At 38.2% G+C, this 133,330-nt stretch overlaps 3 protein-coding genes across 6 annotated transcripts; 2 read left to right on the top strand and 1 right to left on the bottom strand.

Annotated features, from left to right (window-relative positions):
* Positions 1-27,307: 27,307 nt before the first annotated feature.
* LOC145778575 (uncharacterized) lies at positions 27,308-46,721 on the top strand. 3 transcript variants are annotated; one of them, XM_082590090.1, is made up of 7 exons: positions 27,308-27,461; positions 33,918-34,067; positions 34,891-34,993; positions 39,612-39,890; positions 42,650-42,851; positions 43,561-43,702; positions 44,307-44,435. In XM_082590090.1, the coding sequence occupies exons 1-6, from the start codon at positions 27,333-27,335 to the stop codon at positions 43,667-43,669; spliced, it is 972 nt and encodes a 323-aa protein (XP_082446216.1). In that variant the 5' UTR covers positions 27,308-27,332; the 3' UTR covers positions 43,670-43,702; positions 44,307-44,435. The 3 variants fall into 3 exon arrangements, with proteins under 3 accessions (XP_082446216.1, XP_082446217.1, XP_082446218.1); XM_082590091.1 differs by lacking the exon at positions 27,308-27,461 and adding an exon at positions 32,992-33,254; XM_082590092.1 differs by lacking the exons at positions 27,308-27,461; positions 33,918-34,067; positions 34,891-34,993; positions 39,612-39,890; positions 42,650-42,851 and adding exons at positions 44,941-45,192; positions 45,757-46,721 and having other exon boundaries at positions 43,329-43,702; positions 44,307-44,443.
* Positions 46,722-70,389: 23,668 nt separating this feature from the next.
* Positions 70,390-99,825, bottom strand: LOC145778822 (uncharacterized). The gene is made up of 18 exons (XM_082590406.1): positions 99,668-99,825; positions 98,875-99,054; positions 97,954-98,022; positions 96,898-97,063; positions 96,112-96,210; positions 91,865-92,029; positions 90,853-90,982; positions 89,910-90,194; positions 88,292-88,432; positions 87,009-87,215; positions 86,195-86,344; positions 85,161-85,263; positions 76,922-77,200; positions 75,131-75,332; positions 74,300-74,441; positions 73,553-73,689; positions 72,812-73,063; positions 70,390-70,639 (listed from the first exon to the last, which is right to left on the bottom strand). Exons 1-18 carry the CDS (start codon positions 99,774-99,776, stop codon positions 70,390-70,392), a joined length of 3,066 nt encoding a protein of 1,021 aa, XP_082446532.1. The 5' UTR covers positions 99,777-99,825.
* Positions 99,826-105,689: 5,864 nt separating this feature from the next.
* LOC145777922 (5-aminolevulinate synthase, non-specific, mitochondrial-like) lies at positions 105,690-125,695 on the top strand. 2 transcript variants are annotated; one of them, XM_082589285.1, is made up of 13 exons: positions 105,690-105,870; positions 109,428-109,617; positions 109,836-109,891; positions 113,871-114,080; positions 115,619-115,729; positions 115,935-116,017; positions 119,967-120,109; positions 120,802-120,986; positions 123,068-123,247; positions 123,592-123,756; positions 123,846-124,114; positions 124,309-124,460; positions 124,903-125,695. In XM_082589285.1, exons 2-13 carry the CDS (start codon positions 109,460-109,462, stop codon positions 125,072-125,074), a joined length of 1,884 nt encoding a protein of 627 aa, XP_082445411.1. In that variant the 5' UTR covers positions 105,690-105,870; positions 109,428-109,459; the 3' UTR covers positions 125,075-125,695. The 2 variants fall into 2 exon arrangements, with proteins under 2 accessions (XP_082445411.1, XP_082445412.1); XM_082589286.1 differs by lacking the exon at positions 115,619-115,729.
* The last annotated feature ends 7,635 nt before the right edge of the window (positions 125,696-133,330 follow it).

Raw genomic sequence — 133,330 nt, forward strand, 5'->3', positions numbered from 1 at the left:
ATCTTGCTACCCGCATGGCTCCCAATTTGGAGCAGCTTCCAGACAAGGCCAGGTTACAGTCAAGTAGATACCACCATAGTAGCCTAATGTATAAACTTGTAGTTAAACTAGGGTATCTTGCCATTTAATTGCCAGGCTTTACAGGCCTCGAAATATCCGGCGGTCATGGCGGACATGACCTCTGGAATGACTTCGAATGTCTGCCGAAGCATTGGTCGGTCATAAACAACCGCCGCAAAATTCTTGACTAAAATAGAGCTAATGCAGCAAAAGTATATTTTAAATTTGAATTGTTACAATTGTTTGTTGAACACGAACAAATACGGAGCTGAAACAATAATAGTACAGGCAACTGCTTTAAAGATCACTTTAGTGTAGCGTGGTTAACGAGCTGATGGCAAAAGTAGCCATTTTTACATCATTTCAACACCTTGCAATGTTGCCTTGGAATAAAGTTGACTGAACTTTTCGGCAGGATATGTATTCTAATTTTAATAATGAGGATTATTGCGTTGCATTTATCATGTGTTAATAAAAAACGTCACAGAGAAGCAAGTCTCAGCTGGGTTCCGCACATGCTTCGGCGAATGTGGTGACCTTATTCATGCTGATGCTGATAGAAATCGAATTTTTGCACAGTTATTCTGTTGTAGAAAATCTTCTACAAACACAACTACACAATACTGTAGTGTGATTTTGTGCAAAATCTACATGTAAAAAATATGTCCGGTTGAGTTATTAATTGTTCGCTGAAAGGGCTAGTCCGGTAGGACATGCTTGACCGCCGGAAAAAAGTACAAATTTCGAGGCCTGCTTTATAAAATTTACAATTTTTACATGATTTGAAAAAATAATTTTGATTTGCAGAGGCAAACAACACATATTGATGTTTAACCTTTTACACCTGTTATTTTCAAAGAATGAAAATTTGCCGACATATCATAATATTAAATAAGCGTTTTGTAGTGGCGTTATGTTTTGTAATCTTCTGTGCAGCAATCTATCTTTTTGAATTACAAATTGATGAATTGAAAACTTCTTACAAAGAAATTGGTAAGTTTTGAAAGCTAATTACTCTATTGTCTACTTTTATGAGTGATGAAACTTTAGTAGAGAGTTTGCATTTTTTAACCATAGACAAGCAAAACAAAGTATGGTAACCTTAGCGTGTTTAACATAATGTATATATTACACACAAAACAAAATATATAACGTAATGACTCAAACGTTTTCGACAAGTACGTGTGTCCTCATCAGAAACTAAATCTGCAATACAATACTTCGATACTATGCCACCCCTTTGGGACCAAGAGAAAATGGCATAGTAGCGTGGGTGGCATAACAGTGAGAGTTTGTAAAAACAGCCTTGTGACGTGACAATGTAATGCCACGTTGTGTTGTACGATTATAATTGTATGAGGAAATCCAATCTGAGCCAGACGATGTTAATCTGCTCGAGATCTGGGAAGTGCTGTCTGCTGAGGAAAAGATGCACGGGAACGAGGAGATCGAGTTGTCTAACTTTCTTGAAGCTGATGACCGCCTTGAGACTGGTGAATCTTTTACACGGGATGAGATTGCGAAGGAGATGTTGCGCAGCGAGGAACCGATTGAAAGCGAAGATGATGAGATAACTGTTGAGGAGGAAATCGTTTCGTTCGAGAAAGCCCAGCGGGCATGGAGCACTGTCCGGAAGTTCATGCAGCAGAGAAGCAGGAAGCCCAGTGTGATACAAGCATACGATCGGCTAGACGACGAGGTGCACGAAATCTGCCGAAAGAACATGCGCCAGCTGACGATTCCTCAGAGTTTTGGGCTGATCTACAGTAGATAACTTGAGAGAACACATAACATGCACATGCATGTGCTTTTGCCGTTTCACAATTCACAGCCGCTTAATTGTTTCATTCGTAGCGGTTATTGTTTCGTTAATATAGTAATACTGTACTCTCATGTGGCATACTAGCGAGGGTAAGGGGTGGCATAGTAAATATATATTCTATTGAATTAAGTTATTGATGATCAAAAGTGGTATAGTATCGGGAGTGGTATAATAGCAAGGTGGCATAGTATCGAAGTTTGACTGTATACTTAAAATGAAAAATTGTGAGATAAATTTGACTTCGCACTATTTGTTTGTTTGTTTGTTTGGTTTATCTTTATCCTGCATTGCGGGAAAGCGGACTTGAGCGCTATGCATCGGTGTACGCCTTCCGACGTACACCTGACCCACGCTGCAGCCGACGGCAATGTCTGTTTCCGGTTGTCTACTCTACTTATGACTTAAATTTGGTAGGCTACTACCCATTACTCGAAATCGATCACTGGGTAGAGGCAATTATCGTAAAGTTTCTTGCCCAGAGAAACAACAGCAAGTGCGGGTGGCTGGAGTCGAACATGCAGGCTCTCGACTGCGAGCTCAACGCGCTAACCACTCGGCCACTGCTGCCGACTATAACTATAACGACGCTCCAGACTTAAATGCACAAACTGAACAAATGATACAAGAATGATTGATTATGAATAAATTATAGGGTGAGAAACAGATCACATGGGGTGTAAATTACAGGCATTGGGCAAACAATTAAAACACACACAAAAGGAACGATGAGCCACAGGCGAATAACTGCCGATTGAAAGATGGATTATTATATTTGATTCTTAAGGCCTCCATGATCTTAGTCTGAAAATGAGATCTGATCTGAACTAGTTTGTTGTCCCAGAGTGTAATGTTCCTGAGAATATTAGTGTCTCACCAGTTGCCTAGACTACAAAAATTGTTTTAAATGCAAAATTAAAATTTGTTATCCTTTATAACATTTATATATTATTTTGTTGAAAGAATACTTTTTTATTTCGTATTTTGCTCATGTAGAAAGTTTTTTAACACAAAGTGCATACAGATAGTATAAAAGGTGGGCGTATATTTTAACGGAAGTTAAGGTTTGTTCTGGTGATAACGGAATGGTAATGTAACATAATTTTATGTTGTTATACCGCTTGAAAACGTTTTATGTAACAAACTCATGTGTGAATCAAGTGCTCGAAACACCAGTAATTAAAGCAGCGAATATTATAAGTGTAGACATAGTAATTAAGCATAATATGCTCCAAACTTCTTGAAAAATAACAAGTGTCAGCAGACCACAGTTTAACATGTTGTGACATGGCCAGAGTTGCCAGACCCATTTCATTTCTAATGTTTGTACCATGGCGACTTATAGAAGATCACTATGGTTTGTATTTAATTTAAAACCCTGGGTTATAACAAATACGTTTGGTTTATTTGTAGTAGCCCAAACGATAATTAATCGTCATCATTCACTCGTTCTCTTGCAACACAAGGTGTAAAGTTCTTGGTTATTATAGTTTTGTTACAATGTAACATGTTTTCAAAAGATAATGGTGAAAACGTTTTATCGAAAAGCTTCTTTTTAGAACTTTTTTTTTGTGTTGGCTTTCACTTTTAAAATGGCAACTCTAGCTATCGCTTTTCAGAAAAAATATCGCAAGCCAGGCAAAAGTAATGTGCCGCTGTTTAGCACACATCCTTGAATTAAGTAAACAGAAGCTAATTTATGAAGAAAAGTTAGTTCTGCAGTAGTACTACAACTAATTCGATATCACTTGGTAACAAATGAGAAGTAAATCATAGCACAGTTGGCATTTTTGTAGCCTACTGCAGTTGACATCTAGAGCACGAGCAGTAAAAAGCAATGAAATTCTCATATAAAGATGCTTTGCAAATTATACAAGTAACAAAAGATGCCTTTTTTTTAAACTGTAGACGTTATAATGATGCAAGAGTAACTGCTTTTGCTTTTAATGTTTTTATACCTACAATAAGTATATTGTCTTTAATTATTATCATATACAATAGTTTCAAACTTAAGTTACCGCCAGTTTCAAATGAGATAAATATAAAACGCAATAAAAAAATCCTTGCAGAGAATTCGGACTTGATCATTACAACTGATGAATTGAAAGAACGTTATATCCTCGGACTTAGAAAACTTCTTTTGAAAAATAATCGTGGCAATTCCGCATGCTTGTAGTCGATAAAGGCCTTGAAATAACAATTGTAGGCCCTGTCACCTATGTTAACAACTTGAAATTTTCACATGCAATCAACTAGCTCCCGCAGAATGGAGAGCTAACGCTAAAATGCCTTGTTAAACTGCACGCTCCGAACCGGGGGTCCAACTATCGCCGTTTGATCTTGTCGATCAGTGAACTGGTTGGTATTGGGTGAGCAATGAGCATCCTAATGGATTTTGAGGAGATCGTATAAAAGCAACCTATTGTCATCAGGCCCAAAAAATAACTTGATTCTGATTATAGGCTATGATTGATTGATTGAATTTTGTCCTCGGATTGGGAAAGTCGTAAAATTATTAGCTTTTAACAATAAAATTTTTCAAAGTAATTGAGGGCCGACTAATACGCTATCACGTCTTCATTAGGGATTTTCTAGAAATTATCTTTCTGCTTACGCTCACTTTTGTTTTCATATTGGAAGTGAAAACAATCTTGGAAAATAGTCTCAGCACCCCAAAACTTTTAAAGTGGTTTTGCTCTTGGCATAGCTTTGACACAAAATATGAAGATAAAAATTCATTTTGAGCATACACATCCTCAAAATATATTAGTTTGTGTATCTTGTGCACCTTGTAGGTTTAGCCAAAGGTTTCGGTCGCTGAATCTAGCAATGTGAAGTACTGAGGCTTTTTCTGAAGCGTTGTTGTTGTTGAAAACATGTTCCTTTCACTGTGTTTCGTTTAACACAGGAGTCACCAAACTTTTTCTCTGGGGGGCGGATTGCTGCGAGATTAACAGCTGCGGGCCGGATGCAAAATGCGAAAGATATACAACTATTTAGAATCTGCATTGACTTGAATTGAGCACAATAAATAACAAAGTCAGCGGTGGAATAGCAAAGTTGTGATGAAAATCGAAAGGTTGCTGGAAAAGTTATCCCCTGCTGTGATACACTAGCCTACAGGGCATCGTGCTCTTGAAAAAACATTACATCATTCAATATTTGGCCTAGGCTGTCCCCATTTGTGGTGGCCTAATGATAAACAGCAACGCCAGTCCTTTACAAGAAGTTTGGTAACTTTTTTCCTGAACAGTTGTAGTGCAGCTGTTATTTCCGCAGCACTTGGCGGGCCGGAGCTGGTTAGTATTAGGTGAGCACTCTAATGGACTTTGAAGGGATCGTATAAAGGCAACCTATTGTTACTAGGCCCAAAAAATAACTTGATTCTGATCATATGATTGATTGGTTGAATTTTTTTGTTCTCGGATTGGAAAAGCCGTAAAATTAGCTTTTAACAATAAAAATTTTCAAGGTGATTGAAGGCCGACTAATACGCTATCACGTCTTCATTAGGGATTTTCTAGAAATTATCTTTCTGCTTACGTTCACTTTTGTTTGCATTTTGGAAGAGAAAACAATCTTGGAAAATAGTCTCAGCACCCCAAAACGGTTATAGGCGAATTCTTCGTAAACAATTCTTCGTAAAGCAATTCTTCGTAAGCAATTCTTCGTAAAACAATTGTTCGTAAACAGGATATAATCGTTCTTATTACGTAACATTCCATGATCGTTTCTACCACTAGTTGCTACGTTCATCTGATCGTTGAAGTCGACGTCAAACCTTAGCGGCCCCCATATGAGAAAGTCATGCGATCAGCTGCTGTTTTGCGGGCAAGAGCAACGTAGGCTATTTTTCGCTTTCGGCATTCTTTAAGTCCGTTTAAATCAAGGGTCACCAAACTTTTTTCTCTGAGGGCCGGATTGCTGCGAGATTAACAGCTGCGGGCCGGTTGTAAATTGCGAAAAGATATACAACTATTTAAATCTCCATTGACTTGAATTGAGCACAATAAATAACAAAGTCAGCGTGGAATAGCAAAGTTGTGATGAAAATCGAAAGGTTGCTGGAAAAATTATCCCCTGCTGTGATACACTACAGGGCATCGTGTTCTTGAAAAAACATTACATCTTTCCAAATTTGGCCTAGGCTGTCCCCATTTGTGGTGGCCTAATGATAAAAACAGAATCATTAGCAGGTTGCGTGTTGCTCAACAGCAACGTCAGTCCTTTACAAAAAGTATGGTAACTTTTTTTCCTTAACAGTTGTAGTGTAACTGTTATTTCTGCAGCACGTGGCGGCCGGATGAAATTAGTTCGCGGACAGTTCCGGCCAGCGGGCCGTAGTTTGGTGACCCCTGGTTTAAATGATCAAAATCTCTTTCGCGAAGTGTTTTATTTTTGAAACACCATTTGTAATAACCATTTTTGTTGCCCCTCAACCATGAGTTTACGGGGGGGCGCCGCCCCCCCCGGAAGTCAGCGCGTATGTTGTGCATAATAAAATAGTTGTCTCCACAACAGGTAATTGGTACAGCATAGTGATGCCTAGCTTATTTAACAAATTGTTTACTGCTTTGGCGTAGGCTAGATTAATTTCACTGGTCAACAAATTTTAAGTAAGTTTTGTAATCAGAGGTACAAGTAAACTTTTCTAAATAAAGTTTCTGCGCTGATTCCGAATCTGCGCTCGTTTTTTCTTCACCACATTTGGTTTTGAAAAATTTTACACTTTGATATTTTAGGTAGTTTTACGTATTTTAGTCATAAAAATACGTTTCTAAAATGCAGCTGGTAATCGCAATTCATTGAGAAATCCGCGTTGTGCAAGCTTGAGATCAAAATTGTCACTATTAGGTAAAATTGCGTCGCATTTCCATCCATATAGGTCATATTTAAACAACAAAAACTCAAATATCTCTGAAACCTGGTGTGCTGTAGAAAAAATAAGCACATTTGCGGAATCAGCGTCAAAAACCCTTCAAGAATCACTTAATTGGACCTCCATTTCAAACTTGCTGTTGGCCAATATTGTTTGAATGATTATTGGTTATGTAATATGCTCGTACCATATTTTGATGTTACAGTTATCTTTTCTTGACAACATTTTAATCCTTGTTTTAGGAGCGGTTCTACAAAACCCGGTGCTGACTACAGCTACCGAAAAAGAGATAAAGGCAGCCAGCACCTGGATGCGAAATTGGCGTGATCGCCAAGGCGGAAGAAGACACCGAGTTAGAGCTGAGGTTGTCAACAGTTAATTGTTTTGATAACAATAAAAGATGCAAGTGGTAAATAAGTTGTGTTGCAAAACCTGTCAAAAGAATTCCTAAAGACATTATGCTATTCCAGAACGTCAGAAGAACAGTTTCAGTTATCGAGCAATACTTATCAGTATTGGTGTTGTACCATAGAATCACATCAAAGCGGCGCGATAGTTTCTATACAGTTAAGGTAGTGGCAGCTTATCCGTGTACAGGCACCATAGGTCACCCGTACAAAAACTGTATTGGCCCAACGCGCTAACCAGGTGCACGAATGTACGGAGCCCGTATTGACGCTAGTAGCCTACAGTGCAAATACAGGTTGAGGACATTGAGCCAGTACAGGCAACATGCGGTCACCCGTACAAACACTGTATTGGGCCAGTGTTTGGCTGTCTGCAGGCACCGATACAAAGATTGTATTGGCCAAACGCGTTAACCAGGTGCACGAATGTACGGGGCCCGTATCGACACCGGTATAGTGCCAATACAAAGTTAAGTGCATTGGGCCAATACTGACTATGTACAGGCACCATACGGCTACCCGTAGAAAAACTACATTGGGCCAATGCTGGCTGTGTACAGGCAGCATACGGTTACCCGTACAAAGACAGTATAGGCCCAAGACGTTGCCAGGGTGCAAGAATATACGGGGCCGGTATTGGCGCCAGTACCGTGCCAATACAAGTTAAATGTATTGGGCCAATGCTGGCTGTGTACAGGCAGCATACGGTTACCCGTACAAAGACTGTATCGGCCCAAGACGTTGCCAGGGTGCAAGAATATACGGGGCCGGTATTGGCGCCAGTACAGTGCCAATACAAGTTAAATGTATTGGACCAATGCTGGCTGTGTACAGGCAGCATACGGCTACCCGTACAAAGACTGTATCGGCCCAAGACGTTGCCAGGGTGCAAGAATATACGGGGCCGGTATTGGCACCAGTACAGTGCCAATACAAGTTAAATGTATTGAACCAATGCTGGCTGTGTACAGGCAGCATACGGTTACCCGTACAAAGACTGTATCGGCCCAAGACGTTGCCAGGGTGCAAGAATATACGGGGCCGGTATTGGCACCAGTACAGTGCCAATACAAGTTAAATGTATTGGACCAATGCTGGCTGTGTACAGGCAGCATACGGCTACCCGTACAAAGACTGTATCGGCCCAAGACGTTGCCAGGGTGCAAGAATATACGGGGCCGGTATTGGCACCAGTACAGTGCCAATACAAGTTAAATGTATTGAACCAATGCTGGCTGTGTACAGGCAGCATACGGCTACCCGTACAAAGACTGTATCGGCCCAAGACGTTGCCAGGGTGCAAGAATATACGGGGCCGGTATTGACGCCAGTACAGTGCCAATACAAGTTAAATGTATTGGACCAATGCTGGCTGTGTACAGGCAGCATACGGTTACCCGTACAAAGACTGTATTGGCCCAAGACGTTGCCAGGGTGCAAGAATATACGGGGCCGGTATTGACGCCAGTACAGTGCCAATACAAGTTAAATGTATTGGACCAATGCTGGCTGTGTACAGGCAGCATACGGCTACCCGTACAAAGACTGTATCGGCCCAAGACGTTGCCCGGGTGCAAGAATATACGGGGCCGGTATTGACGCCAGTACAGTGCCAATACAAGTTAAATATATTGGGCCAATGCTGGCTGTGTACAGGCAGCATACGGCTACCCCGTACAAAGACTGTATCGGCCCAAGTTGTTGCCCGGGTGCAAGAATATACGGGGCCGGTATTGACGCCAGTACAGTGCCAATACAAGTTGCCTATACAAGCTGATATTGGGCCAGTATTGGCCTAATGCTATGATGTTTGCTGGGTGGTGCATTCTGAGAGTACTTTCAACAAAAATGTGGGTATGAATATTCTTGAAAAATGGTGCTGTCCGGTGGCATAGCAAAAGGATAAGATCATGCTTTCTTCGGCATTTTTTGGAAATAAAGCTACAAGTCTCTATGTTTTCTTGTTGCTAATTCCTGGCTGAGATATTTGAATGCTTGGTAATGGCAAAACTCACTCTTTGCATGTTTCATTTAAGATTAGGCAAACTTTGTTTTAGAGGCATAGAATGAAAGCATTATTCTCAATATCGTGACGTCACATGCGTGCCAAAGGGTGGGTTGCAATTGCAACACCCAACCCCCCTTTGCTACGCCACTGATCACCAGCTAGCTAGAATTTCTTACCAAAGTAATCAAGATAGAACAACTGAATTTATCTTTGAAGATACCTTGCTTGTGCATTGCTAGATACTTCTGCACTTTGGCATGGTAGGTAGGAGTAACAAATTTAATACTGTATATATAGTTTTACACACCACAAATAAAAAACAAGCCCACTTAAATATTCAGCTGTGATGTCATAAAAGACTCAGAAAAATAAACATTGCAGGAAACCGGCTCAGGGTGACTATGCGGATTCAGAAAAAAGTACATAACAATAGAGAAATTATAATTAAAGGTAATAAAACACAGACATACTACTTCTGTTCAAATAAACTTTGTTCAATCAATTAAAGTAGTTTTGATGATGCGAATTTTAGTACAAAAAATAAAAAGGTCTGGCAGCACTACTTCTAAAAATATAGTTAGGCTAGGTAATTTGATGACAAAAATAACTAATATATTCTAAGTTTGCATCTAGGCCTACAGACGGTGACTTAGGATTCAAAGAACCCAATTAGCCTAACAGTTCGTATTTACATTGATTCAATGTCTGAATATTGAATAATATTCAATCGTTGGATTTTCAAAAATCGCCGAATAGGGAACTCGCCGAATAGTACATAGGCCTACAGACCCTTTTATAAAAGTAACCAAACTAAGCTAAGCAACACCTTAACATTACTTTTAACAGGTATATATATATATAACATTTTTTTGTTAAATGTTGTGGTGTTGCTTAGCTATGTCTGTTTATGGTTGAAAACGTACTGTAACCTCTCCACCTGAATTGTTTTTATAAAAGTATTCACCAACAGATTTATATAAATTCATATTTTGGTGCTCTTCCACAAGACGCCCTGTTGGTCAACCGGAAAAAATAATGACGTCAGACACATTGGAATGGACTATTATGAAGGAGGAAGTGCGGGGTGGAAATGCAATGAAACACACCAGAAGGAAATTGTCTCCCATTTATTGATTTGTTGTTCAATTTAAACAAATTTGCAATCGTTGAAAAGCACAAGCATAGATCTAACCAACTAAGTTAATACCAAGTCCCAAAATACTACTAGCTCCATCTGGTGGCCACTTAAACTTGATCAAATTCAAACCATTACCAAAAGTTTATTTGCAATGATAAAAACATTAAACGACAGCCAATTAAAAGAACATGTTATTGTTTATTGAAGTGCTAACTTTCATTTTTATATCTTATTCAATATGCGCGCAATCGTTGTTCGAAGACAGCCCCCCAACGAAGCTTTTGCCCAATGCATTTCAATGGCGAATCGATCGTCTTCCTGTTCACGCCCTGCGTGATCACGATAATTAATTGTCTCCCATTTATTCATTTCTTGCTCAATTTCAACACATTTGCTATCGTTGAAAAGCACAAGCATAGATCTAACCAACTAAGTTATTACCAAGTCCCAAAATACTACTAGCTCCATCTAGTGGTTACCTAAACTTGACCACATGCAAACCATCACCAAAACTTTATTTTAAATGATAAACAATGTAAATTAAATCCAATTAAAAGGACATGTTACTGTTTATTGAAGGGCTAACTTTCATTTTTATACCTTATTTAATATATGAGCAATCGTTGTTCGAAGACAGCCCCCCAACGAAGCTTTTGCCCAATGCATTTCAATGGCGAATCGATTGTCTTCCAGTTCACGCCCTGCGTGATCAATGGCGAATCGATCGTCTTCCAGTTCACGCCCTGCATGTTCACGATAATTAATTGTCTCCCATTTATTGATTTCTTGCTCAATTTCAACAGATTTGCTATCGTTGAAAAGCACAAGCATAGATCTAACCAACTAAATTAATACCAAGTCCCAAAATACTACTAGCTCCATCTGGTGGCCACCTAAACTTGACTAAATTCAAACCATTATCAAAAGTTTATTTGCAATGATAAAAACATTAAACGACAGCCAATTAAAAGAACATGTTACTGTTAATTGAAGGCCTAACTTTCATTTTTATACCTTATTTAATATATGAGCAATCGTTGTTCGAAGACAGCCCCCCAACGAAGCTTTTGCCCAATGCATTTCAATGGCGAATCGATCGTTTTCCAGTTCACGCCCTACATGTTCACGATAATTAATTGTCTCCCATTTATTCATTTCTTGCTCAATTTCAACAGATTTGCTATCGTTGAAAAGCACAAGCATAGATCTAACCAACTAAGTTAATACCAAGTCCCAAAATACTACTAGCTCTATCTGGTGGCCACCTAAACTTGACCAAATTCAAACCATTATCAAAAGTTTATTTGCAATGATAAAAACATTAAACGACAACCAATTAAAAGAACATGTTACTGTTTATTGAAGGGCTAACTTTCATTTTTATACCTTATTTAATATATGAGCAATCGTTGTTCGAAGACAGCCCCCCAACGAAGCTTTTGCCCAATGCATTTCAATGGCGAATCGATCGTCTTCCAGTTCACGCCCTGCATGATCACGATAATCAAATGTCTCCCATTTATTCATTTCTTTCTCAATTTCAACAAATTTGCTATCGTTGAAAAGCACAAGCATAGATCTAACCAACTAAATTAATACCAAGTCCCATAATACTACTAGCTCCATCTGGTGGCCACCTAAACTCGATCAAATTCGAACCATTATCAAAAGTTTATTTGCAATGATAAAAACATTAAACGACAGCCAATTAAAAGAACATGTTGCTGTTTATTGAAGGGCTAACTTTCATTTTTATACCTTATTTAATATATGAGCAATCGTTGTTCGAAGACAGCCCCCCAACGAAGCTTTTGCCCAATGCATTTCAATGGCGAATCGATCGTCTTCCTGTTCACGCCCTGCGCGATCAATGGCGACTCGATCGTTTTCCAGTTCACGCCCTGCATGTTCACGATAATTAAATGTCTCCCATTTATTCATTTCTTGCTCAATTTCAACAGATTTGCTATCGTTGAAAAGCACAAGCATAGATCTAACCAACTAAATTAATACCAAGTCCCAAAATACTACTAGCTCCATCTGGTGGCCACCTAAATTTAACCAAATTCAGACCATTATCAAAAGAAAAGTTTTCAGTAGGGGTACGAAGAGTCATTCCGGGCCCCCTCTCACTCCGGGCCCCCTTTGTTTTTGGCAAAGCGCGTGATTTTGCTTAGGCGTATTGCACACCATACAACATTTTACTGCAGAATTGGTCATCTGTGCGCAATAATAGCATCAGGCTGCAATAAAACTCTTATTTAGTGTTTTGTGTTGTGCATAGCCTATCATGTGATCTGTCCCTCGCCAATTTGCGTAGGCTATCCTGCATTGAATTCGTGTGGCAGTTGTTGATGCCGGTGCTGTTGAGAGGTGTCGCTTGTAGCTTACAGCTTTAATGCAAAATTTTCAAATTTTTTCATTTATTTCTCTTAGATGTAGCCTATAATCAGTCCTGATGAGGACACTATGATTTGGTGTCGAAAACGTTGGATTTAGTAGTTTTTTTCTTGTATTTTTGTGTGTTAATAAAAAAATGTTAAATCCACTAACGTTGCTGAGTGTTATATGTATCTGGTACTACAAGTCAAGCTCTCTACCAAGGCTCAAACATAACATCTTGTCAAAACATCATCAAATTAATCGTCTGACCGATAAGTTTTCTTCATTAACTTTTGTATTCACCACATGCCTAGCAGAGGTGAACGAAGTTACTTTTTTTTGACTCGGTTCCGTTCCTGCTCCGAAAGTATTGACTCCGGCTCTTGCTCCAACTCCAAAAGTCATTTTGAAGTGAAATAAGCGTGAAACTACCTTTTTCAAATAATTTTTAAAAAACACAAAAAAGCCCAAAAACACCCGAGCTTTTTAAAAAAAGCCCGGGTGTTTCTCAACCCTGCTTTTGCTTCCCTATGTCCTCTTCCCCCGAACAGGAAAAAAACCAACTTTTACGATTTAATTTTGGGTGCTTTAAAACGGAACATTTTTGCACGTAAAGCAATAAATCACCACTTTGGGCCCCTAATTTGCGCGCAATGCACTCAATTACTTTTCCGGGCCCTTTTGCTACATTACGGGCCCCCCAGGACTAAAGGATAACAACTTTTATGCTTGAATTTAGTCGTTTAGGGTGGTTTTAACCATCATTTTTTCGCGTAAAGTATAAAATCACAATTTCGGGCCTCCCAACAATCACAGGCCTGGGCCCTCAAGGGTACACCGTACCCTCTGTACCCCCCTCTCATAGGCCCTGGGTCTCCAAGCAAAATATTCAAACACAAACGGTTTTGGAACAACAAATATTCGTGCTTGTACGAAAAGCATACTATGTGGCTTCAGGCCACACCATCACTATTGATAAACACGAATATTCGCCATTTGTTGATAACGTACAGATCTGTTCGGAGGATTTGTTGAGGAATCAGCATCGAATCGGTGGACCTGGCCACATCGTCGCTATCGATGAGTCCTTGGTGGCCAGACGAAAACGAGGAAATTCACAAGGGCGCCCAGTGCCACAGCAGTGGATTTTTGGCGGGATTGACACCACAACAAAGTAAGTTATATATTATGTGCATGTTTACGCACTACAACTATACCTACGCCTAGTCAACTACGTTCGAGCAGGTGAGCAATATCACTTGCGCTTGGGATTTGAAGGAATATTTGACAACACTTTTATTTAACCCACCCTCCTTAGGGCACGTTCTTTTGCTTCTCAATGCCTGTAGATGTCCCTAGTAAAATTGTGCTATTAAAGAATGCTTCATCGTAATGGTATCGCGGCGGACAGGGCTACACTGGAGGCAGAAATTCTACGCCACATCGCACCAGGAACAGAGATTCATTTCGATGAATGGGGTGGATACTCCTTGTCTAGTGAGTGTTTCTTGTAGTTCTATTTTAAAATGACATACACTAACATGTAAACACTGAACGTAGATTATGTTAAACATTAAATGGATTGGATGAAGTACATAAAGTGCATGTAGATTAAACATTTGTGTAGACTAGGTGTACTGAGAGTAAAAATGTGTAGGGAAGATGTGGCACCTATGAGACGAATACGACATTATTTCTAATAAACGTTATTTTAAAGCAAATCATGAACTAAAGCAATTTTATTGCAAAGTTTAGTCATTGTTTCATAACATGAAATCAAAACAGTGATGACTGTAGGCTAATATTCTTTATTGTTTTTTTTTCATTATTAAAAAGTGTCAGATAACTGTCCCATAGGTTGCTTACATGCATGATCAATGGGACAAGGGGCTATGTCCCAGGGGACACTTTGCTAGATACATCAATTGATTGTCAAGGGTATGATGGAATGAAAGAGACTCAAGAGAAAAAGAAGCAGAACTTGTTTTCTTGGTTTTCATCAATAAATAGACCCGCTTTTCTTTTCAGACATGATAAAATAAGACACTTTAAAGGTTCAATGAATTGAAATCTAAAAAGGTAGCCTATATACTTTTGCCATGATCTATAGCAAAGTGTAGTGTAATAAGGCTTTTCAAGATTGTACAAAATAAAGCAGTAGCTCTTATCTACATCCCTAGTGAAAAATACTTTTTAAGTGAAAAAAATTCCTTTCAGCCTTAAAATAACGTAGGAATGTAGGAATATGTCCCAAAAGTGATTGCTTGCACAGCCCATTGGTCATTCAAACACCAGTTTGTGTTTAGCTTGTCTGAAGACATATCACAGTACAATATGTACTTTTCTGTTGTGATAGCATCAGACCCAACCATATGGCTTAAACTGTCATGCCAGGTCCCACTTGATACAACTTATTCATAGTGTAAAAACTGTTAACAACAGTTAACCATTTAAAGTTACTTTGGGAGCAGAAAAAACAATCAACTGACCTCGCCACTTAACTGCACAGCTCCTTTTCAAAAAGCACGATGGCTCATGTCAAAAGAATTATGCATCCATTAAAAATAAATTTACCAATTTAACATGTTTTTGTTATTTCTATTTGGAAACCGTTGCAGCAAGCATTTTACGCTGAAATTTATTTAAAGTTGCTTTCGTATTTTTTTAGATCTTGGATATCGCCACCAAACGGTCAACCATCACCATCATTATGTTTCGGCCACAGGGGTTCATACGAGCCACATTGAAAACCTGTGGCTGAATTGTAAACGGAAATTTAAAAGAATGGGTGGCACCACAAGGCACATGATACCTGGGTATCTTGATGAATTTATGTGGCGACATCAGTTTCCACGGGGACGACATTTTCCTGAAGTTCTATGCGCCATAAGGGAGTCCTACCCCTTACTGTAGCCGCCACATCGTCCATTTGCCAAAAAAAAACAGCCCTTTTCAGGGCTCCCCAATGATAAAAAAGAGTTGCTGCCCACATACTTTGTGATATTTATTCTATAACAAACAAACTAAGCTAACAAAAGTGCAATGTCAGATGAAACAAAATAATTTTTTTAACTTACGTTTGTAACATGATTTTTGTGTGTCAACGTTTAAAATTTGGACCTATGAATCATTTTGTTTACACACACGGATGCCTTTGGGAAAATGACTTCGTGTGGTAAAGAAAGAACACAAGAATGCAAGCCCAAGTCAATTCATTACGGTTTCGTTACTTTCCTTTGATCCTTATTTAAGCCTAGGTTTATCAGGCTTAGCCTATGTGTTGTGAAAAAATTTCTTGGCTAAGCATCGAACAAAACATAAGGATCCGCACCCACTGTCTCGCTGGTTGTTGTTGCTTTTTATTATTTGCAGAGGTTTCTCCATCCAAATAGGAACAATTTTCTGGCTCCTGCACTTGGAGCTGACATCACTTGCTTCCTCAACCGAGCTTTTCCAGTTGATGTCGATTGAGGGCCGAGTGACAAAAATTCTCCCACGACCTCCCAAAGGATCAAAGTTCTACACCGCTCTAGAGCACACATCGCTTTCCTATTGATCAGTGTTTGTTACATTACTTCATTCGGACAAGCCATTACACCACCAATTAGGCTATTTGTGTGCCTGATCCTAATCCTTTTTATGACTTTAGCATTTTTTCAATATAAATGGGAGACAATTAATCATCGCGATCACGCGATGTGAATCCAGAAAGACGATCGATTTGTCATTGAAATGCATTGTGCAAAAGCTTCGTTGGGGGGCTGTCTTCGAACAACGATTGCTCGTATACTAAATAAGGTATAAAAATGAAAGTTAGCCCTTCAATAAACAGTAACATGTTCTTTTAATTGGCTGTCGTTTAATGTTTTTATCATTGCAAATAAACTTTTGATAATGGTTTAAATTTGGTCAAGTTTAGGTGGCCACCAGATGGAGCTAGTAGTATTTTGGGACTTGGTATTAACTTAGTTGGTCAGATCTATGCTTGTGCTTTTCAACGATAGCAAATCTGTTGAAATTGAGCAAGAAATCAATAAATGGGAGACAATTAATCATCGTGATCGCGCAGGGCGTGAACTGGAAGACGATCGATTCGCCAGCATTGATCACGCAGGGCGTGAACTGGAAGACAATCGATTCGCCATTGAAATGCATTGGGCAAAAGCTTCGTTGGGGGGCTGTCTTCGAACAACGATTGCTCATATATTAAATAAGGTATAAAAATGAAAGTTAGCCCTTCAATAAACAGTAACATGTTCTTTTAATTGGCTGTCGTTTAATTTAGATTGTTTATCATTTAAAATAAAGTTTTGGTGATGGTTTGCATGTGGTCAAGTTTAGGTAACCACTAGATGGAGCTAGTAGTATTTTGAGACTTGGTATTAATTTAGTTGGTTAGATCTATGCTTGTGCTTTTCAACGATAGCAAATCTGTTGAAATTGAGCAAGAAATGAATAAATGGGAGACAATTAATTATCGTGATCACGCAGGGCGTGAACTGGAAGACGATCGATTCGCCATTGAAATGCATTGGGCAAAAGCTTCGTTGGGGGGCTGTCTTCGAACAACGATTGGGCGCATATTAAATAAGATATAAAAATGAAAGTTAGCACTTCAATAAACAGTAACATGTTCTTTTAATTGGATTTAATTTACATTGTTTATCATTTAAAATAAAGTTTTGGTGATGGTTTGCATGTGGTCAAGTTTAGGTAGCCACTAGATGAAGCTAGTAGTATTTTGGGACTTGGTAATAACTTAGTTGGTTAGATCTATGCTTGTGCTTTTCAACGATAGCAAATGTGTTGAAATTGAGCAAGAAATGAATAAATGGGAGACAATTAATTATCGTGATCGCGCAGGGCGTGAACTGGAAGACGATCGATTCGCCATTGAAATGCATTGGGCAAAAGCTTCGTTGGGGGGCTGTTTTCGAACAACGATTGCTCATATATTAAATAAGGTATAAAAATGAAAGTTAGCACTTCAATAAACAATAACATGTTCTTTTAATTGGTTGTCGTTTAATGTTTTTATCATTGCAAATAAACTTTTGATAATGGTTTGAATTTGGTCAAGTTTAGGTGGCCACCAGACAGAGCTAGTAATATTTTGGGACTTGGTATTAATTTAGTTGGTTAGATCTATGCTTGTCCTTTTCAACGATAGCAAATCTGTTGAAATTGAGCAAGAAATGAATAAATGGGAGACAATTGATTATCGTGATCATGCAGGGCGTGAACTGGAAGACGATCGATTCGCCATTGAAATGCATTGGGCAAAAGCTTCGTTGGGGGGCTGTATTCGAACAACGATTGCTCATATATTAAATAAGGTATAAAAATGAAAGTTAGCCCTTCAATAAACAGTAACATGTTCTTTTAATTGGTTGTCGTTTAATGTTTTTATCATTGCAAATAAACTTTTGATAATGGTTTGAATTTAGTCAAGTTTAGGTGGCCACCAGATGGAGCTAGTAGTATTTTGGGACTTGGTATTAATTTAGTTGGTTAGATCTATGCTTGTCCTTTTCAACGATAGCAAATCTGTTGAAATTGAGCAAGAAATCAATAAATGGGAGACAATTAATTATCGTGAACATGCAGGGCGTGAACTGGAAGACGATCGATTCGCCATTGATCACGCAGGGCGTGAACTGGAAAACAATCGATTCGCCATTGAAATGCATTGGGCAAAAGCTTCGTTGGGGGGCTGTCTTCGAACAACGATTGCTCATATATTAAATAAGGTATAAAAATGAAAGTTAGCCCTTCAATAAACAGCAACATGTTCTTTTAATTGGCTGTCGTTTAATGTTTTTATCATTGCAAATAAACTTTTGATAATGGTTCGAATTTGGTCAAGTTTAGGTGGCCACCAGATGGAGCTAGTAGTATTTTGGGACTTGGTATTAATTTAGTTGGTTAGATCTATGCTTGTGCTTTTCAACGATAGCAAATCTGTTGAAATTGAGCAATAAATGAATAAATGGGAGACAATTGATTATCGTGATCATGCAGGGCGTGAACTGGAAGACGATCGATTCGCCATTGAAATGCATTGGGCAAAAGCTTCGTTGGGGGGCTGTCTTCGAACAACGATTGCTCATATATTAAATAGGGTATAAAAATGAAAGTTAGCCCTTCAATAAACAATAACATGTCCTTTTAATTGGTTGTCGTTTAATGTTTTTATCATTGCAAATAAACTTTTGATAATGGTTTGAATTTGGTCAAGTTTAGGTGGCCACCAGATGGAGCTAGTAGTATTTTGGGACTTGGTATTAACTTAGTTGGTTAGATCTATGCTTGTGCTTTTCAACGATAGCAAATCTGTTGAAATTGAGCAAGAAATGAATAAATGGGAGACAATTAATTATCGTGATCACGCAGGGCGTGAACTGGAAAACGATCGATTCGCCATTGAAATGCATTGGGCAAAAGCTTCGTTTGGGGGCTGTCTTCGAACAACGATTGCGCGCATATTGAATAAGATATAAAAATGAAAGTTAGCACTTCAATAAACAATAACATGTTCTTTTAATTGGCTGTCGTTTAATGTTTTTATTATTGCAAATAAACTTTTGATAATGGTTTGAATTTGATCAAGTTTAAGTGGCCACCAGATGGAGCTAGTAGTATTTTGGGACTTGGTATTAACTTAGTTGGTTAGATCTATGCTTGTGCTTTTCAACGATTGCAAATTTGTTTAAATTGAACAACAAATCAATAAATGGGAGACAATTTCCTTCTGGTGTGTTTCATTGCATTTCCACCCCGCACTTCCTCCTTCATAATAGTCCATTCCAATGTGTCTGACGTCATTATTTTTTCCGGTTGACCAACAGGGCGTCTTGTGGAAGAGCACCCATATTTTGTAGTTGCCCAAATCAAGATGATGCATTTATGGATATTATGAAAAAAATTAAAGACTTTGTAAATTTGATGCCGAGGCAACCGCATCATGCCAATTTGGGCAGTTTTATAAATGGAAGTGGCTATTTTTCCACAATCAGGTGTTGCCAGAGTTAGGATTAAAGTTAGGAAGGGTTAAGGTAAGGGTTAAAGTTTGGAATAAGATTAGGGTTTTGATCTTCCCAGGACTAAAAAAAAAATTCCAAAATACAAATTTTTGTTTTCAACAGCTTCAAACTTTTCTCAAATTAGGGCAGAATTCCTTATGTGGCAACACTATTGAGGCTATTATTACACTATATAGTGGAAATATAGCCACAGCCTTTATAAATAGGCTAGACTATGATCAGATAATTTCATATTTTTTGTTGCCCAAATCTAAACGATACAGTTATGTAAATGGGAAAAATTAATGAATTTGTTAATTTTGGGGAAACTGCCTCACATTAATTTGGGAAGTTGCATAAACAGACTAATCAGTTTCATCAAATAATTTCATGTTTTCAGCTGCCCAAATCAACACGATGCATTTGTGAAAATTAATAAAATTAACTATAGGCTATAGCAAAGTTTGCGTTTTGATTTGGGCAGTTTTACAAAAGTATTAGAGACATATTTTGGTGGCTGCCCAAATTGGCATGATGCAGTTGGTTAAATGCATTTCGTACTACAGTTTGATCATCATGCAATACAATACATCGATACGGGTGTGCTAAATGAAAATTTTGAGGCACATTTCTTGTGCAAATAAGAGGCTGTACTTAGTTTGATAGGTAAAAGATATTAATTTCTAGTTTTTCTTAATTCATGCAATTTTGTAGCTTTTCATATAGCAATTTTTGCCCTAATAATTGCAAGATTTTGCCCGAATTCGCGGTGTTTTGAAACAACAGGGGGGCGGCTGCCCCCCCTGCCCCCCTGTCTCGTACGGCTATGCGCCTATGGATTCGGTAAAAATGGATAAAACTGCGACAAAGCTCAGCTTACACTTTCTGCTATTGCACAACCTAGCTATCTTCATTCTTGAGAGAAATTTGTGAAATTTGGCATTAAAAATGCCAACCTGGCATCCCTGGTGCAGGACTGGCCGTTAGGGTGTGACAGCCGCCCCGACCTTTTCAGAATTTGCCTACCTTTTTTTTGGTGGTGAGGTTTTACCTGTATAACATTCCTGTAAAGTTTCAAAAAAATTGGTCAAGGTTTAGAGGTGACCCGTGACCACTAAAGTTTTTGGGGGGTGGGCGATGCATTTTTAGGGGTGTTTTTGCTATATCTCAGCTCCTAGACATGATAGAAGGTCGTGCTATAGCTCAATCGATGCAGAATATGCAAATTTGTATTAGACTTGTGAAGAAACTATTTGCCTAAAATGTGTAGTTTGCGAGTTATTTGAGAAAAACTCGTTTTTTGTAAAAAAAATTGTGAAAAATTGTTACATATGTATTAAATGTTTTACCATTTTCACTTTTTTTCTTCTTAGGAACACCTGGAGAAGTACAGAAGCTGTACCTCTTCAAAGTTTAAACCTAAGTTACCTCATGTTTAGAAGCATAGAAACTGAACACTAACATGGTGTTTACTGTTTAAGCAATTTTTATGGTGGTAAGTGCGAATTTATATTACATGCTATGTCAAAGTTTAAAGATCCAAGGTATTATTTGCTTGACACAATTCCTGGTGAAGAAAATAAAGTCATTACTGGTTCACGACTCCCTACTTGTCGTCAGGTTCTGCTGTGCTTTCTTGCTCATCATTCCACTACAACAAATACCTTGAGAAATGCTGCTAACGAAGCTGTTAAAGCAGTACTACCCTTTTACGAACATGCAAATGATGCAAGAATACCTCACTTGCAATCTCATAAGATGGCAGAGGAAGTGATTAAGCTGTTTAGTGAAATGAAGACTATCCTAAAAAGAGAAACCCGGTACAGGATGGACGATTTACAGCAACATAGAATTAAGGATTACAAAGAGAAACTAAACTCCACAATAAAGTTATGGCCAAGGAATGTGTTAAAGAACATGAGTAATGAAGAAGATAAAGCATTTTTACTGAGTATGATGACAGACAGGGTTGCAAGTATGTGCAGTGTTGATATGGTTCTCACTACCACAGAAAGGAAGGTCAATAGAAGGAAGGAGTCGGAGAAGAAAGGAATGTTTAAGACGAGAAGCAGCTGAAAAGTCATTTCATATTGTTGAGGATGATGTAGACATTGAGGATCAAGATGATTCTGAAGAGATAGCTCACTGCTCCAACAGGCCACACAAAAGGACTGTGAAGACTGGTACATCAGCATTCTGGCCACATGATACCCTCAATTCTTCCACAGTAGTGGAAGCAGCTGTACGTAACCACATCAGCCCTACATCTTTAGCAGCACTTACATTACCGCTACAGGAGGTGATGTTTCCAAAGTTAGTCTCAGCTACAGAACAGCTCACAGTGTAGGAAAGTTAACATTGCATTTAATTGTAGTGTTTGTTAATAAATGACTTCATTCACTACATCTGTTATCTTGCTTCAAATGTATAAGTTGCAGTCATTGGTTACGATAGCTTCAAAGATAAAAGAATCGTGGTCTCCTCATTCAGCTTGTTGTATGTATATTCGTATGTGCCATGGTGGCTAACCGCTTCTGTGTCAACTTCTGCTCCTTGCAACGACCTAGAACTTATCAACAACCTTCTTGAGAATGTGAAGAAAGGGGCGTTCTTCCCGGCTATCAACATGAAGAAATCGAAAGCAGTATGGCCAAAGCAGCTTTTAAAGCTCTAAAGGGGCACATGTGGTATCTTAGTGAAAAACCTATACCCTTTGCTTCCCCTTTTCGATAGCAGCGTGTCTGACAAGACAAAGCAAAAATTGTTCAAAAACTGACAAGCTTCGAAGATCATGGACATTCTTTGAAAAGAGGAAGTGATTTTGGCAAACCCTCCTTTCCTTCCGTTCCTACAAAACAAACAGATGACTTGAGCTCCTTTGTTGGAGAAGATTCTTGGAGCTTCTTCAGAATCTTGAGGATTGATACGACCTTTTTAAGTGTTGGTGTTGTCGATTGGTGCCAGAACGGCAGCAACTGTGAAGCAAGGAAACGGGTTTCAAATCTTTGTGTTGTTAATGATGCAGCAGAAAGGGGTGTCAAACTGTGCCAAGACTTTATTGACACTACTAAGACAGAAGTTTCATTTCAAAATATTCTTCAAGTATTTGAGAACAGCAGAAATTCTATGCCCAATCAGCGTAAACAAAAGTTACATCCATCTCGGTGTTGGTTTCTTACATTGTGATTTTTATTATCGCTGTTCCTCGCTCTCAAATGTATTTTGTAATTTCGTTTAACATTAAGTAAACATGTGAATTCATCATTTCATTGATTTTCCATTAGTTTTAACCCAAGAAGAAAAGGTGCTTAAACATTTTTCTCACAAATATGCAAAAAACGGGTTTTTCTCAAATAACTCAAAAACTACACATTTTAGAGTGAACATTTGTTCACAAGTCTGATATAAACTTGCTTATTCTGCATCGATTGAGCTATAGCATGACCTTCTATCATGTCTACGAGCTGAGATATAGCAAAAACACCCCAAAAAATGTATCGCGCACCCCCAAAAACTTTAGTGGCCACGGGCCACCTCTAAACTTTGACCAATTTTTTTGAAACTTTACAGGAATGTTATACAGGTAAAACCTCACCACCAAGAAAAAGGTAGGCTCTGTGAAACCAAGTTTTAAAAATCATGGGGCGGCTGTCACACCCTACTGGCCGTTGGACCCGCGAGAGCGTGTGATAGTCACGTGATCGACGATGCGCATGCGTCGAAGTCTTTTTTCGCTTGCAAAATGCGACAAGACAGATTTCGCGCCACTCGGGTTACTTTCAACCGCGTTCAGCCGAAAAGGTGGCTATAATTTCGAATATGTCCCATACGAAAAACGAATTTCGAATATCACTATAATCGAAATCGAAAATCGAAATTGAACACCCCTACCCCCCCCCCCCCCCCCCCCCCTTCAAAATTGCTGGCTACGCCACTGACTGTTTCTATGATAAACTATCCTAATGTTAACGTTGTATTAAGCCTACGATTTATGTTTTTGCATAAATATACCCACATTGTGTACAAACGTCGTTTTCGTACATGATATGGAAGGTCAAAGTTGGGCCCTCTCTAGAATACTTTTTGCTCCCCCTGGTGCTCCAAGCTAGTTACGGGCCTGCTAAGAATAATACCCAACTAGCAAAAGTACAAATGTAAATGATCTAAAAGTGGCATCATTTAATAGCTGGCAGCTGCGGAGTCAGCATGTAGCTTTAGTGCGGAGGGGATTTCAACAAAACTCAATGATGTCTAGGTATACTTTAATTCGACCTTGTAAATACACCATGAATACAGTTACTCTTTGTATTTTAGAGGGGAGGGGGGCAATCGCCCCTCGCCTCTGAATCTGCCACTGCTAGCTGGACAGGCTGCTTAAAAGAAATGTGCTTTCTTTTTGAAAGAAACGACTTCATTAAATTAACCTATTGAGTGTGTTAAACACGGTAATCAAATTATATTAAAAGTTTTTAAGCAACGTTCTTGCAAATTAATTTCCAAACGAATCTGCTCTGAGTTCTGCCTTAATTCACAATCATTAAAGTTCAGTTCATTTTGTTTTGGAAGTGTGGAAAGTGTTTTGTAGAGAAATGGTAGAAGAACAAGTAGTACAAAAATCAAGGTTTGACAAACCCGTAGAAATCCGTTATTACGGAGATAGTCGACACGAGATAAGGTCACTGAGGTACGGAAAGGATGACTGTTTTGTTTACGTGAAAAATAACTCATAGATTCTTCTTTCGTATGGGGTAGCCACAGGTCACGTTGTTATATCCAGGCACAACAACCAATGGATTGTGTTTTATCGAGCGCTGTAAGATTCATATATCAATTCGGAATACAGTATTGTACAATCGACATTGATAGATGATGTGGTGCGCAGTCTGAGCCCACAATAAGCAGGATGCTTTATTTGGAATGATAATAATTAACTATTTTGATGTAATTATCAGGCAGTGCATCCTAAGGATCCGAAATTAGGCTTCTCTCAAACACCAGCTTGCTGGACGTGCCGTTGTTCTCTTGTGTTATATTGCCTTTCTCATAATTATTTTTGCAAAATAAACTTTGTTTGCAAACTTTTTTGTTTGGAATTTTAAACTTCTTGCAATATGATAAATAAGACTAAAACTTTATTACTTGCAACACCACAACCTTGATGCACTACGCTTCATAACACTACTGACTGCTCTTTTTGAATATTAATTAATTATAAAACAAAATTGGCAATTCTAAAGCCGAAGTTTGCCAGTTTTGAAACGAGGAATCGGACTCGTATTTTTTTCGCACGACTTCACAGCTTTGCATGTAATAAATCAAGGCAAACTTTTAAATGCACAAACGATTAGAAAATAATGCGAGCTCGCGATGACTCTCATTGTTCCGTTCAGTTAATTTTATTTTTTTGTTTTTTATATACTTACTTTTCCAAATTGCAGTCGATGTGTTACAGTTTTGATAAGAGAACCACTGACTGATGGAAAACTCAACAACTTAAAAACAATAGTCAAATTTTAAAAGATGTTTTCATATAAATAACAAGTCATACTTGTGCTAGCGTCTGTACTGGTGACGTATTCAAGTGTTATTGCTAATTTTTAATTCATTTGGAAGATCAAGCGTACATGACATCAGAGCCACTTTTGCTGACACAAGACTTTCGATAAGCAAGAATAAAAGCCGTGGGGCCCACAAAGTTTCTCATCTGGTTAAGCCTGATGATAATACTCATAGACAACGCTTCTCTGTCCACCTTCCTGACGGATCAACATCTGTTTAGTGAGTTGATTTTTCAAATTATATTTTTATTAGTGAATAAACATGATCAGAGGTTTAGTAAAGAATTAAAATTTCATTTGTGTTAAGGTGCTCCCCAGCAAATGTTTAATTGACAAACCACTGTAGCCTTATGTGTCTTTTGTGTTTGTTTTTTGTTGTTTTAGGCAAATAACTAAACTTGTAAGCTACATAAGAGCAAAGAGAGTAGGGCTGATGTTTTCAGCTCGTTCCTATTCCTTTTGCTTCTTTTTTAATGTCACACACAAGTTTAGTTGTTTCCGTGACACTCAGTTGGGATTTATTCTTATAATAATATTGAACAAAACCACTTTCCCCCGTTCTTTGTTTGCTGATTTGTAACTTATAAAGTCTAAACTTACTAATCTTTTTGGCTCTCACTGAGTTTTGGTCGCTTCCTTATACGCTACCTACTACCTAGAGATTGACGAGTTTTGTGCTAGCCGGGAAGGACAAAAAGCAGTATCGTTGACAAGGAGATTCCGAGGTTATTTTTAGACCTGGGGGAATTTTAGGGGCCCGAAACCTTTCTATGGGCCCCAGGAATTTGAAAAAATCACCTCGTATTTTTTGAGCGTAGAAAGTTTTTCTTAGAATCGCCTGTATTTGGGACTCGGGGATCTCATCGGTACCGAGCCCAACTTCCTTTCAAGGGCCTTGGCAGAAAGTTGATGTCTGTGTCCACCATTACACACGTCCTTCAGTGTCAGCATGACGCAGCTCGGTGTTCTTGATAAGTGGTAAACCGCCGTTCCTTGAACGTCGAGCAGGGGCTTTCAGCAATGGCCAAATTGTTGTCATTGAATGTATACCTATTTTCCTCGCTGCCACAAATAAATGCTTTTCTAATCCCTTCAACTTATACATGATTGGTGACTTGTTGCTGTGATGTAGCTATCCCGGAAATGGAGAGTTGGCACTATTGTCCAGCGCCATTCCAAGCGTACCTGGTCAGTTTTATGTCCATTGCTATGCCAACGATGCAGAAAGAAGTTGTCTTGGTATGTTTACCCCTTATGGAAAGGTAAGTCTTTTGCAAAAATAAAAAGTTCAGTTCTGTGCATTTTGTTCTGTTGGCGAATAAACAAAAATATACAAAACCCAATGAACACTAATAATTTACACAACAAGGATGGCAGCGTCAGCGAGAGACGAAAAGGTCAAAAAAGCCAGCTGCCACACAAACATTTAAACAAAACACCAAAAAGCTGGAAACATTTATGAAAACACAGTTAACACATAATACCAGTAGGCAACCTAACATAATACATAACAAAACAAGACAACATATGTGCAAAGAGATAAGCGAATGATATGATACTGTTTGAACTTGATTCAATTAAATAAAAAACTCTGAGCAGAATATCTCAGAGCTTCTTTGCCAAGACGCAGAAAAACACCACATTAGATTTTCAAAGGCAGGCCTTCTGTTGTTTCATTTACCCAAGTTAGGCTACCCCTTGAGCACAAATGCAACCGATTGCAAATTATCCTATCATTTCGTTCCGTGTATTTACCACTGCGCTATTTTGTAATTACCAATTTCCACACTGTCGTTATTGTTTTCACCGCTTGTTTAGACTCCAAACCACAAGAAAAATAGCTTTCACAGATTTTGAATTGAAGTAATCACATTTTTTTAATGAGTTTTGCATTATATTTCAGTCGACTTGCTATCACAAAAACGGTGCTACTGGTATGAGTTTGTCAGAAAGTGGAGGAGTAGTGAAATCAGAAAGCGGAACAATTATTAAAAAATGGCAATGGCCTAAAAATGAAGGAAAATTGAAAGACCCGGTTTCATTCACTTTAAACAAAGAAATGTTTGTTCAGGCAGTCAGTTTCCGTGATGTCACAATAAACTTCAATTCATCCGGAGAAAGCACAAAGTTGCAAGTTGGTGCAGTCAGGGGTTGTCAGGCACCTTCTAACAGAACACCGTCTCAAATGGTATGTAAGCCAATTCTATCTTTTAACCTTGGTACAAAACAATACTTTATGGTCATCCAGAAGTTGAAATTGCAGTTGGTGGAAACTGGTCAAATGTAGTTCGAATGTTTGTTTTATTGTAACATTGTTACAAATGGATTTTTCTGTACTAACTTACTTCATCAAGTTATATTTTCATATTAAATATTTTGCATTGCCACTACTAACAAAGACTTCACTCTGAAGAAGAGCGTTAAATAGATTACGGAATATATTGACAGCATTCAATGTCTAAAAGTGCAGCTTTCTGGAAACTAATCAAGCATCATCAATTGGGCCAATAGGCCTACTGTAGAGAGAGGTTTTACTTGCTAAATTCACATTGTGCTCCAACATAAAATTAATTTAAGATTGATCATTGACTTTAAAGTTTTGGACTAATCATAACACTTGTGGTTGTAAAGTTGTGACCATAAATCAAAAACTCCGGTTGAGATCCTGTCGAAGGGAATTCATCATCATCAGGGAGCCGAGTATGTTTGCGAATTGAAAACGAATAAAAATCAATCCAAGCTATATTTCTTGGCTGATGCTTGAAGCTGCATCTTCATATATTTGATCTAAAAAGACGCTGAAATTATTGCTGCTTGTAGTGAGGTCGATTGATTGGAATGACTTGGTACTTGGTTTTCTAGTAAGCACGCTACAGCGAAATCGCGTAAGTGAAAACTTGTAAGGATTTTCCAAGTTTGAAACTTTTCACTTATGTTATGAGATTTAAAGTCTAACTCAATGGAGCCAAGGTAAGTTTGTATAATTATAACTTTTTTTCAGATTTTGTTGCAGTCAGATTACAGCATGACATTAAAGACAGCAGCAGATTTCGGGCACTCAAACAAAACAGAGGAAATAAGTAGGCCTACTAAAAAATCTCCCGCAAAGCAGTTTGGCAGAAAACACGCTGGTTTAAGAAAAAATGCGGTAAAATAATAAAGTGTATACATATTGTGCAGTGTAGCAATAGTTATGTACTGCATAATAGTGTAGTGAAAATCATAGGTAGACTACTGTAATTACATAGCTTTCAGTTCAATCACATTACAACTACACCATCAATTTTTTTTTATTACATTACAATTACATTGTTCTGATATTTTCAAGCTACAAATATTACAAAATATAATTAATTACACGTTTCAATAACAAAAATTAAATGTTTCAATATTTGTGTTTATCGATGATTTCTTTCAGTTTGATTTTATCAAAGACAAGTAGAATTAGATTCGATAAAGATTTAGTTGCAATTTAGAGTTTCTTTTTGAACCCCAGCTAGCAGCTCGACAAAAGCACTGATATCGTGCGTGCAACTTAGCCTACCAAATGTAATTGTAATTTGGGAAAAGTTTTTTGCATACAATTACGGTACAAAACAACAAAAAGTATCCTTTACTGTTGCAATTACATGAAAATGTTTAATTTATTACATTCAATTACAATTTTACTTGTATCGTGGGGAAAGCCAAAACAAAGTATTCAGACTCATAAAACAAATGAAAAAGGATGGGAAAGATATTGTAGGGGGAAGATGTATAAGGAGTGGAGATGGGAAGTTGCATTTCAGCCCGGAAAGCAGAGGAGAAGTGTGGAAGGAACATATGGAAAATGTTATGAATAAGGAGAATGTATGGGATCATATGACAGAGGTTGATCTGGTGGAGGGTCCAGTGGGAAAGGTGACTCGTGATGAAGTGGTGGAGGCAATGGGGCACATGAAACTGCATAAAGCAGCCGGTCCATCAGAAGTGAGCGTAGAGATGATAAAAGCAAGTGGAGAGTTGGGAATTGAAGTAATGCTACAACTTAGCCAAAGGGTATTAGATGGAGAGGGAATGCCGGAGGAGTGGAAGCATAGTACTGTTGTTCCACTGTTCAAGAGAAAAGGGGATGTGAGAAGTTGCAGTGCATATAGAGGTGTAAAACTACTAGAGCATGGAATGAAAATTGTGGAGCGAATACTAGAAAAGAGGTTGAGAGCATTGGTGAAATTAAATGATATGCAGTTTGGATTTATGCCAGGAAAAGGTACAGTAGATGCTCTGTTTATATTGAGAAGAATGCAGGAGGAATACCGAGAGAAGCAGAGAAAACTATATATGTGTTTCGTCGACTTAGAAAAGGCATTTGACAGAGTACCAAGGAAAGTGATGGAGTGGGCAATGAGGAAAAGAGGTATACCGGAGGTATTAGTGAGAGCTGTGATGTCTATGTATGAGGATGCAAGAACAAAAGTGAGAGTTGGATCAAATTATTCAAGCGAGTTTTTTGTGAAGGTCAGTGACGATCGGTGAGGGAAAGCAAGGAAAGCAGTGCTTACCTTAGCAAAAACTATGCAAAATATAATGACTGAATTCTAGGTTTAACTTCTTATTATTTTTATCACGTCTATTTTAACTTGAAAATTACTGTTTTCGTGGCTAGAATTACTCGTAACGCTTGTGAGTAGTCTAAGACCTCACCAAACCGCATGTCTTGCCTATAAATGCCAATTAACGTAAACGCTTCTGTCAGAAACAACCACTGAGGCTCCAGGTAAGCAACTATCAAAATTGCTTACCCAAGTTCAAAAAACGCCTTCGTTTTAACCAATCCTTACTCGTATTGCAAAACGTCACCAGCTGCTTAGCCAATCAGATAGGTTAGACTTGCTTAAGGTTAGTCTTGCTTTCCCAGTGACGTCAATGCATACATTTGCTAGAGCGACTAGACTAACTCGTCAGAATGATCTCTCGTCACGGTACACGCACAGCATCATAATTGCTGTTTTTTGATGTCTCCTCGCCATGTACTTTAGCCTACTAGCTTTCCTAGTCATGCCTTTGCCCTTTTTACAGCGTTGATATAACGTTACTTCGCCAATGAACGTTCAGGTGCGGATGCAATATTTAGTTCGTTAACCCTTTGACCGCCAGCACTCATATTTGAGTGCAAGTCTAAAAACCACAATATCTTGCGAACGGTGGCATCGTTGATGCTCGTTGACCTTTCAAATCAAAGATGAAGCAATGGAGAAGTAAAATATATATTAAAAAAATATAGTTTGTATTTAGACTTTTTGAGATTTTTACTGCCAAACTTGGACAAAAATTTTTGCTTGGATTTTCCGCGCTTGCTTCAGACGAGAGAGCGTTACCGTCGCGCTAGAAACTGTTTTTTCAGTGTTGCCGATAATATTTCAAACATTTTATTAAATTTCAACACCAAAAGAGCTCAAAATTTAGCTTTTATTTGGGGTTGAAGTGAGAAAAGTATGAAAAAAAATGCAGATAACTTTGCGAGGTCAAAAATTAATTAATATAACTGTATAAAATAATCTTTTTACATTTTTGAAAAGAGAAAGAATTGCTCTTCGACATTCATGTGAAGGTTATTGAGGGAAGATTCATACATGAGAAATTTAGGGCCAACAAACTCGTGATCACTCATGCGTGACGGTAGGGTAAATTTTTGGTGGCGGTCAAAGGGTTAAGCTTCTATAAGCAGGAGGCAAACTTATCCAGCTTTTTGTACAAATTGCTTGCGGTTGTAATGTTTAGGCCTAAGTGTTAATTTTTGTAGTGTAGGCCTAACTGAATATCTGAGAATGAACATTCATGACGAATTAAACATTTAGACAACTATTATTCCATGTCTAACACAGGATTTTAGTCCTGCAACGTTAAAATTAAGATTGTTCATGACTTCTAAACATTAAATGGATGTATGATCACCACATAGGCGAAGCACAATTTGACAGATTTTTATTTTTGATTTGTTTTAGAAATGCTCTCAGAGCGCACCAAATTGGAAGTGTTTTTCAAAAATTTCTGGGGAGGCCCCCCAGACCCCCCGCTGGAAGTGTTGCCTTCGGCAACACGCCTTCGGGCTTCGCCCGACGGTTACGCCCTTCGTGCCTACTACCTTGCTGCAGCATGTTGCTTTCCCAACGGTTTAAGCCACCGAACGTCACTGGTGAAGGTTGGTGTACACCAAGGATCAGTTTTGTCACCTCTGATATTTGCTATTGTGGTTGACGTTGTAACTGAAGGAGTGAGGGAGGGCTTATTGAGTGAAATTTTGTATGCAGACGACCTGGTCTTGACAAGTAATAGTATGGAGGGACTGGAGAGAAAGTTTGAGAAATGGAAAGAAGCATTTGAAACCAAAGGTATGATGGTGAATCTTGAAAAAACAAAAGTGATGGTGAGTGGAGCAGAAGGAACAGTTGTTGAGAGCAAAGTAGATCACTGTGGAATATGTGGCAAGAGAGTGATGAGAAATTCAATGCAATGTAAGGAATGTGGAAAGTGGGTACATGCAAGATGTGCTAATGTCAAGAGAGCCGCAACAAGATTGGCGAAGTGTTTTGTTTGTGGGAAATGCAGTAAAGGAAGGAATGAAGTGGAAGGCCATGATGATGAGTTCTGCCATGGCATCGAAACAGTGACAGACTTCTGTTATCTGGGTGATCGGATAAATGGAAGTGGTGGATGTGAAGCAGCGGTGACAACAAGGGCAAGATTGGGCTGGGCAAAGTTCAGGGAATGTGGGGAAATGTTGTATGGCAGAAAATTTTCACTAAGGATGAAGGGAAAAGTGTATCGGAGCTGTGTGCGGCCTGCAATGCTATATGGTAGCGAGACATGGGTATTAAGAGAGAGTGAACTGGCAATCCTGAGAAGAACGGAAAGGTCAATGGTGAGAGCAATGTGTGGGGTGAAAACGAGAAGGGAAAAAAGGACTGAAGAATTGTTGGATATGCTAGGGATGAGAGAGACCATAGACCAAATGGCAAGGGCAAATGGAGTAAGATGGTATGGACATGTGATAAGGAGGGAGGAAGGAAGTTTTCTTAGAAAGGCACTAGATCTAAAGGTGGATGGGAAGAGGAAACGCGGTCGTCCCAGAAGAACGTGGAAACAACAAGTGAAGGATGAATTCAAAAAAGTCGGACTGAAGGAGGAAGATGCAAGGGACAGGGTGAAATGGAGAAAAGGGATCAAAACAATTGCTGCACGGAAACAATCGGCCACCCCCACTAGTGGGGAACAAACCGACAATGGATGATGATGATCGTATTACTAGGCTAATTTATCCAACTCTGGTGTGTATGATTTTATCAACAAGCAGCGATTTGCTAAATTCTACATATTTTTAAGACTTATTGGCTACCAATAGTCTACACATGGCAACACAATTAAGAATATTAAATTAAAATTGTGTAGCCTAATTATTGTAGGCATAAACAAACATTTATATCTGACAAAACATTTGAACATAATGTAGATCGTTGAGCATTTATGTAGCCTAATGTAATTACCTTTTTTTGCTTTTAATTAATTCTCAAGGACAAAATACCCCATTTGTTTATGTATCTCTGTGTTTCAAAACTTTTTGAAAAACTATTATGCACTTTGTCACAAAAACATTATCAACGGCACAGAATTAGGTCATCAAAAAAGTCACCTTTATTATCAAACAATTTTACGTGGAGATATGTCAGTTTTACAGCTGTGCATGTTTCACAGTGCGATCACAATTTTACAATATGCTAATGACTCCACATTAAAATAAGCTTTGCAGAAAGTAAGATCTTTTGCGGACCGGCAAAAAAATTACACGGACCGGCACCGGTCCGAGGACCGGCGGTTAAGAACCACTGATTTAGTCCGTTTGAGAAACAAAAGCAAATTGCTGTTGGAAAAATGGATGTGCAAATCTAGATCTCTACTTGGAATGAGCTCGCCATCACAAAAGAAACTATCTGAAAGACCACGGGTAGATCGGAGTTTCTCTAGAATTCCTTTGTTCTATGGCATAGAACTACAGATATAACATAATTCTATGGCATAGAACTATGGCATAGAACTTAGAATTTATGCACATAATACGCATATAATCTATGCACATAACTATGGCATTGCAGGCTACAGATCTTTTCCTACATCCGGCCTAAATGCACAAATGGTTCTCGAAACAGATAAGACCTTCAACATGTTTGGTTTCAAAGTAGCAAGCTACTGATGTAAAAAGTTGGACTATTGTTGTCAGCTTTGAACGGGCACATAACTGCAATACAACATTCAAAATATTGTAAGATCAAGTTACGACTCATTCATGAAACAACTGACATTTGTGAGATGTAATTTTGATGCAAATTTCTTTGTTGTCTAGAAAGATTTAATTTGTATTTTTTTGCCAACATGCAAGAAAACTAGGTCTAAAAAGGCTCAACTTTCTCTTTGCAACTTCAACAATATTTAAACAAATTCTGTCATGATCGGAAGCTTGTATATTTACTGATTAAGTTTTCGCCACAGTAATTGCGGCTTCTTCAGTATCTAGAAGAGCATAAGTAAATAAAAACATAACAATTTAAAATTACTTCACCAATATCAGCATCTTGTATCTTGACGTATCATTGTCGTATACAATATTCAGCCGAAGACTCCCACCCCCAAGGCGAAAAGCGCAAAGGAGCGTGAAGTGCTTTACGTTAACGAAGAGGAAGATGTTGAAGATGAGGACACAAAATATCAGTCTTTTCGATGTCCCTCAGCTCCCCCGCGACATATGCTACCCGGTCCCCATGTAAGAATCAAATGTAACTTTTAAGAGATAAAACAAGACAATAGCCTGTAGGTTACCGCACAAAGTTTTCAATTATTAGCTTACTATTTTTTGAAAAGTATTTATTTGAACTTGCATCTCTCACGAAATAATGATTAATGCAAAAGCACAAAAATAGTTTCAAGAAAGTTTTTACATGGCTTCAGTTCAAAGCTAAAATAAAAAAGGATTTGGTGTTTGATGATAAACAAACGTGCAAAGATTGGTTTCAATGAGATAATTAACTTTGTGTAGCTTTTAAAGTATTAATAAGTTTCAACCCCCAAAGAAGTGAAACAGTGACGTAGCTATGAAGAAAGTTTTAAAGGGGCAAAAGCAGCTGTTGGGGAGCGAGAAGTATTTTAACGTTGAAATAAAAAGTTTGTTTAAAAATGTAGCTAATGAAAGCAGCCAAACACTTATGAAACGCCATTCAAAATGTAATACAATGTCATTAAAACGTTGTAATAGTATTAGAAACACATATGTTTGAGGAGAGGGCAAGTTAAAGTTTCGGAGGGTCTTTTCGTTCTCAATCAAAAATAGGCTGGACTGTGGACACGATCAGTAGCGTACGTAGATGGGGAGCATTGGGCTTTTCCCTCCGTTTTAATCAAAAGTTGCCGCAATTTAACAAAGTAAAGTAAGACATTCAATTTGTTTTGGGTAGCATTGACAAAGCAAATAACAATATTGTCAAAAACAAAGCAAATACTAAATCTACGGATCAATGCCCCTCCCCCCCTGCGTACGCCATTGGACACGATCAAACATACTTGTAATTAGGCTGTCATTTGTACTTTAGTCACTCACTGTGAAAGACATACGAGCAAAACCTGGTGCCGAAAAAAGTACAAATCCACGAAGATCACGCACTGGATCAGTAAAGTTATGGGACTTGCACAGCGGTAGGTTGGTCACGTGGCATTTCAAATATGACGAGTTAATCCTTAGCCTCAGTGTTGACAGTTGGACCCAAATAGGGCTTTAACTTGAAATGAATGTAGTCAGATCTGGATAGGCTATGAAACTTGCATATTTTGTTGGGTCTTTGAACAAGTCAACTTACCGTGTCTAAATTAATTTATTTACAGCGATTTTAGCTTTAGAGACTTTGATAATTCCCGATCGAAAAGTTTGAAAGGATCCAACTTGTGTATTTACTATGCAAAAAGGAGAGTTCTTCCTGGCTGTCAGCACAAGGCTGACTGCTCATGCTGAAAAACGTAGCGTGTTTACTGTTATCCTATTCCAACACATCGATTAATTGTCTGCTTTGACACACCTATGATTTGTTTAGGTTACAATAGTTAGCTTTGCAAACTTGCATAGGCTATTATCAGGGGCGCCGGAAGCAGGGGGCCGATGCCCCCCTGCCCTCAAATTTTCTGTGGATAGGGGGGCAATGGTGCCCTTTTAAGGTCATGTAAGCTACTGCACATTTTGCAATAGCCTACGATATAACAAGTTCAGCTATTTGCTTTTAGTCTAATTATAAATTTTCATTTCTGCCTCAAAATAATATTCACGACACAAAATTCTGTATCACCGTAGGTGATTAGCCTACATCATCATAACATAGCACGATGCCTTCGCCCGTGCCATTGTTCTTTGTACACCGGACACTTGTATCATGGGATGGACGACAAATGGCTCCTCGTGCCCCATCCTGTGAGTACCATCTGCCTTCAACCAGATGAGAAACAAAATTTGTCAACAAAGAGCCTCCACCCGGACGGCACAGCTGCATGGGGCAGTTGATAAGTTCAGACGCCCCACCATTCTGCAGCTCAACATAGAAGGCTACACAACAAGCAAGACCAAAGTTGTGGAGCAGCTTGCCCATACCAACCAGGCACTCGTCATCCTCCTCCAGGAAACCCACTGCACTTCTGCAGATAGGCTAGCTATTCCCAACTACACGCTAGCCGGGTCTACCTTAAGCAGGAAGCACGGCATTGCCACGTTTGTGCATGAGAGCCTGAAGTGGACGTTTGTCGACCAATCTCCAACTGATGCCGAGATTGAGTGGGTGTGCATATGTATCTCAGACTATAACATCGTCAACATCTACAAGCCCCCACCCTCGCGAATGTTGCCATCATCCCTTTCAACGTTCCCCTCCCCCAGTCTCTACGCTGGCGACTTCAACTGCCGGCACATCGACTGGGGCTACAACAACACAAGCAGCGATGGAGAGTTGCTGGCTGGGCCTCTGCGAACCATCTTGCCCTCCTGTTCAGCCCAGGGGAGCCGCCCAGTTTCCGCTCCGGCCGCTGGGGAGCAGGGACGGGCCCTGACTTGGCCTTCGCGAGTGTCGACAGCTCTCTTCCAGACAGACGTGTGCTTGAGAAGTTCCCGCGATCCCAACGCCGGCCGTCCCTCATCATCGCCCCAAAACTTGTGGCTCCTGTCCCGAGTTCACCGGTGAAGCGATGGAACTTCAAAAAAGCCGATTGGAATCAATACAGCCTCCTGACCAATGAGTCTGCTGCAAAGTTACCATCACCTGAAATATGCAACGCAGACGAGGCATACCAGGACTTCTGCAATGCCATAATAACTGCGGCAAAGGCCACAATACCACGTGGCCATCGAACCAGCTATACACCATGCTGGGACTCTGAGTGTGAAGCTCTCTATCGCTCCTACTTAAGCGCCACAAGTGGCGCTGCTTCTAACACCGCCGCCACCAGACTACTTGAGCGGCTGGACACAAAGAAGCTTGAGCGATGGAACGAAGCTGTCCAAACCATCGACTTCTCACACTCAAGCCGCAAAGCATGGAGCATCGTCAACAACCTCACTGGGCGCTCAGCAAACTTCGCTCGTCAGTGCCCCGTTTCTGCTAATGCCATCGCTACCCAGCTAGTGCAGAACGGGGTCTACAAGACAAAGGACCGCAAGGCATCCCGTCTTGTTGCCAAGGAAGTGTCTGCCCTTTGGCGAGTGGAAACACCACAAGAGGAAGCAATCTCTGGAGACTTCACCCCAGAGGAATTCGCCACCGCCCTCCGCCTAGTGAAACCACACAAGTCTCCAGGGCCCGATAAGATCTGCCCTGAGCTTGTGCTCCATGCTGGCCATGCCTTAAAGTCCTGGTTACGTAGATTCCTCTCTTCCTGCCTGCACCACCTCACAATCCCAAAAATCTGGAGAAGAGCTTTAGTAGTTGCGATCCCTAAGCCTCACAAGCCACCAGAGGACCCAAGGAGTTATCGTCCAATATCCCTCCTCTGTGTTCCTTTCAAGATCCTCGAAAGACTGATCTACGCACGCGTCAATCCAATCATCGACCCGCTCCTTCCAAAAGAGCAAGCTGGGTTTCGGCGCGGAAAATCCACCGTAGATCAGGTCACACTCTTAACCCAAGACATCGAGGATTGCTTTGAGGCAAAAAAGAAGGCCGGCGCTGTTTTTCTAGATCTTACAGCTGCCTATGACACCATATGGCATCGCGGCCTTACTTGCAAGCTGCTTCGCCTGCTTCCTGACCGACATATGGTTCATATGATTATGGAACTTGTCAGGAATCGAAGCTTTACCCTCACCACCGGTAGCTCACAGCGAAGCAGACTGAGACGCCTGAAAAACGGCGTCCCACAGGGATCGGTCCTGGCTCCACTTCTTTTCAACATCTACACCCACGACCTGCCAACTACGGTCTCCGCAAAATATGCTTATGCGGACGACCTGGCAATTCTCCACTCCGCAAAGTCGTGGGAAAATTTAGAAGACACTTTGAGCCAGGACATGAAAACTCTCTCAGCCTATCTCCAGAACTGGCGACTGAAACTCAGCGAAACCAAAACTGTGGCAGCAGCTTTCCACCTCCATAATCGGGAAGCTGATCGTGAGCTGCACGTCCAGAACAACGGAAAATCTCTGTCCTTCTGCCCCGCACCGAGATATCTTGGGGTGACACTGGACAGATCGCTCACATACCGCCACCATTTGGTGTCACTGCGCAAGAAACTAACGTCCCGCGCTGCGCTACTCAAGCGCCTGGCAGGCTCTAGCTGGGGGGCGAGGGCTGACACTTTGCGTATAGCAGCCTTAGCCCTTGTCTACTCTTCAGCAGAGTACTGTGCACCTGTTTGGTGCCGCAGTGCTTACTGCCACAACATCGACACTGCCATAAACAGCGCCCTGCGCACAGTGACCGGATGCCTGCGTCCCACACCATTGGACAATCTCCCCATTCTCGCTGGCATCCAACCTGCTGAGCTTCGTCGCGAAGAAGCCACTCTGTCCCTCGGTCGACGGGCACTGGAGCCTAACCACCTTCTCCACCACAAGATCTCTGCTCTCCCAAACGAGCACCCCCGTCGACTGAAATCAAGGCACCCATTCGTGCCAGCCGCTCAACTTCTTATCAACGAAGCTGATGAACAAGACATCTCTGCGGCTACTTGGGCGGACCATAAATGGAGTTCTGAATGGAAGTCAACCGCCACCAGACTCTATTCGTTCATCCCCGACGCCGACACACGCCCCATCGGTCTAACACTACCAAGACAGGCGTGGGTGCGCCTTAACCGTCTCCATACGGGCGTCGGGATTTTCCGCTCAACCATGCACCAATGGGGAATGGCCTCTACCTCCTCCTGTGAATGTGGTGCCGAGGAACAGACCGCAGACCACATCATCAACGACTGCTCCACCTTCAAGCCACCTAACGGAGTGGAAGGTCTGCGTGTCATGGATGATGAAACCAAAGACTGGCTGCTCTCTAGTAGCCTTCCAGTGTAGTCCGGGAACATCGTGAATCTGGGGTGGTAAAAGGATAGACCCTCGGCCCCAGAAGCTCAAGCTCACACGACGACGACGACTTGTATCATTACTGGATGATTGGCTGATGGATGAGCATTATTGCTATATGTTATCTTAAAAGTTTAAAAAAAATTGGTCTTTCAGCAACAAAAGTGCCCTTTTTTGATAATCTTGCCCCCCAGTCAAAAACCGTTCCGGCGCCCCTGGCTATAACAATCTTCACAACCATGTCTTAACATTAAAATATGATTACTATTTATTTGGTCAGACTACCATTGTATGCTATATTTTATTTGCATATTTTACTATATAACACTGAGGAAGCTATATAAATCTGAAACTTCAAACTATGTTGCTGTTTATATTTTTCTTACTAACAGTAGTAGGATAGCCTACCATTAAACCTACGTGCTTTATGTTGTATGATTATCTGCAATAGTCTTCAGACGTCTGTGATATGTGAAGTGGAAATCTTTGTATAACTTTGTTTTCTCGTCTCTGACTACGGTTTCCATTCTATAAGACCCTTCGAACTCACACAAACTATATACCATCATGGCTTTCTATATGCAGTAGCCTAAAGCCCTACTAAACCATCAGGATGTCAATGTTTTGTGAATTCCATATTTGAAGTAAAAAGGTTTACTTTTGTCCATCTACAAACTAAATACATCGATTTTGTCTATGTCCTGTTAACTTTGCGTAGTCAAGCATTTTTTTTTCAGAAGTCATATAAAGTTCCTTACTTTTTAGCTAGCCATGCATGGCACAAATCCATTCTCAGTATCACATCCTCGCATTCTTTCATTCAATCGGCGCCTTCAGTGCTAAGTTATCGACAACAGCTTTCAAACATGTCATCGCCATTTCTAAAGCAAGCCTGGGGTTCTCAACATGGCGTTGTCTCGTCTATAACTTCAAGCAAGACCAGCCCGTTCAATATGACTAACCCAGAAGGTGGAAGGGTTTCGTCGCTGCCTACATGTGACGGTTGTCCAGTAGCAACCCGCCGCATGCTTTTGAATATTTCAGGTGACACGACTATATGTTTGAAAGTTGAATTTGTTGCTTTATTTACTGTTTGTACTTTTAACCATTTTTTATATCTTATTTAATTGCTAAACCCACTTTTTATAAGTTACTTTTGTATGCTGTAGTTAGTCTACCTAGTGGATTAGTGATATGGCTGAAGTTGCAGTCAATTATGGTAGACAGACTCTTGGCTTTACAGTGTGGACCGAGAAAGTTTGAGGGGGCTTGACAAGTCGTTGCGTTAAACTTTATTAATCAAAACTACTTCACTGCATAAACAACCACTTTATCTGGTGCACATATTTACCAGATCGGGTACGGATTTGACCAGATATGGACCAGATAAAGTTACTGTCTGGGTAAAGTAGCCTAGATCTAGGATAAGTCACAAAATACAGGGCTTGACATTAGCCTATCATAATGATCAGGTTCCACAAGATTGTTGATTAAATCAAACTGATGTTGCGTTTTTGGTTTAAAAATTCGTTAAGTTATTGGTATAGTAGGCAATGCAATGTAACTTATGAATGCAATCCACTGTCTACAAGTATCAGTTTGTCCTCCGAAATGCAAAGACTTTTTTCATTGGAGTTCCGTTAAGATTGCTTCTCTTAGCAAAAGACTATTTTGAATTGTCTACGCGTTGTTGTGGTTTACTTTTGTTACTCTTCCGTAGAAAAAAGTGGTATGTTTTATCTAGTACAGGTGTCCGCAAATACTTTTTGGCGCGACCCAAAAAACAATCGTTCGAAATCTTCGTGGCCCAAACGTTTCAGAAGCATATAATTTTGAGCAAAATATTTTGCAATTTAATATCAATTTCAATACGGTGGTCCACGCTTATTAAGCCCACATCGGGACTGGACGATTTCCGGCTTATTAATAGGGGGACAATTTTCTACCACTCCTATACCTTCAGTAATTTCGGAATGAACCAAATTGGGCTTAATAAGCCGGTGGACCTATTAACCGTGGACTTCGTCGTCGTCGTGTGAGCCTCTGGGGCCGAGGGTCCATCCTTTTACCACCCCAGATTCACGATGTTTCCGGACTACACTAGAAGGCTACTAGAGAGCAGTCAGTCTTTGGTTTCATCATCCATGACGAGCAGACCTTGCACTCCGTTAGGTGGCTTGAAGATGGTAGCCTCCAGTCATTGATGATGTGGTCTGCGGACTGTTTTTCGCACCACATTCATAAGAAGAAGAAGAAGCCATTCCCCATTGGTGCATGGTTGAGCAGAAAAGCCTGACGCCGTACGAAGACGGTTGAGGCGCACCCATGCCTGTCTTTGTAGTGTCAGACCTATGGGGCATGTGTCGGCGTCGGAGATGAGCGAATAAAGTCTGGTAGTACTTGACTTCCATTCAGAATTCCATTTATGGTCTGCCCATTGCCGAAGTAGCCGCAGAGATATCTTGTTCATCAGCTTCGATGATCAGTGGTTGAGCGGCTGCCACGAATGGGTGTCTTCATTTCATTCGACGGGGGTGATCGTTTGGGGGAGCAGAGATCTTGTGGTGGAGAAGATGTTAGGCTCCAGTGCTTGTCGGCCGAAAGACAGAGTGGCTTCTTCGCGATGAAGCTCAGCAGGTTGGATGCCAGCGAAAATGGGGAGATTGTCCAATGGTGTGAAACGCAGGCATCTGGTCACTGTGCGCAGGGCGTTGTTTTTAATGGCAGTGTCGATGTTGTGGCAGTAAGCACTGCGGCACTAAACAGGTGCACAGTGCTCGGCTTCTTCTCTTCTTCTTCTCTCGTTTGACTTGTAGTAGTCGTTCTCTCGTTTGACCTGAAGAGTAGACAAGGGCTAAGGCTGCTATACGGAAAGTGTCAGCCCTCGCCGCCAGCTGGAGCCTGCCAGGCGCTTGAGTAGAGCAGCGCCAGATGTCAGTTTCTTGCGCAGTGACACCAAATGGTGGTGGTATGTGAGCGATCTGTCCAGTATCACCCCAAGATATTTTGGTTCAGGGCAGAAGGACAGAGGTTTTCCATTGTGTTTGTGGAAAGCTGCTGCCACAGTTTTGGTGTCGCTGAGTTTCAGTCGGCAGTTCTGAAGATAAGCTGAGAGAGTTTCATGTCCTGGCTCAAGGTGTCTTTTAGACTTTATAACCATAGGCTTAATAAGCGAAGACTACTCTACTACAATCGAAAGTATAAATTTTTTTGTACAATATTGTAATCTCAGCACATCAAAGATTGTATTTACTTTTGTCATACAAGTTATATTGATAGTAAATTTAAACTGTTTTGCGACCCACTGTGGATGGTCTTGCGACCCAAATTTGGGTCGCGACCCACTATTTTTAGACACCTGATCTAGTATATATGTCCATCAAGCGATTTTAAAGGGAGGGGGCGATTTTAACAAAACACAATTATGTGTACTTTTGCGTTAATCCGACCTTGCAAAAACAGGGTAAATACACTTAATTTTCTGTGGTTTAGCGGAAGCAATCGCCCCCCCCCCCCCCCCCCTGGATCTGCCTGTCTACGATCTAACATACGCTAATGAGGCGCATCTGCATTGGTAGCTATAAAGAAGTGGTTTCCAAGCTGCGGGGGAGAGGAAAGTAGATCTTTGGGAAAACGAAATTTATTCTTTAATTATTTACTGTAAGTAAACAATTAAAGAATAAATTTAGATGTGTTAGAAGAGGTATTGAAGTTATTCTAGTCTAGCTATTTCAAAAGGAAGGTTGAGGGTCACCAATTACTAAACAAGATTAACCTTTCACGACAACTTTCATGTTGTTTAGATAAGAAAACTCCGAAAAGGATCTATATTTGTAAATGCCGCAAGAAACATATTCCGATGATCCATGATCTCGAGTTTGACTATTTTCTCCACATGGTAGCGCCACCCACACAACTCATAGTCGTTTTTGTGGTCAACAGCCTGTACCCTCGCAATACACACAGTGACAAAATGCTCAACGACATGTACATTCTCAAAAACAAGTAAGATCAAACACTAGTTTCGAATCTAGGAAACCAGAAACGAAACCAGCATGAAGAATGAACCAGAAAGATGGACCGTAACCTAGACGTCTTGAATCTTGTTTATCTTAAACAGCTCAATTTACATGTAGGCCACAAGTTTTTGAAAAAGGTAGTCCGTAACTGTTTTCTCTAAGTCTGCGAGACATAGCTTGACGAAATGGGTCTGTCAAGTGCTTTAGTCAAGCGCACATCCCGAGAGCTGAACCAGCTTTGCTTGATCCTGAGGATACGCACCCGACTCAAGATCACGCGGCGCTGGTTCGACTCTTAGGGTGTGCGCTTGAGCAACGCATTCAGAACTGCTCTCCATTCAGCGACACCTAGTGAATGGAATAATTCCCCTGCAACAACACTTCAACAATCGAAAACATCACTCTGTCAATCTCGATAACCGGCCCTACGTCAAAAGCCTCTACAAGTAGGCTATGCGAAACTAGCAGGAATAACCTATCAAGGCTTTGTCGGTTCTAGGATAAAGATTCAAAACCAAACCAACCCAAGTTCGGCGCTGAGCTATTCAAGCGGACTGTCGGTCGCTTGTATCAAACGTTATGCATGATTGACTTAAAACGAAGAATGTGCCGTTTAGTCACTGTGACTGCTATCATCCCTTTTTCATGTATTTTGCTTTTTATGTTTGTTTTTACAAAAATGTGTATTTACACAGAAACCGCAATCAAGTTTGCCTACAAAGTCGCTATGACCGCTACAGGGTGCTCCGTTACGACGTCGCTGTAGCGAAATCAAAAACCTATCGTTCTATTCCATTGCTTTGAGGACGTCACAATGCTGTACCAGGAATGGCCATGGTTAGTTATATTTACTCATCCAACCAGAAGTTGCCATTTTTACACCATTTCAACGTTTCTACAAACAATGTAGAAATAAAACATGTTGCTGGTCGGGCGGTATGAATAAGCAGAGGCCTGCAACCAGGGCCGTGGAGAGAATAATTTGGGCCCGGTACCAATAAGACTCGGGCCCCAACTCATGACATTTTAGAGAAAAACGCACTATATCCTAAGAATACGCTGAGGATTTTTCAAGTTTCCGGGCCCCTAAAATCATCCCGGATCCTAAAGTACCTCCTGGACCCCTGTCAACAATACTGTCTACAACTTTTGCTTTGTGTTGGATTAAATGTAAACTCAACGGTCGGCTGCAAAGCTGAATGGTGAGAGTGCGTGCGACAATCAAACGAGTTCAGATTGAATACCGCTCAAGAGTATGCTGTTGTGTTTGCAACATGTCACTTAACAGCGTGTCTCATGGCCTTTAGAGTTAGGGCGAAAAAGTTTCCCGAGTTGCGCGAAAAAGAAATAAAACAAAACGAGACTGTGCCGAGACCACTCGCCCAAATGGCGGAAACACTCACTTATTATTCACTAATATCGCTTGTGTAACAACTTGTAGATGTACTGCGGTGGAAGGCTTGTTTTTGCTGATCACATTTTCAACGGTTATGGAAATGCGAAGAAAGACTTTTTAAAACAAGTGATGAAATCAAAAATGGAATATGCTAGAGGACATTGTCTTCCTGATGACTTCAGGTGATTTGTAAACATTTTTTCCTAATTCTAATTTAAGCAAGGATGTCAAATGACAGAAACGTTTGGAAGACCATGATCGCCAACGTCTGGATCAGATCAGGCACATAATCATCATCAATTTAGGCAAGGGTATAAGTATTAATCTACTATCAATCTATATTTCCAATGTGCTTGGTAAAGGTTGTCGAACCAGGCACGAGTTATTGGTATATGACGCTAACACTTGTGAACAAACTACATCGAGACACACCACATTATGAGGTCATACTGAAGCTAAGCGTGTTCACTAAAATCCGTGGACATATCTACTGTACATGGGCATCAGTAAAGTAGCGGACCTGCCGGAGTAAAACTTTTATAGAACACATTTAACAACAAGCTTAGTCTACTCTAGAAAAACAAACATATTTACCTTAACATAAAAAGTAACATCAGTTGCCGCTGATAAACTACTAGTGACCTATTAATTCTCACTGAGAACTCTACAATCATGACAGGTTTACACCAGATCGGGGCAAGACTGGGTTTCGAGCAGCTTGGGGCGGGGAAATGAGAGGTGCCGGTGTCAACGGAAAAGGAGAACCAGGAATGTTTCTTACATCTCATAGGCAACTCCAGGAAGCAAAAAGACAGCAAAGTTTATCGGAAAATCGAGCTCTCACTGTCAGCCTAGCTCACGCTTCAAAATCCGACTCAGATGTTACGTCATCATCTTTGGTCTTACCACAAACTGGACCCCCAGCCCATAAGTATGTGGCTCTTAATGTGGTTTGTTTTGCTTTTCAAGTTTTATATGATCATGAAAACGAGTGACTTATCTGCCCGTAAAACTGTTTATTTTACATTGAATTTAAATGAGACCTACGTTTTTTTGTTTTACCTGGAATGAGAGTGAAAAGTTTTAAGTTGATGACAACCTGCATAAAAACCATCAGTTATTCTGCTCTTACAGGCCCTTAGACTAAAATTTTATTCCTCAAGGTCCTTCTGTAACTTTTTGTTCATAAAACGATATCACGCTATCACATCGCTATGTCATAGTTAGAGCACGTCATGTGATATAGTCTAATAGGCATGCTTTGATACACATTAAAATGGTTGCAAAAATGTGTGCTGCGATGTTACCTTCGCTATAATGCGTTTTATGTTCCTCCCCAGACAGCAAAATCCGTCATTTTTACATGGATGCAACGGCTATCGTTTGTTTGTTAAATGTTTCAACGGTCCTACTATAGGCTATTATTACTTATGGATACTTTACAAACGCAACTCCTCCGCTTGTCATTACTTATAGCACCTCGTATTCTTTCCAGGAGGTTGGAAACAGCCAAGGATTTTATTCACTTCAGTTTGTCGACCCTTATGTACACTCAACCCCAGTCTCGGCGCTCCTCCACCTCCGCTCAGCAGATTCCTGCCGAGAAGGAATTGACTGTGGTCCGACCCAAAACAACATCCAGCTACCTAGCTCCTGCTTCCCAGTCTATTCTGGAAGAGGATGAGGGTAGCAGTTTCACATTGGACGATTTGTACAGTTATGTGAAAATGCAAAGTGTTAAATGATGCATTTATCAACAAAATAAATATAAATCGAATGAATTATTATTAAGTTATGTTTCACATAACGATTATTTTTCTTTTCTAAAACAATCAGCACTTTTTGAATTCGGTTTTCTTTTATTTGTTTAGTGTATTCATCAATTTGATAATGCTAGAATATTAAATAATAAGGCTAATAAATAAAATAAATCTACGTATTTTGCATGAATATTGAATATCAAATCAATTTAGATGACTTTTTTGGGTGTAGTAAAGTGGTTATTTAAGCAATAGATTAAATTATACTAAAACAGGTCGTCTGTAGGCCTATCTACATTTATGAATAGATTTTATTTTTAACGTATTGTCCAAACAATCACAAATTCGTTTAAAGTGCATATAAACATGCAATTTCATGTGCAAAAGGTAGAATAAGTCGTTTTATTAACAACTCTTTATTAGCCTATACGCATACTTTTCAAAAAAAAGTGTTGAATATGTTATTGGAATTCCTTGAATAAATACGTATACACTGAAGCACATACACAGTAGATATAGGGGTATTTCTCATGTTTTAACACGTATTTTGCATTATGTTTCAATTTATATCTGGTATCGAAGAAAAATAATACAAGTAGCGATTTATAGCCACTGCTGGCGTGGGATTGGGAATGAAATTTACTAAATGAGTTCTTTTGGCTCGTTTTGTGAAATAACTTCGTTGATATCCGTCCATACGTCGTCCAGATGCTCTTCATCGCTATACAGTGGTACTGAATAAACTTTTGCAGGAGAAGATTGTGGTGTTAAGGGTTTTAGGAGACAGGATGGTAGTATTAAATGTACTAATAGAAGATACAGGAAAGCTTCCTTGTTTTGGACATGTTTTCAGGTTCTCAAAAGAACAGTGAGGTGGTTGAGAGTTAATTTCAGGATGCAAGGAATGAAGATTGGTGGAAAATTGGATGTTGAAATCCGGTAAAATATTAGGAGTCCAGTCAGACTGACTTACAGTACTGTAGCATGGTCCAGAGAACCCAGTGTTTGTAAAAGTATTTTGGTTTTCTAAAAGAGCATACGGCGTTTTTGTCACTACTGCTGTCTTTTCAAAAGATGCAGTTGCCATTTTTTCAGAAGCTTGAAGGTTAAGTTCAACTTTTTCCTTTCCTCTTTCACTTGCTAATGCTTTAGCTCCCAGCTCAGCGGCATTAATTGCTTGTATCATGCTGTGATCTTCATCGTTTCCGCACCAGAATCTCCTCCTGTCGCTCCAATCTTTTATTCCATTCAAGCAATCTTCCAAGAACCGGATATATCTGCACGCCATCTAGTAAAATAAAATTTCAGAAAAAATTAGTTTCCTAAATTAGTCAGGCTATTCTATCCATCGTTATATTGGTAAAACTCTTTTTTTCATCGTTTGATGGTTTTGTTTCCTTTGCAACTCCAAGCGTCGAGGGGCTCTGGCTTTTATCACGCTTGAGCAGTGGCTGTGACTCAAGCTAGATGCTTGGGCAGGTGTCGATCAGTTATTGGACTAATTGATAATCCGGTTGTCGGAGACTACGCAGTCCATCTGGCGCAGTTACTGATGGTGTATTCTGCGGTATGTTCCTCAAACGCACTCACAGATCGCAGATGGTGCCATTCCCATTTGTGGATGTTGGAGCGGAATAGTCTGAGGCCATTGCGCAGGCGGGTGAGCCACAACCAGGTCTTTCTTGGCAAAAGCATTGCGGTTGGATGGAGGCCAGTATCGGAGATGAAGCTTTGAAGTAGAGTTTTTTTTTCAAATTCAGCCTCCATTGGTGGTCCTCGTCCTCTCAGGTAGCCGCACTGGTTGCTTGGTCTTCAGCAGTTTTCTTTTGGTTAACGGAAAATAATAAAAAAGACACATAGCCTACTTATCTATAGGTCTAGTATCTGTTTCATATTTTCGACATGCGTGTAAAAATACTTGAGGCTTAATTGAGACAATATTGGACTGAAAGTATAAAAAATACTTGTTGAAACCCAGTCACAGTTCTGCATCAACAGTGATGCTAAAATATTGATGTGAGTTACAAAAGATTTAAGTGAGAGCTAACACAATTAGCTGCTATTTACGGTAGTATTGACTTAGGAGAGGCATTTTAGAGCGAGTTGAGAGTAGCCTATAGGCTATATTTTTCATTTGCTTCTTACGACAGGAAGTTTCCCGGGCTAAAAAATATTTAAGGTTTTCAGTTATTTAGCATTTGAATTACCTGGTTTCGGCGTCTTGCTATACCGTAGCCTATGGACAACACAGGCCAACAAAAAAGATAAAAAATTTTGTGTCTGCAATGTAAGATGTGATTTGGGGTATATTGAGGATGCTGATTTCAAAAATAACATCAGATTTTACCCATCACATCAGGTTTTTGAGATTTTTGCATGGTATTGTTTCTCATAATATTGGCTTTTTGGCCGATTTTTCTCTTACTTTTACCGTTTTATAAAGACCTTATGAGTCAATAGTGTTTGAAAATTTGACATATTCATGGAAATGATTTTATTTTGTAACATTTGGAGATGTATGATGACACCATGACCATTGGAGTGACCGACCTACCTTCAGAAGGTACGCTAGTCAGAATCCCCCCCTAGCTAGATGGTCCACTGGTCAAAGGGTGTCACCTAGACCATCTGGCTAGTGGACCATCTGTCTATGGTAGACCATCCAACTTATGTACCTTCTGAGAACTGTCCATAAATCACCCCTTACAGGCAGGGTTGCATTCACTTTCGCCTGAATGCTTAGTACCACTCCACTTTTTGATATATAACATCGGCTTTATCTTTTTCACTAAACGTGGAGATTTAAGCTTATGTGAAACTTGTCTATGACTCATTCTTATTTGAATTTTCATGTATTCAGATTTTTTCATATTAGCAAGGTGTTAATTCTGTTTGTGGTGTGAATAAGTAGCAGAATGACATCTTCAAAAAAGTGTGAAAATGACCCTGATGTTCTTTATTACATATGTGGCAGTTATAGGCTACTGTTCATAACCAAAGGCTACTGTTCCTAACCGTTCCCTAACAAGTTTTGTGAAACAAGCATATCTTACATACTTTAAAATTCGCCTGGGTGATCAGGACAAATCATGGGCTCCACACATGCTGCATGTAAAGCTTGTGTGGAAAACCTAAGACGATAGATCAATGGAAATCCTAAATCTACTCACAACATTCACAAAAATCATGCAAGGGAAAGTTTGTCCAGAATAACGTTTCCCAAATGTGCATGTGAATTTCCTTTTTTCTGTAGAATTGAACCTATTTTTAAGTGTCTATTCTATTCAATTTCTTCAATTTTATTTTTCTTTGCTGGCGCAAACGTAATAGCGAATGACATTACAAACACACAACTGTAGCACCAACAAAACGAAAAGATGGCAAAACCAAAAGGTTTAAAATATGTATTGGGGATTTGCAAAGCCACCAAACCTACTTCTTAACACGAAAAAAAAAGCAATGTAGCCTACTCTTGTAAAAAAAATGACGTTGAACGTTTAGTGTTAGCAGATAAACTTTGAAGAATTGGGTTCAAGTTACCACACTTCATTAAACTTAAAAATTAAAAAAAATAAAACAGGTCTTGAAATACCTCAATGTTTTCATTAATATTATGTTTGTATTTCTTGTGTACACTTTAGACTTTTTCGTGATGAATTTAGACTTTATCACAGACCTTTTTGACAAAAAAGAGTTCAAATTCCATGAAACGCCGTAGTCTACCAATATAGATCAGGAGTCGATTTTACCCATTTTTACCAAAACAGCATTCAGATATCATAAAATCCTGATGTGATACAAAAAATCTGATGTGATTTTTGAATTCAGCACCCAAAATATACCCTAGATTAAGCCATCGGCAGTAACGAGAGTAGGGTGGCCAGTTCCTTACTCTCGGCCGCCTTTACTTCAGCAACTACGCCAACCCAATTTATTACACCCTGGATAGAGGTGAGCGGCGTTCTTCAACAACCAGCTTAAGCCGGGAGTCGAACCAGGATTGCATGATTGGAAAGCGAGTGCCTTATCCGCTGCGTTATCCCACAGCCAAAATTAATCTTATTTTGGGACTTAAGTATTTTTTTTTAGATTTGGACGAATCTCGCGCCTACAGTCTTGGCCCGACCTCGAAACATGAGGGCCACTTGCAATTTTAGTTTATCACTCACTAAAACTGAAAATGTATCAGTGTGGTATCTTAAAAATGCCACAAGTAGTTTAAACTAAAACACTAAAAAGTTCCAAAAATATCTAACTATCTCACATCTTATTGGAGGCTAATAAAATCTCAGTTTTAAAGTTTTGATGAAAAATTAGCACAGTTTACTGAAAACGGAAAGGCAGGCTACAGAAAGGCAAAATTCAATGCTATGATATAAGTCTTAAAATAATTTTAATCTATTTATTACAACTTTGAACCTTCGTTGTACGTCACTCACCTGCAATGTCTGTTTTTTATGAAGCTTTCGATTTTGAGTCAGCCTCACAGGGATGACGTATTGCAGAGCATCCAAGGCCTGGTTAAATTCACGAAGTCTTTCTCTTTCTTTGCCTGCTGCGTTACTTCTTGGCCGCTTCGAAGACCCTCCATGGAAGCTGTCGTCCAATGAGTGTTTTCTCATAGCTCTACTTTTCTGAAAGCAAATAAAGCAGGTGCTGTTGATCATACTGCCAGTGCCACATGTAACTTTTTACATTGATTGTACCTCTTCAGAATGTACAAATTGACCGATTTTCTGGCAAAAAAATTAAAAATAAAAATCCATCAAGGCTACAATAATTGCGTTGTGTTGAAAGTGCCCTATATTTAGTCGGTATTTTAAACAAGAAATATCACAAGCAACACCAAGACGTTTGCTTAGTTTCTTGATTGAAAGCTTATGCAATTCAGCATTTCTTTAAGTGTAGCCATTCTGCTTTATATGATACTCATACAAATTTTCAAAAATATAACAGAACTTCAGCACACCGCTTGCTGTCCATTGAGCAATAGAGCCCAACTTATTATCTGAAATCCTTTCTTAGCCCCATGCCTGATGAAGACATAAAGGCGAATGTACGATTAAATTGATGGAATAAATTACTTTTAATTAATCAATGAAATAAAGAACAAAACATTGAATCGATCACGCTGACTAATTTTAGACATTTACTATAACTTAGATATTAGAATAGTTTAAAATAACCTTACATCAAATGATTATTGTTGTGCATGGTTTATGCATATTAGATTGTTTAAAAAAAATTATCTTGGTGGAAATGTTTTGTATCAAAATCCAAGCACATTTTTGCGGTTGCCTGGATACAGACGAAAGAGACAATTCGAGAGCGAAGAAAGCGGCGTAAATGCTTGAATAGTTAGACTTCTACGCAGGCATACCTGTGCTTGAAACAAATTTATTATAATTGCTAAATTTTAAGTTAAAACTTTGGTAGAGAATTTGCGTTGTTGAACCATAGAGAGATAAAACTAAGAAACTTCAACGGGCTTAACAGATTTAACAAAAGTTTAATGGAAAAACAATATTGTAGGTTCGTTTCGAAACCAATCCCTTGGTTTAAGATAGTTTGGTTTTGTTTCGAATTAAGTTGGAAATCCATTTGGAATGAAATGCTTAAAATAAAATTTTGCGATTTCATTTCGGCTAAAAATAATGTAGGCTACATTATGTACTCAGTCGCCGCTCTAATCGGCTGCTTTGTAAAGCGCTGAGGAGCAATGGATACAGCGCTATATAGAAACAAACATTAATATTACAAAAAAACTAATTTTTAATGCCTTTAGTAACAGATTACCATTTGGCGAAACAGAACGAAACAAATAAAGTAGGCTCTTTGCATAAATTAGTCAGCTAAATTTCAGGTTTTAAATAAAGCTAAAATTCCCTACGACTTTTCATACCATATCATGTGTGTCTGCTCGTTTTCCTCTTCTTCTTTCTGGAAATGAGCATGACATGGTCAATGCACTGCGCTGGCACAATCCAATTAAAGATTTGAAACTGTCATTCAATACAAACGCTCTTGAAATGAATTGCTTTTTGACTTTTATCAATTTATACCAGGTCGTTGCAAACAATTCCTTCTTCATTTTATCAAATAAGTATGCTGGGCTAAAAGCAATTGACTTTGATACTCTGCCCAGCTACTTCGAATTGAGATATTGTCCTGAATGTAACGTTTCGTAAGGTTGAAATTATGTTACCAAGTCAAAAATGCATGCTCCAGACAGACCTTTTCTGCCATTGGGATAAATCCACATGCAGAAGTGAAAAGGATTAATTATTTCATCGCCTTCGTGTTTCCGTCTTCATTTCTGATCCACAAACAACCCCCAGGCTCACCCCAGATGCGCTTGCGTACACATTGACCTCCAGACAGCATAAAAATTGTCATTTTGCATTGATTCAACGTCTGCAGACGTTGAATCAATGCAAAATGACAATTTTTGTTGTCTGGAGGTAGGTTCTTTGAAGTATTTTTTTCAAAGTGGCTTCATCAATAAGCAAGCTAAATTGTTTGCCCAAGTTATGTTTGCAAACAACATGGAAGATATACTTCATCAAACCCTGAAACTACAAAAACAATTCGTTTCCATCGGTTCTGCTCAACCTCATGTTGGTCCAAATGCCAGCAACTGCCTCAAAGCAACAGCTAAGTACTTTAGCAGTAGTAATATATTATTAAGATACGGAACTTAGATAGCACATTACATTATTATTTTAATGAAAAACAACCAGACTATTGATGAATTGAGCTTGAAAATAACTTGATAACTGAGATATACAGTACAAATGTGTTTGGTTTCTTCTCCTCTGGTCACTGCCAGAAAGCAAAATCTGTCAATTTTACATTGATTTAACGTTTGCAGGCGTCTGCAAATGTAAAAATGACGGATTTTTGCTGTCTAAGTCGCAGTGGGCAGCTGATGGGAGCTCACATTTTGCTTAACACAGCCAGAACAAAGTTGTGATATTGTAAACGCTCCTCTAAGCAAATTTGTGATTTTAACAAAGCAAGACCGCATCCTGTTTGGAATTCACAGTGTGATTCTTGTTAACGATTTCCGACCGTTCCAGAGAAAAGGTGCAAGAGAGGATGCAGTGGAGACTTTGATGGTATCATCTCGAGCTTGACAGCTTTGTTTAGAAATTTTCTGATAGTTGACACAAATGCCGCCTTAATGTTAGTCTTCCATGTTCATCAAAGTGTTACGTAATGAAATGACTTTCTTGTCTTGCAGCAATGCAATTTCTTTTAGACGACAATCTATGTTGGAAGTATGCACGCAGGCACATGCTATCTTGCACTTAAACACATGTGGATCCTTTTGGAGCGTAGGTGACATGCTGTGCTGGCACAAACCGTTTCAAGAACAATAGAATTATTCTCAAACTATTCCAGAATCAAAACCTTTCGTATTCAATATGAAATGTTGATTGCTAAGACATGATAACAACAGTCAATGAAGTTGAATTGATATAAAAACGCTTTTGAAGAGTTTTTATGATGCAATATTAAAGTTAAAAGTAGCCATTCAAGTAATGAAATTAGGATAAATAGTAAAACTGTTACTAGTGAAATTAAATGATTTCTTCATTGGCAGTCGAAACTGAAAGGACGTGAGCGTTTCAAAATCCACAACTCGATAGGAAATACATGGTCACCAGAAGCAGGGGCGCCGGAACAATTTTTGACTGGGGGGGCAAGATTACAAAAAAAGGGCACTTTTGTTTACTAAAAGGCCAATTTTTTTTCAAGTTTTTAGATGAAACATAGCGACAATGATAATACGAAGAAGGGCACCATGCTATGTTATAATAATGCAACCTACAGTCAAGCCTTAAAGCAGCCTGCGAACCATGGCCGCTAAGTAGTGTTTGAATGAACCGCCAGTACTACCTCCTCAATCGGCAAAGTTTGGCCACCGGTCTCTTCTAGCCAATTATTTAATTTCACAATAGAATGATCGTGGATTAACTGTCGAAAATATATAGTATCAAAGAGTGACGCAAAATTAGGTCAGCGCGTCATAATCGCCACTGTTGCATTGTGCGGGGAATATTTGTAATTGATGGAATATATCCATCTGCGATCGCCAGCGCTGTAAGTCTTGTTTGTAATTCCCGACGTTTATTTTGACAGTCTTATTCCGAAGTGCTAATTTACATCGGCTGGCAATATTGTCGTTTTTATGTCGATTCGATGTTGTCGGACATCGAACCGTTGTTAAAAAGGAAAGCTAAGTTAGTTGACATCAATGGGGAAAACATTTTTTAATCATATTTTGCAAAAATTATACTTCTTTTAGTAATGTCTTTTAGTAATGCAGGCTACTGTACAATAGCTAAAACCTCAATTGCTAAGGCAACAGGGATCAGATGTCAGTAGATGTAACAAAAAAAATATTTCGCACTTGCTAGTGCATCGTCAGTTCTGATAAAGGGCAGTTAAAGCCTACAAGTAATGTTTTAATCATTGAAATACTTATTTTATTTCCTTGCCGTCATCGTCAACACATGTCGTACTTTTTTTTCGTTGCTAAAAAGAATACTAGGGGAGTGGCAAATTTCTATAAAATCAGCCACGTTTGAGACACTCGTGCGAGTGTCATTTAAATAGTACTGGATTACAATCCCGTTAAAGCAGTTATTGTGTGGTGCAACGATTCTATTGTAGGACGTCGCCCAGGCCCAGACTTCAACAACGCTAAGTGATCATTTTAGCATTGTTGCAAGTTTAATTCTATTTACTTGTGCTATCGTTATTTTTGTTTTGTATTTTGGCCTCCAAGCACGCAGATTTGGCGGCCGAGAAGGAGCTCTCGGTAGGCCACGATGGCTGCCGAAAAAAAAACGAGTTTTAAGGCCTATACTGTGTTGCAAAATTTTGTGCCGTAAATATTATTTTGAGGCAAAAATGAAAGATTTTAATTAGGATAAAAGCGAATAGCAGAAATTGTTATATTGCAAAATATGCAGTAGCTTACATGACTTTAAAAGGGCACCATTGCCCCCCTGCCCCTCCATCTGCAGAAAATTTGAGGGCAGGGGGGCATTCGCCCCCCCCTGCCCCCCCGCTTCCGGCGCCCCTGACCAGAAGAAAGCGCTAAATTTTTGTTTGCCCATAGAAAGTTAGAATTTGACTAGATGATTGAAAAACGATTGAGTAAACATATCTGGATGTTTGCATAAAACACTTCAAAGTTATCTTTACTTGCTAAGTCATACCTGACGGATTTGATTTCCGTTTTGCTAGTTTAGGCTATGCCTCTTAGGCTATGACATTTGATGAAATTTCACAAACTCAAAATAAAACTTTCTAAATCAAAGAAAAAATAAGTTTTATGTTATTAATGGGAGTGTTCAAAATAAAATTGTACGTCGGAAGGCGTACACCGATACATAGCGCTCAAGTCCGCTTTCTCGCAATGCAGGGTAAAGATATGAAAAAACAAACAAAAACAAACAAAAATTATCCTAAAATATTTTGTTGGACATATAACGTTTGCTTGGATTTTTATCGTTTTGACAAAAGCAATTTGTTTTGAAAAGCCTGAAGTATCAGACCTTCAAATTGACAACCAAAATAAACATAAACTGTTACGTTGCATATGCTAACATTGAATCAACGTTTTTAATCGGTACATCAACCAGACGCAACTGCTCAGGCTGATGCCCTCCGTGGTGCCCAATTAGGTATCAAAACACTTTAACACCTTTCAAATTTGTAATGTAGTGGACACCACAGGTCAGTTCTAGTCGGTGGTATTCTAATCGGTGTTCAAATGCAATCAGTAAACCAAACAAAATCATTTGAAATCTCATAGCTTCAAGTTTTGAAAATTCACCTTTTTGTTGTTTTTGGTTCATGACAAACAAACAAGGCTCCGATTCAAAGCTTTTTTTAACTTTGGTTCTAAACTGTTGCTGGAAATAGATATTTTCTTTTTGATTAATTGACCGGACTATTCTAAGAGAACCACATTAAATAGATTTAAACAATAAAATGTAAAGTTGGCTATTTTTATAGCCTCCGATGAATCTAAAGTTGCCACTATACTTTTGTAACTAGATATACCGGGTACATAGAGCATTTTATGTTGGCGTGCAACTATCGCTTATTTAACCCAAATTTTGTTATATGTTGGACTTCTTCGAATTCAATTGCCTGATTCAGCCAAAAGAGCCAACGCACTCTAGTTGTTTCTGTCCATAAGCTGTAGAAGATGTAGTGTATTCAAATTAGCCCAATTTTCAAGGCGCTCTCTATGCTATGCATGTTTTTCTTGTCGAATTAGGCTGCAAAAAGTTTAAGCAGAAGTTTGGTGAAAACGGCCAATTATAATCAAACTGGCGGAAGTTAAAAGTTAATTTTTTATACTTCCAGTGGCTAATGAATGCACCAATGTGAACAAGAAACCCAGGTGCCAGAGTTTTATTCAGAGCACCATTATTTAAGAGGTAAACGTTTTCAGTAAAGCTACATCTTCTGGTTAGATGATCTACAGAAAGTGAACGTAAAAGTTCTTAAATTCAACGCTGTCTGAAATTTGTGTTTGCTCTTTGTTAGTTTGCCAAGCAAAAACACCATATCGGCCTATACGCTGAAAATGGTTAACAGGAGTGTTGATTTCGAAATTTAAAGTTGTTAATATTATCATCAACCGTTGTAATTCATCCACTACAGTAAAATTAATGCTCAATTAAAATGAGTTGCCAAACCATATGACAACAGTGCGTGAGAAAAGCGTCCATTTTGTTTGTAGCACAGAATACGACGAAAGCTTAACTTAGATTTCACAGAACGCAATCGTGCTACACTTCAGGTTGTTCAACGGGATACTAGTCTGAATCGTTGTTGAATCTAAACCGTTAAGAAAAATTATTGCTTCTGTTTTTAGCAACTGCTCTCTGGAGTCCCCTAAGTGAGTGGCTAAGCCTCGTGTATGAGAAATAGGGTTTAATTTATAGGTGTAGGCTACTTGGTCTATATGGCATCTATGCAGAGTCAATGACTGGGCGGTACCTCTTTGACATTTGGAATCGGGTATCGAACCAGTCTCGCGTGGTTCAAAGTCAAACGTGTCAAATATTTAGCCTCTCCAACCCACAATGGTCATTCTACGTTGGCAGGATATGAAGCTATATACATTACATATACTATACGAACTGTTGGCATAATATGAACTACACAGACTTGATCGCAATTTTGAACAGCAACAGACAGGATTCTCTTGCATTTCGTTTTTTGAATTGATTCAGATTGGGTGTTGAATATTTTTAAAACATAAGGTGAAGATACCCAGGAATGTTGTTAAAAAGTGTGCATAGGCCTACAAAGCATTTAATTCTATGCACAGAAAACAAAGCTAACTAATACCTGAAACACACCATAATCCTTTTCAAAAGCATGTCACACAACTAAACCCTTGCTGAATTGAAATGTCATAGATCGCATAAATCCATTTGATCAAAGATTCTTGTTTTGAGCAAAACGGCAAGCTCAATTTTTATTTTATTTGAAAATCTTGAAAGGGACCTAGAGCTAAAAATAAAGAAAAATTAGTCAACTGCGAATACTTGGAAATTAATCAATGTAAGCAGTTCTTGTGTGACGTTTGGCTTCGATCACCGCAAGCCCGCGCGAGAAACTAAATTAGTCTCGCGCTTGCCTTCAGATGATCTCACATTTTTTGTAAGTTACACGTTTCATTTTTTGACTACGTTGAGAAAAATGCACCAGAGTTTTGAGTTGGTTGAGTTACAGGACGGTTATTCATTTTTTTGCTTATCACTAGAGAGAAGAAACTGAATTAATAAAGCAAAAGTGCACAATTATTGTTTCTCTTCATTTTGCAAGTCGTTGAAAACTGAGACCGAAGAAAGAAAAGTGAACCAGTAGTCCGTTTCCCGCACATTGGTGACTCCGACGTGATTTGAACACGCAACCTTCTGATCTTTCGCGCACACTTGATATTGCGTTTGCACCGCATATAAACTTTTCTACCTATTTTAGTTTTGGCTTCATACTCCACAATCAAAAATTAGGCATGCGCGTAGCCAAAGAAGACAAGGTGGACATCTGCAATAAACACGAAACACCAATGTCAAGGAGTACCAAATTGACTTCACATTGTACGTAACAATAATGGCGCACACATGATGGTCATTAATTGATGTAAAAAGTGCCATTGTCATTCAGGGTTGGAAATCCAAACCGTCATAAAATGCAATTGCTCTTTGCTATGCTGTACCTGAGGATCAAGGGTTTTATGTTCACCCATACAAATGACTAAAGAAAGAGGAATATGTAAAATTACTACAAAAGAAATGTTTTTGCGTCAGTTGCAATATGTAGCAACATTAAGTCAAAACAATGGAAAACACTGGATTAAAATTAAGATCAAAGACTTAGTTGAAAGTCCCAATAACATGTCTATTGTCTACGCATTCCTTTGTTTGTGCCATCCCAGTTCCAGACCTGTAGTTTTTGGGTATTAGTTTTTTTGGTCACAGGCTTCAACTATTTCAAAAATTCCTCGGCTCCAAGATAAGATGATAATACCTTTTAATCTCATCAAAGAATTTTAAGCGTTTGTAAAGTTTTTTGAAACCCTATTTCACAAAATGCAACTGTAGGCCAGCGGTAGGTTTACTGTTTAACATAGATTTCATTGCGTATATATTTTGCATAACTATATACAGTTAAACAATTTTAAATGTGGTTAAAAATAAAGCGATTGTCGGAATCTTCAAACGCCAATTACATTGAAAAAGAGGTCAATTGAACAGGATCATTGCTCAAAACAGGTTCTGATAAACCGTAGGAGAAATTTGTAGCGTTTACAATAGGAAATGTTTCACTTATTTATGTAAGAGATTAGTAATTAATTGCTGCTATTCAACGATAATTGCGGGTACAAATCAAAACAAATCGCTTGTTTGTAATAGACGTTTATGTCAGCAGCAGTCTATAGCCATGTCGAAAAGACGGAAACGCAAAGGATAAGCAAATGCAAGTCGGCGGGTTGGATCTGTTCGTAAGTTTAAGTGTTTTACTTTTATTTAAATTTGTCAAAGGGTTTAAATACTGTTTCAAAGTGGCAATAATTTTTTTTATTTTTTAAGAGTTTCTGGCGTATTGTTCATTATAGAAAACTGTCTTTTTCAAGAATTTGATAGTTAGGCTATCAATACCCAGCATTTTTTTCTGTAATTTAATTTAAATGCTGTAGTAGTAACTTCTTTCAAAATTTGCTTAAATATAATGTTTTCTACGACACCTCAGTCGATAAATACCCTGCTGTAAATTTTTAGAAACAGCAAGATTGACCCACATGGTTGAACTCTTGTGAAGTGCTTGATCCTATCACAATTAAAGAACAGCTTCCCGTTCATTAACGTACTGGAAGGTCTACTGTATATCGATTTTGTAGTTAGTATCTTTTTCGTCCCGGACGCGTTAATGACAAAAAGTAAAATGATTGATGCTTCGGATTGTGTTGAAATGTTGTTGCTGGGGAATTATTTTATCCGCTAGATGCCGCTGAATGGAGAGCAATCTTGAGATGCGTTGCGCGCACACCCCGGGAGCCGAACCAACGCCGCGTGATCTTGAGCCGGGCGCTTAACCACTGAGCTAACGGGGCGGACCGGCGGTATTATTTGCAATATAGAAAGGGAAAGTTATCTTCAAAGGTTTTTTGGTTGTTTATACAATTATTATAAAAACTTTTTTAAAGTTGCAAGTCTTGCCAATGGTTTTCTGTTGTAAAGCTGATTTTGTCTACGTCCATTAAAATCAGGAGGCAAGACTTATGACTGAGGTCCTTTTCATTTTGATCTAAAGCAATTTTAGTTTTTGAGATAACGTTTGTCAAATTATGACTTTGTTTTGTTCTACAAAATTTATTCAAAGGAGTACTTCTTCTTCTTCGTTTGAACCTTGTTCTTCGCCACTTCAAGGGTCGAGGGGCTCTGCCTTTTACCACCCTTGGGCAGTGGCGGCGACGCGGTCTAGATGTTTGGGCAGGTGTCGAGCAGCCATTTAATTGATTCGTCATCCAATTCACGCAGACCACGCACACCATTTGGCGCATGGTAGATGGCGCAGTTACAGATGGTGTGGTTTACGGTTTGTTCCTTCATGCCACATTCACAGATCGCGGATGGAGCCATCCACCATTTGTGCATGTTGAAGCGAAAAAGTCCGACGCCAGTACGCAGGCGGTTGAGCCGCACCCAGGCCTTCCTTGGCAAATGCATTCCGGTTGGGTGGTGGCTGGTGTCGGAGATGAAACTTTGGAGTCTTGAGGAGTTCTTCTTCCACTCCGAGCTCCATTGGTGGTCAGCCCAGGTAGCCGCACTGATGGATTGGTCTTCAGCACTTTTCATCAGGAGTTGTGCGGCAAGTGCAAATGGGTGTCTCGATTTCAGTCGCCGAGGTTGGTTTGGGGGGAAGAACAGTCACCTTCACGCGGTCCTCCTTGTAAGTAGCATTATAAAAATGCGAAACGAAGACTGTCAAAACCGAACCTCGACCCGGAGCGCTCAGCACAAGACCCCACGAGAACCGCTCTTTTCAGAGCGCGGCAGTCCCACTGTCGACAAGTACCATCGTCCCACCATCTTACAGCTGAACGCTGAGGGCATCACATCCAGCACGATTGATGTGATCGAGCAGCTCGCTCATAAGAACCGAGCTCTTGTCATCAAAGGAGTACTGAACAAACGAAACAAACTTTGTGTGGTTTATGTTTAAAAAAAATTAATTTTTTGCCTGAAAGAGCTTCGCAAGAGTCAATTTGAGCACGCACGATGTGGTACGACAACAATGACAATATGCTTGATTTGCAAATTTTTTCACAACAGACAATGTAAATGCAGATGTAGCGCAATAGAGACTTAAAATCGACACTCCCGTACCCCTTTTTGGCATGTCATTAAGTGTTCGACCGGTCAACAAGAAACATCTTGCTCTCGATGGTAATCGAACTAGAGAACCCGTCAGTCACCTGCTGAGAACCCGTCAGACTTCTTCACCAATGGACCAGACGTTCGATGAAGTATGCGATGTCATTAACTCTCTATTGAATAAATTAATCTCAGTTCTTAAAGACATGTTGCAAAAGGAGAAGCTAAAAACATCATGAAATAAAAAATATGTATTTTTGGCAGTATTTCTCGGGGTCCGGTAGACTGTGAGCCGGAATTGTAGACGATCACCTAAAAAGTGGTGGAAAGGGAAATATCTGTTTTGAGACATGGACATTTTTAAACGAATCGATCGAATTTTCCCCGCTTATGATTGTTGATTGGTGATATATAGGCCTATGTACACGACCTTTGAGCAGGGCCGTTGAGAGGATAATTTGGGCCCAGTAGCCTACCAATGAGATCTTTGAGCCCCAAATCAAGCACTTCTAGGAAATACGTTTGATAGTTTGATAAAACATGGATCGCTTTAATTTCAAAATTTGGGGATGATTCAGTTTGCTAATTTTCCCTTGCTCGTAACCTTCTCCTACTGTGATTCTGTGCAAGAACATGTCCATAATTTCCTAGTGAATGCAATAAATTGGTAGCCAATTAGTTTTAGCGTTTTATCAAGGCATTTGACAAGATTAAAAGGTAACAAAAAGTCCATCTCATTTACTGCAGCATATGTTTCACATACGATATGATCTTCTCGGTGCTCTACCAACAAAACTGCCTCCATTTTAAGCAGAAACTCTGCAACCACAAGCTGCAATAAAGATTGAACCAGCAATCGATTTACAACAAGGCTATCGTTCCGAGCTAGGTTAGATTTCACACACTTTGCAGCGGAAACTTAACTTCCTTACAACAAGCCGTCAACCAGATTTACTTTCCGGAGACCAAGAGATGAAGCAAACAACAAAATGGTGGTGGAAAATGTTGGTGGATGATTTGGACAAGTAACAGGCAGGTACTGCGCGCATTACACATGAGTTTTGACAGTTTTTATCAAAATAGGTGTTCTGAAATCAACACTTGCTAAGGATCGGTTGACTTTGGAGCTAACAAGACTTTATCGGTTAGGTGATAACAATTAGAAAAAGAATGAGTAACGTATAATAAGCGTTTATGTTTTTTTTTTAGAATTAAATTGGGCGAACCAAATTGAAAACACGTCAAATTTACTTTCCAATGTAATAAATTAGTTTATTGTCAAATGTTTGAAAATCTATAATTCTTAAGTGTGGTATGGCGGTAGAATCAGATAATTTGTAAGAATAGTTAAAAAAAGCAGAAAAACGGTTGTCGTTGACTGTCGGATGGGCCTGCAACTGGGGGTAGGCACTTTAACATGCAGATATCCAATCCAGCACGAACCAATCAGAAGCTACGCTGTTCATGACGTCATCAAGGTTGCGTTGAGAAAGAACAAAGGAAAAACGCAAATTCTAGCTAAATTAAAGTGCCCCTGACAGGTTGGATCCAAGTATAGTAACTTTTTAAAGCATTTCCTAGCGCAGAATTACACTTAGCGAACTTTTTAATCTTAACCTCGTAGCTCGACTGGTTAGGGCGTAATTTAATCAAACGACTGCTCCGCAGCGCCACCACAGGCGAAACTCCATATTTCACTGCTCTGGGACGACTTTTGTGGTATTACGTCATCCTAAGTGGACGTCGTTAGCAACGGATGAAACAAACGCTTCCTAGATGTAATTGGTGGATCACAGTTTGGTCGGAGTTGGTACAAGCGGTTGCTTTTTTCGAAGATTTATTGTTTTTTGCAGTTTAATAAAACTGTACTGAATACTTTTCTACAAAACCTAAAATATACTTGAAGTGAAAAATGAAAAAATCGTACGAATCATCATTCATATTTAATTCATCATCACTATTCAAAAATAAATAAAAGTTCTCTCTCTCGCTCATAATGTGCCTTCAGTTGGCCATTGAAATCCTGTGTAACGGCCATCTGGATCTGGAAAATTGTTTCGGATTCGCCAAACAATGCATGACGGCATCACAATTCGATTGTTGCTTCCGAGAGCATCACCTTGTAGTATACACTCCAACACATGCCTGTAGGCATTTGTACTGGAGTGGTAGGCCTATATACAAAATCATCTTCAGTGAAGTGAACATATACGACTAGTTTTGTATGGCCCATCCCACTTTCGAACACTTGAAGAAAACTTTGACCATTTTCTTCTCAGTACCTTGTTTTGTGGGAAAGTGGGAAAAGAAAGCACACGGTCTTTGTCACTGACAATGTCACATAAACAGCAATTCGTTGGCGTTGCCTCAACCATAAATTAAAGGTAGGCTACTGTTTGTGAGATACTGTTGTTACACTGCAAATGGCTATAGCCAGATTAGGACAAATAAAAAAAGTATGAAAATTGTAGCCCTATGAAACTGCAATTTCAATTGAATTGAGATGCTGTTTGATAAAAGTAAACTCAACCTATTTGATCGAAACCTGATAGTAATAATAAGTTCACTTTTTCATTTCGGTAATTCTCAATTTGCACATGCTTTAGACCAGGGGTTCTTAACCTTTTTTGTCTCGTTTACCCCTTGCCAAATGAAAAAAGTAAAATTTACCCCCACCGTTTTGATGGCCCCTTGTGATGTCATCGAGTCCAGTCAACCATGCGAAGAAATGCAAAACATCCTTTTTTGTTTGGATTTACCTTGGCAAATATCAGAAACAAGCTGTTTATTTGCCGAAGACACGATTGTTCTTGACGGGATTCTGTGAAAAATAATGTCTACTCAAATGACTTTTGTGCTTGCTTTCCACGAACAATTTTGGAGATTCTTGGAACAGTCGTTGAAAGAGCTACTCGCATGTCGTCTTTGGGAACTAAGCGAGATCGATGTTTTGTTTTAATAGTCAACAGTGAAGAGCACACTGCTTCACACAGATAAATAGTTGAAAAAAGTATAATAACTTCAAATACACGCTTAGTCTGCGTAGGAAACTCTTCGACTAATCCACATCAAAACTTGGAAAAGTCACCATTGCACGATAAGAATTTGGAACAAAGCGTTGTTGAACATTGAAGATCAATCAATTCATCTTTGCAAAGATCATCGTCAGCAATACTTTCTAACTTTGCTTCGAAAGGATGAGTTATCCAAAGAGCAGTACCGGTACTGTTAAAACTTTCACCTTCGAAGTAACCGTCAAAGTTCTTTTTTAAGGCGGCAAGGTGCTGGCATATTTCGACTTTGAGGTCAGAAATCTCGTTGCGACTTCTACTGACTTTCCAATCATCAAATGTTGCAAAATTTGCGTAAATTCCTTTTTGAACTCTTCTACTCAGATCTAATATTGTCTAATGCTAACACTTTTCTTTGCATTTGCACATTGAGCTGGTTCAAACTTGAAAAAATGTCTGTCAAGTAAGCCAATGCACCAATAAATTTGTTGTCGCAAAAAGCTCAACGGGGATTTGCGTTCTCGAAGAAAAATCTCGATTTCACCATGTAGTTCGAAAACTCGAGACAAAGCAAGACCCCTATAGAGAGCCACCGAACTTCGGTGTGATAAAGGAGAACAGAGTGTTTTGATCCCATCTGACCACAAACCACTTTGAAAAGACGATGATTAAGAGCACGTGCCCTGATAAAATTCACACATTCAACCACATGCTTCAATACTGCTTTCAAATATTCTGGAAGGTTTTTACTTGCCAGTGCATGTCGATGAAGGGCACAGTGAGTAGAAATGATGTTCGGTGCGCGTTTTCTCACCGGAGTTGTAAAGCCAGACTTAGCACCGAGCATAGAAGGGACACCGTCTGTGCAAAGTAAACCCGTATAATTCCAGGATATATTATTTTGTTGAAAGAAATCAATTTATCCATTTTTTCCAAAATTGTAGCACACATGCGCTGCTGAAATGAAACTGGTTGTCTACTTGCGTGGAGATAAAAGAAAACGACGAAAACTTACATTAAGCCTAAGCGTAAATTTGAATCAAAATCGAGTGCAATACTACCAGTTTTTTAATAACTGAAAATATGAAATTTACTTTAATTTATGATTCAGTAAATTTACCCCCTCGGTCGGTGAAATTTACCCCCAGGGGGTAAATTTACCCCCGGTTAAGAACCCCTGCTTTAGACCAACAAAGCCCCACACATTCACGTTTTGTAGTAGCCGTACCATACATTACCAAGTCATCACAGAGAAAGAATGCATCCTTCCCGCTTACTGTGACGTCACAGCAGTGTTGCCGTTTTTATTTTCGCAATTGAATGAGTGCCAGATTCGCCGATGTCAACGAAAGTTTGCAAGCGTGTAACTTAGTAGCCTGTTGATATTTTTTACGATTTGCTGGTCAGGGAAGTTTGTTAGTGTCATCTTTTTGGTATCTTAGGTAAATTTAGCGAATTTATTTACCTGTCAGAGGCACTTTAAGTCATCGCTTTGCCATCGGTTGGCTTTCTACTTGACTCTTCAAAATGCCCCGAGCATCGTCGTCCAGGAAGCGGACATGTGAAACAGGAAAAGAAAAAGTCAAAAAGGTGATTCCGGAAGGGCAAAGGCGACCTGCACAGAGGCCAAATGCAGCAATCAAGGAACGGGAAAGGTTAAAAAAGTTCAACGAGCATTTAAAGGCTTTGCAGAATGTGATCCCAATTCACCTGCCGGAAGGAAGAAAATTACACAAAAAACAAACTTTACAGGTTGGAATTGTGGTTCTGAATAATCCCAAACTTAATGTTTTTTAAAACAAAATGTTTAATGATAAAAGCATTGATAAAAATTTTATGCATGCATGCTAAAGCCCAAAATTAATTTTTATCATTGTCTTTGTTTTTCTAACATCGAAATTCATTAGAGCACAAGGGTTGTTATCCAGACAGCAAAATTTGTCATTTTTACTTTGGTACAATGTCTGCAGACGTTGAATCAATGTAAAAATGATGGATTTTGCTGTCTGGGTAGGAACGTAACAAATGGATAACCCAATTTCCATTTTTTTTATAAGAATAATTTTGTGTAGACTATTATCTACAATTATTATCCATAGGCTACGGTATAGTAAGACGCCGAAACCTGTTAATTCAAATGCTAAATAACTGAACACCTTAAATATTTTTTAGCTCCGAGAAACTTCCTGTTGTAAGAAGCAAATGAAAAATATAGCCTACTCTCAACTTGCACTAAAATGCCTCTCCCAAGTCAATACTACCGTAAATCGCAGCTAATTGTGTTAGCTCTAGCTTAAATCCTTTGTAACTCACATCAATATTTTAGCATCACTGTTGATGCAGAAGTGTGACTGTATTTCAACAAGTATTTTTTATACTTTCAGTCCAATATTGTCTCAATTAAGCCTCAAGTATCTTTACACGCATGTCGAAAATATGAAACAGATACTATAGACATAGATAAGTACGTGTCTTTTTATTATTTTCCGTTAACCAAAGGAAAGCTGCTGAAGACCAAGCCATCAGTGCGGCTACCTGAGAGGACGAGGACCACCAATGGAGGCTGAATTTGAAAAAAAAAATGTACTTTACTTCAAAGCTTCATCTCCGATACTGGCCTCCATCCAACCGCAATGCTTCTGCCAAGAAATACCACGTTGTGGCTCACCTGCCTGCGCAATGGCCTCAGACTATTCCGCTCCAACATCCACAAATGGGGATGGCACCATCCGCGATCTGTGAATGCGTTTGAGGAACATACCTCAGAATACACCATCAGTAACTGCGCCAGATGGACTGCGTAGTCTCCGCCAACAGGATTATCAATGTCCAATAACTGATCGACACCTGCCCAAGCATCTAGCTGGGTCACCGCCACTGCTCAAGGGTGATAAAAGCCAGAGCCCTCGAAGCTTGGAGTTGTAAAGAAAACAAAACCATCAAACGATGAAGAAATAAGTTTTATCAATATAACGATGGATAGAATAGCCTGACTAATTTAGGAAACTAAATTTTTCTGAAATTTTATTTTACTAGATGGCGTGCAGATATATCCGGTTCTTGGAAGATTGCTTGAATGGAATAAAAGATTGGAGCGACAGGAGGAGATTCTGGTGCGGAAGCGATGAAGATCACAGCATGATACAAGCAATTGATGCCGCTGAGCTGGGAGCTAAAGCATTAGCAAGTGAAAGAGGAAAGGAAAAAGTTGAACTTAACCTTCAAGCTTCTGAAAAAATGGCAACTGCATCTTTTGAAAAGACAGCAGTAGTGACAAAAACGCCGTATGCTCTTTTAGAAAACCAAACTACTTTTACAAACACTGGGTTTTCTGGACCATGTTACAGTACTGTAAGTCAGTCTGACTGGACTCCTAATATTTTGCCGGATTTCAACATCCAATTTCCCACCAATCTTCATTTCTTGCATCCTGAAATTAACTCTCAACCACCTCACTGTTCTTTTGAGAACCTGAAAACATGTCCAAAACAAGGAAGCTTTCCTGTATCTTCTATTAGTACATTCAACACTACCATCCTGTCTCCTAAACCCTTAACACCACAATCTTCTCCTGCAAACGTTTATTCAGTGCCACTGTATAGCGATGAAGAGCATCTGGATGACGTATGGACGGATATCAACGAAGTTATTTTACAAAACGAGCCAAAAGAACTTATTTAGTAAATTTCATTTCCCAAGCCCATGTCAGCAGTGGCTATAAATCGCTACTTGTATTATTTTTCTTCGATACCAGATATAAATTGAAACATAATGCGAAATACGTGTTAAAACATGAGAAATACCCCTATATCAACTGTGCATGTGCTTCAGTGTATACGTATTTATTCAAGGAATTTCAATAACATGATTATTCAACACTTTTTTTGGAAAGTATGCGTATTAGGGTGTACGGTTTCAAAACTTTTTTTCAAATTTTCCGGCAAAACCAATTTTTTTTGTCGGGAAATAAGCTAAAAACTCATAATCTCAAATATTTTTTTCCTACTCCAACAATTCGAGGTCCCAACTCAAGAAAGAAATTTGGTGTAAAATCATGGTACTGGGGAGGAGAATTTTAACCACTAAAAAGGACTTTGAAGCTTTTTGCAGTTTGTATGTGTAACATTAAGAGTTAGATATATAAAAAAGTGTGCCACAGTAGTCACTAGCCTGGGGTTCAAAGAACTATGGGGCTGGAAGGGCCCCAAACAATGGCTGCAAGGGCCCCAAAAGTGTCCTAGTCAGCTTAATGATGATGCCGGGGGTCGACTTGCACTATAATTTCAAGTTCAATAATTAATCTCATTAGCAAGCCAAAAATACTTTAGCCTTGCTTCAATGATATAAGGAATAGAATAACATAATATTGAACTGTTTAGTTTAAAGGTTGTCAGTGACATGGTCCAGCACTGTTAGTACTGTTTGCTGGTAGGTAGTCAACTCCAATGGGCCACTCAAAATTGACAAACATGAAGAGCTATTGCCTGGATGTGCAGCTTCCCATCTCAGCCATTTTGTGACGTACAATGTTGCTCAGTACTCATTAGTCTCTGAAACTAATAGTTAAATTATTATTTGAAAAAAATAAAAAATACAGCTACATGGTACTTGCAGCATATCATTATACTTTTCCTTATTCAATTCATTCACAGAATATTTTATGGTAGTTTTGCAACACTGTAAAATGGCAACTTCAGCTACTAACAGCCGAATGTCCGTAAAATAACTACCAACCAATTAAATAAAGCAACAACAGAAAAAGTTGCTGAGAAGTAAAAAGAAACTTGCCTCTTTTTATGACATTAGCATGCAATGTTCACCATGTTTAATATCACTCGGTACCCCCAAATATCTGGCATTCATAAAAAACAATCAGATGTCAAATGAAAGAGCAATTGGTTTTGTAAAAAAATGCATTTCTGAAGGAAAAGTAAAAGATAACATGATATGCAGGCATAGGAAAAAAGTAAAGATGTTGATGATAGAATAAATGGTTATGTTATTTAGATGATGCCCTGATTACTTGCAGCATTCAATGTTGCCAAGGCTGTGGAGTCACTGTAAGAGAGCATTAGCTCCGGCTCTAGCGCTATCAAGCATTTATCCAATAGCTTCGGTTCTAGCTTCGGAGCCATTAAGCATTCATGCAATAGCTCCAGAGCTGCAAATTTAAAAAAAATTGGTCCAGCTCCATTAAGTACATTTATAGCATTTACCACAGTAAGAAACAACGGCTTAGTAATTTGCATTGTAGCATATAAAATTCTGTTTAAAGGGCAAGCACACTAAAGTAGTAATTTTGCAGCTTCATGTCATCAGTTTATCAGTATTACTACTTGATTTTAAGCTAATCAAGATTAGGCTACCCAACCCTGAAGCTAGAGCAGGTAACATTTTTTTAGCTCCGGCTCCAGACATTCAAAAAAAAAGGCTCCAGCTCCAGAGAAAATGCTTGGCTCCACAGCCCTGAATGTTGCTTCAATAAAATTTAATCTTGTTGTTCGTTTTTGATGTGATTTTGTGCTTTTTGTGTTATGGTAGCGTTTGCAATGTTTGTTTTCAAACTGGTATTTCCAAATTTTGGTGTAGAAAAGCACCAAAGGAATGCATTGAACATTGTAGTACTTTAGTAGTGTTAATGGTTTCATACAGTGTGTACCAAAAATGTATCTACTTTTTTGTGTGCTCAGCAATACTCAACTTAAATGTTCTCGTAATAATAAAAAATGGACAGAAGTTATTGTTGCACTTGCTAATATATTGGGTTTGTTGCCTTTGAAGCAGAAGCAAGAAAATACATCATTTAATGCAAATCAAGAGATGCGTTTATTTTTTTGGTACACACTGTAGATAAGGTTTGCTTAAATGTAGAAAAGTGACAGTTGGGACCTCGAAACGATGGAGTTGAGAAAAAATATTTCACATGCGGTCATAACTACTTATTTCCCGACAAAAAACAATGGTTTCATTATAGGTTGTAAAAAACCGTACACCCTAATGCGTATAGGCTAATAAAGAGTTGTTAATAAAACGACTTATTCTACCTTTTGCACATGAAATTGCATGTTTATATGCACTTTAAACGAATTTGTGATTGTTTGGACAATACGTTAAAAATAAAATCAATTCTAAAATGTAGATAGGCCTACAGACGACCTGTTTTAGTAAATTTTAATCTATTGCTTAAATAACCACTTAACTAGACCCAAAAAGTCATCAAAATATTTGATTTGATATTCATGCAAAATATGTAGATTTATTTTATTTATTAGCCTTATTATATTAATATTCTAGCTTTATCAAATTGATGAATACACTGAACGAATACAAGAAAACCGAATTCAAAAAGTGCTGATTGTTTTAGAAAAGAAAAATAATAATTATGTGAAACATAACTTAATAATAATTCATTCGATTTATATTTATTTTGTTGATAAATGCATCACTTAACACTTTGCATTTTCACATAACTATACAAATCGTCCAATGTGAAACTGCCATCCTCATCCTCTTCCAGAATAGACTGGGAAGCAGGAGCTAGGTAGCTGGATGTTGTTTTGGGTCGGACCAAGATCAATTCTTTCTCGGCAGGAATCTGCTGAGCGGAGGTGGAGGAGCGCCGAGACTGGGGTTGAGTGTACATAAGGGTCGACAAACTGAAGTGAATAAAATCCTTGGCTGTTTCCAACCTCCTGGAAAGAATACGAAGTGCTATAAGTAATGACAAGCGACGGAGTTGCTTTGCACAAGTAATAGCCTTTAGTCAGGGCCGGATTTACCAATAGGCTAGGCAGGCTGAAGCCTAGGGCCTCAACGTCCAGGGGCCTCGAAATTCGGTTTCGAAGTTTGTAATTCTTTTAAAAACTTGACAAGTTTAAACCCTACCTAAAGTATCTTTAGCTTACATCAAGCTTTTCAGAGTAGAAATTTCTGGTTATAGGCGAATTTTTCGTAAGCAATTCTTCGTAAAGCAATTCTTCGTAAACAGTTTTTCGTAAAACAATTGTTCGTAAACTGTTGTTCATAAAATGAAATCCGTAAAACAATTCTTCGTAAAGCATTTCTTCGTATACATCAAATTTCAACTGCATGCACGAAAAAATGCTTTAGGAAGAGTTGTTTTACGAAGAATTAAGTTTACGAACAATTGTTTTACGAACAATTGCTTACGAAGAATTGCTTTACGAACAATTGCTTAAGAAAAATTTGTCGGACACCGAAATTTCTATACACAACTGGTTTCAACCACGTTGTAAACAGTCATTATTACGTCGTTTGCATCATAATAAAGGCAAGCATTAAGCGCATTCTGCTGGAAGCTTCTATGTTAAAGTACCCTATAGTCTTCTCTGCAAAAAAACAGTATCGGTAGTTGACATCAAGGCTGCCACTCCTAGTGGTTTTCCACTAGATTTAGTGGTTTTTGCAATAATCTAGTGGTTTTCTTGGAGAATCCAGTGTTTTTTTTTTAATTTTGAAAATGGCAGCATCAACTGTCCTTCTGTTGTTACGAAGAAGACTTAGATGATTTGCAAGAAAACAGGGAGCTTTGCCTCAAGCGTGCAATGCTCTCCATGATAGTGATAACCTTAGCCCACCAGAGTTTTGGCTAAAAATGAAATTGGACAACCAAGGTTTGAAACTTTTAAAGGAAGCGTATCCGGAAGATGGTGACCAGAAACTTACTGATGAACTTCCACATTTTCATTATTTTGTACGTGGGACAAACACAAAAACAAGGGCTTACCGGTACAGAAGAACAATCTATTTCCTTGTCTCATGGAGACCTTTATGAAGTTATGTGCAAGGAAATAATTAACACTGCCTTTCCTGATGTGGAAGCAATATTAAGACTGTTTCTAAGCTTAACACTTGTCACTAACTACTCAGGAGAGAGATCTTTCTCAAGGCTCAAAAGCATTAAAAAAAAACTGAGATCGACAATGTCAAGAAAGGTTGTGAGCATTGAGCATTCTATGCATTGAGAGTGACAAACTTAAACAGATAAATTTTGATGAACTTTTGCATGATTTTGCTTTGACGAAAACTAGAAAAAAAATTGGTAGCCTAGTACTCTATTTGATGGCTGTAACTATTTCTTATGTCCTCGTAAATAAACTTTACAATTACTGCAACGGTTGTTTGATCAAAGAAATAAAAGCAAAACTGTCTTAACTAAATTTTTATTCTGTTGATTAAATATTTGCACCCATGAATGTGGAAAATGAAAAGAACGAAGAGTTTAATGCACTCATATTTTTAACATTAAGCAATGACATGTGATGTTGTTTAGAGAGAAATTCTGAGCTCAAAAATAGGGAGGGGCCTCATAAATGGAATAGCCTAGGGCCTCTCATGGTCTAAATCCGGCCCTGCCTTTAGTATAGGACCGTTCAAACATTTAACAGACAAACGATAGCCGTTGCATCCATGTACAAATGACGGATTTTGCTGACTGAAGAGGAACATAAAAGTCATAATTGCGAAGGTAACATCGCAACACACTTTTCTGCAACAATTTTAATGTGTATCAAAGCATGACTAATTATACTATATTACATGACGTGATCCAACTATGACATGGCGATGTGATAGCGTGATATCGTTTTACGAACAAAAAGTTACAGAAGGACCTTGAGGAATAAAATTTTAGTCTAATGGCATGTAAGAGCAGAATAACTAATGGTTTTTATGCGGGTTGTCATCAAATTAAAACTTTTCACTCTCATTCCAGGTAAAACAAAAAATGTAGGTCTCATTTAAATTCAATGTAAAATAAACAGTTTTACGGGCAGATAAGTCACTCGTTTTTATGATCATATAAAACTTGAAAAGCAAAACAAACCACATTAAGAGCCACATACTTATGGGCTGGGGGTCCAGTTTGTGGTAAGACCAAAGATGATGACGTAACATCTGAGTCTGATTTTGAAGCGTGAGCTAGGCTGACAGTGAGAGCTCGATTTTCCGATAAACTTTGCTGTCTTTTTGCTTCCTGGAGTTGCCTATGAGATGTAAGAAACATTCCCGGTTCTCCTTTTCCGTTGACACCGGCACCTCTCATTTCCCCGCCCCAAGCTGCTCGAAACCCAGTCTTGCCCCGATCTGGTGTAAACCTGTCATGATTGTAGAGTTCTCAATGAGAATTAATAGGTCACTAGCAGTTTATCAGCGGCAACTGAATTTACTTTTTATGTCAACAAATATGTTTGTTTTTTCTCGACTAAGCTTGTTGTTAAATGTGTTCTATAAAAAATGTACTCAGGCAGGTACGCTGCTTTACTGATGCCCATGCACAGTAGATATGTCTACGGATTTTAGTGAACACGTTTATCTGCAGTATAGGATGTGGTGCGTCTCGATGTAGTTTATTCACAAGTGTTAGCGTCAGATACCAATAACTCGTGACTGGTTCGATAACCTTTACAGCATAAGCACATTGGAAATATAGATTGATAGTAGATTAATACTTATACCCTTGCCTAAATTGATGATGATTATGTGCCCGATCTGATTCAGACGTTGGCGATCATGGTCTTCCAAACGTTTCTGTCATTTGACATCCTTGCCTAAATTAGAATTAGGAAAAAATGTTTACAAATCACCTGAAGTCATCAGGAAGAAAATGTCCTCTAGCATATTCCATTCTTGATTTCATCACTTGTTTTAAAAAGTCTTTCTTCGCATTTCCATAACCGTTGAAAATGTGATCAGCAAAAACAAGCCTTCCACCGCAGTACATCTGCAAGTTGTTACACAAGCGATTTTCAGTGAATGATAAGTGTTCCGCCATTTGACCGAGTGGTCGCGGCACAGTCTCGACTCTTTTTGTTTTTTTTTCTTTTTCGCGCAACTCGGGCAACTTTTTCGGGCTAACTCTAAAGGCCATGAGACACGCTATTAAGTGACATGTTGAAATCACAAAGCATACTCTTGAGAGGTATCCAATCTGAACTCGTTTGAGTGTCGCACGGACTCTCACCATTCAGCTTTGCAGCCGACCGTTGAGTTTACATTTAATCCAACACAAAGCAAAAGTTGTAGACAGTATTGTTGACAGGGGTCCAGGAGGTACTTTTTGATCCGGGATGATTTTAGGGGCCCGGAAACTTGAAAAATCCACAGCGTATTCTTTGGATATAGGCTAGTGCGTTTTTCTCTAAAATGTCTTGATTTGGGGCCCGAGTCTTATTGGTACCGGGCCCAAATTATTCTCTCCACGGCCCTGGTTGCAGGCCTCTGCATATTCATACTGCCCGACCAGCAACATGTTTTATTTTTACATTGTTTATAGAAACGTTGAAATGGTGTAAAAATGGCAACTTCTGGTTGGATGAGTAAATATAACTAACCATGGCCATTCCTGGTACAGCATTGTGACGTCCTAAAAGCAGTGGAATAGAACGATAGGTTTTTGATTTCGCTACAGCGACGTCGTAACGGAGCACCCTGTAGCGGTCATAGCGGCTTTGTAGGCAAACTTGATTGCGGTTTCTGTGTAAATACATATTTTTTGTAAAGACAAACATAAAAAGCAAAATACATGAAAAAAGGATGATAGCAGTCACAGTGACTAAACGGCACATTCTTCGTTTTAAGTCAATCATGCATAACGTTTGATACAAGCGACCGACAGTCCGCTGGATTAGCTCAGCGCCGAACTTTGGTTGGTTTGGTTTTGAATCTTTATCCTAGAACCGACAAAGCCTTGATAGGTCATTCCTGCTAGTTTCGCATACTTCTAGAGGCTTTTGACGTAGGGCTGGTTACCGAGATTGACAGAATGAAGTTTTCCGATTGTTAAAGTGTTGTTGCAGGGGAATTATTCCATTCACTAGGTATCGCTGAATGGAGAGCAGTTCTGAATGCGTTGATCAAGCGCACACCCTAAGAGTCGAACCGCGCCGCGTGATCTTGAGTCGGGTGCGTAACCTTAGGATCAATCAAAGATGGTTCAGCTATCGGGATGTGCGCTTGACTAAAGCACTTGACAGACCCATTTCGTAAAACTATGTCTCGCAGACTTAGAGAAAACAGTTACGGACTACCCTTTTTCAAAAACTTGCAGCCGACATGTAAATTGAGCTGTTTAAGGTAAAAAAGATTCTAGACATCAAGGTTGCGGTCCATCTTTCTGGTTTCGTTTCTAGCTTCCTAGATTCGAAACTAGTGTTTAATCTTACTTGTTTTTGAGAATGTACATGTCGTTGAGCATTTTGTCGCTGTGCGTATTGCGAGAGTACAGGCTGTTGACCACAAAAACGACTATGAGTTGTGTGGGTGGCGCCACCATGTGGAGAAAATAGTCAAATTCGAGATCATAGATCATCGGAATATGTTTCTTGCGGCATTTACAAATATAGATCCTTTTCGGAGTTTTCTTATCTAAACAACATGAAAGTTGTCGTGAAAGGTTAATCTTGTTTAGTAATTGGTGACTCTCAACCTTCCTTTTGACATAGCTAGACTAGAATAATTTCAATACCTCTTCTATCACATCTAAATTTATTCTTTTATTGTTTACTTACAGTAAAGTTGACACAACACATTTCCAGCTAACATTTTAACCCTTTTACATCTCTAATAGCATTGTACAGTGCAAATCATTTTAGAAAAGCTACTATAGGTACAGTAGGCTACAAGGTGCACAATCTCTATATGCAACGTGGCTGAAACTGAAAATATTGCAGAAGTATTTTTCGTCTTCACAAAGATCTGCTTTTCTCTCTCCTGCTTGGAAACCACTTCCCTGTAGCTACCAATGTAGGCTAGATGTGCCTAATTAGCCTATGTTAGATCGTAGATGCGACCAACCAGAGGCGGATCAAAAGGGGTGGGGGATTGCTTCCACTAAAACACAAAATATTAACTTTATTTACCCTGTTTTTGCAAGGTCAGATTAATGTAAACCTACACATGATTGTGTTTTGTTAAAATCGCCCCTCTAAAACCAGGACCGAATTTAGCTGATGGGGGCCCTGGGGCACTTTTAGATCGGGGGGTCCCCGTGCAAAAATGTTTTTCGCGGCCACGGCGCGAAAAACTACCTCTACGTCTACAATAGCATTAATCCAGCACTGCACAGCATTTTGCAGAAACTTCAAAGGCTGAAAGAAAAAAAACAATATTAACACAAAATCACATTTTTTCCACGTCGGGGTGCACTTCAAAAGGGGGACCCCCCCGGGCACCTGCACCATCTGCCCCCCCCCCCCCTAAATCCGGGCCTGCTTAAAACTACTTGCTGGATATATATACTAGATAAAATATAGCACTTTTTTCTGCAGAAGAGTAACAAAAGTAAACCACAACAACGCGTAGGCTATTCAAAATAGTCTTTTGCTAAGAGAAGCAATCTTAACGGAACTCCAATGAAAAAAGTCTTTGCATTTCGGAGGACAAACTGCTACTTGTAGACAGTGGATTGCATTAACAAGTTACATTGCATTGCCTACTATACCAATAACTTAACGAATTTTTAAACCAAAAACGCAAAATCAGTTTGATTTAATCAACAATCTTGTAAAACCTGATCATTAGCATATAGGCTTATCTCAGGCCTGTATTTTGTGACTTATCATAGATCTAAGTTAGGCTACTTCACCCAGACATTAACTTTATCTGGTCCAGATCTGGTCAAATCCGTACCCGATCTGGTAAAGATGTGGACCAGATAAAGAGGTTGTTTGGGTAGTTTCTGCAGTGAAGTAGTTTTGATTAACAAAGTTTAACGCAATGACTTGTCAAGCCCCCTCAAACTTTCTCGGTCCACACTAAAGCCAAGGGTCTGTCTACCATAATTGACTGCAACTTCAGCCTTATCACTAATCTACTAGGTAAGCTAACTACATCATAGGCTACAAAGTAACTTATAAAAAGTGGGTTTACCAATTCATTAAGATATAAAATGTGGTTAAAAATACAAACAGTAAATAAAACAACAAATTGAACTTTCAATCATATAGTCGTGTCACCTGAAATATTCAAAAGCATGCGGCGGGTTGCTACTGGACAACCGTCACATGTAGGCAGCGATGAAACCCTTCCACCTTCTGGATTAGTCATATTGAACGGGCTGGCCTTGCTTGAAGTTATAGACGAAACAACGCCATGTTGAGAACCCCAAGCTTGCTTTAGAAATGGCGATGACATGTTTGAAAGCTGTTGTCGATAGCTTAGCACTGAAGGTGCCGATTGAACGAAAGAATGCGAGGATGTAATACTGAGAATGGATTTGTGCCATGCATGGCTAGCTAAAAAAGTAAGGAACTTTATATGACTTCTGAAAAAAAAAAATTGCTTGGCTACGCAAAGTTAACAGGACATAGACAAAATCGATGTATTTTGTTTGTAGATGGACAAAAGTAAAACTTTTTACTTCATATATGGAATTCACAAAACATTGACATCCTGATGGTTTAGGCTACTGCAGTGGTTCCCAACCTTTTTTACCCGGTGGACCCTTTTAGTCAATATTCAAATCTAAATTCCCCCCCCTAACATTTAGTTTGTTAAAAATTCGTTTATATTAATGTTTTGATCTAAGTCTTGTAAGACAAACTAGTAATAAGCTTTTTAGCCTGTAATATTCCTTTTCATATCAACACAATTTAATTAATGAAGAACTGCTGAAAAGTATTTTATTGAAAAAACAAAAACAATAATGAGATATAAAGTCCAGCTGAAAGTCTCCCTCAGTCATGCAAACGTTGATCTGGATTCATGGGAACAACTTGCTAGTGACAGATCACTCTGGAGAAAAAGAACTAGGGAAGGCACAAAAAATTTCGAAAAAAAAACAGGATACAAAAAGCCCATGAAAAACGAAACAATAAAGAAGAAGAGCTAAAACTACCACGTCCCCCACCATCGATCCAATGTGATTTTTCCCCACGTCCTTCCCATCACAGACTGGGCCTCCAAAGCCACATATGACATCACCATCCAAAGCCAAATTCGATCGGACACGAGCTGGAGCCAACGACATTCAAAATGTAAGAGTCAATGCATTTAACAGTCTGTGTGAAGCTTGTGATTTTTTTTTGTTTCGACAACTCATGAATGTGATACAAGAGTATTGGAAAGAGCATAAAAAATATGATTCTCCACGTCTAATCTGTTTCTCTGTTTTCTTTTCATCTGCAAGAGTTGAAAAACCTGATTTGCATAGATAAGTGGAAGCAAATGGAAGGATACTTCGAATAGCTTTCCCTGCCACTTTGGGAAAGGAAGTACACGTTAATGGCCAAAATCCAGTGATTGATTTTTTCTCTGAAAAAGTCTCTTGTGCAAGAATCCATTTTGAGTTCTAAAAATTCATGCTGCAATTTATCAGGAAGTTTTTCCATCAACAATGGGAATGAATTTCGTATAAAATCAAGCTCATCGTCATAAATTTCAGGAAAATATCGAATGAATTCCAGTTCTAATGCTGTGCTGAGATGTTGCAAAATCAGTTCGTTTTCCAACTCTGGAAGAACTTGTTCTTTGCCGTCAACAACCAGCACCGATGATAATTCCTTAAATATGGTGACATGTTTAAATGTTCATTCTAACCTTTCTCTTTCAATCATCAAGCGTGCAAGTGAAAGCTTCCAAAGCCTGTTCAAATGCTGAGCGGTACTGGCATCTGCTCCTGGAAGGGCCACTCAAGCCTGGCTGGTCGAAAGGTAGAGGCCAGAAAAAACGCAGTCCCTTCGCGATCAGGACAGCAGAGCCTTCTATAATACCTTAAGACAATCTCCTAATGACAGCAACATAAATCAATCACTCTCTTCCAACCTGCCTTGAGCCAACATGGAAGCAGTACAGTCTGTAAATTCACATGGTATCAATATGTCAATGGCGCATGGATACCGATTGATGCGCAATCTACTTCAAACGGAGATGGCGCTTGAATATATACCCTATCCTTATATTGGTGTTTTTCCCTTGCATCTTCAAATTCAGTTTATTCAATGGACCAAACATATCAACCAAATAAGCAAGGAATCTAATCCATCTGTCATCATTCAGCAATGAAACAAATTCCAATTTTATTTAAAGGTCAATAATTAATTTAAGCTCGTCTCTGAGCTCAAGCACTCGCTTGGTTACGTTTCCTCTTGAAAGCCATCAAGTATTTGCATTAAAAAGAAGTATATAGTGAAGTAGCCTACGTGATGGTTTGCATCCATGTCAGTGCACAGTTGCTTAAATAATCGGGAGGTAATGGCTCCTCCTTAACGCTTTAAAGCGCTGGTCCAGGCCAACTTATTAGGCTTAAAGAGCTTTACAATCTTAAAACCAAATTCCCCGCTGAAAATTGCAAAATTCCCCCCCTAGTGGGGAATTCCCCCCCGGTTGGGAACCACTGGGCTACTGCATAGGCTTATAGAAAGCCATGAGGGTATAATTATAATTTGTGTGAGTTCGAAGGGTCTTAGAATGGAAACCTTAGTCAGAGACGAGAAAACAAAGTTATAGGCTACAAAGATTTCCATTTCACATATCACAGACGTCTGAAGACTATTGCAGATAATACTGGACAACAATTTTTTTTTTAAATTTTGTTTGTCATAATTTTAGAGTGTTTTCGTATGTTGTTTGGGTCGCTGATTTCAAAAAAGCCGTTAAAATTTTTGTAATGTCAATGGGTCCGTCACAACTTATAATTTTATGAAATCATGATTTCACGTTATATTCAGTACAAATATCTCTTACATGGCGTAAAAATTGCGTAGCACATATAAAAAAAAAACACAATAAACACATAGTAAGACAAACCGTATGGACACCTGATCAAAAATGCACATTGGAAAAGGTCTTTCGTTTGTATGTGGTGTCAAACTCCCGTACCAAACTCCAAATGTAATCTCCCATCATGACTTCATCCTACCTCCCTTGGTAGCGTTTTTCCATAACTGAAATTTCTTGATGAAACCGTTCACCATGCTCCTCGCTTACATGGCCCAAGTTATCACGGAAAAGTCCAAATGAGAATGCAAATAGTGCAATTTTATGCACATGCGGCATCCAAGCTTTTGGTAGCTTTCAATCAAACTTGAAACAATCATAACGTGGTCTTCTCTTCTATAGTTACCAAGAAATCCTTCCACTGTCATTCGAAAAGCTTGCCAAGCACGTTTTTCCAAAGCAGTCATTGATTCCTTCAGTTCTTTTGATGCCAACATTTTCCTTATTTGGGGCCCAACAAATATCCCACCCTTTACTTTAGCTTCAGAAAGGTTTGGAAACATAGAGCGAATGTGTTCAAAAGCACAACTTGCTGGTCCCAATGCTTTTACAAACTGTTTAGCAAGCCCAAGTTTTATATGTAAAGGTGGAAGTAATACTTTACTCCTTTCCATGAGGGGTAGCCTACATTTTTGAAATTGTAGAAGCCTGGGGTGAGTTCTTCGCGTACTGGCCAGTCTTTTTTCAAGTGGATCTGCTCATCTGCTATGCTATTCCACAAACAAAGAAAGCAAGAATGTTTGGAATAGCCTCCTTGCAAACCCAACAACAAAGCAATCATTTTAAAATCTCCACACACGTCCCAATTGTGGTTTTTGTATTGTGTCAAGTCCAGCAATATTTTTACTTTTGCACTAATACCAGTAGACAGCAGTGAAAACCATGATACATAAGCCAGCAAGTAGCTTAAACCATGCAGCTTGGATCACTGGGCCGCTTCATTTGCTTTTCTACTTTTTCTTACCAAATTTAACCGCCTAAAATCATGCTAACACTATCAAATTTACACTGCAAACTTCACCAGTCACTAAAGTCCTTGCCTTCAACGGCTGACTAGCTAATAAACAACAAAGGCTTAGCCCAGTGCTTCCACTTCGGTGGTAATTACCACAATTGTGGAATTTTCATCATGCTTGTGGTAAAAATGTGGTAATGAAAAGTTTGTGGTAAAAATGTGGTAATATGGAAATTTTGTGTGGAAATGTTGCCAAAATGTGGAAATTATAAATTTTGAAATATTGACATAAAATAGTATCAATAAATACGAGCATTTAATCTGTTGTCTTCCAAAATCGAACAAATGCAAAAAAACTACTTATAACAGCATGCGACTAGCATGTTCCGCTGTTTTCGGTTTGATTTTGGAATGCGTCCTGACTTTTGACTTTGAACGTAGTCGTAGGGTGACCATGTGATCATATTCATAGTCAAGATGTTTTTCAGATTCTAGCTGCGGTGTCAAATACAGTACTTTTGTTTCTTGTTTCGGACATTTTATTAACTGTTAATAACATGAGTAGTTGTTTTAGACCTTATTTTACAATATTGTGTAAATATAGCCGAATAATAGCGTTGCCAGATAAGGATAAGGATTCTATCCTAATCTGAGAAAAGTTTAAAGCTGTTGAAAACAAAAACTTGCATTTTGGAATTTTTTTTGGTTCTGGATGAAGATCAAAATCCTAACCTTATTCCTAAGTGTAACCCTTACCTTAACCCTTACTAACTTTAATCCTAACTCTGGCAACACCTGATAGTAACTATGGCAACAAGTGGGTAAAAATAGCCACTTTGTTAATGTAAAAGTAAGTCGAAATACGGTTAAAATCAGGTAGAAAATCACAGTAAAAATGTGGTAATCTGAAGACAAATGTGGTAATACAAGTGGTAATCTAGCTTTGTAAAAGTGGAAGCACTGGCTTAGCCACTAGCCCAACTCTCCTGGAAATGTGACCAGTTGTAAACCGCCAAAATTTTGACCAATCACGTGTTCAATAAGTTTTCACGTTGCAAGTTTATAGCTCTTTAGCAGTGAAAAGGAATAATAAATGATTTAGGCAGGCTGTGTGATATCGAACAGCACTTTTAAAGAAAATTATAATCTCAATTAATGCGCAATATTTTGACTAATTTTCAAATATAACTAAAAAGGTTTTTCGCAAATATCTTCCAAACCATTGACACTAGACAAAAACTAGCACCAAATTCGGCATCAGAGACCTCAAAAACATATAGAAACACTGAATAAGATAGATAAACAAAAAATTGTTGTCCAGTGAATCATAGAACATAACGCACGTAGGTTTAATGATAGCCTATTACTGCTAGCAAAAAAAACATCAACAGCAGCATCGTTTGAAGTTTCAGATTTATATAGCTTCCTCAGTGTTATATAATAAAATATGCAAATAAAATATAGCGTAGGCTACAATGGTGGTCTGACCTCATAAATGGTAATCATATTTTAATGTTAAGACATGCTTGTGAAGATTGTTATAGCCAGTGATGGGCATTATCGGCGATAATTTATCGGCGATAATTATCGCCGATAAATTTTTATCCCTTGTCGTTATCGCTTAATTATTTTTTCAGTTATCGTTTATCGTCATCGCCAAAGGCAATTTTTGATTATCGCCGATAATTAATCGCCGATAAATTTTATTTCGGATCAACACACAAGTGGAAAGACCATGAAAAATAATATTTTTACTAGCCACCTAGCTAATGAAACTAAAATTAAAACCAGTTCTTCTTTAGTGCCTGAAGTATGTGTGCACAAATCGTTGTCAGGGGAGGGGGCACGCCCCCCTGCAGCGACGGCCCTGACAACACAATAAATTTTAGAGTTGCAAATTGCAATGCAATGAAATGCATCCAACAAGGCTCTTATTGTTTTGCTGCAGTCGGCAATCGCGAGTGAATTTTACAATTAAATGTAAGCGCACAGGCGGTACAGATTCCTTTGAAGCGCTTTTACATCGGAAACATGGTCTTTCGCGCCACCTTACGATCAACTATTTTATTCTTGTGTTTACTTTTTTCGTTGGAAGTGTTAGTTTTTAGTAATTGTCGTAAAAAATATAATCTCCCTCGTCAAAACATGAAACTTATTGTTTCAAGCGCATTAAATCTTTAGATGAGTAGATTAACTAACATTGCAAGAACTTGCCTTGAGACGTGCGGTTACGTCACAAACTCAGCTTAAAAGACAAAATTCACACACAATAACAACACAAGATCGGTTATAGACTGTAAGATCGATTTTTTTCTAGCTTGGCGATATAACTTTAATCCAAAAATAATAACCAAATGCGTAAGTGGCATTTAACTTAAAAAGTTAACCCATTTGTGCCGAAAGTGAAAGTAGCCTACTTAAAAAAATTTCGGAAAATTAAAATATTGCATAATTATGACCTAAAAAACATATTACAATTATTTTTTTCCTAATTGTGTTTTTCCACTTTTTGAGAAAAAAGCCGTCCTATATATAAGACGCTAGGCAAATCCGTTATCAAATTTCACAAGTTTCTTGTGCGTAATGCTTAAGCGTTATTACATTTTACTTATCGCTCAAAGTGATAAATGGGAAATGTCTTGTCATGTCATTATTGTCATCGAGCATTTTATTGAAATGAAAGTTCAAAAAATATGAAAATGAAAATTAGCAAAGTAACACAACATCACTGAAACAAGTCATTGCGAAATATGATATTGCTTGAAGCATTTGACATGCAGACCGACATCACATTTGTTTGCATCTTGTAGTAGTTTTTGCATGACAGTAGGCGCATCGATATAACCTTTCCCATTTACCTATGCGAAATAGCGTACCTCAATCAGATATTTTTATTCCCACAAATACAGTGCCTATATTGCAATTCTTATCTTAACAATTCAGCCCTCTGCCATTGCTTTTAATGATGGTGTACACAAAGAAAACAAAAAAAATTATCTGAAATTATCAGTAAATTACGATAATTATGTTATTGTTCTTAAACAAACACCACTAATTTGACAAGCTTGATGGATTTCACAGTATGCACATTTTTACTATCAATGACGCTTAAGATTTCTGATAAATTTTCAAGCATTTTGCGTTTTTTGGAATTTTTTCAATTATTGCTGACTTTGCTGTAAACAGACCATTAAGCAGAAAGCAAAATACAAAGTTTGGAGTTTTTTATGTTTTTTTTATTTGATTTAATTATTTTGCCTACTGCACGTCAGCGGCAGTGTAACTCAATTGATAAAAGTATCCAACTGGTATCTGAAGGTATAACTATAAGCACGGCGGTTACCTCAGTGGTTTGATTCTGGATCAAGAGGTTGACGATTCAATACCTACTGCCGCTGTTGCGATTCTATTAATGCATAACTTACAAAAAGTTTTGTCCCTTTACACTACAGTATATTATGTTCGATTTTTCGTCATGTTGATGAAAACAGTTCGTGCTGCATGGGATGGGGCAGCGCTAATCAAAAAAAAATTATCGTTGTCGGACATTATCGGCGATAATTTATCGTTTATCGTTATCGCTTAACTTTTTTTTGATTTATCGTTTATCGTTATCGCTTTAGGCATTTTTCGTTTATCGATTATCGTTATCGCTTAACTGAAAAATGAGTTATCGCGCCCAACACTGGTTATAGCCTATGCAAGTTTGCAAAGCTAACTATTGTAGCCAAAACAAATCATAGGTTTGCCAAAAGCAGACAATTAATCGATGTGTAGGAATAGGATAACAGTAAACACGCTACGTTTTTCAGCATGAGCACTCAGCTTTGTGGTGCTGACAGCCAGAAGAGCTCTCCTTTTTGCATAGTAGATACACCAGTTGGATCCTTTCAAACCTTCCGATCAGGTATTGTTACATCGTATCAGGGCACTACGTAATACGTAAGGTTTTGTGACGTCATAATTATGTTTTGGCTGGCTGCAGTTATTTTCGCGGGCTTTCTGTCTTTCTTGCGGCATTCTTTGCAGCTGCAGCAGTCGTTCTGTGCTACTGTTTTTTAGTCTTGGTTGTCTGTAGTACATTACAGAAACTAACTGGATTCTATTTGAATAAGTGATAAGTTGTAATGTATACTGCTACCGTAAGTTAGGAACGTATAATGTTGTGTACCAGAACCGCCTGTCTGCCAAGCTGTGGTAAAATTATTCGAAAACCATAGCCTGCGAGCTTTATACCGTGCTTAATAAAAGGTGTGCGTTTTTGATTGCCAACCCATCGTGTTTGATCCGCGTTGACAGCTTACGCTTTGTGATCTAACAGGTATTATCAAAGTCTCTAAAGCTAAAATCGCTGTAAATAAATTAATTCAGACACGGTAAAAGACCCACAAAATATGCAAAGTTCATAGCCTATCCAGATCTGACTAAATTCATTTCAAGTTCAAGCCCGATTTGGATCCAACTGGCAACTCTGAGGCTAAGGTTTAACTCGTCATATTTAAAATGCCACGTGACCAACCTACCGCTGTGCAAGTCCCACAACTTTACTGATCCAGTGCATGATCTTCGTGGATTTGTAGTCTTTTCGGCACCAGGTTTTGCTCGTATGTCTTTCACAGTGAGTGACTAAAGTACAAATGACAACCTAATTACAAATATGTTTGATGGTGTCCAATGGCGTACGCAGGGGGGGAGGGGCATTGATCCGTAGATTTAGTTTTTGACAATATTGTTATTTGCTTTGACAGTGCTATCCAAAACAAATTGAATGCCTTACTTTACTTTGTTAAATTGCGGAAACTTTTGTTTAAAACGGAAGGCAAAGCCCAATGCTCCCCATCTGCGTACGCTACTGATCGTGTCCACAGACCAGCCTATTTTCGATTGAGACCGAAAAGACCAACAAATCAACTTTTCTGGCCTCATTCCAGCAATTGGTTGAGAATGCAAATTTCTCTAACAAATGATGCTGCAGCGCAGAAATGTAGCCACGGGGTGAGGTTTTTGGGGAGTGATCCCTCCGAAACTTAAACTTGCCCTCTCCCCAAACGTATATGTATCTAATTTTATTACAACGTTTTAATGACATTGTATTACATTTTGAATGGCGTTTCACAAGTGTTTGGCTGCTTTCATTAGCTACATTTTTAAACAAACTTTTTATTTCAACGTTAAAATACTTCTCGCTCCCCAACAGCTGCTTTTGCCCCTTTAAAACTTTCTTCATAGCTACGTCACTGTTTCACTTCTTTGGGGGTTGAAACTTATTAATACTTTAAAAGCTACACAAAGTAAATTATCTCGTTGAAACCAATCTTTGCACGTTTGTTTATTATCAAGCACCAAATGCTTTTTTTACTTTAGCTTTGAACTTGAAGCCATGTAAAAACTTTCTTGAAACTATTTTTGTGCTTTTGCATTAATCATTATTTCGTGAGAGATGCAAGTTCAAATAAATACTTTTCAAAAAATATTAAACTAATAATTGAAAACTTTGTGCGGTAACCTACAAGCTATTGTCTTGTTTTATCTCTTAAAAGTTACATTTGATTCTTACATGGGGACCGGGTAGCATATGTCGCGGGGGAGCTGAGGGACATCGAAAAGACTGATATTTTGTGTCCTCATCTTCAACATCTTCCTCTTCGTTAACGTAAAGCACTTCACGCTCCTTTGCGCTTTTCGCCTTGGGGGTGGGAGTCTTCGGCTGAATATTGTATACGACAATGATACGTAAAGATACAAGATGCTGATATTGGTGAAATAATTATAAATTGTTATGTTTTTATTTACTTATGCTCTTCTAGATACTGAAGAAGCCGCAATTACTGTGGCGAAAACTTAATCAGTAAATATACAAGCTTCCGATCATGACAGAATTTAGTTTAAATATTGTTGTAGTTGCAAAGAGAAAGTTGAGCCTTTTTAGACCTAGTTTTCTTGCATGTTGGCAAAAAAATACAAATTAAATCTTTCTAGACAACAAAGAAATTTGCATCAAAATTACATCTCACAAATGTCAGTTGTTTCATGAATGAGTCGTAACTTGATCTTACAATATTTTGAATGTTGTATTGCAGTTATGTGCCCGTTCAAAGCTGACAACAATAGTCTAACTTTTTACATCAGTAGCTTGCTACTTTGAAACCAAACATGTTGAAGGTCTTATCTGTTTCGAGAACCATTTGTGCATTTAGGCCGGATGTAGGAAAAGATCTGTAGCCTGCAATGCCATAGTTCTGTGCATAGATTCTATGCGTATTATGTGCATAAATTCAAAGTTCTATGCCATAGTTCTATGCCATAGAATTATGTTATATCTGTAGTTCTATGCCATAGAACAAAGGAATTCTAGAGAAACTCCGATCTACCCGTGGTCTTTCAGATAGTTTCTTTTGTGATGGCGAGCTCATTCCAAGTAGAGATCTAGATTTGCACATCCATTTTTCCAACAGCAATTTGCTTTTGTTTCTCAAACGAACTAAATCGTGGTCAGCCTGGGATTCGAACTGGAGTTGCTTCAGGCCCGAATCGACTGAAGGTTTTGTCATATCCAAACTTGAGGACCTTTTCAGGTGCTGCGTGTCAAATACAGATTCTTGTCAGGAGTCAGGACTACTTTGGTAAGTCAAAACCTTCTTAAACCATTCCCTGTAAACTTTATCATCGACCATGTGTGGCTAACGCGCAAGCAGTCATGCTTCCAACAAATACTTGGGGAAAATTAAATTTAGTCAACGAGATAGCAATAGAAGTATACTTAGTAGCCTAAAGTTTTTCTTCCAATTTTGATATTTGAAATGCGAAAACGGATTCGGTTTTATAAAGTAGCCTAGTCTAATTATCTTCGAAATTTCAAAAATTAAAAGCGAAAAAAAAGGTAATTACATTAGGCTACATAAATGCTCAACGATCTACATTATGTTCAAATGTTTTGTCAGATATAAATGTTTGTTTATGCCTACAATAATTAGGCTACACAATTTTAATTTAATATTCTTAATTGTGTTGCCACGTGTAGACTATTGGTAGCCAATAAGTCTTAAAAATATGTAGAATTTAGCAAATCCCTGCTGGTTGATAAAGTCATACACACCAGAGTTGGATAAAGTAGCCTAGTAATACGATACAATTAAAATTGTAATTGAATGTAATAAATTAAACATTTTCATGTAATTGTAATTGCAACAGTAAAGGAGACTTTTTGTTGTTTTGTACCGTAATTGTATGCAAAAAACTTTTCCCAAATTACAATTACATTTGGTAGGCTAAGTTGCACGCACGATATCAGTGCTTTTGTCGAGCTGCTAGCTGGGGTTCAAAAAGAAACTCTATAGTTGCAACTTACTCTTTATCGAATTTAATTCTACTTGTCTTTGATAAAATCAAACTGAAAGAAATCATCGATAAACACAAATATTGAAACATTTAATTTTTGTTATTGAAACGTGTAATTAATTATATTTTGTAATATTTGTAGTTTGAAAATATCAGAACAATGTAATTGAAATGTAATAAAAACATTTGATGGTGTAATTGAAATGTGATCAAACTGAAACTATGTAATTATAGTCTATCTATGGTTTACACCACACTATTATGCAGTACATAACTATTGCTACACTGCACATACGTATACACTTTATTCTTTTACCGCATTTTTTCTTAAACCAGCGTGTTTTCTGCCAAACTGCTTTGCGGGAGATTTTTTAGTACTTATTTCCTCTGTTTTGTTTGAGTGCCCGAAATCTGCTGCTGTCTTTAATGTCATACTGTAATCTGACTGTAACAAAATCTGGAAAAAAAAGTAATAATTAAATAAACATTTCTTGGCTGCATTGAGTTAGACTTTAAATCTCATAACAAAAGTGAAAAGCTTCTAACTTGAAAAATCCTTAAAAGTTACACTTGCACGATTTCGCTGTAGCGTGCTCACTAGGAAACCAAGTAGGCTGCGGCAGGCTATCAAAACAAATGCGCGCCTGAGAGTTAACAGTCATCCCAATTCCCAATCAATCAACCTCATTACAACTAGCAATAATTTTAGCGTCTTTTGAGATCAAATATATGAAGATGCAGCTTCAACCATTAGCCTAGAGATACAAGTTAGCTTGGGTCGATTTTTATTCGTTTTCAATTCGCAAAGACACTCGGCTCCCTGATGATGAGGAATTCCCTTCGACAGGATCTCAACCAGATTTTTTGATTTATGGCCACAACTTTACAACCACAAGTGCTATGATTAGTCTAGAACTTTAAAGCCAATGATAAATCTTAAATTAATTGTATGTTTGTACACAGTGTGAATTCAGCAAATAAAACCTAGCTGGCTCTATAGTAAGGGTCTGCTACTATTCGGTGAGTCCGATTCGGTGAGAGCCTTTTTCGGAGAGTTCCCTATTCAGTGATTTTTTGGATTTTTTTTTTTGAAAATTATCGGGTACCGTAGCCTAGTTATCATTGCCGCTTTTACATCGTTTTAACGTCGCTAAACGTTGAAATAAGACCCTAACCTCTAACCCCTAACCCTAACCCCTAAGCCCTACCACTAACCCCTAACCATAACCCCCAACCATAACCCCTAACCCTAACCCCTAACCCCTAACCCCTAACCCCTAACCCCTAACCCTAACCCTAACCCTAACCCTAACCCTGAAACGGCAATGATAATTAGGCTACGGTACCCGATAATTAAAAAAAAATCACCAAATAGGGAACTCACCAAATCGGACTCACCGAATCGGACTCACTGAATCGGACTCACCGAAACGGGCCATTCCGCTATAGTAAGCCTAGGTCCGATTGATGACGATTGGTTAGTTTTCAGAAAATTGCACTTTTAAACATTGAGTGCTATAGATTTATGGAATATTATTTATTTCATACTCTTCTTCAGAGTAAAGTCTTCGTTAGTAGTGGCATGTTTCTAGTTAGCATGATCAAAAAGTCGCCAATTTTTATTTTATTTTTGTAGCTCGTTGTGATTACAACAATTGTTTAGCTAATTTCTAAAGACAAATCGGGTTTTTAATTTTGCTGCTTCCAGTCTGACATACTGCAGGCTACATAAATTTAGCGTATGGTTGAATACAAATTATTTATTATGAAATTATCACTTGGTAAAGTAGTGTTTTATTGATGTACAACACTGTTGCTGTTACAATATAACAAACAATCATCAAACTACATTTGACCAGTTTCCACCAACTGCACTTTGTATTATTTTGTACCAAGGTTAAAAGATAGATTAGGTCATAAATAGGCTTACATACCATTTGAGACGGTGTTTTGTTAGAAGGTGCCTGACAACCCCTGACTGCACCAACTTGCAACTTTGTGCTTTCTCCGGATGAATTGAAGTTTATTGTGACATCACGGAAACTGACCGCCCGAACAAACATTTCTTTGTTTAAAGTGAATGAAACCGGGTCTTTCAATTTTCCTTCATTTTTAGGCCATTGCCATTTTTTAATGGTTGTTCCGCTTTCTGATTTCACTATTCCTCCACTTTCTGATAAACTCATTCCAGTAGCACCGTTTTTGTGATAGCACGTCGACTGAAATATATTGTAAAACTCATTAAAAAAATGTGATTACTTTAATTCAAAATCTATGAAAGCTATTTTTCTTGTAGCTTGAAGTCTAAACAAGTGGTGAACAAAAACGACAGTGGTAAATACACAGAATCAAATGATAGGCTACAAACTTACAATCGGTAACATTTGTGCTTGAAGGCGTAGCTAGAGTAAATAAAACAACAGTAGACTAGCCTTTGAAAATCTAATGTGGTGTTTTTCTGCGTTTGGGCTAAGAAGCTCTGAGATATTCTGCTCAGAGTTTTTTATTTAATTAAATCAAGTTCAAACAGTGTCATATTATTCGCTTATCTCGTTACACATGGCTTTTATGTTTTATGTTGTCTTGTTTTGTTGTGTAGCCTATTATGTTAGGTGGAGAATCCAGTGTGAGAATAAAATTAACGAAACGGAACAACTGGTATTATGTGTTAACTGTGTTTTAATTTATGTTTCCATTTTTTTGGTGTTTTGTTTAAATGTTTGGGTAGCAGCTGACTTTGGTGACCTTTTAATCTTTCGCTGCCATTCTTGTGTAAATTATTGGTGTTCATTGTGTTACTGTTTTGTATATTTTTGTTTATTCGCCAACAGAACAAACTACACTAAACTGAACTTTTCATTTTTACAAAAAACTTACCTTTCCGTAAGGAGTAAACATACCAAGACAAGTTCTTTCTGCATCGTTGGCATAGCAATGGACATAAAACTGACCAGGTAGGCTTGGAATGGCGCTGGACAATAGTGCCAATTCTCCATTTCCGGGATAGCTACATCACAGCGGCAAGTCACCAATCATGCGTAAGTTGAAAGGATTTGAAAAGCATTTCTTTGTGGTAGCGAGGAAAATAGGTATACAGTTAATGACAATAATTTGGCCATTACTGAAAGCCCCTGCTCGACGTTCAAGGAACGCCGGTTTACCACTTATCAAGTACACCGAGCTGCGTCATGGTAAGACACTGAAGGACGTGTGCAATGGTGGACACAGACATCAACTTTCTACCAAGGCTCTTGAAAGGATAAGTTGGGCCGGTACCGATAAGATCCTAGGGCCCTAAATACAGAAGCTTCTAAGAAAAATTTGTCCTGGGTCCCATAGAAAGGTTTCGGATCCCTAAAATCATCCCGGATCCAAAAATAACCTCTCAATCTCCTTGTCAACGCTACTGCTTTCTGTCCTTCCCAGTTATCACGAAACTCGTCAATCACTGAGTAGCAGGTAGCGCATAAGGATGCGACCAAAATTCAGTGTTCAAAGAGCCAAAAAGATAAGTAAGTTTAGAATTTATAAGTTATAAATCAACGAACAAAGAACGAGGGGAAATAGTTTTGTTCATTATAAGAATAAACCTCAATCCAGTGTCGCGCAAACAACTAAACTTGTATGTGACATTAAAAGACAAAAATAAAAACAAAAAGAATAAGCGACCAGCTGAAAACAGCCCTACTCTCTTTGCTCTTATATGGCTTACAAGTTTAGTTGTTTGCCTAACACAAGAAAAAGACAAATAAGGCTACATTGGTTTGTCAATCAAACATTTGCTGGGGAGCATCTTAACACAATTTTAACAATTTTTTTTTTAATTTGTCACCAAACCTCTGATTGTTTTCATTCACTAACAAAAATATAATTTGAAAAATTAACTCACTAAACAGAAGTTGATCCGTCAGGAAGGTGCACAGAGAAGCGTTGTCTATGAATATGATCATCAGGCTTAACCAGATGAGAAACTTTGTGAACTGCACGACTTTTATTCTTGGTTATGGAAAGTCTTGTGTCAGCAAAAGTGGCTCTGACGTCATGTACGCTTGGTCTTCCAAATGAATTAAAAATTAGCAATAGCATTTGAATACGTCATCAGTACAGACTCTAGCACAAGTACGACCTGTTATTTACATGAAAACATCTTTTTAAAGATTTGACTACAGTTTTTAAGTTGTTGAGTTTTCCATCAGTGGTTCTCATATCAAAACTGTACCACATCGACTGTTATTTGGAAAAATATTTAAAAAATATAAAATTAACGAAACGGAACAATGGATAACGCGTCTGCCCACGAAGAAAAATATTCCAGGTGCGAGTCTTCGCGAGCTCGCATTATTTTCGAATCGTTTGTACATTTAAAAGTTTGCTTTGATTTATTGAATTTTATTCCATTCAGGGCTGTGAAGCAGTGGCTCCGAGAAGGGGGGGAAGTCGGGCCAGTTTCCCCCCTAGCAAAACATTGTAAAGGAAAAACGAGTAGTTTTTTGTTTTTGTACTTTTGAGGGGGGCCCATTTTTAGTACTAAAGTAAAAATGTACCAACTAAATAATCAACAAATTCTTAAATGAAGTGCGTAGTTCCAAGTATTTCTCAATCATTGTAAATGTCACTCTCGATGCTTCTCATCAAGAACAAATTATTTTCGTGTTAAGGTAGGCGATGTTAAACAGATTCAAGACGTAAAATCTGAAGCTGAAATGATTTCTGTATTACTGAACGGTTTCGATTGTATTGATATAGTGTCAACTTGAAAACTGGTGCTGTTTTAGCTAAGCGGGAACTATTTTTGCTTGACAACTGAAGCTCAACTTCAAAATCTGCGTTGGCCAGGCATAGGATGTTGTATCCAACATAAGTTGTCTGGGAAAGTTACAGGTATCAGTCCAAGCACGATTAAAGAAAGTAAATTTTGTATATTTTTTGTTTATGGATCATCATCAGTCATCATCTCCGCCTGCAGAAAATTGCGCATCAACATGAGTTATTTGCTTCCAAGAGTGGCGATTTTGAGCCAGCTCGCCCAGTGTCGCCACGTTGAGTCCGGTCCATGATTGGATGTTGTCTTTCCATCGTTTTGGTTGTCTGCCACGTTTTCTTTTTCCTTCTACTTTTCCTTCTGTGCAAACTTTGCTGATTCCGAATTGTGATTTTTAGTGTGGCCGAACAGTTTTAAAACTTTTGATTTTATTAACTTATTGCTGCAATTGGATGTAATTTTGTCATAGTTAAAAGATCTGCTGTTTTCGTGTGGTCAAGTAGCCTTTTGTTGGTCATGCTTCTCATGATGTGATTTTTGGAAGGTAGTGAGTTTTTTCTTTATTTGAGTGTTTTGTTTATGGATGTTGTTGCTTAAATCTAGTTGGAATTCATAATGTTGCCTACAGACAGCGTTGTTCAAATGTCTTATCATTTTTGGAGTAATTGATTACCTGTAAGCTAGTGGCATCTTTAAAGTTATAGCCCAGTCAGAGGAAAAATTTTGAAAAACCTAAAGAAAGCTGTCCTATCATCTTGCAAAGAAAATTGACTTCGAGAGGGTAATCAAGGCGTGGTGCAGTCAAACCCAATGCTTTACATTACCCTTTTGCAATTGAAGCTTTAAAGACGTTTCTTAAATGTATCAAGTTGGATTGTCATATTCGATTGTCAAACATGTTCAAATAACAAACCATCCTTGGAGTCCTTTAGAATTATGCGTAAATGTTTCACCGAATTCGACACTAAAATCCACGAGGCTTTGCTAATAAAATCATACAATCCTCGCCTCAACACACAGTTGTTTGCCTCAGGTGCTTCTTATCTACTCAACGTCTTTTCTTGATACGTCATATGTTGCGTCTTTGCCTGGTGTAATTTAAACGCCACGTGATGTGCCTTTCTTCTATGTTCTGCCGTTTCATTTTGCATTTCGTTTTTCAATTCAGTGTTTAGATCAGTTATTCATTTTCATTGTAGATATGATAAGCAGTTATTTTTTGTTACTTGATAAGGGCTAACGTGTGTATGGCCGAAAACGTTTGTAGCTTATAGTTTATGTTCAATTTTAATCCATTATGTTAAATGCCGTGTGGTTGCTTGGTTGTATATGTCTGTGGTATCAAGTTGGAACGAACAAGAGCTTAATCGGAAGCTGAGTCAATGCTAAAGTAGCCTACAACTAGCAGTTTTAAATTTGTGACTGCTTTGCATTATGTGGATTATGGTCCTAAACAAGATTCACTGATGAATTTAATGAAATTTAAGGAAGATGTAATCTAAGTAAGAGAAAGCTGAGAAGAGTAGGCTACTACTCGCAAGGCAAAGTTGCAGTGGCAATTAAAAATTAAAAAGAAATGATTTTCTTTTCCTGAGGTCAGAACGCTTTTATAACTCCACTTAACTAGCTGAATCATTCGAAGGAAATGTATTCTACCGTACATTGCAAAGGATTCGATAGCTGGTTGTTGGAATTGACAAATGTATCAACAAACTCAAACACATCGTGGATGAGTTTGAAGTTCCATGAAAATTTCATCGTATGTCTATTGTGCAGTTGCGGGCATGTGGGACAAATTTAAACCATTTGTAGGCTACAAAAATGACATTTTTTAAGACATTTTGGATGAGTTGGCACCAGGGATTCATAAATCCCTGGTTGGTACTTTTGACAGAAAGCTACACAGCAAACTTCAGCTGCAAACCAGAACGAACCACCCCATAATCTCTACACAAGGAATCATTGATTGCAACTTTCGAAAGGTTTTTCCAAATAGTTTTGTTATGATTTTTTTTTGTGTTCCGATAGCTACCTCCAACGGTTGCGCTTTGATAACGTGATTTTAGCAATTACTGAAATTTGAAAAGAATTGTTTGCGCTCCATCCAGTAGGCCTATGACTCAAAACCGATTGAAAAGCCTAACTATACATGTTGTGCATCAATTCAGACGTCTCAAAATTTTATCATTTGATGCGGTGATCCGTAACTTTGCATTGCAAAAAGTCCAGAAAGGGTTGAATTAAATCAGGGATGTCCAAAGTCTGGCCCACGGGCCAACTCCGGCCCACGAGACATTTTTGTATGGCCCGCGCTTGTTGTTGTACAATGTGTTATTTTTGGCCTGCAAACACACAAAAATCATATAAATTCAACTTGCAGTTTTCAGAAAAATTATTGTGGTTGTTGGCCCGCGAAGACTTATTATTATCAAATCTGGCTCGCGTGGGAAAAAGTTTGGACACTCCTGAATTAAATGCTTGGTTGAACTATTTTCGTTGCCTGTATTGTGTGTTTACAAAGCTTTCTAGACAAAATAGTTAACCTCAATGGCATTTTTGCTGCAAGCGTAATCCAGTGATTATTATGATTTTTACATTGAACGAAGTTCTTTTTATGCTGAGGAAAGTAGGCTAATTTCAGCTTAACACGAACAATCGAACATGCAACGCAATATTTACTAAAAATATTATGGGGCCCATTTTTCGTATTGTTTCCCGACCAGTGCTGACTTCTCTCGGAGGCCCTGCTGTGAAGTCGGGCGAAAAAATACGAGTCCGATTCCTCGATTCAAAACTGGCCAACTCCGGCTTTAAAGTTGCCAATTTTTTTATTATAATTAATTAATATTCAAAAAGAGTAATCAGTAGTGTTCTGAAGCGTAGTGCATCAAGGCAATGGTGTTGCAAGTAATAAAGTTTTGGTCTTATTTATCATATTGCAAGCAGTTTAAAATTCCAAACAAAAAGGTTGCAAACGAAATTTATTTTGCAAAAATAATGAAAAGGCAGTATAACACAAGAGAACAACTGCACGTTCAGCAAGCTGGTGCTTGAGAGAAGTTCAATTACGGATCCTTATGATGCACTGCCTGACAATTACATCAAATATAGTTAATAAATAATCATTCCAAATAAAGGATCCTGCTTATTGTGGGCTCAGACACTCAGACTGCACACCACATCGTCTATCAATGTCCATTGTACTGTACAATATACCGAATTGATATATGAACCTTACAACGCTCGATAAAAACACAATCCATTGGTTGCTGTGTCTGGATATAACAACGTGACCTGCGGCGACCCCATACGCATACGCAAGAAGAATCTATGAGTTATTTTTTACGTAAACAAAACAGTCATCGTTTCCTTACCTCAGTGACCTTATGTCTTGTCGACTATCTCCATAATAACGGATTTCTACGGGTTCGTCAAATCTTGATTTTTTTACTTCTTGTTCTTCTACCATTTCTCTACAAAACACTTTCCACACTTCCAAAACAAAATGAACTGAACATTAATGATGGTGAATTAAGGCAAAACTCAAAGCAGATACGTTTTGAAAATCGATTTGCAAGAACCTTGCTCAAAAACTTCTCATATAATTTGATTACCGTGTTCAACACACTCAATAAGTTTAATACAGTAGTTTAATGAAGTCTTTTCTGTCAAAAAAAAACACATGTCTTTTAAGCAGCCTGCCAGCTAGCAGTGGCGAATCCAGAGGCGAGGGGCGATAGCCTTCTCCCCCCCTAAAATACAAAAGAGTAACTGTATTCACGGTGTATTTGCAAGGTCAAATTAATGTAGACCTGCATATCATTGTGTTTTGTTGAAATCCCCTACCCTGTAAAGCCACTTGCTGAATCCGCAGCTGCCAGCTATTAAATGCTGTCATTTTTAGATCATTTACATTGGTACTTTTACTAGTTGGGTATTATTCTTAGTATTTGTACAATCGGTAAAATTTTTCTATAGGTAAAATTACATTAGTAGTTCATAGCCTACATTTTTCATCGGTCAGTTAGGGTATGGAATATTGTAATAAAGATGAAAATACCAATAGGCTACGCAATTTAAGACTAGTGTAATCTGGTGTTCTATCTGGATAGTTCTAAACAGGTGACGCATTTTTGTGATAAAAAATTATCGTGACCTACCTTTCTCTTATATTTTCTCGTAATTTGCTGGAAGCCAGTTTCATTTGCTTGCTTTGCAAGATATCTGTCTCTGATAGAGGATTTATTATCCATCCCTCGTCAATAGCTTTCTGTGAAGTCAGATTGAAGCATATGGTGCTGGGAATACCATGCCGGGAAAGTCTTTCTTCATGAAAACATAAAATTGTTTGCAAAAATAAAGAATAAAAAAACAGTATTTTCAAAATGTTGCAACTTATTTTGTCAAATGGTTGGTTGGTTTTGAATCTTTATCCTCGAACTGACAAAGCCTTGATAGGTTATTCCTGGTAGTTTCGCTTACTTGTAGAGGCTCTTGACGCAGGGCCGGTTACCGAGATTGACAGAGTGAAGTTTCGCGTTTGTTGACGTCTTGTTGCCGGGTAATTATTCCATTTACTAGGTGCCGTTAAAATGAGAGCAGTCCTGAATGCATTGCTCAAGCGCACATCCCGAGAATCGAACCAGCGCCACGTGATCTTGAGCCAGGCGTAACCACTGAGCTAACGGGGCGGACAGTTATCTTTTGTTGAATCGTTATTAGTTTGAAATTCCTTTTCTGGCTTAGGCCTAAGCAACGTAAGCATTAGCCTAGTTTTTCTGCTATGCAAGAGCTACAAGTTTACGAAGTCAATCTGACAAATGTTTTGGCTGGCCAGTGGTCAGTATACTGCCATACACCTATACCTACCGCATGCAAGATGCTGTTCATAACTATTGGTCAACAACAGCCCAGTAGCCTACTTGAACTACTTCAGTACTTGAAGCAATATGACAAAGCCTGGAACGAGAACATCCTTAATTCCTTATATATTAAACTCATGTTCAGTAGACTTTTCGAAAACTAAACTGTTTTTTTTTTTTTTGTTAAATAGCACTGAAAATGAAAACAGTCTAGTTTTCGAGACATCTGCTGAACATGAATTTTAAATTTACATGTCGGTTGTCGGGCTCTTTATTTTTTGGTTGGATCTAATCGTAGCCTATATACTTTATTGATTAAGCTTTCAAAGTCCACGATACGTTTGTCTAACTCACCATGTTCATGACCAAAGAAGCTGGTTGCAGATTTAACACCTGATTCTTTTTGTCTGATCGTTCCTTGGCCTGCGACATCGAATGGGCCATTTTAATAAGAAATTCATGAAGTCATTATACACGCTATCTTGAACCAGGTTGCTGATTGTTTACTTAGGCTACGTATTTTTGCTGAGGTGAGCATCCGCTATTTTACAAGTAGCGCGCCACCCGCTACCGCTACTCGAGCAAAAAAAGCACGCGCTACCGCTACTTTTGTCTTAACTTAAACTGACTGGGGAAGCTCTTTATGACGTCAAAATGACATGCCAAAAAACGTGCCTTTCAGGAATAAAATTGGTAGTACAAGTCGTGGCAAAAAAGTTGGACTATACATTTAGAATATTTATTAAACATTCCGTGTTTGATTTATGCAGAAAATTACACATTATTCTATAACAAATAGTGATCGATGAACCTGATAATTGCACAAAAGTAAACAATACTGTTCTCAACTAAGCGCATTGAAAACGACTATCATTTTTACATTTTACATTACTTATAGTGTATAACGTATTGTTAACTTGTTGTTGTCCGTATTTATAAAGGGGTTAACAATGTGCTGTTTTAAACAGTAAGCTATAGACCACCCTACGTTTAATTATTTGAAATTAAAAGGCGTAAAACTTGGACTACAACCAGATCTTATTATCCTACGCATTAGGTGAAACAGGCTTAATGCAGATGAAGATTCTATTTGTTTAAAACCATTTCAATACCATTTACTATTACAATAATAAAGATTTATCAGAGCTGGCATATTCTGGGGATATGGAAAGATAAACTCACATGAAGATATAGGCTTGCCTTTTGGCTGCACCAAATATGCAAGATCAAAATATAGGTTACTACTCTGTCTCTATTGTATGCATATGAGCTTACTTTCTTGATCCAACTTCTTCGTTTGACTGCTTTGAGCGGTTAGGTTGTTTGACGAAATACTAACGTGTTTCTGGTCTTTGACTTTAACTTTGTAATGTTGATATTTCAAAATTTTGTCTTTCTCTGTCGTTGTCAGAGCAGAGGTCAGGTCGTCGACTTCGGTTTTCATGATTATCTTCTCTGCGAATCAAGACATTGGATTATTTTTTGACGATGGTTTATATATCGCTCTTTTGTAGCTTTTTTTCATAAATTAGTTAAGCATACACAGTCACGCTCATTTTTGCAGATTTGCAATAAAAAGTAGTTTGCAAAAATAGGTCATAGTGAAAAGTTTAACATTGATTTGGATCAATGAGAAAAAATTTTCTTCAAAAATTAAGTAGAGACCGATGGGAGAGACCGATGGGTCAAATTCCAGTCGATTGTAAAATTCTTTTCCTTCAAATTTTAACATTAAATGCTGTTCTGTACCCGCCAAATGTCATTTTTGTTGATATTCAATGCCTTAATACGTAAGTGAAAACATCGAAAGTATTATTAATAAATAAACGCTTTTTTCAACTTTTTTACCGTAGCGACGTCTACGATTAAACTACACAGTAACTCATTTTCCAACAAGGTGTTGAACACCTTTATGACTAATAAACCAAAGGACACGCTGAAGAAGTAGATTTTAGTAATTTTATTTTATGCGACTTTTTTAGGAAAATATTCAATAGGCTGAGCAGAGAATTGCATTTATTGCCCTGCATCACTACGAAATCTTCGTAACATAACCACACATTTTTACCAGTAAACTTGGTGTAATCCACCCCCTTTATCCTCCCAGTTTTTTCGTCTTTTTGAAAAAGTTCTTCTATCTTAGCTTGACGCTTGTTGCGAGTTGTTGGACGGGTCATAATATGCTGTTCAATTATATGCACTCAACTGTTGCCTTATAATAATTGTACAATGTATAATAAAAGTAATATTGTCAGTATTTCTTTTTTGGTATTTTTTGCAGACCTCATTGTTTGTATTATCATTGTAGCATCACAAAGCTTTTGAAATGTTTTTTGATCAGACTGTGGACATGGCTGAGCCAGTTAGCCCACTTGTTTCTATTCCAATAAAAATAAATTTAATAAATATACTTAAAATATTACATCAAATATAGTTACTATTTTCTAAAACCTCTACACACAGCCTGTTTTACCCTAAAAAGGTTGAATCAGGTGGTCCTGAAAAATATGCAAAAGCAATAAATTGGTAATACCTGCAAAGATATTAAATATTATAACCTTAATTTAATCTGCAAAAAAAAAAACAGAATTATAAAGGGCTACCTCCATCGGTTAGCCTACCACAAAAGCCTCAAATAAGACGTCCAAATGGAAATCAAGCAGATTGATGCCAACGTCCAACACATGTGACGTCACAATGAAGCAAAATGCAATAAATTTATTAAAAGTTAATTGAAAATCAGCAGAGCCCTATTTATAACATATGCATGTCGTTCTACTACTGTAGAGCAGTGGTTCCCAACACGATTTTAAGGCGGCCCATTTCAAAAAAAGTTCAATTCAGTAAAATCTCGCGACCCAAGCAAATTGTCGTAATGTTTTAAAAGCCATACAAGATTGCGTTGCAAACAAACAGCACTACAAAAGCAGTAACTTTTTCCGAAAATAATATATTTATCAAATTACTACAGTAATGAGATAGCTGTGCTTTTTTGCTGTCAGTGAATTTTTGATATCGAGGCGTTATTATTTTGCTTGTCGGCCTCAACTTCTAGCCGGTTTCGCTATTTAGTTTTCAATGCACACATGTCGCTAAATCCAGTCTCACAAAGCCAAGTTGTTGCAAATGGAATCAGTTTTTGAATCACTAATTGTTACGGACAATCGTTCCCCAGATAAAACATCGATTTGCAAAAAGCACTTGCGTTCTGAAAATCAACCTCTAACAACCTATGCTGTAACTCCATTGCTGCACCAAATCCTGGTATAGCATGCCTTTTCAAAAGCCACTTTGTAAATTTATCCTACGTATATTACTATATTATACATTAACATATTTTACTATACGATTAAATCAAATATAGTTATTACTATCTGAAGCCTTTACAAATTGTTTCACCTAACGGATCATCAGAAGGTCTTATTCAAATAGAATCTAAAAATAATATTTAGTATATTTAGTATATTATAGTATATTTTAATTCTATTTGAATAAGACCTTTTGATGATCCGTTAGGTGAAACAATTTGTAAAGGCTTCAGATAGTAATAACTATATTTGATTTAATTTGCTCTGCTTTGCTTTTTTGCTTAGCATTGAGCACTTTTTTGTAGTATTAATAGTTTTCATTGTTTTTTACTATACGATTATATATTATATATATATTATTATATAAAAAATAAATCAATAGCTTTTTTTCCTTGGTCTGAACCTTAAAACATTTGACCAGGCTAACACACACAATAGTATTTCAATAAGATAAATTTATGTTATGGAACCGGTTTTCTTCCATTAGGAATCGTCAGCATAACTGAGTCGAAATAAAAATTAGCCTACATCAATAGATGTCAGCACAACTGAGTCGAAATAAGAATTAGCCTACAATATCAAAAGATGTCAGCATAAATGGACCAAAAACAAACGAAAAATTACAAATTAATTAAATAAATAAAACTGTTCATGACCTCCAATCTTTCATATTCATTTCTTTATTTCTACCTTTTCTTCTCTTCATAGTTTAAGCAAAACGCAACTATCGAATATTGTAATTTCAACTCGACTTAGCTTGACTTAGCTTTAGCTTGAGCAAGTTATACGTTTTTCCCATTTTTTGATTTTTGATTTTTATATTATTATATATTAGATTATATATTATTATGTATAGATTCTATTTGAATAAGACCTTCTGATGATCCGTTAAAGGTGAAATAGGCTGTTAAGGATTCAGATAGTAATAACTATGTTTGATTTAATTCGCTCTGCTTTGCTTCTTTGCTTAGCATTGAGCACTTTTTGTAGTAGGCTATTAATAGTTTTTTTGTTTTTATTTTACTATACGTATATCTTATCATATATTACACCCGAATGGATGAAGATGATCATTACTATCTTTACTCTTCCAGTAGCTACTATACCGTACTGCATAATTTAATACTGTATTTGCCAGATAAGAATGTATCACTAAGTTACTACAAGCTTGCATCTAACTTCCTACTGATTATTATTATCGGCTATTATGTTCGTAACAAAGAAAACGAAGAATAGAATTTATTATCAACTTGTTATTATGTTCGTTCAGAGGATCGCTTGATTTTTCGTAAGATTATTGTTAGGTTGGTTTGGAAAAAATGCTTGCATGCTTGAAACAACTCGGTCACTACATCCTTCATCGGCACTACCAAAGAGTCTCCACCTCTCATTAGCGATACCAAAAACACTCCATCCCTCACTGACCCTATTAAAGATGATTCACCTCTTATTGGCGATACCAAAAACACGCTGCTATATCATTATATTTCTTATGCTCTTACATGTGCGGGAAATTAATTTAAAAAACAAAGCTTTTTTAACTATCTTATCTTGGTAATGAGCTGCCATATTGTGTATTTGTTCTGTAATATATAGGCTAGCCTACTTAATATTGTTGCTGCCAACACTTTATTTCTGTATAAAATCTGTAAATAGTCCTTGTTTTGATAGTCCGTTACCTAATTACAATATGTGTGTGTGTATTAGGCTAGTTTGGTTTTGTTATGTTGTTGGGTTCAGTTGTGTTCTCATTGCTTCAAGAATTGGCGCTCTAGTTGTTTCAGGAACGAGGAGAAGACTGATTCGTAACTAATTCATCTACTTGTTTTACAGTATCAGGTTTGGTGGCCGTGCTTCACTATATTTATCGGTGCATATACCGCAATATTAGATCTTTTCGTGCATGTCTTAAACCATTAAGGTTTTGCCACCTTTTCCTTTTGTTGGTTTTGTTACTGTATTTCTTTTTCACAATATCGTTTCTTTTGCATTCTGACAAAGAAAAATAAATTGAATTGAAAAAAAAAGTTGAACATTTTGTGCAATTAAAAATATTGTAGGCTTACCGTATTTCTAAAGAATGCCAACTTAAAAAAAAAGTAAAAATATGAAGAGATTGTTTAATGATATGCAGTTGAAGTCTGCTGTAAATGACGTCATCGATAAAGCGCTAAACTATAAGGCAGATATCACAACAGAGCTTAAAAAAAAAATATCACATTACTTCATCATTTTCTCATTTGTACTCTCAAAAATTTCATATGCCCATAGGTTTCAACCCATGCAGACATATGGGAAGTTTTTGTGGCGTTTTTTAAACGTAAGACTAACCACAATAAACAATACAGTTTTCCTCTATTTCTGTGAAACGAGTAAAGTTTGAGCTGTTGCAGTTTATACACTTTTTCTTATGATGCAGTTGCATTATGTCGCATTAAATTTCAAAAAATCTTAATTTAGCCCCATAGGCTGCATGGATTTCAACTTTTTTGTCAGTAACTAGGCCTATATGTTTATCAAAGATTGTTTAAAGTTTTGCGTTTGTAAGAATGATAGGATATGTGCTGAAGAGGTCATTGTTGTGTAGCCTGTGCAGGCGCGAATCTAAGAGTTTTTTTCGGGGGGGGCCAGAAAATTTGAAAATCAATTAAAAAGAAAGAAAAAGCTAAACAGATATGAACAATGATACTACGACATATACGATATGCTAGAAAATAGACATTAAAACAACCATTTTCATCAATTGTGATGCCGAGGGACTAATATCAGCTGTTTAGAAGCATATCAAACCATTTGATGCGGAAACATACAATTTTTCACAAAATTTCGGGGGGGGCCCGGGCCCCCTGGGCCCCCCCATAAATCCGCGCCTGAGCCTGTGCAATACCCTTGAATCAGTTTAATGTGTTAGCCTACTCTCTATTTCCTGAGTATAAAATAGCTATATAGTTTCGGTACGCCTTGACCAAATTCAAATGACATTCGAACAAATTTAAATGACTAGTTTTCTGTGTTTTACGATGGAACCATGACTGAAAAAACTGTTTACAGCTGTCTTGCAACATTTTAAAAGTGTTTTAGTGCAATACTAAACAATATTTGAACTTTAAATGCCATAAACAAAAAATGACGTTCATGCAATACAAGGCAATTTTACGCGAAAAGTAATTTCTAGGCTAATGGGGGTTTTGGACAAAAATTTCAAAAAACCTATTCCAGATGTCTTAGAATAGGCCGTAGGCTACTGTTGTATCCTATAATCAGGGCTAAAGTTAAAATTTAAATTATCCCCCCCAATAGGCTATAGGTTATCAACAATAGACCTAGTAGGCTGTCGATCTGATAAACATCCAATGCATACCGACTGGACCCTGCTAAACGATCAAACAATTGAGTACCGGTATAAGGGTTGGCGAAGGAAATTGATCCGCAAAAAAATGAGTTGTTTGTTTGTTTGTTTATCTTTATCCTGCATTGCGGGAAAGCGGACTTGAGCGCTATGCATCGGTGTACGCCTTCCGACATACACCTGACCCACGCTGCAGCCGACGGCAATGTCAGTTTCCGGTTGTCTACTCTACTTATGACTTAAATTTGGTACTACCCATTACTCGAAATCGATCACTGGGTAGAGGCAATTATCGTTAAGTTTCTTGCCCAGAGAAACAACAGCAAGTGCGGGTGGCTGGAGTCGAACATGCAGGCTCTCGACTGCGAGCCCAACGCGCTAACCACTCGGCCACGGCTGCCGACATGACGTTCGATGTTGTTCGATGAGATTTCGGCTGTTAATGCTCAGCTCAAGACGATTCCAGATGTTGTGTTGAACTTGAGAACAAGTAGATGAAGATCTTTACTGAAGACGAACTTACTCCGTTGCTCTACATGCTGGTTAGCATCATCTTCTCCCTTCCGGTCAGTAACGCGTTTGTGGAGCGAGTGTTCTTGTTTGTTTCGGCTCAGTGGACTAACGAAAAAACATAGGCCTACTTAGTACAGTAACATAAAACGACAGTTGAATCCCTGCTTCAAGTAAGTAACCTAGAACTGAGTGAGCTGTCGTGAGACGCAGGAAGTATTTTGTACAAACAAAGAGTAGCTGGAACAGATTGCTTTTGGTGAGCGGTTAGTCGGAGAGACTATCTGACGTAAGACTTCAGCAACGGCCCAACCACTGTTCTTAGGCTGAGAGGTTACGGCACGTCTCCAGGAAAGTATTTCTTCTTAGCCGGAGACTATCAGGGTAAACTACTTTGCTCAGTTGATGATAAACCACAAAAAAAATTTTACTTGAAAGAACTTGTTGATATGATGATGATATTTGAAATACGACACAAACAATAAGAGGCGTTCGCTCATCAACTCACTTGGAACTGAACTCAATAAAAAATTCCACAGATGATATAACAATACAAAACGCACGTCCAGTCAACAGTTTGCTTCCAACTGAATAGTTTTGACGGAATAAAACGAGCGTGCACATGTAGGCTACCAACAGTAGGCTACACTTTCAGCTCAATAAGCTAATAAAAATTCGCTCCAATGAGGCGATTTCTACTTCAATGAAATGTTACTTCAAATTTTAAACCTTTCGGTTTTGTTATCTTTTCTTTTTGTTGGTGCAAAATTCCTGTATTTATCTTATCGTTTTCTACATGATCGCGCCAGCAATGAAAAATAAATTTAATTGAATGACAAATTTCTACAATTCCGCTAGTAGCAGCAACACTCCAAAATAAGTAAATATAAGTACGTCACTGGTTTGTCCTCGGAACCTCAAACAAGTTCAGACAGAAGGTTTTCTAAGTTCTAACTCAAATTGCGGTAACAGAGAAAACATGTCGAAACGAGAATTTGAATGACGGAGACGTGAAGCAATTTTGTTGACTCCAAGAAGGATTCGTGTTCGTCTTCAGTGAAAGGCACATGATTCTGAGCTTTTTGTGAAAGTTAACAAAGTACGGTAAGTACCTATTAAAACATTTTCTACCGTATGTGATCCTAAGCACAGGTGTATCTAATAGCTTTCAGTGGAAGTCTAAGGCTAAGCTCAATGGCATTAGGCCATGCCCCCCATCAAAAATGTTTATTTTGTTTTTACTGTTGTTGTAATTGTGTAGTGCAAATATGCAATTGTTCAAGAGTGACCTTGGGTAGCAGGGCTATATTAACCCCACCTTGTACCCCCTGGGTAGGCTTGCCATTTTGTAGAAATGCAATTTCGGGACGCATTGAAAACTGCACATGAATTTTAATGTAGGCCTAATACAAAAGAATTTAATGCAACTAATTTATTAATATGGGCAAATTACCAATATATGTTTCACCTATTTCATGCCTATTTCACCAACCAAACAAAAGAATTTAATAATATTTATGAGCAAATGAAACAGGCCTAATAATACTTGGCTGTGGCTACACTATGTAGTGTAAATATAGCCTCAATAGTGTTGCCAGATAAGGAATTCTGCCCTAATTTGAGAAAAATTTAAAGCTGTTGAAAACAAAATCTTGTATAAATTTTGAATTTTTTTTTTAATCCTGGGCAAAGATCAAAACCCTAACCTTATTCCTTATTCTAACCCTTACCTTAACCCTTTGTTTGTTTTGTTTTGTTTATCTTTATCCTGCATTGCGGGAAAGCGGACTTGAGCGCTATGCATCGGTGTACGCCTTCCGACGTACACCTGACCCACGCTGCAGCCGACTGCAATATCTGTTTCCGGTTGTCTACTTTACTTATGACTTAAATTTGGTACTACCCATTACTCGAAATCGATCACTGGGTAGAGGCAATTATCGTAAAGTTTCTTGCCCAGAGAAACAACAGCAAGTGCGGGTGGCTGGAGTCGAACATGCAGGCTCTCGACTGCAAGCCCAACGCGCTAACCACTCAGCCACGGCTGCCACTCAGCCCTTCCTAACTTTAATCCTAACTCTGGCAACACCTGATTGTAACTATGGCAACAAGTGGGTAGAAATAGCTACTTTGATAATATTTTTCTGTGCTAAGCACCTTTTTCAAAAATACAGTATTCGATTTTATCTTTTCATAGAGTTCACTACATGTCAAATCAGCATTAATTTTGCAAGTGAGGAGAGCTTTGGCATTCTGTTCTACTAGCATTTCGCCTCTGTCATCAATCCACATATTGTTCATAATTTAAAAAAAATTGCTCAACTGGTGCTGATGTCCCAGGAAAACGAAGCACATACTCGACAAGTTTTGAAAGTTTGGAATCGTTACGTTTTTGTTGATAAAAGTTTGGAACAATTAGATCCACTTTTGTTCAAGATAGGTCGTTGCATTTTGCCATGGTTTTTTCCTCTCACTCTCAGACATGTATTTCTTTACCAAAACATGCTCATCGAAAAGGAAGTCGATGATGTTAATCATTTGCTTTTGAAAAATTTGTTGATATTTTCCGCAGACCCACTTGAGAAAGAATTGCTAAAATGGCTAACTCAAGAATTTTTTTTGCAAATTTCAAATTGAAAATTCCGGAATGAACTGGTTAATCAGGTGAGACAACGGGACAAAGCCTTAAAATTGTGACTGTCCCAGCTGGGTCTGCTACTATTCGGTGAGTCCGATTCGGTGAGTTCCTAACCTCTAACCCCTAACCCTAAAACGGCAATGATAATTAGGCTACGGTACCCGATAATTAAAAAAAAAAATTGAAAAAATCCCCCGTTACGGGATCGAACTGACCGAATCGGACTCACCGAAACAGGCCATTCCGGTCCCAGCTACACCAGGACGTATGGCAAGCCTACCCCTGGGAGCGGCGTCTGTTTAGGGGCCCACTTATTTAAGTTTTTTTAATGATTTTTGGTTATTTAAAATGATAAAATGGTGTAAATATTGCTACAGAAGCTCAATATTCAATAGCTTAGATTATGCAAGGCTCTACGCACCGCTTCCAAACCCTAGTTAATGGTCCCACATCTCTGTTTAGGGCCCACCCATATTTATATTGGTTGGTACAGGGCTTTTCAGCAATTTTAATTAAAAAATGTAGCACTACTGAAAAACTCGACATTTTAGCGTAGGCTGCATCCATTTGTTTTGTTGATCATCATTTGAAATGACCATTTTAATTCAACAAAACCAATAAATCTATGTTATTTGGTTGGAGTTTACAGAAAAAATGATACTCCCCTTCGGTTTTTTTGGAAAATGTTTTTCAACAGTTGAAAAATAAGACTTGTTCAAAATGAAGTGCTTGTGGAATGACGAAGATATTCAACAATGGCATCCAGAAGTGTTGACTGAGATTATCCAGTATACAGTCTACTTTTGCATTTGCGATGAAGTTTTTAATTAAAAAATTTTTTAGGAGGGGGCTTGCATACGTAAGAAAACTCCATGTCACCAAGTTTTTTTGTAACTACCTTATTGAAGTGGGCTGTTTTGCATTCAACCCAGTGTCTTATTTTTTTAAGACAGATATTATTACTGTGTTATTTTTTTTTAACCTCCGGTGATTGACTAATTGAAAACAAACAAATGTGCTAGTTAAATATTTTGTAACAATTTGATGGACTGCTAAATATATATATACTAGTACTACTGTTGACACTGTATTAGCATCTCTTTCTAGTTTTCTTCTTTTTTTCTTCACTGTTTTATGTGTTGTTTTTTTTCTTCTTTTTTTTGCTTAGGCCTATTGAAGGTGGCAGCTGACTTGTAATGCCTTCATGACTGATATTTTTGCTGTATCCACTGGATGGGAAATGAACTTACATAATTGAAGAACTTCATTTTTCAAAATACGGCTATATATTTTTTGATGTCATATCCCGGTTCACACTGGGTGGTTGAAGATTTCGATTAAGTGAGAAAGAAAAGCAAAGAAGCCAATCTTCGTGTCCACCTTCCTGAATACATTTAAGTGTTTTGCCAAAAACACAACCTCATGTTCATGAGGATGTCGGACTGGCTCTCTTTCATCTGCCATACTAGGGCTCTCGGCTATGCTGCTGACAATAGCACTTCTACCAATATTATGCATCACGAGCATCATAGTAGAAGCTGATGTCTTCTCTGAGAGGGAGAATAATAATAATTAGCCTGCATTATTTGCTAATGAGATCCTATAATAGTACATTAATAAGCTTACATCACAATAACATGCATTTCACAAGCATAGAGAAGTGCTTAAGTATGCTTATTGCTTAGTATTGAACAATTCAATTTGATTCCGGCTTTGTAGTATCAAAGAGCATTACAATACAAGTTATATAAGGATCCATGAGCTATAGTGCAACTGACCAATTGAACATTTCAAACATGAAAAGTAAATAACATCAAGCCAGATTCATTATATCATTCATGATGTATCGATAAAGCTGATGCCACCTTAAGGGGGCAGCTTCAGGATTTAAAAGGTACCTAAGTAAATAGTACACTGACACCATCAAAATATGTAAAAAGAAATGATTTGATTTATGTTTACATTGTTTACTCAGGTTTTCCTAAAAAATTTCTTTGTTTTTATATTATTTATATTTTTATAGGGTAACAAGTGGAATAGTTGAAGACTTTTATCATGAAGTCGCTTGCTAGCAAATGCCCATTCTTGACTCGTGTTTCTACCAGCTTCTTGAGGCATGCCGGACAATCTCTTTTGTCGTATGCTCAGAAATGTCCAGTCATGTCAGAATACATGACTCGATATGCTGCCTTGGTGACACTCTCTAATGGCAGGTATGACAAACTTAAACTACTATGGTATTATGCTTGGTTTGGTGATTTTGATGTTTTCATTTGAAATAGAAACCTTGTTCAGCAGGTTAGGGGCAGACTTTTTATAAATTAATAAAACTTGCAACTTTTAAGCATTTTAAGATTGGAAAAAAACATAATTTTACTGCATTGACAAAAGTCATTTTGCTTTTGTTCATCACTTTATGTTCGTATTTTAGGTATTTTTCAACCGCTGCTCCTAATCAGCGTACTGCTCAGCTACAAAGCAATGAAGGTAAGTTTGTACATAAACTGAACTAACTTTTGAAGTAGAAAAAAAAGGCTGTGTTGTCTGGTGATGGACACAAGCCATACAGCGAAATCCGTCATTTCTACATTGACTCAACGTCTGCAGACGTCATGACCCCAGAAAGTATGATCCTAGCAAGCAAAAGTTGTCATCGCTAGATGTGAAAACGATGTAACAGCTACCACTTTTACGACTGGGACAGGCGTTGCGTAGTGAATATAAGAACAACCGCTTGTTGCAGTGTACTTTTGTTGCTAATTATTCCAACGGTATGACAGTTTAAAATTTCAGATTTAAATACGATCTAGAGTTTTATTTCAGTAAAAATACCTTCATCTTGCTTCATCAGTTTTTGTATTCAAATTGGAAAATGCAGCAAGTCTTCGCTTTACCACTGAATTGAAACATGTTACAAAAGTTGTGTGATCTTAGTGTATGTCATATTTTGGAGAAGATTTCTTGGTTGGTAAACTAATTAAGCTGTGGCAATGAACGAACGTCTAATCATTGAATGCGGAAATTGAAGTGACAGGGTGTAGGACAGATCATTTAAAAACTTTTATTGGCGAGTGAAAACGTTGGTGGATTTTCTTGAATATTTTAGTTTCACCTTTCCACATCGTGTTTACTGTGTGTGACAATTTCCATTGTAGCTGTGTGCACTTATGGCCGTTGTCTCCATGTGCGCAGTAAGATAAGAAACAAATTTCTGGTTCTTCCTGCGCCATGAGTCAATATATACACTTCTTTTATGTTCTAGTTCTTTGAACTTGCCAAGTTCCAAGAACATTAGTTTATCACCGCAGTAGACGAGTTTCTGTGAATTCTGTTGCCAGGAATATTATGTTCTGGTTGCTTGTTGTTATACTGGGTAAAGCATTCACAAGCAGTTTTATGTAGACAATTTGTAATCCAAAAAAAAAAATGTTAGCTTTTGCCACGATTCAAATATGACGTCAGGTAAAAGTTTCCCAAATTTACTGCGATGCTCATAAATAGAAGTCGAGTTATTTATACTGCGAACAAGCCGAATTTGTGTGACGTGACTTGTTTATTTTGGCAGAGAAAACTGTTTTATCTCAACATTACGTTGTAGTCACTTTACCAAGTCCAAGTATAGATTGTCTGATGTGAGGTTTTCACATTTAAAGCCTTTATTCACTCAATCACTCACCATATGTAATCATATTGGTATATAATAGTCAATATTGTTTTTATAACTACAGTACAACTACGCATATTTTTTCTGCTTACTTACATGTTATTTGGAAACACTGTGTGCCGTAATCTCATAATTTAATGACGCAGTATAAGCTTTGCTACTCACGTAAGAAACAGTTTACCAGCCTTATTTTTGAATCATAAATCGATTTCGCCATCACAGCATCGCTAGTTTGGTCATGTCAAGACACAAATAAATTGACATGGCTCTTAAAAGAAAAGGCTCTTGACATGATCAAACTGAGGATGCTGTGATGGCGAAATCGATTTATGATTACAAAATGAGGCTGGTAAACTGTTTGTTATATGAGTGGCAAGGCTCATACTTAATGATGTGGGACAGTCAACCGCCACAAGTGGACAGTTTTCTGGGTTGGTTCACAGAAACAGAAAGGTTCTGTTAGACATTTAGACAATTTAAAGACGCGGGCTAGCTTATAATTTAAAGACGCAGGCTAGCTTACAATTTAAAGACGCGGGCTAGCTTACGAATGTTTCTTTACTTAAACCAATAATCATATTTTGTTTTGTTTTTTTCGTTTCTTGCTTCAGTGTCGGCTCCTTGTATCAGCACACGAGTTTATAATGAAGACTTCATTGTCATCAACACTCCATGTATATAAGAACTAAGAAGCCTTGGTATCATGTTAGAGCTTGTCAATAATTATACTTTTGCAAACTCATCGTTGCGTTAGCCTGGCTTCTTATGAATGGATAATTACATTATTATCTCATGGCTTATTTCTTGCCTGCTTCGCCCCGTCGTATATATTGTAGACTAGCCCAATGCATCATCATTTTGTCTTCCTGTATCAAACGTCGTTAGTTTCCGCCTTTTTGCATCGTCATATGGTCTTCAGTTTAAATTCTGCCCCAATCACTTTCTCAGTATAAAAAGTGTGGTTGGTATGACATCTAGCGTTAACTTTCTGCGCATTTCTCAGATTGAGTTTAAGCATAGAAAATAATTAGCTAGAATCTTTTAGGACAACAGAGATTCTGTGTTTGATTGTCTTTCGCTGCCGGCGAAAGGCAAACTTTCGTGTCTTTCGTTGACGTCTGCAGATGTTGAATTAATGTAAATATGACGGATTTTTCTGTCTGGGGTAGGCTATTATATATACTCTCTAGGTTTTAGTAAATCTTGAAATTTGAACGTTCAAGCCATCCCGTTTTAACATCTTTCTACGTGGTATCGATGTGAAAAGCACTAATGCTAGTAGCTAGAAGTAAAAAGAATAGATTGTTGGGACCAACAATTTTTTACAGTTTCTGCATGTATGTGCTTTGCGCGTATTATTTTTTGAACAATGCCATTTCCCGCATTTCCTGACAAATGGTTCCTCTTTGTGGTTTCAGTTGCTTGGTATGTTGATTGAGTTTTCGCCTTAGTGGAGACGGGGGCTTTGAAGCTGTTTGCACAGTGTGAAAAAGTCATTTTTTGTCATAGCTACTTTGGAGATGACATCCAACCTGTGTTAAAAAGGTGCTTGCTTCGTTGGTCTAGTGATGAAGGGTCTGCTACTATTCGGTGAGTCCGATTCGGTGAGATCCTAACCTCTAATCCCTAACCCGTAACCCCTAACCCTAAAACGGCAATGATAATTAGGCTACGGTACGCGATAATTTAAAAAAAAAATTGAAAAAAATCACCAAATAGGGATCGGACTCACCGAAACGGGTCATTCCGAGTGATGAGAATGTGTGGCCAACGGTGCGAAAGTCATTGGTTCGACTCTGTTCGCTAGCATGCCAGAAGAAGGCTTGCTGAGTAATCTGCGATTGTATGTTGTTTGCTTTTAAAGGTCAATGCGACTGTGCAGGAATTGGTTTTGTCTCACGTGTTCATCTTGTGTATATAGTTCAGAAAAATTGCATTGTCATTGAGTCAACAAATTACCTTAGTAACCTTTGTGCCTGCTGTCTATTGCCACCTATCGTGGCCCTGAAGATCGTTTTAACGCATAGCAACGTTTTAAAAATTCAAAATAAGTGTAAAAGTAGAAACTTTTGCCAGCTGGGAAAGTTTCACATTGTTGCGTGCAAAACTTAGGAAAATCAGTGCACAAGAACGTGAAAGAATGGAAGAGAAGTAGATTTGTCAAGTAATTCTGCACTTGAAATTGAACCTGGCTGACTTCATAATCATGCAAAATGCAGATTATTTCAACCTGACTGTGGCAGGGTTAGGCGCAATTAGTTTTGTATGACCACTCTCTTGTCCTTTTTTGTACTGTGCCAGATTTGATTCTAAAAAGGCATGTTTTTGTTTCAATGAAAAATAAAAATAGAACACCAGGAGAATGCTTGCGCATAATTCAAATTTGCTAGTAACTACAACATATCAAAATACTGTTTCTGACGATGAAGTGTATTGGCGGTTTGTTGTGATTTATGTTTAGTCCAACTATTATTGTCCTTAATAAATATTACTTTCAACTTCAGCGATGATAAAAGGTTTTATTTGACCAAACTTTGTGGCTGCCCGAGATTGAAATGATCACTTTTTCACGACGTACTTAGAAAAATGATGCAATCTCATTAACTGCGGTTACTGGAAACTAACTTAAGCTGGTAAAACTAAATGACGTTTTATTGTGAATATTGTTAGAGCGATGTGAAAGAAAATTAGCAACAACTCTTTCGACATAGAGGCAACGGGGAACTACTGCTTCTCGCGAATACTTCATGTTTTTTATCTGATACTGCTTTTCGATTTTAAAAGATTTTTGTTATTTTGCAGCTTCACCCATTTCAGCAAACTTACCGTCCGGGAACCTTAAAGACCCAGCTGCTTTTAAGTGTCCCTTTTTGAGCTGCTCCTCTGGCAGTCACTCGCATTTTCCTCCAAGATTCGCAGAAGAGGAGGTAGATGTGTTTGTGGATGCTCTAGGAGCTGATGAGGACATGGAATCATCCGTGTCTGATCTCTTCCACGATGCTGTGGGAGACGGTAGGTTGTCTACGTTTCTTCAAAAAGAAAATAGATACCTCCTAACGGTGAAATGAAATTTAAATGCAGCAAGTTGATAATTTTTTCCTTATCATGGTGTTAAATACTTAAAGTGTGTTCGTTAACCTTTGTTAAACAACGACTATCGTTGGATTTGATGAATTGCTGTCGCATAACTACTGACGAGTGACGACAGTAGGTTTTATTTCATAGTTTGACCTGTTGGTGGGGGCTTGGGTTAAATTATATGTATAGAAAGCACATAGCAAGAAGCAACTCGTTGGAAAATTCCATGTTGACTGGGATGGTGCTAGGCAAACGAACAACAGGACGACAAAAAATGAAATATTTTGACAATATCAAGCAAATTACAGGAATAAAAAGCATGCCGGAAGCACTGACAAAAACAAAAAACATAACAAAATGGAAGCAGTTCATAAGGGAGATTACAGCTGATCAAACATGATCAATCTATTGAAGAAGATAGGAAGCACACTTCGATTTTATAAAAATACAGCTGTTTACACCCGTTGATAGTCAGGCTATGATTTTGTGACGTAACAATCACAATTGTGAGAAAACAAAAGGCAATCCACCAGACTAAATTGTTATGTAACATATGGCTGCGTCATAGTAACATACTCGTTTGGCTCAATATCATTGGGTTACTTACTGGAACACCTATTTTTATGTGATGCTTATTTTGTGCAACTTTCTTCTGAAAAGATGAAGCGAGGATTGAGAATATTTGAGGTAGTTTTGAAGCACATTACTTGTAGGCGGTATACGAAACTTATACGTTTGTCTGTCACAATTACAACGATTCATTTTCACATTTTTATGTGTTCTACGTCAAATTTATGACGTCAAGTAGCTCATTATAAGACAACTGTTAGATGAGATAGTCAATTATCCGATACGAAAATTATGAATTGTGTAAGCTCTGTTTACCTACTAGTCCGGCATTATCAGTCCATCATTATCGTAACCTTTTGGCGCGTTTTATCAAAAGTTTTGTTTTTCTTACGTCAACGCTTACTTTTGAACGAGTTCAATACTTTCCTTTTCCTTTTTGTTGAATTTTGATATCGCTATTTATTCGAAGCAGTCGTCACAGTAAGAGTGGTTCTACCAGTTTATTTGCGCAAAGTGGTTCTGCTGTTAGGTGTTGACTCGTACTAGGCAGCACAAAACTCAATGCATTGTTTGTTTTTAGAACACGAGAAGTTGAATTACGTTTTCTGCGTTATAGAATTGCCATGGTAAACTCGTAGCAATTATTCTGTTATTTTCACAAGCTTTAAATTTTGATCAAATATTTTTAGAAACTCGCTTAAGGTTATTTGATTTTTATGTTCAACCAAAATTAACCATCATCTTGTACTGTATATTAACCCAGTGATGTGGAAACTAAATGGTTAATTGGGAGAATGAGTTTTTTCGCTTCCCTTTTCCGCCGTACTATTTTGAATTTCTACATAAAAATCTTAGTGAAACTGTAGGAAACCTTATCAAATGATTGATGCCCTCATATTTAGATCTCTCACATTGTGATGATTTTGCCACCAACATTCTCGATACCATTAAAGAAGGCATTGTGACGTCATCAGGCGAGGTTTACTCTGCCGAGTCTCTCAACCATGACCACGGTAGGTTGAGAGAAAAATCCGTCAATTTGACCCTTGTTTTTGCTTGAAAACATCTTTAAAAGTATGCTTGGTGTTTGCTTTCTTCCCCAAGTTTCAAGTGTTTAATTATGCTAAAATAATTGTCCCTAAATATTAAACGATGTGAACATTTAATCTTGGTAATCTTTTCGGTTCGAGTCTAATTTACTCCACCTACCATGCACAGGTGTGGGCTTCGACTACGATCGCTTCATGTCCGGCAAGGTGGCGGAAAAAAAGAAAGATCACTCGTACAGAGTCTTCAAGAAGGTATATTCCAGTCTTAAAACGTTGGATCAATGTCAACAGAACTTGTTCTATGAGCTGAATTGGCAATGGATAACGTAGTTGGTTTCATCTGAGCTAGAACTTCTTTTGAATATATTGAATAAACCGAATTTCTGAATCCCAACCAGCAAATTAGTTTTTTTTGTTTCGACGTCTGCATACGCTGAACAAATGTAAAAAAGGACTGACTTGCCCGCTGGGATATTGCGATTGCATAAGAGATGTTAGTTTTTTGAAATATGATATTGAACATTTTGTAAAGAGGCTTAAATTTTTCAATGATTCACTGCAAACGTAATACTTATATGTAGTTCATGGCAAGTTACTACCAAGCTAACAAGAACGAGGCATTTACATTTTTTTTTCTGTTTTGGTCATTATGGTGATCTTCAGTAACACAATCACGAATGCTCCACTGATATTTGCGCAATAGTACTGCGATAAAACAGACGATTATTAATATTTCTTCGGCAGCTGAGTCGTGAAAGCCGCGAGGCATATCATTCGATAACTAATTTAACTGCATATACGGGTCTGCTACTATTCGGCGAGTCCGATTCGGCGAGTCCGATTCGACTAGTCCGATTCGGCGAGTTCCCTATTCGGCGAGAGCCTTTTTCGGCGAGTGCCCTATTCGGCGAGTTTTTGAAATTTGTGAAAGGAAATTATCGGATACCGTAGCCTAATTACAATTGCCGTTTTTACATCGTTTTAACGTCGCTAAACGTTGAAATCGTGCAGAAAGGAATAAAAATAAAATGTTTAAACTATTAAATTACAATTCGTCATGTCAGTTTAGTTGTTTTTATTTCTGACCATCATATGAAAAACAATACACGTCAACATAGCAAAGGGGTAGAAAAAGGTAGAAGCGACAAAACACGAACGTTGAAACGTGCTTGTGACCGAAGTAAGTTATTGAGTTGAAAGAAACATACGCACCGACTTCCGGGGGGCGGCGCCCCCCGTAAATTTATGGTTGAAGGGCAACAAAAATGGTGATGACAAGTGGTGTTTCAAAGATAAAACACTTCGTGAAAGAGATTTAGATAATTTAAACGGACTTAAAGAATGCCGAAAGCAAGAAAAGCCTACGTTGCTCTTGCCCGCAAAACAGCAGCTGATCGCATGGCTTTCTCATACGGTATGGAAGTTTCAAAGTAGATGGTAGAGTAACTTGCACTGCTGGAATAGTCACGTAACTATTCACTGCAATATTAAGTAAACCAGCTAAATTAGACGCGCTATTTTCAACGAGGTCTTCCCGCTGTGAGACAATTATGATTCAACAGAACGCATTGTTTTCTTCGCAATGTGTGAGAATTAAATCGAAAACCGATAAAAGAAAAGGTGTTTAATGGTCTTGGTCGCAGATATTGCCTGCATTAACGACGTCTCTTACCGCTATTATCACCTAGCTAACCTGACATCATTGTTTTATGCGACCGCTAAGGTTTGACATCGACTTCAACGATCATGGAATGTTACGTTATAATAAGAACGATTATATCCTACACGCAAAAATAAAAAAATTGATCTCCTCTTTCTGTTTTGTCTCGTGAGCTTTGCATATTGCTCAACAAGTGCATAAAGTTTAGAATTGACAAGAAATCATTGAATTTGAAAATTAAGTTTAAATCACTGCAAATAAACGTATTCAAAAGTTTTACTTAGGCCGACGCGATTTCACACTCCGTAATCTACGTCGACAATGATTTTTAGTGCGTTCATTTTGAAAATTGCCGAGCTGGAGACAACAGCTTGTCCCGTGTTAGTTGAACTTGTCTTTTTGAGGTGAAAATCACGTGGGAACATCTCGACCTTTACTCGAGTATAGCCTACTGTATTCAATAAAAGACTATAAAGACTTTCGATAAAAAACAGAAGAGAAAACACTTCGCCGTTGTCAACGCTTTGAAAGTAATTAGCGAAACGAGGTTAATAAAACTGATAGCGGGTTTTCACTCTGCTTGAGATCATGATTTTTGCGTTTTATTTCGATAACTTCACTGTCTTGATCGTTGTTATTCACTCGCACGAAAAGGAAATGAATCGGCTTGTTTTCCAACAGTTCCAATTATGAGCTAACAATTTCAAAAATTTTACGACTAGGCGTACTGCATGCGTAAAACTAATCCTTTCAAGCAGCGCTTCTAATAAATACGGTTTGGGACCTATTTGTTAATATAAACAAGACACTAAGCTTAATTAAAGACTATTTTAATTGAGTAAAATAGCGTTATGGTTATGACGTCATCACCTTTCTCGCCCCCCAAGGTTTTTTGAAAAGTCGGCGCCTATGGAAAGAAATTTGGCACGGTCGCAACACCTTCAGAAAAATTTAAGATATGAAGGGAAAATAAAATAAAGAAAATGTTACAAAAAAAAATAAAATAAATTTTGTTTATGTCTATAAGTTAGTACTTTTGAATAGTTAAAATGATTAGTTTGGATCAACAAATGTGTGGCCTACAGCTTGGATTGAAAGGAAATTATCGGGTACCGTAGCCTAGTTATCTCGACCAGCAAAAATTTGTTCCAAGAACACAGTTCATTTTTACATTGTAGTAACAGAATGAAAAGGCTAACCAAATGTGTGGCCTATCGTGTTAACGTCGCTAAACGTTGAAATCGTGTAGAAAAGGGAGCTTTTGCTGACTAGGATACTTTGAAACTGAGAAACATTCACAGAAGCCTTTCGATTTGTTCCAAGAACCCAGTTAGCCTAACAGTTCATTTTTACATTGTAGTAACAGAATAAAAAGGCTAACCAAATGTGTGGCTTACTGTAGGCCGCCTACAGCTTGGATTGAAAGGAAATTATCGGGTGCCGTAGCCCAGTTATCCCGACCAGCAAAAATTCACAGAAGCCTTTCGAATTGTTCCAAGAACCCATTTAGCATAACATTTCATTTGTACATTGATTCAACGTCTGAATACATTATCTTAAAAATGCAACGTATCGTAGGGCTTCTGTGAATGTTTTTCAGTTTCAACGTATCCTAGTCAGCAAAGTTCTCTTTTCTACACGATTTCAACGTTTAGCGACGTTAAAACGATAGGCCACACATTTGGTTAGCCTTTTTATTCTGTTACTACAATGTAAAAATGAACTGTTAGGCTAACTGGGTTCTAGGAACAAATTTTTGCTAGTCGGGATAACTAGGCTACGGTACCCGATAATTTCCTTTCAATCTAAGCTGTGGGTCACACATTTGTTGATCCAAACTAATCATTTTAACTATTCAAAAGTACTAACTTATAGACATAAACATGATGTTTTTTGTAACATTGTTTGGTTTATTTTCCCTTCATATCTTAAATTTTTCTGAAGGTGTTGCGACCGTGCCAAATTTCTTTCAACTCAATAACTTACTTCGGTCACAAGCACGTTTTAACTTCGCGTTTTGTCGCTTCTACCTTTTTCTCGACCTTTGCTATGTTGACGTGTACTGGTTTTGATATGATGGTCAAAAATAAAAACAACTGAACTGACATGACGAATTTTAATTTAATAGTTCAAACATTTTATTTTTATTCCTTTCTGCACGATTTCAACGTTTAGCGACGTCAAAACGATGTAAAAACGGCAATTGTAGTTAGGCTACGGTACCCGATAATTTCATTTTAAAAATTTCAAAAACTCGCCGAATAGGGCACTCGCCGAAAAAGGCTCTCGCCGAATAGGGAACTCGCCGAATCGGACTAGTCGAATCGGACTCGCCGAATCGGACTCGCCGAAACGGGCCATTCCGGCATATACAGTATGCACCGAGCTACTCCCAAATATCAATGAACGTTTTGAACCTTACAATGTTTTGCCACCTTTTTCTGTGACTGGTGTGTTGGTATATTCCATATTGCATAGTTGTCGTATTCTGAACACCGGGACCAAACACGAAATTAAACCTGCCACCACTCACATACGTAGGTAAACCGGCAGGCAGAGACATTCCCATATGCCGAGCATCACTCAGTCGAAGGTGACGAAGCCCTGGCCAGCAGGGTGTCGGTCTGGTGCAGCAACGATTACTTGGGGATGAGTCGCCATCCTAAAGTTTTGCAAGCAATCAGGTTAGTGCTGAGGTCGCATATTGTTTTGCCTTCAATCAATGTAAAAAAGACAGATTTTGTTAACCGGGTTATGTCATAATGCAAATTTAAAATCGTCTTCTTCGTCGTGTGAGCCTCTGGGGACGAGTGTCTATTCTTTTACCACCCAAGATTCACGATGTACCCTGACTACACTGGAAGGCCACTAGATAGTGCTCAGCCAGTCTTTGGTTTTATCATCCAAGACACGAGAACCTTCCTCTTGCTGATGTCCTTTTGAGTTACAGAGGTTCAAGCTTTATAAAACTGTAAGCAACATGTCATGTTTTACTCGCTATTAGGACACATAAAGTGACTCTCAACCAAGTATTCAGCAAGGAATTGAAGATTATCTAAAGAATAAATTTCCTGGCAATGAAATTAGTTTCCGATTGCTTTATCAATCGCTTCATCTGTGGTGAATTATAAGTGCTTGCTGCAGCTAGTAGGTCACACTATAAGCATGTTGTGTGCTTTGTGAGTTAGGTCAGCACGAATGGAATCAATCAAACGTCTGTCCCAGAAACGCAAGAGGTTTTAGGGCAAACTGAGCAATTCTAACACATTGAGATGACGTAAGAATACATCAGAAAGACTAAAACAGTCTATTTGAGGAATCCTTACTTTACAGCTCACCTTGACTGGTTCTATATGTAAGTTTGTTTTTTTTTCAGAGACACTGTCGACAGGTACGGAGCCGGTGCTGGTGGAACTCGCAACATCTCCGGTACATCCTCACTCCACGAAGCTCTTGAAGAGGAGCTTGCTGATCTGCATCATAAACAATCCGCTCTTCTATTTTCATCTTGCTTTGTGGCGAACGATTCAACTCTGTTTACCTTGGCAAAGATAATGCCAGGTATGCTCTTATTACTGAAAGCTGTTTTTTTTTTCGCTAAGACTTTTCGGTCATTTGTCCGAAATGACTTGAAAAAATTCGGTCATTTTTTTATTTATTTTGGTCGTTTTTTAGGATGAAAATGTTTCCTTTCAAGTAGCTGATACAAACCAAAATTTGCACTTCATGACTAGCTACAACATTAAGTTTCGCTGAGAAACAAACGTTGTCGTGTTTTATCTAAGAAAAGTTAGAACAGACAAACGTTTCTTCAACGTTCATCAGCGAAACTCAACCTTGCAACACCCGGGCCCAGACATCTTTTATTGCACCGAATTGAGTGTATATTTTTCGGACATTTTGACCGAATTGACTATATTTTTTTCGGACATTTTGCTAAAAAATCGGTCAATGACCGATAAATGACCAAAAAAAATAAACCCAGACTGAAAGTTATAGTTAGGGCCGACATGTTTAGAAAAACCCTCTAGCATTGTATGGAAAAGTTTTTATCTGTGAAGAAACCGATTTTCGGTGCATGTTTATGAAGCTGGATTTTTCCACCAATTTATACTAGTGAGTTTTAATCTATGATTTTAACAATTGTATATCTTGTAACTTGAATAACTAGTCTGCCACTGATAACATTAAAGATTTTATAACCACTTTTTTACAATAGGTCAACGTCTTACAGTGTTAAATCAACCATGGCCATTTAGATGAAGCTATGAATTAACAAAACGTTAAAAATTTTGTTCACTAATTTTTGTTTAAGTTTCAAATTATTTAGCAAGTTCGGCTGAGAAGTCGTGCAAGCAGCCATTTCCACTATCTGGGTTCGTTTTTAACAACAACAAACGCGGTGTGACAAATTTAAAACGCATCTAAAAGAGCAGGAAGGAAAGAAAGCAATAAAACGCACCACGAAACGTATCGTAGCACTTCATGCGCAGTTGCGAGTTATCTCATTGCGATCTTGTGACTGCGCCACTATCAAAGAAAGTAGTTACTCAATTAGTAAAAGAAAGCGTGTGCTTTGATGTTGCCATATGTTGATCCAATGTAACAAGTCTGATTCCACGTCTTGAAACTACTCATTCTACATCCTTGGTAGGCAATTATAGTACAAACGTACATCTCATTATTTCATCGAATTGCATTTTCGGTGTCTGAGTTTTAACTACACCCAACTTGTCGTTGACCAGATGCCTCACGCCTAGCATGAAATCTGCCCCAATAATGTTGTTGGCGATATGCTGTGTGTTCGCTGTGCTAGTGAGTGTCCAGCCGTGCGTTGATTGCCAGAAAATTAGTGTGTTTTGTATCTCACCTTACTACACTGATGAGTTCGAAAATTAAAGTTCATTTTATGTTTTTGCATCATCACACATCGTAGCGAGGCGTGTTATGCCAAGTAGAAATCCACCAGAGTGACAAATCTCACTTAAAAGATCATGATAATCAAATGCCAATACAAACTCGTTCCTACAATGACATCTTGTGACTTCATGACGATTGAAGTTTAACAAACTTCCTGAGCGAAAGTCAACACTGTCAAAACTTCATTCAGCTCGCAAGATTGCTTGTTTTTACATTGATTCAACGCCTGAGGACGTTGAATCGGTGTAAAAAGACTTGTTTTGCGAACTAGGTGCACTGTTGGCATAATGATGCAGCAATACCTGCTTGTAATGGACCCCTGTTTTGACTTGGTTGTTTTATGCAAACAAAAGTCTCACAATAGAAACGAAAATGCGTGAAAGCACAGAAACCTTAAGCCTCCACCCAAACATAACTCATGTTTCAATAGATCTTTTTATCATCGTGCGTCTCTTCATACACCGTTGCATTCATCACGTCAATGTGCTGCACTTAGCGCTTTGTTGGTTTTACAATTGCTTTTGTTCTTTTTAATGAAATACCATCTCTTCTTTGCTGTGCTACCATTTGTCTTTTAACAACAACCCAGACAGCAAATCAACCGTTTTTTTACATTGATGCAACGTCTACAGGTGTTGAGTCAAATGTAAAAAAACGATTGATTTGCTCTCTGGATACTGCGTTGTCATTTGTCTAACCTTGTGACTTTTGATTCTCCAAAGGATGCGAGATCTATTCGGATGCTGGGAACCACGCGTCGATCATCCACGGCATCCGCAACAGCGGAGTCCCAAAGTTTGTCTTTCGCCACAATGACCCTGTCCACTTGGAGGAGCTACTCAGCCGATCGGATCCGTCAATTCCCAAAATCGTAGTTTTTGAAAGCGTTCACTCAATGGATGGTACGTTCTCATGGGTTGTCTCATGTACCCTTCTCATTGCTAACCATCAGTGGATTGTTTCCGCTGTTCTATCGTGTGCCCTGAATTATTTATCGCCTTGTACATCACAAATTGCAGATTTGAAATCGTTTACTCCCTTACTCCCAGTCGGATTTCAACCACAATCCCTTGATAAGTTTACAGAGCCTAAAAGATCACTATTTTCAAGTGACCATCCTTGTAACTACTTGATTCTGTAGAAGAAAAAAAATACTGACAACTATGCTGTATTGCTGTAGTATTGTTTAATCATCAAACTACAAGTGCTTCAGAAGCCTGGCTAAAATTGTTTCTAAAATCTTCAGGTGCGGTCTGCCCGCTGAAGGAGCTATGTGATGTGTCTCACAAGTACGGCGCCATCACGTTCGTCGATGAGGTCCACGCGGTTGGCTTATACGGAAAGCGTGGTGGTGGGATCGGTGAGAGAGACGGCTTGCTCGACCACATCGACATCGTGTCTGGGACGTTAGGTAGCCTGCTGTAGATCGATTAGAATTTGTTGACCTTAGCCTTTCATTCAGTTGCGAATTTTGTCATGCAACTTTTTTGTGTCGTTTAGGAAAAGCGTTTGGAAACGTTGGAGGATACATCGCCAGCACCTCATCTCTCATTGACACCGTCCGGAGTTATGCTGCTGGTTTCATCTTCACCACCGCTCTTCCTCCGATGAATCTAGCCGGAGCATTAGCCGCTGTCTGCATCCTCAAGTCGGAGGAAGGACACGCTCTACGTTCTCGGCATCAAAAAACTGTCTCCACGATACGAAAAATGCTCTTATCCGCTGATCTTCCTGTTGTCCATTGTCCTAGCCACATCATCCCAATCCATGTGAGTGAAGAAGAAGTCGTCATAACTGACTCAATGATCATGTCTGTTGTCCAACCTTGTAAATTAAAGCAAATAGTCTTGGGATAATCGTGGTTGTAAATCCGGTAGTTGTGATATCGTTGACGTCACGATAAGAATCACAAGTCACCAGTTGTTAGATCAGTTTTCATCCTTTTTGCATCGATTTTCATCAGGTTGGAGATCCAGAGAAAAGCACAGTTCTATCCGATCTACTGATGAAGAAATACGGGATTTACGTTCAAGCAATCAACTTCCCAACCGTTCCTAGAGGAGAAGAGATGCTGAGAGTCGCACCCACGCCTGGACACAACGAGGACATGATGAGGTATGGTTGTAAAATTGTCTTCGCTGAAAAATAGTTTTAAGTGTGCATCTTGTGGGCTCAGTTGAAGATTGAGAAAACGACAAGGAAAATGATTTTTGACATAAGGTTTGAGATATCATCGTGAAGTTGTTGCCACTTCAATATCGCTGAAAAGCCCTCGTGTGACGCTTGAATTGGCCCCGGTTTGATGCCGCATTCGGATTTGTCTTTGGCAGAACACTAAAGCCATGTCTGAAGGCGGACACGAAGATTGACCCGTCCATTTGATCGAAATCTTCAACCACTAACGCGGCCCGAATATGGTCGAAAAATTCTTGCTTCTACTGTATTTGAAAAAATCAATACGTTAAAAATTATCCTTTTACGATTGTACGCAACTTTCATGCTTGTGACAGCAACCTGTTTGGAGAACTGAAAAACAACATCTCTCTTTGTTTTGTAGATACTTTGTGAAAAGCCTTAAAAGGGCTTGGTCTGAGGTTGGTCTCCCAAGCAATGTCGGTCACCACTTAGTGGAGAGGTGCGAATACTGCCAGAAGCCGATCCAGTTTGAGTTACTCGCGTCCCGCGTTCGATTCCCTACCTACATACCATGCCAGGCTACCTCTGCTTAATGTTACTGAATGCGATTAATTCTAAATTCTAGTAACGTTACTGGGGAAAAGTTTATATCATTGCTTTTAAAAATCATAACTTTTTAGCCAAGTAATTTGTTTCCATTGCTAAGCAGTTTATAGAAAAATATGTTCGTATTGTTTTGGTATCCAAGATTAAGATATATAGATGAAAGATAATTTTTGCAATTGTTGTATTTTTAACATTGATCCAACACTAGCTGATGTGAAATCAATGCTCAATTGATTGTATTCCCCTTAACCGTGATTTTTCAAGTCACTCAAAAGTATGTTATGCAAAATAAGGTCTTTTGATTTATTTCTGAAACTGTTGCAGAAAAGTATGTAGGCTAAGTGGCAATTTTTGTTTATCAAAAGATTTGATCGCTTATAACGGTGTACGCACATTGTGCACTTTTATGGGTTGCATAACATATCAGACACATTTAGCCATTTTTTCATTGATGCAATGTGTTTTTCATCTAAAAGCCGCAGATTTCCATCAAATGAGATTTGTATCCTCTTAATTTACACCTGTTAACGTTCAATCTATCTAACTTTGGATTTGTGCGCCGGAGCGTTCTTTGCACTTGGATGAAGAATAAAAGAGAGTATATCTTTCTTGCAGTTTCTTTGCGTAACTGAACTTTAAAACTACGTGTTTAACTTGCACAAATATTGGTAAAATTATAACTGGTCGGGGAATGTAAAGAGTTTGCCTTGACAAAAAACACTATTTGGTCACAAAATTGTTTGAATAAATTCGACCGAACTTTAGTAACAATCCTCCAGGGCCAGGAGTATGGGAAGTTGGGCAACTCCTCTCCCACCCCCAGCATAAGCTTAGTAGAAAACTGGTCGGTTTTCTCTTTTGATGGGAGCCCATCCTCACTACTTAGTTAGTGCGCGGTTTCACGCCCTTTGTTCCCCGTTGGACGTCAGTAAATTTCGATCCGGCTTGATGACAGATTTCCACGTACTCTTAATTTGAACGTTGACTAGCAAGGTTCTCCGTTTGGAGGTCGCTGTGTAGTCTATGTTAGGCTATTGCATCTAATTACTAGTCTTAAATGAACAATTACCAGCAGCAACTAGGGGCCAAACGATAAATCGAAAGCTAAGTAGGCTATGTGCTGAATGCAAGAGCAATTTCTAATTTATTGTACTGTGCAGTGATGTAGCTAGAAAGAAAATTTTGAAGGGGGCAACAGCAGCTGTTGGGGATGCAAACGTCATTCAACATAAATAGTAATGGTATTAAAACATATTTTTTGGCTCGGGCAAGATAAAATTTCGGGGACGATTGCCCTCGTGGATGTGGATTCGCTCGGTCATGATAGCAAAGTGTAATTGAAGTTTAAAAAATCTTTATCCTCGGACTGACATAGCCTTGATTGGTTATTCCTGGAGGTTTCGCATACTCGTAGACAGTGATGTACGCGCATACAAAAAATATTGATGCCGTCAGCGTAAACGCAAACGTTCTAAAAACCCGGGGCGGAAAAACCATACGCCGTATGCGTCAACGTAACTAGTAAAAAAAGTTGGCGGCGTCAGCGCATACACTAGCGTAAACTCATTTTGTTTGCTAGGTGCCAAACATTCACACGGTATAAACCACTCGAAGCAAACAAGTTTTATTTTGAATTTCCACGAAGAAACACAAGCATCTGAAAGTGCTCATCTGACATTTTGCTGTGTTTTGGTTCCAATATGTCTTTTCCCATTGAAAACATTCTTTCAACTGCAGCGCTGGAAAGTATTGGCGTGTTGTAGCAAAAAAATACATTAGAAAGTATGCGTTAAAAAACCGCGAAAACTTTACGGCGTAGCCTCAAGCGCAAACTATCCAAAAAAATGTGGCCGTAAGCGTTAGCGTAAACAAAAAGTATGCGGCGTAGAATTTGTGGCATATCTCTGCATGTAGATGCTTTTGACGCAAGGCCGGTTATCGAGATTGTAGATTGACAGAGTGAAGTGTTGTTGGCGAGGAATTATTCTATCCATTTGGAGCCGCTGAATGGATAGCAGTCCATAAAATGCGTTGCTCAAGCGCACACCCCGAGAGTCGAATCGGCGCCGCTTGATCTTGAAGCTTCTTCGTTCACGAAGTCACGCGCTAACTCACTGAGCATTTTCTGGTTTGATTTATGTTCTAGCAAAGAGGTAGCCTATAAAAAAACGCAAAAAAAAAGTACAGCGTAGTTGTAACGACTTCAAAATGAATCACATCTGGCAAAACTGACTTCATCATTGTGGGAGTTCACACAATTATGATCTAAAAATAGGGCTATTGTTCAAGGACAGCGAAAAAGGTTTGACCGAAGGTCACAAAAATATCAGCTGTAGAGGTACCAGATTGTGAGTAGGTTTCTTAACCCTATTTGAGAAGTCTGTTAGCTCAAGTCTAGTAAAGATTTGGTCCGCTAGTGGAACCGATGAGCCTTGCTGAAAAAGGCTCTTCAACAAGCAACATCGAGTTGAAATTTGGGAATAGCAGGCCTATATTGAAGTCCCAGTACAATGAGAATCTCCACCTTTTCTTTTGCATTAGCGCTGCCAGTTCCTAAATTTTGTTTCCAATTTGAGGAAATCTGACGGACGTTAGACAAATTGGGAAAAATTTCAGGTTCTGGAAAGCTGTAGTAAGCAGTGACAACTGCACCTGAGTAGTGTAACGCAGCTTCAAACGCAAGTTTAAATATATTTTTAAAATTTACCCTGGAACTCTTGATGTCAATTTGCACTGGAAAGTGCTAGAGAAATGAGAAATTTGCCAAGCTGCTGTGGAAAAAGTTATTTGGCGGCATCTGGCAACACTGTAATACAGAGTTGGTGTAAAACTCATTTTATCTCATAAACTAGAACTAGATTAATTGTAGTTCAGAACACATACTTTTGCTAAAAGCTATGCTAAGGTAGACCAAGTTTAGTTTCTACAATCAGGTTGGTCATTTCTGCTGTGAGCCGACCATAATATTTTTTTGAAGGTCGCCGGTTCCACGGACTCCTACCGATGGTAAGCTAATACAATCATCCAAGTTGCAGCATAAGCATTGGGGTTGATTTTCTCAATCTTTCTGGCGCAGCCCATTTGAGTTTGACTACACTATTGCACTGAGCTAAAGTTTGTTTTTAAGCAAGTCCACAGAATGATTAATATTTTCTGCTTTCAGTTCAGTTTATTTGTTTTTGTTAGTGAGAAAAAAAATTGTACAAACACAAATGGCAAACAGTTTGCACAACAAGGATGGCAGTGAAAGACCAAAAAGATCACCAAAGTCAGAGCTCTGTCATCTAAATGTGCGTTAGTTTGACGGTGAAACACTAAAAAACGTAATTTGTTGTAAAGGTGTCTTAAATTCGTATTGAAATCCTGTACAATGTAAGCTTACAAAGACGTATTTTTGCATTCGGTTTATAATTTCAACTGATGTATTAAATATGTTTGTAGGCTATGGAATAGATAGACTATTCAACAGATTTCGTTAGACATAGTTTAGCTTACAGGCTTGAGGAAAGCTTGCCTCAAAGTCATACCTTTGCCAAGAAGAAGATAAAGAAAAAAATGTGTACAAAGTTTTACAAAACGTATGTGCCCACTTCTTTATCCAACTACTTCAGACAGGTTTATAACACTGAAATTTGAGAGGAAAACCAAAAAACAACTTTTTCACGTGGTGGCGCCAATGCACCACATATTTATTTATGTTGAAACAGGGAGGGGGTAGAAAAAGTAAAGAAATAGTCACTCATTAGCATTGATAGCTTCATCTTTATTGCCATGCCAATAATCATTATCACTTTTCAGAAAACAATCGGCTCAATGGAGGAAAACTGGCCATCTCCTGCTGTAAAAAAATGAATCTGCTTTAAAAAAAAATTTGAAAACGTAATTGCCTAAATCACTTACCACTTACCAGTATTTCACAAACTCAAATCAAAGAAACTGTTTCTAAGATGTATCTTAGCAAACAATAATGATAAATGTTGGATAGCTGTTTTGACCCATTGGGCCTCATCATCTTTTCCACGCAGACCATAAGACATTCGATCCGGCTTCGAATCTTGTTCAATTAACAAGTTACCAATGACGCTGTTTATTTGGTTGTACTCATTATGGTGGGAACGATTCATCAAATTGTACCCTCAGGTATTCAAAAGTGCATTGTAATGCGATGAATTAAAATTGGTAACGTACGAATGTTTCTTTAATTAAGTAATTTTAAGTTGGTATGTTTTAATTAAGGTTGCAATGTTGCACTTCGGAAAATTACAGTGTTGCTGTTATTACAGTCCTTTAAATTATTAAACATGTTGTCATTTTTAAATAGGCCAATGTTTACGTTTTTACGTTAGCATTCCAACGTGGAAAAAATACGTTGCTTTCATTTTCTGGCATTTAAAAATACTATTATCAGCTGACAAAAAAAAGAAAAAGTGGATTTCGTACTCGATCTAAGCATTGAGGGATGAGAAGATAAGGTTCTCGTTATGCTAAGATTTCGACACTAAAAAGAGTAGAGTGACTAGTTCCTTCCTCTCGGCGCCTTTCCTTCAGCAATTACGCCCACCCAATTTATTACACTTTGATTAGAGGTGAACGGTGTTTTTCAATAACCAGCTAAAGCGAAGATTCGAACCAAAGTTAGGCTACCATATATGATTACAAAGCGAGCTTCTTTTCCTCTGAACCATCTCGATAAATTCACCTTGAAAAGATGTTGTAACCATTTTTATATTTTGTTTTTACCAAGGAATTTAGTATTGACTGAACAACAGTTCATGGATTTTACATGAGAACGATTAAACATTCTGCTGCGTATTTTGAAAGGAAAATTACTCAACTAGAAACAATGCAATAATCATTTTAGTAATTTGTTTTAAGACGAACGTAGAGTCGTAGACTGCTGATAAAAATTTAATGAATTTTCATACCTTGTTGTACCATACTTTCATATCATAATGCAACCTGAAAAAAATGATACTGTTCGTTTTTGGTTTGTTTCTAATTACAAACTGTAATGAGGCAATTGGGGCATCACAACAACAGCTGCAAGATGGCATTTAACTTTCTATGGACTGCTTGATACAAACTTTGAAAATGCTCTGCAAGAAATGGATGTGTTTCAAATAGAATAAGTATGCAGTATTAGAGCACCAAGTTCTGGGAGATTTAAATTGTAGCAGCAACGGCTTGGTTTTTTCCATTTAATGTCAAAGAAAAAGCAACGTAAGACTTACCCGGTATACTACTTTTGTCAGTAGGTTTATAAGAGAAGCTGAGCAACACTTTGCAAACGTAATCACAATTATTTTGATTTGTTATAAGTGAACACAATTTCACTACCCGAAGTAATGTGGGTATAAACTACCAAAACGCGTTTTTAACTTCAATTCTACATCAAATAACAGAGGTATTAATTATACGTTATGAAAATTAGACAAGCTGCCATACCCTTGCTATAGCATCAATGCACAAATTTACTTCCTGATTGGAAATGTAGTGTTTCCCCGTTCAAAACTTATAAGGGATTAGTTTTTGATTTCGTTGCAGTTGAATTTTATGTGAAAGCACCCTTGATTACGTTAACCAGATTGCACAAATGTAATTTAACTATAGTCTACGTACATTTGTAAATATTTATGCAGCTTTTTTCTATTGCAAGGATTTTAAATCGCTACAATGCCTTCAAAGGTGGCAGAGTGATGATAGAGACAAGTCCAAATGCAGTTTCTGAACTGACATTAGATCACATTAAAATAACTCCAGTTTAATGTAGCTTGAATTATTTTTGAAAAGTTCTGTTGGGCTTTAAATGAAATTTACGTTCGCTCTATTTCATTTCAAATTTTCGCACTTCAACTTATAGAAAATATGCCTATTCAATAAATATTGCTTTACCTACGTTTGACAAATGTTAAACGATGATACACCGATACAAAAATATAAAAGTGGTTAGCTACTATTTTGTTTACGAGATGCCATTAAGTATTTTTTTAAACAAATGAATGAATGTGATGTCTAACCTTTTACTCCTGATGTTACTACATGGCTTGAGGCGATACTAAATGGTCTTATTATCTTTGCTCGTTACACTAAACAGTGATATTCATTTGAATGTTTTTATTTCTTTGTGATAGTGATCGCAAACGTTAAGTAATATTGAAGTTAATTTAAGCCATTCAAGCCACTTTGAAAGCATTTATTTCCTTGCGAAATTGTTTCAAGAAATTGTGTTTCACTTCATAGCTAGTAGGCGGAGACTCAGATAGAGATGATGCACTGTTCAAACGTTGGTGTAATTACGGATTAGGTTGGAGTTGGGGTCGTATTAACACGTTTTAATCTTAAAACAGAGAGAATTGAACAGTAATTATTTTATGCGACTTTGAGTTCAGACAGCCTGCTACGTCGATTGAAGTTTGGTGAAATATTTATGCATTTATGTGGTGCCGTATGTGTTTTTGTACATGCCTTTAAGAAGTTGGAAGACTGATATAAGGAGAGCTCGACTACACTAGCAGCTCATACTTTACAAATACCAACAAGATATTGCTAACTGTTTGCCAACCTAATTGCTGGGCCGAAAGTATTATTTGACGTTTTAAAGCTGAGTTTTTGAGTTTACAAATTGTAAAAATCTCATTAGATTTGAAAACATTTTTACAAGGTGAAAGTTTTTCCGTTTTTACCCAAAACATTGCGCGGTGGAATAGCGCAGCGGATAAGGCGCTCGCTTTCCAATTATGCCATCCTGGTTCGACTCCCGGCTTCAGCTGGTTGTTGACAAACGCCGCTCACCTCTACCAGGGAGTAATAAATTGGGTGGGCGTAGTTGCTGAAGCAAAGGCGGTCGAGAGAAAGGAACTGGCCACCCTGCTCTCGTTAGTGCCGAAGGCAAATATAATATAATGAGAACCTTACCTTTTCATCCCCCGACGCTTGGATCAAGTATGGGACTCAACTTTACCTTTTTACCCAAAACATACTTTGACGGACTGCTGATCGATATTGGCAGAAGCTTTTTATTGAGATATATATTTTTTGTTTAATTCCATGCTTTTACTGGATTACTACATTCATAAAAATAGCTTGCAGAAGCTACGGTTTTTGAATAAAGGCGATTAATAATTTGTTTTTCAAAACTCTACAAGTACACGCAATGTGTCAGCGCAAAGGAATCCTTTGAATAGTTCATACTTTCACAAAATGATTAAGCCATAAAAGCTTGTAGTTCTTGTGCTGTTGAATAAAATTGTAAATAGAAGACCATGCCACGCGTTCATTAGCACGCCTATGGTTATCCATCCACTAAATTATTGCTTTTTCACATTGATTCAACGTCTGCAGACGTTGAATAAATGTCAAAGAGGAATGATTCGTTGACTGAGTTGTGAGTATTGCAGTCTCAGGAGGTCTTCATTTCCACCGTGCTGTGGCTGCCAGCTTTTGTGCTGTGAGTTATTTACATTCTTTTGTATGGCATTGCGAACGTTATCACTCGTAATTGCCATGCAGTTATCATGTGGTGCAGTTTCCACGCAAAGTATTTTTGTGAAGTCACGCCTTTTTACAATGATTCAACGCCAAAGAGCGTTTAAATTCTTGTTAAAAGAAGTATGAAATTTTGATTGACGAAGCAGCAGAAGGTGACAGTTCAGTCGCAACTGTAAATATTTTCCGCGCACAAATGGAAAGAGGGAAATGTAAATGGTCAGTGAGCAATGTGACAAGTAACTTAAGCCGACGACATGAACAGGTCCATTATCCAAAATTTTTGAAAAGACTTGTAAGCTACATTTCTTTTTCTCTAATGGAATTAGTGTTAAAGGATCATAGAAATCTCTGGAGTGAATGTGGGATGCGTAAGTAGTGTATTAGACGTGCGTTTGTGTCCGAATTGAATGGTGTTTGTTGGTTTTTATTTGTATTTTGATTTGTTTACAATAATGTACTTGTCGTGTAAAGTAAAATGAAAATGTCAGATCTCTTGCTTAGAATTGTGCTAAATGTTTTATCAGTTCCATCGAGTAAACTGAATTAAAATTTAATGGAAGAAATCCTGTAGTAAAATACGTTTGTTTATTAAAATGGTTAAGAAAATCTTGAATTTAATTTCCATAAAAGACATGTCCACCGAAGCGTAGCTTTTGCAGTTTTCGCTTTAAAAATCGTTGAAAATGGTGCAATTTTACCCATTAGTGGACTTTCTAAGTTTGCACAAGCAGTAGAACACCATCACGCTAGGCGTC

Source organism: Aplidium turbinatum, chromosome 10, assembly GCF_918807975.1.
Source record: "Aplidium turbinatum chromosome 10, kaAplTurb1.1, whole genome shotgun sequence".
In the NCBI taxonomy this organism is placed as follows: Eukaryota; Metazoa; Chordata; class Ascidiacea; order Aplousobranchia; family Polyclinidae; genus Aplidium; species Aplidium turbinatum.

Excerpts from the sequence above, each read along its gene's own strand:
- LOC145778575 (XM_082590090.1), top strand. The coding sequence starts at position 27,333 with ATGTTTGTTCAGGCAGTCAGTTTCCGTGATGTCACAATAAACTTCAAT. Across the intron at positions 27,462-33,917 it reads ACAGAACACCGTCTCAAATG|CCGAAGACTCCCACCCCCAA; the intron begins GTATGTAAGCCA and ends TACAATATTCAG. Across the intron at positions 34,994-39,611 it reads GTTATGGGACTTGCACAGCG|CTAGCCATGCATGGCACAAA; the intron begins GTAGGTTGGTCA and ends CTTACTTTTTAG.
- LOC145778822 (XM_082590406.1), bottom strand. The coding sequence starts at position 99,776 with ATGACCCGTCCAACAACTCGCAACAAGCGTCAAGCTAAGATAGAAGAA. Across the intron at positions 90,195-90,852 it reads TGTTTACTCCTTACGGAAAG|TCGACGTGCTATCACAAAAA; the intron begins GTAAGTTTTTTG and ends AATATATTTCAG. Across the intron at positions 73,064-73,552 it reads TTTCTTCCTGATGACTTCAG|GTTTACACCAGATCGGGGCA; the intron begins GTGATTTGTAAA and ends CAATCATGACAG.
- LOC145777922 (XM_082589285.1), top strand. The coding sequence starts at position 109,460 with ATGAAGTCGCTTGCTAGCAAATGCCCATTCTTGACTCGTGTTTCTACC. Across the intron at positions 115,730-115,934 it reads GTCTCTCAACCATGACCACG|GTGTGGGCTTCGACTACGAT; the intron begins GTAGGTTGAGAG and ends TACCATGCACAG. Across the intron at positions 124,461-124,902 it reads CACAACGAGGACATGATGAG|ATACTTTGTGAAAAGCCTTA; the intron begins GTATGGTTGTAA and ends TTTGTTTTGTAG.